Consider the following 139823-nt stretch of genomic DNA (forward strand, 5'->3'; position numbering starts at 1 on the left):
GGTTTATTAGATGACAGGAACACTGTCTAAAACAGAGCTTGTAGGTACAGCGGCAAATGGGACCCCTCGGCTGGGTCCATTATGGGGTTCAGAGAGCCAGACACCCATGTCTGCCCTCACTCCTAGTCCCCAGGTATCTCCAAACTCCAACCCCTGTCCAGCCCCTCCTTCTCTGGGCTTTTTCTCTTTCCCAGGCCAGGAGGTCACCTGGTCCCTTTGTCTCCAACACCTTCAGTTGGCATCTTTGCAGAGGAGACAATCAGTTGCTAGGAGACAGTGTTGGGCATTTATGTACCCTGGCCCTTTGCTCTGCAGCAACCATACACCCTTATCCCACCACCTAGATACTTAAGAACTGCATAGGGGAAACTGAGGAAAACATTAAGAACAGTCCCACTTTGTCACACCCCATCCACTCCTTCCCACCCCTGACTGCCCCCCTCAGAACCCCCAACCCCCCCTGCTTCTTGTCCCCTGACTGCCCTGACCCTTATCCACTCGCATGGGTGGCAGGGTTGTAGAAATTTTGGTGGTTCCCAGAAACACCCCCCACACACACCTGCCTAAGGCTCTGGGAGGGGGGAGGTCTGGGGTGTGGGTCCTGGGCTGGGGATTAGGGTGCTGGGTGCAGGCTCTGGGCTGGGACAGGGGGTGGGTGTGCAGGAGGGGGTGAGGGGTGCAGGCTCTGGGATGGAGTTTGAGGGTGGGAGGTGGTGCAAAGGGAGGGGGTGCAGGCTTTGGAAGGGAGTTTGAGGGCAGGAGGGGGTGTGTGGGAAGGGGTTTGGGAGGGGACATGCAGCAGGGGGTGGCAGGTGGAGGCTGGGGACCCATCCAACACTCCCCCGCTCCCTGACTGCCCCCCCTGGACTCCCCTTACCATTCTGGCTCCACGTGTTTGCAAAACACGCTGCCCGGTGGGTCTGTTTGTGTGTTACACAGGGCTGCAGAGGGAGGGGGGAGCAGGGGAGGGCTCTGGCTGCTGGAGGCCAATGGGAGCGGCTCAATCGGCCCAGCCGCCCAATCAGCAGCCGCACTCTGCATGGGAAGGAAGCGAGGGAGAAAAACCCTGGACATTTTAACCTTGTTACCAGTTCCTCCTGGACGGCTATTTAGAGACGCAAAAGCTGGACATATCCGGGGAAATACAGACGGATGGTAACCCTACTAGTACCAATGTGCTGGGGATTCCCAGGTAATGGCCTGGGGGGGATAAACAAAATTACTCACCTACTTAAGTTCTTTGCAGGCCTGAGACCTCCCTGGGCAAGTTTGTGGCGCTGGTTGCTCTGATGGTTTTGATTCCACTGGCTAATACTTTCCCACTGAATTATGGGTTCCTTTCATTCCTCCTCGTATGGCTGCAGCAGCTACTAGAGAAGCTGCTATACTGTAATCTTCCACCTTTACGGCTGCTTCTTCAGATGCCTAGGCGCTTCAGTGAAGGAGGAGCCAGCACTGAGTGACCAGCAAATGCTCTCCAGACAGCAAGCACTGTTCTCTAGGCTGTGGGCAGTCTGTACAGCCCAGTGTGAGAATACAGTCTAGTCTCAAGGCATTCTGTTGGTCACCTCTACTCCTCACTAAGGCTTGAAAGAGAATGAGAGGTGAGCCAATGGAAGAGGAGACCCAGAAAACAAATTTTAGCTCCCAGCAGCACTTAGACTCCACCTGACTGGTTGGTGTTAAATAGAAAGGCTGCGTGGATGCTGGGACAGGCTGCCTGTCTAATGACCTGTTTCTTTAACAGGTTGGCAATTGAGACCAACACCTGTAGCAGGAAGAGGGCCTGAAACATAAGCCTGTGTATCAGAGGCCTGGGCTAAAGTAGTGGTCAAAGCTTTACTAAAATAAAGCAAAATCAGGCTGTGAGCTAGAGGCTGGGTCTGCTCACACAATCTGGCAAGAACAGGGCTGATAGTGGAGACACACATTCCTAAGCAGTTCTAGTCACAAGAACACACACACATTCCAGGAGGATGGTACCAGAACACCTCAATATCAACACATTTCCCAAAGATAACAGGAACACACTGACACATCTTAAAGATAAGGTCGGGATGACAGCACAATAGAGATGTTTTTATGGAACCAACATGTACAAGGTAATAGGTGGCACCTAAATACATTGGAGGGGCAATACTGACACCCGCCCCCCCACACACTTAAAGATAAGGTCGGACAACCGTGTGATGGATAGAGATGTTTTGATTGAACCAACATGGAGAAGGTAAAGGGTGGTAACTAGCTACCTCAGAGGGGCAAGACACAATTTATCAGTGTATAAAGAGGGGTCTCCGAGTGTCCTGTGTCAGAAAAGCAGCAGCACCAAGGAGAGCACACAGCTGGAAGCAGAGGGAGAAAAACGCTGTAAATTTCACCTACCCCTATTAGCATAACAAAAGTGGTGACAGTATCCTGTTTAGACATGCATAAAAACAGTTACTTATAGATTTAAGGCTTTTAATAACTGGTATTTAATGATAGCTTAAGAACAGGTTTAGCTAGAAATCCAAAATGGCAGCCACGATGATTTCTACAGGTCTGTCTCCTCTTACGCTGGGGTTACATTCCGCAGTCGGCGCCTAAAGCGAAAATCGCGTATAGTCAAAATTACATTGTGTAAGGGTGGGCGGAATTGCCCACACTACAGAAACAGGATTGAAGTTGTTGTTGGTTGGTTTGTTTTGTTGCCAATTGCATAAAGCTGAAATCGCACATGTTAAATGCGCCTAAGATGCACCAGACCTGTACCTTAGAAAATCAAAATAGTGGTCTCAGGCTAAATTGACCAATAGCAGAGTGGTAGACTGGGGTGAAGTTAAGTTCACTGAGGTGAGAGAATGCTCACTCCAAATACCTGAGGGGCAGGGGGGTCAGTCAGGTAGAAGGCAGATTCTCAAACAGATCCCGCATGCTAAACAGGTAGAACTGATTAGCTGAACAGTTCAGGCCATCAGACCTGAATGCAAGGGTTGTGAAGCCCCGGTAAACAGTTTCAGTCAAGATCAAGACCACAATCACAACAGGATCAGATTGCAGAACAGAAGGGTGGAAATTAAAACCTTCCAACCTCAATCAAAAACTTATAAATTACAGTACTTTGGACTTCCGATCTTCTGCTTTCTGTCTGCATGTCAAGGACCAAGGAGGTGAAGGGAAAGCCCTCTAACAAAGTTTGATTTGGCTACAATAAAATTTAAGATGCTGAGCAAAAGCAGAAGTAGAGCGTATACTTGTGTTTACAAACTCACAATTTAGGAGAAGAGGGCATAGGTGCAGGTGGTAGGGGTGGGCCCCTGGCCCCATGCCAGGGTCCCAGCCCTGCACCTGGGGGACCCTCTGCTGTCTGGGAGACCCTCTGCCACCTAGGGTCCTGGCTGCTGGCCCCAGGGGCTCCGCTGCAGGCCCTGGGGTCCTAGCCCAGGGTCCCAGCTGCTTCTAAATGGAAAAGCACCAGGTTTAAAATGGATTCCAGTATCAGGTGACATGATCACATATTCTGTGAGATCCCTAGTCTCCATTCTTCCAGGGCTGGCCCGCATGTACCTCAGAAGGTTTGCAAGTAAACAGACATTTACAACCAATTGTCCTAATCAATGGGAGCCATAAAGATTTAAAATCACCATTAATGGCCCACACTTTGCATAATTACAATAGGACCTCAGACTTATACTTCATATTCTTCTTTTAGATACAAGAATGATACATTCATACAAATAGGATGAATATATTCAGTAGATTATAACCTTTGTAATGATACCTTACAAGAGACCTTTTGCATAAAACATCATATTCACACTTATAAACATATTCTATAAAACACATGAAGTGCAATGTCACGATTATATCATATGTAGCTGATATCCTTGTTAGTACAAAAACTAAGTAAGACAATGTGGCGATCTTAGATCAGGTTCTACGAAAGATAAAAGAAACAGGGTTCAAAGTTAGCCCAGGAAAGGCCCAAATTTGTCAGCAACAAGTAAATTACTTAGGAGTAATATTAGGGCAGGAAGGATGGTCACCAAATAAGCAAAGGGTGGAAATACTGCAAAAGTTACCAGCCCCTACAGGTGTATCAATTTTAAGGCCATCCTTAGGAATGACTAATTTCTCAAGATTTCATAGAAAATTACACAGAAAAGGCCAGTCCGCTCTCTAAGTTATTAAAAAAAGGTAATATGTGGGAATGGGGATAGAACATCAGGAAGCTTTCATTGAGCTCAAGCAAACATTAGCACAAGCCCCAGGCTTAGCATGCCCAGAAGTAGACCCAACAGCTAGCTACGACCAATACGGGAACAAGTGCAGTCCTTACTCAAGACCATGGTATAGATCTTTGGCCAGTAGCACATGCTGCTAAAATCCTAAATGGGTAGAACAAGGATTTACTCCTTGTGAAAAAGTGGTGTTTAGCCTTTGTTTGAGCTTTACAGCATTTAGAATATTTAGTGGGAGTCTATCCCCTGTGCTGCTAAAAACATCCCATTCAACAATTTAACATGCTGAGCAAAAGCGGCCGTACAAAATACACTTGGGCTTATCGATTCCCAGTGCTGGCTTTGTGGATAAAGGTTTTAGATAAGCAACCTTTCCATCTGAGCTAGTGCAGCCAGCCACTTTGCAGCTCTGCAACAGAGCCATTGGTAAAGGTGGGATTTCCAAAAGCGGTTAAGTGAGTTAGGAGCACAAAGGGGTAGAAGCAAACTTTATAGGGCTAGGTCGTTGCTTTAGGCACAGCCCTATAGAAATGGTGGTGGATAGCGGCACCACACTTCTAGGAGACCCTTCAGTTCCTCCTCTTTCTCCTCCCTTGCTGCAGGGTTGGGACAAGGAGTACTTTTCAACAGCCCCATACCAAGCACCGAACAGCGTACTCTGGCTTGTGCCTTAGAGCAGTGGTTCTTAACCAGGGTTACACGTACCGCTGGGGATACACAGAGGTCTTCCGGGAGTACATCAACTCCTCTAGATATTTGCCTAGTTTTACAACAGGCTACATAAAAAGCACTAGCGATCTCAGTATAAACAAAAATTTCATACAATGACTTGTTTATACTGCTCTATGTACTATACACTGAAATGCAAGTACAAATGTAAGTAAAGATATAGGAAAAAGGAGAAAGTCAGCAATTTCCCACTAATAGTGTGCTGTGACACTTTTGTATTTGTATGTCTGATTTCGTAAGCAAGTCGTTTTTCAGTGAGGTGAAACTTGGGGGTACACAAGACAAATCAGACTCCTGAAAGGGGCGCAGTACTCTGGAAAGGGTAAGACATTGCCTCAGAGGGTGCAGAATCAAGGCGTGGCTCACCCTCTGCCCCTCTCCAAATCCTCCCTGCCAAACCTGCGAGCATGTGGAGGACAGCTCTTTGGAACCTGCTCTTCCTCCCCACCCCGGACTAGAAATGCAGGGAAGCTGCAACATGGGAGTGGGAGGGGAGTTTGCAGGCCTCTTTGAGCTAGTCACAATTTAGCCCCTAGACACAACCACCACCCACCCCAGAGCCCAAGCGCCAGTCCTGTGATCTTTGCTCTAGGTGTAATTTAGGTGCATGTAGGGTGTTGAGGTGACACTCTGTCACTGGTCACAGATTAGTGTCCGACACAATGAATTTGTACTGAGCATGCTCAGTAACATCTGCTGAAGGGGAAGAAGCCTCCTGATCCGCCCTGGCCCTGCTGAGACACCCCACCCTGCTGTCGGGGTCTGATGTCACGCCCCCCCCTTGGGTGACGTTTGCAGCATGCATGAAAGATGTGGCTGCTGCTGCCCCTTAGTCCCTCACCCCCTTTGCTGCCCTCTGCTCTGCACCTGTGGTGCAGCCCCTGCACCCCCCACCCTGGAGCTGGCTGCAGCTGCTTGGGGCCTGGAGACTTCTAATCTATGCAGAGCCAGGCAGGTGCTGAGGGTGGGGTGTCCCCCCACCCTTGTGTGCGTGGGCAGCACATGCCCCTCATCCCAGGCTCTGCCCCACTGAGAGCGTCCGGGGGCAGGTCGGGACAAGGCTTCGAGGCTGCTGCCCCAGCACATTCAGGGCAGGGAGAATTATCCTGCCAGCCAGCCCAGCTTTGGAGGTTTCGGGCTGCAAGAGCAGCGCTGCACAAGGGCCGCCTGGGAATCTTTCTCTGATGGGAAGAAACAAGCATGTGCGGTCGCACCACAAATATTCTTTAAATTCCACTTCAAACTTGCACAATTGTTTCCTAACTGGCTAATTTGTTGTGATCGGCAGTGCCCCAGTGTGCCCATTTATTCTGCCAGTTAGTCCCCTTTGTCTCTGAGAGTCTTTCCTTTGCCTACAATGGGCTTTGGGTCAGGTTACCAGGCAGGTCCATATAGGCATATAAACACAGAAACACCAATTTCTCTGGGAATGCCTTCATCTTACCAAATCTCCACAGGGCTTCACTTTTTAAATTACTCTTATTACTTTTCATCATTCACCTTTGCTAGCACGGTGCAGATGCAGGGCATTGTGCTATTTAATTTACATTTTAATACTCAAAAATATGTATCAGTAAATAGTTGCTAGTAGTTTTAGCAATGACCTCTTTGTTTCCAATAGAGCAGTTGCTGTGTTTTTTACTGTGATTTTTAATTTCAAATTTTAATTTGACATTTGAGTGACTCTTTCCTGAGACACTGGGATGGAAGGAAGTGGGTATCGATCGACCAGTTGGTGTAAAACAGTCACATGGGATGGGAAGGTGCCTCTTTCTACAGTGCAAATCAGCATTGATTTGCTTTAACTTTTTGTGTTTGGCTTTGAGATCGGCTTCACATCTCCCGCTCAGCTCCAAAAAGCCAATTTCCATGACCTGTCCTCGTGGATTTTGCCACCGTGCCGTATTCCGACCTCACTAAGCCTCTTCTGAGCTTAGCACCTGGGTTTTTTGATGCTTAATCCTTGTAAGTGGTTCTTTTTAAATCTAGCAAAAAGCCTAAGTTCTAAATGTATTTTCTTTCTTTTTGTTTTTAATAAAATCTGTTTTGTTTTTTTTTTTAAAGGTAAGATTGGATTTTTGTGTCCTAAGAGGTTGTGCATGGTGTTTAATTAGCTGGTGGTAATAGGTGATTTCCTTTGATTTCTTTCTCAGCTCTTCCCTGGAGAGGGGGTGAAAGGGCTTGAGGGTGCCCCATGGGAAGGAATTCCCAAGTGCGCCTTCCTGGGCTCTCAAAGGGTTCTGCACTTGGGGGGTGGCAGCATCTACCCAGCCAAGGTCAGAGAGAAGCTGTAACCTTGGGAGTTTAATACCAGCCTGGAGTGGCCAGTGTTAATTTTTAGAGTCCTTGCGGGGCCCCACCTTCTGCACTCGAAGTGCCAGAGTCGGGGCCGGCACCAGCTGAGCAAGCAGGTGCTGGGGGTGGCCAAGGGGAAGGGGCGGCACGTCGGGCTCTTTGGTGGCAATTCAGCGGAGGGTCCCTGTCCCTCTCGGAGGGGAGGACCTGCTGCCCAATTGCCGCCCAAGAAGAAAGTGGCGCGATGGAGCTGCTGCCGATCACGATCGTGGCTTTTTTTTTTTTTTTTTTTTTTCGCTGCTTGGGGTGGCAAAAACCCTGGAGCCGGCCCTGGCCAGAGTGGGAATCAGCCTTGAGACGGTGGCGGAGCAGTGGGATCATTTAAGCGGAAGCATTTCACAGTCACTATCCCCACCCTGCTCAGACGGTCGGGAATAAACCCCGCTGGCTCGATGCGGAGCAGCCGAGCCTGGAATTACTGTCCCCGAGAGTCTCTGGTTCAGTTCAGCTGTGGCCTTCATGCGATTCCCCGCGTTCTTTCCCAGCGCTGCGGCCGGAGGGGGGACCAGACCCTCCGTGCCTCGCGGGCGAGCCCCTAATAGCTCAGCCCGGGGGCAGGAGGGGGGCGCTCGGCCCCACAGGCGGGGGGGGGGCAGGAGCCCCCCAGCACTAGGGTGACCAGACAGCAAGTGTGTAAAAGCGGGACGGGGGTGGGGGTAATAGGCGCCTGTATCAGAAAAAGCCCCCGAAGTGTGACTGGCCCTAGAAACTCGGGACAGCACCGACAGGGGGCGCTGAGCTTGGCCCCTCAGGGGCTTCTGGATTGACAGCGCAGGGCAGGCCGCGGGCCCTGTCTCCATGGCAACGCTTGGAACTGGGGGCGCAGGGCATGCTGGGACATATCCGCGGCTTTAACCACCCCCCGCCCCGCTTTGTCACGTCACTTCCGGAGAGGCCGCGTTCGATTCGCTGCTGTGAGAAGTGCCGCCCCTGCTTCCGGCCTGCTGGGGGTTGACAAGATGGCGGCGATCGCGGGGCTGCAGGGACGGGTGGAAGCGCCCGAGCGGCGGGTGTTCGGCCCGAGTGGGGCCAGGCGAGGGGCGGGATCCTCAGCACCCCCCGCTCGGCTTGTGTGTGACCCCCTGGAGTGGGCCCCGGGCGGGAAGCTGCCCCCCCCTCCCCGGACCGTCCCGGGCTGCTGGGCTGGGCCGGGCCAGCGGGGATCGTTCCCTGCGGCTCGGGGCCTGTGGCTCCAGCCTCCGCATTGGGGGCAGCAGCCCGGGGGGATTGGCCCCCGAGGGGCTATGGGGGGGGAGGCGCGCGTGGGGCGGGGGGGATTGGCCCCCGAGGGGCTATGGGGGGGGGAGGCGCGCGTGGGGGGGGGGGATTGGCCCCCGAGGGGCTATGGGGGGAGAGGCGCGGGGGGGGGCGGGGATTGGCCCCCGAGGGGCTATGGGGGGGAGGCGCGCGTGGGGCGGGGGGGATTGGCCCCCGAGGGGCTATGGGGGGGGAGGCGCGCGTGGGGCGGGGGGGATTGGCCCCCGAGGGGCTATGGGGGGGGAGGCGCGCGTGGGGGGGGGGATTGGCCCCCGAGGGGCTATGGGGGGAGAGGCGCGGGGGGGGGCGGGGATTGGCCCCCGAGGGGCTATGGGGGGGGAGGCGCGCGTGGGGGGGGGGGATTGGCCCCCGAGGGGCTATGGGGGGGGAGGCGCGCGTGGGGGGGGGATTGGCCCCCGAGGGGCTATGGGGGGGGAGGCGCGCGTGGGGGGGGGATTGGCCCCCGAGGGGCTATGGGTGGGGGGGGAGCCAAGCTCTGGCTGTTTGTTCTTTCTGCAGCCCCCGGCTGCGGGTTCTTGTCCCGTGGGCCTTGCTCGCTCCACTCCTGCCCTGCGCGATGCTCCCCGGCCAGCAGAGCCCCCCATGACGGGCTGCCTAGCTCGGGGCTGCTTCATTTACTTCTGAACTGCAGCCACCCCTGGGGTACAACGTGGGCTCTGTTTAGCAGCGTGTAGTAACGTTCCGGACCCATTCCGGCAGCTAGGGGGGAGGGATCGCTCAGTGGCTTGAGCATTGGCCTGCTAAACCCAGGGTTGTGAGTTCAGCCCTTGAGGGGGCCACTTGGGGTTCTGGGGCAAAATCAGCACTTGGTCCTGCTAGTGAAACAGTTTTAAATGGACATTTTATCTTCTCTCACTGCTGGTTTGTGTGTGTGGTTTTTTTTTTTTTTTTTTACCCCCAGGGGTTAAGATCCAAATTGTATTTTACATGGTGATCTTGTCGGGTGGCCTGTCTTAGATCATTTGAGTTGTGTTTCAGAGTGGGTTTAAAAACAACCCTCATAATTAGCTCCTTGGGAGGCAAAGGACTGAGTAGACAAGCTGGCCTCTCTCGAGTGCAGTGTACCTCTTGAGAGGTGAGAGTAAGGAATCTACTTTAGTTTCTGTTTCGGTATCAGAGATCTAAAACTTAAGGTTTCAGCTTTACTCCTTCCCTAGGACTGTGTGCACTATCCCCTGTGATCAGATCCCCCTAGAAATCCACAGCCCATCTGGCCTGATGTCATCAGAAAGGGGTAGTACATGTTCAGTGTATGTCCACCTGCAGAAAATCAGGGGCTTTGACTAGAGTTACCATACGTCCGTTTTTTCCCGGACATGTCCGGCTTTTCGGCAATCAAACCCCCGTCCGGGGGGAATTGCCGAAAAGCTGAACGTGTCTGGGAAAATGCCAGCCGGGCACTTCCCCTCCCGTGGCTGCTCTGCTCCGCTCCTCCCCTCTCAGACTTTAAGAGCCAATCTGCCCGAGCCAGTGCTACCAGCTTCAGGCAGCCCCCTTGACTCCGGACCCCGAGCCGCCGGAGCAGAGCAGCTGGAGCCGGGGAGGAGAAGTGCCCAGCCGGCGGCTGGGGTCCGGAGTCAAGGGGGCTGCCTGAAGCCGGTAGCGCTGGCTTGGGCAGCTTGGCTCTTAAACAGAGCCAAAGTCTGAGTCAGGGGAGGAGCAGAGCAGCTGGAGCCGGGGAGGAGAAGTGCCCGGCCGGCAGCTGGGGTCCGGAGGCAAGGGGGCTGCCTGAAGCTGGAGTGCTACTGGCTTCACGGGTTTGCCGGGCAGCCTCCAGACCCTGCGCCCCCGGCTGGGCGCTTCCCCTCCCAGGCTCCAGCTGCGCTGGGGAAGCGCCGGCCGGGGGCGCAGGGTCTGGGGGCTGCCCTACAAACTGTGAAGCCGGTAGCACTTGGGCAGCCCTTTTTGCGTGGCTGGGAGGGAGGAGGGGGAGTTAGGGTGAGGACGTTGGGGAATGGGTGGAGTTGTGGTGGGGAAGGGGTGGAGTTGGGGCGGGGCCGGGGGTGGGAAAGGGCCGGGGCCGGGGCCCATGGAGTGTCCTTTTTTTTATTTTTTAAATATGGTAACCCTAGCTTTGACTGCTCACTGGCATTGGAGCTTATTTCTCTCTGTTGAGTCTATCAAGGACAACTGAGATTGCAAGCAACCTTGGGATTTTTGTAACGGGGGAGAGATGTCGCAGAAAGAGCATGCTGTACCTGGAGGGGACAGAGTGGTGCCACTTTAGCACACCCTCAGCCAGCTTCAGAAGGCAAGACGTGTGTGTGTAAAGGAAAGACATTTCAGAGGGCAGGGGAAGTAGCAGGCCACATGACGGAAAGTGAGCATCTGTGCCCTCCCTTTAAAGAATGGACTGTGAGTTCTGCAGTTGAATTTAAAATTGGCTTATGTGATACTTAGCAGGTTAGTGGGACCTTCTGTAAATAATGGGTGCCTATTGGCGTTGGGCCATGTGTGTACACACTTTTTTAATAAGATCAAACAAGGAAACTTAGGGGGGCTTGGTGCAGCAGCTACTTTGTACTGTTGAGTTAAAAGCCATTCCATAAGCTTTCGTGGACTACACCCCCCTTCTTCGGATGCATATAGAATGGAACATATATTGAGGAGATATATATACACACATACAGAGAGCATAAACAGGTGGGAGTTGTCTTACCAACTCTGAGAGACCAATTAAGTAAGAGAAAAAAACTTTTGAAGTGATAATCAAGCTAGCCCAGTACAGACAGTGTGATAAGAAGTGTGAGAGTACTTACAAGGGGAGATAGTCAACGTTTGTAATGGCTCAGCCATTCCCAGTCCTTATTCAATCCTGAGTTGATTGTGTCTAGTTTGCATATCAGTTCCAGCTCAGCAGTCTCTTGTTGGAGTCTGTTTTTGAAGTTTTTCTGTTGTAATATAGCCACCCGCAGGCCTGTCACTGAATGACCAGACAGGTTAAAGTGTTCTCCCACTGGTTTTTGAGTATTTTGATTCCTGATGTCAGATTTGTGTCCATTAATTCTTTTGCGTAGAGACTGTCTGGTTTGGCCAATGTACATGGCAGAGGGGCATTGCTGGCACATGATGGCATAGATCACATTGGTAGATGTGCAGGTGAACGAGCCCCTGATGGTATGGCTGATGTGATTAGGTCCTATGATGATGTCACTTGAATAGATATGTGGACAGAGTTGGCATCGGGCTTTGTTACAAGGATAGGTTCCTGGGTCAGTGGTTTTGTTCAGCGATGTGTGGTTGCTGGTGAGTATTTGCTTTAGACAAGCACCTACAAGATCTCTATCAAGCATTCTTAAAACTACAATGCCCACCTGCTGAAGTGAAAAAACAGATTGACAGAGCCAGACGAGTACCCAGAAGTCACCTCCTACAAGACAGGCCCAACAAAGAAAATAACAGAACACCACTAGCTGTCACCTTCAGCCCCCAACTAAAACCTCTCCAGCGCATCATCAGAGATCTACAACCTATCCTCAAAGATGATCCTTTACTCTCACAGATCTTGGGAGACAGACCTGTCCTCGCTTACAGACAACCCCCCAATCTAAAGCAAATACTCACCACCGGGCGGAGTTGGGGCGAGGGGGGCGCGAGCCCTTCCGGGCTCCGGAGCCTTTGCTTGTTTGTCCAGTGTCCCGACCTAACATTGGTCGGGACGCGGGACAAACAAGCAAATATCGGGACAGTCCCGATAAAATCGGGACATCTGGTCACCCTAGCTACAGCCCACTTCATTGGATGCATGAACTCCTGTTCTTTTAACTAAAACGTTGGCATTTCACTTACTGTGCAGGAAAGTGGCAGTAACCAGTGGTGGTCTGGTGGCCAGCAGTATTTATCTTCGGGGCATTTCTGAGCTGTAATGTGCTTCGGCTGACAAGAAATGTATTAAATTAATCCCAATAGAAAGATTTTAAACATGCTCTTAGACAGTCGTCTCTGCTTTGGTAACTGCAATTCCTGGATGTCAGAACTAAGCAGGGACTGACTTTTCTTCTGTGTGCTTTGCAGCTGCTCCTGACCAGGCTGCCAAACTGCAGCGACTTGCTCAAATCCACATCCAGCAGCAGGTAGAGTGAATACTCATCATGGTTAACCTTCAGTGGGCAGGGATGGGGCCTCTTGTTAACCGTAGGTAATTGGTGGGCAAGGCTGGGGTAATTAGTAGCACAGACTAGAGCCACTCTAGTTAAGATTATTAGTATTTCTTCTTTCCATTACGTTGTTTTCAGTTTGTCCAGATCATGGAATTTCCAGGAGTCAGAAGAGATCTCTGCTCAGGAACATGTCTGTGTACAAATAGCTTTGGGTGGCTTTTTAAAAACCACAGTGGGGATACTAACGCCTAACTGCTAATTCCCCCAATACTAGGCTGAGATCCCGACAACATGGCAAGGCAATGTGGCCTCCCTCCAACACAGAGGGAGAGAGACCACCACCCCACCTGACTACAATCCCCTTCCCAGTTTGGGTGGGAATCTGAAAATCAGTTCACATAAAATAAGCAGCTCGATTTCCAGCACTGGGTAAAGGGCCTGCCTCAAGGCTAATCCACTGAGCATATTGTATGTGATTCCAAGGAGAGGAAGGAGCGTCTGCCCTGCCTTCCCTGAGAAGTCTTCACTGAGGCTGTGTTAGTGGTTAGTATATTTGGTTGCTTTTCTCTGACAGAAATTGATAGAGCTGTTCCAAACAGAGCTGAAGTCACTGCAGTAAGAAGGATTTCTTGATGATGAATTGATTCCCTACTTCAGTGGAGTTGTCACTGCAAAGCTCTGGCTAAATGTGCATGATTGAGTCTCCTTCTGGTAGCTGGTCCACTTGGAGGATTAGAGCTGGCTTACTCCGCTAATAGAGAAACTCCTTTTACTGAAGCAATACAGGGGCTCTTGCAGCTGAAGGTCCTGGGTTCTATCCCTAGCAATGACAGTGGTGTCCACACACATACAGCCTCAGGTTAACCACAGCACTCCTAGTGCATGATTGCAGCAGGGGTCCCAGGCACACCAGAGGTGGCCTGACAACTGGTACCAAGCAAAACTCATTCTCCTAAAAACGGACACGAGGGGGCAAGCTTGTCCATTCAAACAGAAAAGAGAGGCACAGGCGTATTTGCAGTCTCCTGTTTTCTTTGAATGCTGAATAGTGTCTAATATCTGGTTTTTCCACATTTTCAAGGCAGTCACAGTGTTTATTACAAGCAGCAAGTCCAAGATAATAGAACACTGGATGTATTGACATCTGCACGCAGACAGCAGGTCCGTGTTTGATGGCCTGCTGCACACAATTAAAGAAATCCTGGAGAAGAGCTACACCCCAGGAGAGATGTAAGAGGCTGGAATTGTATAATTAGACCTTTCTGTAGCTCTCTTCATTCCCGCACACTGCTTCCTGCCGTATCCTTCCTAGCCAATGAGGTCCTGTCACTGCTTGCTATGGGCCTTTACAGATGGGATTTTCAAAAGCACTCCGCGCTGCCTGACACTGCCGCCATTGAAGTCAGGGGAGATTGACCATAGACTTCGCTGGGAGCAGTTGCACTAGTGCAGAGCACTTTTTTGAAAATCTCACCCTAGGAGCTTTCTCACTGCTGTGCCCTGACAGGATCTGAACACTCTTAACATCACCAGGTGGATGGCACTAGACCAAGGAAATTGTTTAGGTTTTTACTTGTTCCCGGAAATGTATAATCTGGAGTTCCAAAGTCCTGAAACAGTTGGTCCCAAATTACATCTAGAGGTCTGAGGTGTCCCTTACAGGATAGCAAACATAATTACAGAGGCAGTGTGGTGGAGTGAATAAGGCATTGGATTGAGAGTCCGGAAAGCTGGGTTGTATCCCTGACCCTGCCACTGACTTGCTTTGTGACTGTGGGTATGTCACTTAACCTCTTTATGCATTTATGGTTCCATTTGTATAACTGAGATTACTATACTTCATAAAGAAAGTGAAGTGTTTGGAAATCCTTGGATGGAAACACTGTATAAGTACATCTTATAAGCCTAAGGGTGAGTGGGCTTTGGTTTTTAAACTTAACCCTCTCTTCCCATCATGGAAACTTGATCATTTGGATTCCTTAGCCTTGAAAGACCAATGTTCCCTCTCTTTTTTTACATCCATGTGCAGAATGAATTTTGTTATGTGATGGAGGTGATGTGTGGCGGGAGTGGGGCCCAGGGGTTTAGAGTGTGGGAGGGAGCTCAGGGTTGGGGTGTGGGCCCTCCCACTTGAATTCAAGTGCTTTGCCTGAGAGGTGCTGAGTCGGCATACTTTGATTATGGAGAGTGGGATATTTTTCACAAGCAGTCCTCATTGGCTTAACTCTGCTCCCACTGAAGTTCTCCCATTGACCCCAGTGGAGGGGAGATCAGCAAACACCAAGTGCTTTTGGCAATCACACCCAGAAACTTTAATCCTTCCTCAAATGCAGGTTTACTGACACAAACGGGAGTAATGGAATAAATTGTCATTTGAAAAGAACTTTGTCATACCTCCAACACGGAAGCTGATTATTTAAAAAAATAATAATAATAATAACCCACACACCAACACTGGTGTTCGCTTTTTAAGTCTTTGAAGAGAGCTGTATAGAAGTTTATAATATTTGCTGTTACTTTAAACTAGCTTATCCTACCAAATCTTTCTTCTTTTTGAAAACACAACTGCTATCACCTGCTCTTCCTAATGAAGCTACATTTTATCAAAGGTTCTCTGTTAACAGCTTGCTTGCTTGGGCATTTGTACTTTCGATGTCATGTGCTCGGGGACAGAGCATTGCTGGCGTAAAACCAGCAGAGGGAGCTACGTTACTTTTCAGGGTAGTGTAAAGGTTTTTACTACAGATGGTCAAAACATTTCATACTTCAAAATTTGGAAGGCCTTTTTTCCCTTGAAATTTTGACAAATAGGAATAAAATTGTGCATAAATTCTGTTTTTTCTTTCTCTCTCTCTCTCTCTCCCCCCCCCCCCCAACCATCCCCCCCCAAAAGAGTTTTTTACTGGCTTGTTTTTATACCAGACTTGTGTGCGTTTGGTCCATGATGATGTACGGAATTTTGCTTGATTATTCATTAGAAATCGTTAAGATAGAGTATATTCCCAACCACATTTAAGGGAGCACAGATTTTTGTGCTCGCATGATTTGATATTGTTTTATATAGTGGAAAACTTTGCTTCAGAAGCACCCATTTAAATGAGACACACTAGGCTACAAGCTAAGCTCCCCCCAAGCTGCGTGGTTGTTCAGCAGGCTATGAAGGGCTGCGTAGGTGCACAGCCATGGGGCCCTGGAGAGGACAGAGGTGGGGGTGGGTGGGGAGCAAGTTGGGTGTGCAGGGCTGCGGCGGGGACAGGCGCCTCTCTCCCCACCACAGCCCTGGGGCAGCCTGCACCCCAAACCCCTCATCTCTGGCTTCACCCTAGAATCCACACCCCCAGCCAGAGCCCTCACTCACCCCAAACCCCTCATCCGAGAGCCCTCACACCCTGCACCCCAAGCACCCTCCCGCACTCCAAACCCCTCATCCCCAGAGCCTGCACCCCAACCCTCTGCCCTAGCCCTGAGCCCCCTTGTTAGCCCCTCATCCCTGGTGCCATCCCAGAGCCTGCACCCCCAGCCAGAGCACTCACCCCCCCCCCCCCATCCCAACCCTCTGCCCCAGCCCTGGGCCCCTTCCCACTCTCTGAACCCCTCGGCCCCACCACAGCCACACGTCTCCTCCATATTGGTGCACATAACAAAATTCATTCTGCACATGGATGTACAAAATGAGGGCACATTGGTAAAGCTACTAATAGCATTCTGCTCTTCTATACCGTTACAAAGCTCAGTCTAGTTACTCCTCCCTACTGACTGTGTTCAGACAGGATGTCAGGGATATAACCCAAGTCAGCAGAATCCCGGTCCTCTCCCCGACCACTTCACCATGATGTCGCCGGTAATGTTATAACTTATCCGAAGTGTCTTTTCCTCTGCACTGATTGACGCCCTTGTCCAAAGGTGAATGCTGAGATCTTGATTTTCCTACAAGGGTGTGACATAAACCCACTCTGTATTTTTAGCCACCATTTATACCATGCTAATCTCCACAGGAGATCATCATGGGATGTTCTCTACCCCCTACTGGGCGATGAATTCAGCCGTAAGATATTGTATCCACTGGTTTTCTTTGGCAGCTAGGCACTCATACCACCATGAGGAACATAGGATGGATAGCTTGATGGTCTGTCTGTAACATTTGAAATGCCTTGTAATCTGCTTGTTGCAGGTCTGGCCTCTGTTAATCTGCTCCTGTTTTAATTGCAGGTGCCACCGCTGAGTCAGTCAAAATGTCAGCCGTATGAACTTGGCAGAACAGAGGGGTATTGCTGGAGACCATCGTTCTTTTCTTTTGCAAACCTTCCAGCTACTGTTTCACAGGTAGAGCACATCTGTCCCCTTGGTGGATTCCCTTGCACTGCTTTCAAATGGCCACATTCAAAAACCTTCTCAAGAACCAGTTCTTCAGTGATGGACCTACAGAGTTAGCCCACTAATTAAGGCTCTGTTGAGGGGGGGGGTCAGGTATTGATAATATGCATTTAGACAAGCTGTTCTGCTGTGGATAAATGAGTCATTGGAGGGGGGGACTGGACCCAGTATCACTGTGCCTCAGTGAGTCACAGCTGACAGTGCCAAACTCAGGGCAAACTGCTGTGAAATAGGGTAGACTCACCCCAAACTGCTGGTGGTTCTTTATCAGATCATACCAAACCAGTAACAAAAGTAAACTTCTGTCTCGCCACACTGCTCAACAAGAACTCAAAAATGCAGTCTTCAGGCACTCCAGCCCTTGTTTCACCATCCAGATACTGGATTCTATGATGAGTGGTTACCAAAAACCAATTTCATCAAATATAGGGTCCTTCTAATCTCAAGAGATCAGCCACTTAGCCAGGTCAATATATAACTCAGATCTTACCCAATAATCACAGTGATGTTAATCCTTGAGTAACTAAAAACAGACACACACACAAGTCCTTATATCAGGTTTGTAGCAGTGATGGAATAACCTGCTCGCCTGTGAAGTCTCTCTCTGATAACGTCCAAAAGATTGGAAGGTCTTCAATCCATAGTTCAAAATGCTCCTTTTACTTGTAAATCCACCGTCCAGAGAATCAGGGCAGGAAACAGATAAAATGGAGATAGCTCAGGGGTCTTTTTATATCCTTTGCCACAAGCCTGGAAATGTACTGTCTCTGCTTGTGGAAAGGTACTGGCCTAAGATGGAGTCCAGGGTCACATGAGCGTAACACATGTCCTTGCATAGCTTGATGACTCTCGGGGTAGCCATTGCCCATATTCTTCAGATGCATGACATGTGGACACCTCAGCAAGAAGTGAGGGTTTTTTTACTCACGAAAGCTTATGCCCAAATAAATCCGTTAGTATATAAGGTGTCACCGGACTCCTTGTTGTTTTTGTAATTACCTGTACTGAAAGTTCACTAGGACACTGGAGGACAGATAAGTACACATACAAAAGAAATGCTTTAGGATCTTCAGCGACCATAAATGGTTTAACGTCTTGTCCAAAAGACAGCCCCTCCAGCAGTACAGCACCAGAGATGGAGAGTGGATCAGTGTTGAATCAGAGAGGAATTCCTCTTAGGGTACATCTGCATTGAAAAACAAAGCAAAAACTACAGTGAATCTCAGAGCCTGGGTGTGACAGGTTCCCCGAGGTACAACCTCGAACCGAAGTACCACTGAGCCTTCTGTCCCATCAGTCTGGACTTCCTTTCACACTGAGGCCTGGTCCCCACTAAGTCCCCAAATCGGACTAAGGTACGCAAATTCAGCTACGTTAATAACGTAGCTGAATTCGAAGTACCTTAGTCCGAACTTACCGCGGTCCAGACGCGGCAGGAAGTCTCCCCCCGTCGATGCCGCGTACTCCTCTCGGCGAGCTGGAGTACCGGCGCCGACTGTGAGCACTTCCGGGATCGATCCCAGAACATCGATGGCGTGCCGCCGGACCAGCCGGTAAGTGAAGACTAGGCCTGAGATGTTGTGACAAGCTGCAAACCTACTGCACTCACACCAACATCCACAGGCTGGGACACACCCAGCTGTGTTACATGAATGCTTTTGCCAGCCACTCATGAACCAACAATAGAGAGGCTCCAGCCAGTTCCCCTAGCTCCCCAGTCTTGCACCCCTGAATTGTACTTCTTACCCTGGTTCAAAGCCAGACCAGTGTAAGTTAATTACCCAATTTTCCCCTCTCTCAATGGGGAAAGGACGTGCATAAGTTTTTGTTAACTGAGCTAAGATTTTTTTCCATGCACTTCACTCAAGCCCCACTGTTTTAGGTAAAATATAAAACTGATGTATTAACTACAGCAAGGTAGAGTAGTGATTATAAGTAACAAGTGTACAGATCGAAGTAGGTTATACCTTAGAAATAAAATTGCAATCTGAGTTCTCCAGAATCCTAGAACTGGAAGTGCCATCCAGTCCGGTCCCCTGCACTCAAGGCAGGACTAAGTATTATCTAGACCAGGGGTTCTCAAACTGGGGGTCAGGACCCCTCAGGGGGTCGTGAGCTGTCAGCCTCCACCCCAAGCCCTGCTTTGCCGCCAGCATTTATAATGATGTTAAATATATTTAAAAGTATTTTAATTTATAACGGGGGTCGCACTCAGAGGCTTGCTGTGTGAAAGGGGTCACCAGTACAAAAGTTTGAGAACCCCTGATCTAGACCATCCCTGCCAGGTGTTTGTCTAACCTGCTCTTAAAAACCTCCAGTAATGGAGATTCCACCAACTCCCTGGGCAATTTATTCCAGTGCTTATCCACCCTGACAGGAAGTTTTTCCTAATGTCCAACCTAAACTGCCCTTGCTGCAATCTAAGACCATTGCTTCTTGTCCTATCCTGAGAGGTTAAGAAAAATATTTTTTTCTTCCTCTTCCTTGTAACAACTTTTTACATATTTGAAAATTGGTATCATGTCCCCTCTGTCTTCTCTTCTCCAGACTAGACAAACCCAATTTTTTCAATCTTCCCTCATAGGACATGTTTTCTAGACATTTCAACATATTTGTCATTTTTCTCTGGACTCTCTCCAATTTGTCCACATCCTTCTTGAAATGTGGTGCCCAGAACTGGACACAATATTCCAGTTGAGGCCTTATCAGCACGGAGCAGAGCGGAAGAATTACTTCTCCTGTCTTGCTTACAACACTCCTGCTAATACATCCCAGAATGATGTTTGCTTTCTTTTGCAACAGTGTTACGCTGTTGACTCATATTTAGCTTGTGATCCACTATGACCCCCAGATCCCTTTCCGCTGTACTCCTTCCTAGCCAGTCATTTCCCATTTGTGTGTGTGTGTGCAAGTGATTCTTCCTTCCTAAGTGGAATACTTTGCATTTGTCCTTATTGAATTTCATCCTATTTACTTCAGACCATTTCTCCAGTTTGTCCAGATCAGTTTGAATTTTAATCCTATCCTCCAAAGTACTTGCAACCTCTCCCAGCTTGGTATCGTCCACAAACTTTATAAGTGTACTCTGTATGCCATTATCTAAATCATTGATGAAGATACTGAACAGAACCAGACCCAGAACTGATCCCTGCGGGACCCACTCGTTATGCCCTTCCAGCATGACTGTGAACCACTGATAACTACTCTCTGGGAACAGTTTTCCAACTAGTTTTGCGCCCACCTTATAGTAGCTCCATCTAGGTCATATTTTCCTAGTTTGTTTATGAGAAGGTCACTCAAGACAGCATCAAAAGCCTTACTAACGTCAAGATATACCACATCTACCGCTTCCTCCCCCCCCCCCCCCCATCCACAAGGCTTGTTACCCTGTCACAGAAAGCTCTCAGGTTGGTTTGACACGATTTGTTCTTGACAAATCCATACTGATTGTTACTTATCACCTTACTATCTTCTAGATGTTTGCAAATTGACTGCTTCATTATTTGCTCCATTATCTTTCCTGGTACAGATGTTAAGCTGACTGGTCTGTAATTCCCCGCATGGGCAGCAAGTCCTATGGGCCCGTGGTGCCTGGGCACCAGGAATATTCCTGGCCCGGGACCCGGCTCCAGCAATGTTTGGGGCCGGGTCTCTCCCTCGGCCCCGCCTTCCGCTCCCGGGCCATTTAAAACAGCCCAGGGCCCCCACTTACCACCGGCAGCGCAGTGGAGCTGAGCGACTTCCTCTCTGCTCGTTCCGCGCGGCTGCTGGCCCTTTCCTGCAGCCCCTGGGCGGGATGGGTCTGTGTCCGCCCCAAGCTCCCCTGCGGCCAGTAGGAAGCTGCGGGGGCAGTGCCTGGGGATAGCAGCACACGGAGACTCCCGGCCTGCCCTTCCTAGGAGCCCCAGGTAAGCTCTGCACCCCGCCCCTCCCAGAGCCTGCACCCCCTCCCTCCACCCCCCATTCCCAAACTCCCTCCCAGAGCCAGCACCCAAACTCTGTCCCAGAGCCTGCACCCCTCACCCCCTCCTGCACACCCACCCCTTGTCCAAGCCCAGAGCCTACACCCAAACTCCATCCCAGAGCCTCCACCTTCACCCCCTGTCACGTTATTGACTTGAACTGGGACCATATAGAACATGGTTGCAACCAAAGTCCTTTAGTGGCACCAAATCTTGTATAAAGGGGGTCAAATGGGGTGTCTAAGACAAGGTTATGGTTTGCTGGTTATGATTATGCTGTCTATATGTGTGTATCAGTTTTGTAGTTGAAGTTATGAATATTGGCTCTATACTGTCTGTATGGCAAACTTATGCTATGCTTCTGGGTGACACCCCAGACAAGTTGGTGTTAGCTCTGCCTAGCCTGCTTGATGGCCCATTAAGGACCATCAGCTATACAATGGACCCATTGAGAGAAGGCAGATACGCCTTGTAACTCAGCAAAGTATACAGGGACTTGCCCATGTGACTCCAAACTCCATTTTGCTGTAATTTTCCACAGTGAGAACAAAGAGGTGTTCTTACACCTGGAAAAGACTATAAAAGGCTGATGCCTCATCTCCATCTGGTCTTCAGTCCTCCTTCTTACCTCTGGAGGGACTTTGCTACAAATGGAAGTTCTGAACAAAGGACTGATGACCCATCCCAGCTGGGGATGTTCCAGAGACTTGATTTGAACCTGCAGTTTATTCTATCACTGCTACAAGCCTGAACCAAGAACTTTGCCATTACTGTATGTAATTGATTCCATTTAACCAATTCTAGCTCTCATCTCTATCTTTTTCCTTTTATGAATAAACCTTTAGATTTTAGATTCTGAAGGATTGGCAATAGCGTGATTTGTGGGTAAGATCTGATTTGTATATTGACCTGGGTCTGGGGCTTGGTCCTATGGGATCAGGAGAACCTTTTTTCTTTTCCTGGGGTATTGGTTTTCATAACCATTTGTCCCCATAACGAGTGGCACTGGTGGTGATACTGGGAAACTGGAGTGTCTAAGGGAATTGCTTGTGTGACTTGAGGTTAGCCAGTGGGGTGAGACCAAAGTCCTCTTTGGCTGGCTGGTTTGGTTTGCCTTAGAGGTGGAAAAAAACCCAGCCTTGGGCTGTAGCTGCCCTGTTTTAAGCAATTGGTCCTGAATTGGCACTCTCAGTTGGGTCCTGCCAGAACCAGCATCGTTACACCCCCTCCTGCACCCAGAACACAAACTCCATCCCAGAGCCTGCACCCCAGACCCCCTCCTTCACCCCCACCCAAACTGCCTCCCAGAGCCTAACCTCTCACCCATCCTGCACCCCAATCCCCTGCCCCAGCTCAGGGCCTGCACCCCAGAGCTCCTCCCCCGCACCCAAACTCCCTCCTAGAGCCTTAGGCAAGTGGGGGGCGGAGTTTGGGGGTGGGTGGGTTTTGGGCACCACCAAAATTTCTACAAACCTGCCACCCCTGATTCCCCGGGTTTTCCTTATTTCCCTTTTTAGAGATGGGCACTATTTTTGCCCTTTTCCAGTCTTCTGGAATCTCTCCTGTCTTCCATGACTTGTCAAAGATTTTAATTGCTAGTGGCTCAGATATCTCCTCAGTCAGCAGCTTGAGTATTCTAGGATGCATTTCATCAGGCCCTGGTGATTTGAAGACATCGAACTTGTCTAAGTAATTTTTAACTTGTTCTTTCCCTATTTTAGCCTCTGACCCTACCTCATTTTCACTGGCATTCACTACGTTAGTCGTCCCATCGCCACCAACCACCTTGGTGAAAACCGAAACAAAGACGTCATTAAGCACCTCTGCCATTTCCACATTTTCTGTTATTGTCTTTCCCCCCTCATTGAGTAACGGGCCCACCCTGTCCTTGGTCTTCCTCTTGCTTCTATTGTATTTGTGGAATGTTTTCTTGTTACCCTTTATGTCTCTGGCTAGTTTGATCTCGTTTTGTGCCTTGGCCTTTCTAATTTTGCCCCTACAGACTTGTGTTGTTTGTTTATATTCATCCTTTGTAGTTTGACCTAGTTTCCACTCCTTTTTGAGTTTTAGATAATTGAAGATCTCCTGGTTAAGCCAGGGTGGTCTCTTGCCATCCTTCCTATCTTTCCTACGCAGTGCGATAGTTTTCTCTTGTGCCCTTAATAATATCTCTGAAAAACTGCCAACTGTCTTCAATTGTTTTTCCTCTTTACTTGCTTCCCATGGGATCTTACCTACCAACTCCCTGAGTTTGCTGAAGTCTGCCTTCTTGAAATCAGTTGTCTTTACTGTTCTGTTCTCCCTCCTACCATTCCTTAGTATCGTGAACTCGACCATTTCATGATCACTTTCACCCAAGCTGCCTTCTGCTTTCAAATTCTCAACCAGTTCTTCCCTATTTGTCAAAATCAAATCTAGAACAGCCTGTGACGTTATGAGTGTAATATAATATCTCATTGAAAGGTGACAGGGCCAGAAAGAGTTAATTACCTCACAGACTGACCTGACCCATGGTCGAACTTTAGAGACTGGTTAGGAAGATCTGTAAATTAATAGAGCTTTGAAATGCAGCTGGCATTGTTAGAGATGGAAGGGGAGCTGTTTGCTCAGGTCTTGTGATGTAAGCAAACAAGTCTTGTCTATTGCTATAGCTTTCATTCAAAGATCAAAAAAGGAATATTAACATTTAGGAAGATACTTGAAGGAAATAGTATTATTGTCTCTGTCTCTTTGAAGGTTGTGGTAACCTGTATCTGAACTGTTTAATGGATAAATTACCCTGTGCTAATTGCCAGGATGTTTGGGAGAAGGACAGTTAAGCCTATTGTTTTCTCAGGCCAAGAAGCTGCAGGAAATGTATAAAAACCTTGGGACTCAATCCTTCATCTCAGATCTGCTTTGGGTTTTAAGAAGGGGAAACCTTAAGCCATAAGGATTGAGATCCCCAGTCACTGACTGGAGTCACCCTGAGCATGGACATTGGACTATAACCTATGGACTATTTCTAATAGGACTTTTGGCAACTACAAGCCCATCTCTGCTATGTACCTGAACCTCAAGAATTGAATTCAGGTCTGTCTGTATATTGATCTTTTAACCAACACTCTGTTTTTTTCTTTTTTAATACATTTTAGTTTAGTTAATAAGAATTGGCTATAAGCATGTATTTTGGATAAGATCTAAGTTATCATTTGATCTGGGACTGGAGGTTGGTCCTTTGGGATCAGGAGAACCTTTTCTTTTATATGATGAGATAAGATTTTCAGAATTTATCATCATATGTTTGACATATGTGTCTGGACGGAGGCCTGGGGCTGGGCACTTTAAGGGAACTGCATTGTCTGAACTTCTGAGTAACCAGTGCGGTAATACAGAGGCTGTTTTGGGCTGGTTGGTAAATCTAAGTATTGGAATATCCACCAGCGTTTGGGGTTTGTCTGTCCCATTCTGTTTGCAGTTCACCCTAATTGACTGACATCAGCTGGCTCCCGCAGCACTGTCAAACAGCCTCTCCCCTAATAGCTATCTCCACCTTCTGAAATAAAAAAATTGTCTCCAATACATCCAAGAACTTGTTGGATAATCTGTGTCCTGCTGTATTATTTTCCCAAGAGATGTCTGGGTAGTTGAAGTCCCCCATTACCACCAAATTCTGTGCTTTGGATGATTTTGTTAGTTTTAAAAAAAATCTCATCTACCTGGTTTGGCGGTGTGTAGTAGACCCCTGCCATAACATCAGCCTTGTTTTTTACCCCTTTTATCCTTACCCAGAGACTTTCAACAAGTCTGTCTCTTATTTCTATCTCCACCTCCGTCCAAGTGTGTACATTTTTAATATATAAGGCAAAACCTCCTCCCTTTTTTCCCTGAGCAAGCTGTATCCTTCTATACCAATATTCCCGTCATGCGTATTATCCCACTAAGTCTCCATGATGCCAACTAGGTCATAGTTGTGTTTATTTACTAGCATTTTGAGTTCTTCCTGCTTATTCCCCATACTTCTCGCATTAGTATACAGACATCTAAGGTACTGCTTTGATGTAACGCCCCAGTTCTGACTTCTCTCCCTTATTTCTGCTGTAACAGCCCATGCTCCCACCAGATTCCGACCCTTCTCCCAGGTCTCCATGTTTTTGACTTACCTGTGGGCTTTGGTCGCCTGCCTCCGTTGAACCTAGTTTAAAGGCCTCCTCACTAGGTTAGCCAGTCTGTAGCCAAACATGCTTTTCCCCTTCTTCGATAGGTGGACCTGATCTCTGTTTAGCAGTCCTTCTTCCTGGAACAGCATCCCGTGGTCAAGGAAGCCGAAGCCCTCCTGGCGACACAATCTTCGCAGCCAGGCATTCACCTCCAGGATGCATCTCTCTCTGCCGAGGCCCCTCCCCTTGATTGGAATGACTGAAGAGAACAGTACCTGCGCTCCCAACTCCCTCACCCTTATTCCCCTGTAGTCATTTCTGAGCTGCTGAGGGTCATACCTCACAGTATCATTAGTGCCCACATGGATGAGTAGCGTGGGGTAGTAGTCAGAGGGCCAGGTGATCCTTGACAATCCCTCCGTAATGGCTGGGATACAGGCCCCTGGCAGGCAGCATACCTCCCGAGATGCCATGTCTGGGCAACAGATGAGTGCCTCCGTCCTTCTCAGAAGAGAGTCTCCAACCACCACTCCTCACTACATGTGTCTGACGAAGTGGGTATTCACCCACGAAAGCCTATGCTCCATACATTTGTTAGTCTATAAGGTGCCACAGGATTCTTTGTTGCTTTTTACAGATCCAGACTAACACTGCTACCCCTCTGATACTTCACTACCCTACGTTTCCTCCTGGGAATGGTGTCTGTGATCCTCCCAGCCTGGGGGGTACAGGCTTCTCCTCTTCAACCGTTGGGGGTGATTCCTCATCACTTGTTGCCAGGGCAGCATAGCAGTTCTCCATCACTATGGTGGGGGGTTGGGAGTAGGGGTGGAGCAATTCCTGCTGCTAGAAGTAACCAGCTGCCTGTGTCATCCCTGTACCAGAGCCTTTTTCTCCTCCCCGGTGGCATGACAGCAGTCCTCTCTAGCTGGATAGCGTCCTCAGCCTTGAAGTCTCCATATGAATACTCTCAAGGAATTCCTCGTGGGCTCGGAGGAAGCTCCCCAGCCCAGCCCCCTCCTCCTGTAGCTCTCCCACCTGCTTCCCGAGAGATCCCACCAGCAGGCACCTTTCACACTGGATGGTCCCCCCCCAACCTGGCTGTCTGTGAGTGGGAAACGCAGGCCACAGTCTCTGCAAGTCCAGACCAGGATCTGGGGAGAGGCATCCATGACTAGGTTGTCTGTCTGGATACCGGCGCAGGTGGAGGAGACAGGAGCAGCGTTGCCACTGGTGATGTGGCCTTTTCTTACCATAACGATTATATTACGTCTCCCTCCCACAACCTCCCCTGTTTGCTAGCTCCCCTTGGTCGTTTAGCCTCTGGCTTTTAAGGCCTTTTCTCTTAGGTCAGCCCTGCCCCCTAATTAATCACCTGGAGGGAGAGTGATCACAGAGCGGATTGAGGCTGATCAAGGATGATCCAGGGAACAAAGGCTCAAACAGTCTCCAGCCCCACAATCCCAACTGACCCAGTAACTGAAATAACCCGAAAGAGAGAGAAAAACACAAACATCCAAACAAACTCACTCGCACCTTCCAATACCACCTTTGCCATCAGAGGCATGAGAACTAGGGCTGCAGGGGGTGCTGCAGCACCCCTGGGGTCTGGGCCACTGGCCCCCTTGCACCCGGGGTCTGGGCTGCTGGCCCTGCCACGCTCACAGCTTCAGCTCCGGGGGGGGGGGGGGGGGAACAGGGGTAAGGGGTAAGCGCCACTGTTTGACGTCTGTTTGGGGAATGACTGTCACTTTAAGACAGGATCCAGGCCCTGCCTGTAATGGCCAAGGATTTGAATTCAAGGAGCCAGCAGGCTGCGGATGCAGGTGTCAGTGAAGATGCAAATAGCCCGGCGGGCAGGGAGGAGGGGAGGGGATTTCCCCCGGGCTGGTAACATACAGGAAAGGCTGCTAAGCCCAGGACACCTGCCTGGCTGTAACCAGAGCCCTGGGCCTGGCAGGGGAGGAACCCCCCACCCATCTGCACACGGGAGATGGGAGGGGGCCAGCTCCCCGCCTGCCCTCGCTGGGGAAACTGAGGCAGAGCTGAGCCCCCCGCAGCTGAGCGCGGGGAGAGCCAGGCAGGGCAGGACGGCTGCCAGGCAGGGTTGCCTTGTCCCGGGCTCAGAGAGACCCCAGGGGAGGGGGGGCGGCTGGCAGGACGCTGCTGGTAACAGAGGCACCTGGTCAGAGGGTGGTCTGACCAGGCGCTGAATCTCTTCCCCAAGAAACTCCGAATCTCAGCTCTCCAGGAAGGGGGGCCAGGAGGGGGCTCTGCCCTGGGGGTGAGGGTGACGGGGGACCCCAAGAGGGGAGATGGGCTCCTGGCACACACAGCTCCAGAGGGGGCCTGCCCCAGAGCATCAGCGCCCGAGAGAATCAGCGCCCCAGAGATCTGGCTGCGGTAAGAACCAACACTCAAGGGGTCACTCCCTGTTCCACCCTAGGGGTCAGGGGACCCCCTGCTGCGGCCCAGATGGTCGACACATGGAGCAGGTGGGGTCACTGCCCCCCTCATTCCTTGGCAGATGAGGGGGGGAGGCAATGGCAGGACCCCAGCCCAGTTTCAAACCCAAAAGTGTTGGGGTGGGGAAAGGGCCCGGGGGCCCCACGAGAGCCCCTCCTGTGCCCCCTGCTCGTGCCACCAAACACTTGGGCTCAGAGAGGATGTGACACTGCTCTGAAGCGTGTATTTTTGGTGTGGTTGGTTAGCAAGGCTGCTAAATAAATCTTGCAAGTGCCTGGTTTGAACATCCCCAGCTCACTGGTTAAAGTGACCCTGCTCAGTTCATTCTCAGAGGGGAAGAGATGGGCCGGAATGGGAGTTTTCTGTAAATATTTTGTATAACTTCTGTGTGTGCCTCAGTTTCCCCTACGTGCTGCATTAGCGAGGTGGCGAGGAAAGGCGGTTTACTCTCGGGCAGGCTGTGACAAAGGTGTAAATGACCCCTAGCTGTCTCGGGTTTGGGGGCCTGGGTCAATGGAGAGGCCGTGAAGACAATGGCAAGTCCAATCTGGTTCCAAAGCCTGGCCCATAGGCCCGATCCTGGGGATCCATGACACCAATGGGGCCACTTTGCCTTCTGCAGCCTCAGAGGAGCCCCGTTACGGTCTCTGTGCTGTCCCAAACAAACCGGGCAGCGGCTACACGCGCTGCAGGCCGACCTTAGTCCGTTCTGGGCACGGCAGCTGGCTCTGGTTCCCCGGTGGTTCTCAGCAGCCATTCCAGGCTTGGACGGAGCCCCTCCAAGCGATCTTCTGGATCACCACCAGGATCTCAGCACCCCACCACCATGGAGCCCCCCCGCATACTGCTTCTGCCTCCCCCAACAGCTGTCTCTGGCCCAAGAAGGTCAGTCTAGTCCCCATGTACATCAGGGGACTCAGTCCCTCACGGCTGGCGCACAGTGCGCCCGGTCTGTATAGTGATTGTAGCGCCCCCAGCCGTGGGCTACGCTGCCGGACGGGCAGAGGATCTAGTCGTCACGCCTGTAGGGGGATCAGTCTCTTAATTTACACCGAGTCATTCTGCTCTCTCATTGGACGATTGAAACATTTCAAAACAGGGTCGCAGCGAGTGGCGCGGTATGAAGAGCGCCCCCGGCCTGCGCGGGTTTGCAGGGGTAACTGTTTGTGCTGACTCTCCGGGCCAGGTACCCACGGCCGCCCAGTGGCTGCTGGGCTCCTGGTGAGTCCCAGATAACGCAGCCTTGTGAATCCAGAGTGAAACACATTCTCACAGCTCGAGCCACTGGTCGGTGCGCTCCCATTTCCCATATCCCACGGGTGAGCACACAACAGCCTACACTTCCAGCAACTCCGCGCATGGCACACGCCGCTCCAGAGCTTGGACAAGCTCCAACTAGTGTAAACAAACCCACTCCGGCTTCTGCTGGCCTCAGAGAGCAGAGCTGCCAGCTCGGGGGGGGGGGGGGGGGGGTGGAGATGTTGGGGTATCCCCAACTGCAGGCAGACCTGCTAGTGAAGGCAGGGGGCTGGACTCAATGACCTTTGGGGGGAGGGATAGCTCAGTGGTTTGAGCATTGGCCTCCTAAACCCAGGGTTGTGAGTTCAATCCTTCAGGGGGCCGCTTGGGGATCTGGGGCAAAATCAGTACTTGGTCCTGCTAGTGAAGGCAGGGGGCTGGACTGGACTCGACTCAATGACCCTTCAGTTGAGTCCCTTCCAGTTCTAGGAGATGGGATATCTCCATTAATTATTATTATTATTTATTAAAACAATGGGTGTCGCTTGGCCATTTCTCACCAGCTCTGCCAGGCATGCCCATGCCCCATCTGTGGGCACGGTGAGTGGGGAATGGCACAGCTCCCCAGTGTTTGTCCATTGGCCCTTTCTGACAAGGGGGGCTCCTGGTCTGAGCCCCGGGGCATGAGGAAGAACAGAGCCCGGCTGGGGTGAACTCAGAGCTCAGGCAGCCGGAAAGCAGGGAGCTAGACCGGTGTGGCACGTGCCCTGGCCATGTACAAACCCAGCATGGTCCTGGGCCAACCTCAGCCATGGGGCTGAAGGGAGAGAATGCGACCCCTTGAGCTTCAGAGACAAAGGCCGGGCTTGCTCCCGGCCCCGCTGCGGGAGGGTCCGACTCCCCGGTGGGTGGCTCTGAAATACCCATCCAGAAGAGGGCAGTCGGGCACAGAGCCACCAGCTGGGACTAGCAGCGATCGTCCCCAGGGGCGCACATTGCATGGCAGGAGCTCTAGGCATAGACAGAACCCCTCTGCCGCGCTTTGTGCCAGGCGCGTCGGCTTCTCCAGTCCAGCTATGCCCCCTCCGGCACGTCCCCGGGGCACAGGGCCCCAGAATACATGGCTTCCCCTGCCTCACCCTTGTTGGGGGGACCCCTGTGTCGGGTTCGGGGCTGGGACACTGAGGCCTCTGCCTCCTGCCCAGAATCCGCACAGGAGACAGTGCCAGCTTCCCCCAGTGCCCTCTGTCAGCCTGTCCCAGCTGTGCCCTGGAAGGAGAGGAGACTCCATCCGCACAGCCTGTTCCATCTTGGGTCCCTCTGCTGCCGCGGCCTGTCTGCAGGCCACAGGCTGAACTCTGCCAAATCCATTTCACCCAGGGTCGCATCCCTACTATGGTGCCCCATGCCCAGCGGTGCACTGCCTGTGTCTGACCTGCGAGTATTGGCCTCAGCGGGAACCCTGCCACCCATCTACCTCCGTGCACTCTGCAGCTGGCACGTCCTCGAATGTATCGCCTACAAGTGCTGCCTCTGGCACCTTCACCGCTCCAGACCCCCAGTCCCATGGGGTGGCCGGCTCTGCTCCCGGGCAGCCCTTCCCCCGGCCCAGCCCGCAGACAGAGGCATCTCTCTCAAGCCACTTCGCCCTGCTCCTGCGCCGCTGGAGGGTACCGTGCCCTGAGCGCGCCGGGGCTCTCATCCGGCTGGGAGCAGTTACCCAAGCTGGGCCCTAGCCCTGGCCCCGTCCAGGAGCAGGGCCAGAGGAGGCCAGCAGGGCTGCAGGAGAGAGGAGGCTGGGGCAGGGGGAGGTCTTTTGGGCCCAGATCTGCTCTTCCTCCCCCATGGGGCCTGGGCTTGTGCAGATCTCTCCTGATGCAGCCGTCCTGCACTCCCACTTCCCTCTCTCTGCTGGTCTCCCCAACCCAGCAGGCGCCATCCGATGCTGGGGAAACCCCCTGACCCGAACATGGAGCCAGCTGCCAGCCAGGGCCGGCTGCTGGGCATGGAGTCAATGCTGTGCCCAGGGCCCTGGGGCTGCCAACCCGCCCTCTGCCACCTCTCACTGCAGTGATCGGGGCTCCTTTCCTCTCAGAGGGCCTGATCCTGTATTATGCTGAGCCCTATCCACTCCCACTGACTTCAAGGACTGAGGGGCACCAGCAGAGCTGGGGGAGGGGAGCCCAGGGCTGCGGGTCGGGAGTGAGGGGCACTAGCAGAGCAGTGGTGTGGCCCCCGCTGCGGCTAATCCCCGCCTGCTTGTCAATGGCAGCCTGGGATGCTGGGGGGCTACCAAGGAGCAGGGGAACTGCAACCCCTTCCCCAGCCTCCTTCACTCGGCAGCCGCTTCCCAGGAAGGCTCCTGACCTCCGGCTTCTGTGTCTCGAGGAGAGCTGGGTTTGGTGATTTGAGGTGCGCCCACCCCAACCCCCGCATCCCCCCAGCACAGTGATTACCAGCACAGCTCACTCCCACCCCATTGCCCCCCTACCCCCCTGTCCGGTCCCTCCCCTGCCCCGATAGCCCTGGAGCGGGTCTGGGGGCTCCGTGATGCGGGCAAGTGCCGGGCTGAGGGCCCCTCACGGAGGGCACCCAGCTGCCAGTGTTATCAGAGCACCGGTTCCCCCTCGGGTGGCACGGCACAGGGCGGGAGTGGGCTCTGCTGGTGTCCGGCCCTGCTGGGTTTAACACCGTCTCCTCCAGCCAGGGCTGCGGTGGGCACCCCTGGGGGTGGCGGGTGCCCAGTTAGCACCCAGGGGAGCCCTGCTCCAGCTAAGCGTCTGGCAGACAGCAACACGCCTCCTGCCAGGGCCCTTGGCAGACCTGCGGCCTCTCGTGCCCACCCCCGCACTTCAGGCCTCCCCCTGACCTCCGCAGCCCTACGCGGCTCCGCTCCCCGGGGCGGGACGGGAGGCTGCACCCAGCCAGGCTGGTGAGGACCGTTACACCGTAACCCCCCCCGCCCCCGTTTTAAATTGCAGTGGAAATCTCATCTTGTGCCCCCCCCCCTTCTCCTGCGGGAGAAATGGGGGGAAAGTTGTAACAAGCGGGAGGAAACGTGGGATTTTGCCCAACAAAACGAAAATGAAAAAAAAGGGGTGAAAGTTCCCCTCACAACACCGAAGTTTGGGGAACCATTTCAAACAAACGGCAAAACTTTCTTCTGACAACCGGTGATTTTGCTTCTGTCCCCGCAGCTCCCGCCGGGCCCACGGCCGCCGATCGCCCCGTGGCGGCGGGGCAGCGCAGGGGCGGGCCCCGGGGCCAGGCAGGGGGATTCTCCAATTGGGCAGCGGGAGCCCCCGCCCCGGGCCAGCGCCTCCCCCGACGTGCCGGGCGGGCGGGCGGCTCCGCAGCCCGGCTGGGGCGCGCCATGGCGAGGGGCGCAGCGCGCCGCGGCTCGGCGGAGGGTCGCTGCGCGCAGTGAGAACCGCGGAGCGGAGCGCAGCGCGCCCGGCCACCATGCGGCTCCCGGCCCGGTGACAGCGGAGAAGGTAAGAGAGCGGGGCGCCCGGACACCGCCGGGATGGGCGCAGAGGGGGCGCCGGGCGGCACCAGGGGCCGTGCGCTGCCGGACCCCCCCCCCCCCCGGCCCGTTTGCGGTGGGGGCTGGAGCGGGCCGCGGGGCTCCCCCCACTACCCTCCCCGGGACAACCGGCCCCAGCGCGGTCCGGGGGGGCCCTGGCGGACGTGCCCGTGGGGAACACGAGCGATGCGCCGCTGTTTGTGGTCCGAGCCCTGGGCAGCCCCCGCGGCGCGGCCCGGCCCCAGCCCTCTCCGGTCCCTGCGTGCGGCGCCGGCCCGTCCTGGCCGGGGGGAGCCGGGCAACCGGTGTCTGGAGCGATCTGGGACCAGACTCCCCGCAGCCCAGGGCTGGTCAGACCCGCCCCAGGGACAAGCCTCCGCTGCCAGGTGGCACTGGTGGGTCTGGAGCTGACCCAGACCTGACCGGCCCCAGTGTTGGGGGTCAGGCCGGGCCGCAGGGGGCTCGCGGGGGGGCCGAGTTTCGCTCTGACCTGCAGCGGGAGCAGGACCAGAACCCCCGTCGCGAAGGGTTCGTAGACACCTGGTCTCTGCCGGGTGCAGTGGGAAGCTCCGGGGCCCGTGGATCCAGTGCTCGGTGCCGCCTCCCTGCTGGCCAGCTGGCGGGGGATGGGGCTGAGTTGCTCCCGGTGTTTCTGCGAGCGCAGGTCCCTGCGATGCCGCCCGCCCGGGGCTCCAGGCACTGCGGAACTGTCCGGCGCAGCTCCGCCCTGGGACGGGGCCGCTGGGTGCAGAGGGAAACTCCAGCCAGCCCCTGGCTTTGGCCCACCTGGGGTTGCGAGGTGGATCCCCTGAGGGGGGCCAGGCCCGGGACCAGGGCGAGGGGGGCAGGGTCTCTGCTGAGCACGAGGCAGGGGGCCAGGCGCGCTGTGCACCCTGAACCCCGCAGGGCTGGGGGGCATCTCAAACGGGAGCCGGCAGAGTGGAGGGCTCTGAGGGGCTGGGGGTGGGATTTGGGGGGTGCTGGAGGAGCTCTGTGGGGGGAGCCTGGCACAGGAAGAGCAGGGGGTCATGCCTCAGCACTCAGGGACACTGGCACAGTCGGGTGTGGGAAGCTGACCCAGCCCTTCCTCCGCCTTTGCCCGCTGTGCCCAGCTCTTCGCTCTTGCAGAAACCGCAGGGGGAAAAGCTGACGTGCAGATGAGTTTTTCCCCGGCGGGTGAAGTCCCTGGGTGTGGTGGTGGCACGGGGGAAGGGCGCTTGGCCTGTGCGGGGCTGGCTGTGAGAGAGATGAGCGAGTGACTCGTGCAGATGGAGACTCCGAACACGGAGACACTTCAACCCAGCCCCGGTTCCCCGGTGCAGCTGCCGGGTTTATGGGAAGCCCCTAGACTCAGTTTACCCTCTGTGGCCCTTCCGCTGCAGGACATCCAGGAGCACAGCCGGCCCCATTCCTGCCCGACAGCTCTGCTGTCTGTGCCCAGCCGGGCTCTGCCTGGGGGCGGCGCTGGCTCGGCAGAGAGCCCGGCTCCGTGGGAAGCATTGCAGGCCTGGGACGCAAAGGGCCCAGCCAGGCCTGCTGCCTAGCGCAGGCATCCATCGGAACTGAGCCCAGCTCCTGGGTATCCACTGGGACGTGTCAGGTACATTGGAGCCTGGGGGCTCCCCCTCCCTAGGCCCCCCCCACACCGGAATGTCCCTGGGCATTAGCCATGGGCACTAGATGGGGAGTCTTAGGCCAAGTGCCTGGTGTGTGTGGGGTGGGGCTGCCCCCTCCAGGAAGAATGGATCAGAGGCACTGCCATACAGGGCACTCATAGCCACCTCTGGGTGTGCGCCCGCCGGGTATAGGCACGCTCTCATCTCCCCGGGGCGGGCCCCAGCTGGGCGGGCCCCATCTCGCTCAGTGGGGCAGGATACCCCGGATCCCTTCCCCACGGGTGCCCGTATGCAGCTGGCTGATAGTGGATGGTTACGCTGCTTGTGGGATGAACGCGCCTCTCTCCATGTGCCGGTGCGGCCCTTGTCGCCAGAGCGTCTGACCGCCTCCCCGTTGCTGGCGTATTGACCCGTAGGCAGGGCTGTGCCCCCATTGTACGGACAGGAACTGAGGCACAGAGTAGATTAAGGGACTTGCCCAAGGTCAGGTAGGAAGTCTGTGGCGAAGCAGGGACCTGAATCCAGGTTTGTTGGGGTGCCAGTTTAGTGCCCCATCCACTAGCCCTTCCATCCCCTTGGTTTCCCTGGGGAAGCGCTTCAGAGGGTAATGGCTCCCACGTCATGCAGGAGGTGCAGGCCAGCGGAGTGGCTCTAAGTGTCATAAGTGCCCCGTCCCTGTCCCCAGCTGGTGGCTGAGTGTCCCTAGCAGAGGGCGGGGTGGGGCGTGAGATCGGGGGCGGGGGCAGAGGACGTGTGTTGTGCTCTGGCTGGGGTCGGCGGTGGCTCTGGACGAGCCCAGGCACTGGTTACGCTGGTGCAATCATTTCGTGACGGGGTTCTCAAGGCAGCCCCGTCTGCGACCAGACAGAGCCATGTTGCGTACAGCGCTGGCGAGATGGGGTGGGGGGGCATTGGGCCTCGGTCGGGATGAAGGCTGCTTGGATTGAGAGCAGCCGCTTATAAACGTCCCATCAGAAACTTGTCTAAAGTCTGATTTTGTGTGTGCACACGCGTGAATGCACGGACCGGGGGGGACACGGACCCCAATGGGGGTGTAATGATGCTGGTTCTGGCGGGACACAACTGTGAGTGTCAGTTCAGGACAAATTGCTCAGAGCAGGGCAGTTACAGCCCAAGGCTGGGGTCCTTTGCACACCAAGGCACCAAACCAGCCAGCCAGAGAGGACTTCGGTCTCACCCCTCTGGCTAACCAGAAATCACACAAGCAATTCCCTTAGACACTCCAGTTTCCCAATATCAGCACCAGTGCCACTCATTATGGGGACAAATGGTTATGAAAACCAATACTCCAGTAAAAGAAAAAAGGTTCTCCTGATCCCAAAGGACCAAGCCCCAGACCCAGGGCAATATACAAATCAGATCTTACCCACAAATCACACTGTTGCCAACCCTTTAGAATCTAAAGGTTTATCTATAAAAGGAAAAAGATAGAGATGAGAGCTAGAATTGGTGAAATGGAATCAATTCCATACAGTAATGGCAAAGTTCTTGGTTCAGGCTTGTAGCAGAGATAGAATAAACTGCAGGTTCAAATCAAGTCTCCTGGGATGGGTCCTCAGTCCTTTGCTCAGAGCTTCAGTTTGTAGCAAAGTCTCTCTAGAGGTAAGAAGCAGGATTGAAGACCAGATGGAGATGAGGCATCAGCCTTATATAGTCTTTTCCAGGTGTAAGAACACCTCTTTGTTCTCACTGTGGAAAATTACAGCAAAATGGAGTTTGGAGTCACATGGGCAAGTCCCTGCATACTTTGCTGTGTCACAAGGCAAGGGTCACAAGGCAAGGCGTATCTGCCTTCTCTCAATGGGTCAATTGTGTAGCTGATGGTCCTTAATGGGCCATCAAGCAGGCTAGGCAGAGCTGACACCAACTTGTCTGGGGTGTCACCCAGAAGCATAGCAGAAGTTTGAAATACAGACAGTATAGAGCCAATATTCATAACTTCAACTTCAAAAATGATACACATATACAGACAGCATAATCATAACCAGCAAACCATAACCTTGTCTTAGACACCTCATTTGACCCCCTTTATACAAGATTTGGTGCCACTACAGGACTGTGGTTGCAACAATGATCTATACGGTCCCAGTTCATGTCAATAACATCACAGGGGGGCTGTACACCCGGGGGTGTGCATGGACACGGACCCATGGGGGGGGTATGCCTGTGAGCATGCACAGACATGGACCAATGTGCGGGGGAGGGGGGGGAAGCCCAGGGGTGCACGCAGACACAGACCCACGTGGGGGTGCACATGCATTAGCCCTCCCCCCATCGATTTTTCCCTCTGCTCTGTTCCACTGAAGGAAAATCCCTCTCAGGGGAACTGGCTGGCTGGAGGCTGTGCCCACAGGACAGGAACTTCCCTTGTTTCCATCTGCCCCAGCTTGGCGCTTCCCTTTTTCTTTTCTTTCTTTTCCAGAGAGGAGTCTGAGCTGGGTGTGGATTCGGGGCATGTCTGGATCTCAGGGGTTGGGTTCTGTCCATTCCAGAGACATGGGCCAGGAATTGGGGTGCAGACAGGGACAGCCCCAAATGCCTAGTACAATGGGCCATGACCCGGCTGGTGCCTCTGCCCAAACCCGGGATCTCTGGGCTGGTTTTAGAGAGTTTTCAAAGTTGTGATGTTTTTGTAACGTGAGTGACAATTGTTTGAACATTTTCCATCTGTTTGGTTGGTTTTACAAACACAAAATCAAAAAACCCTTTCACTGAAAATGTTCATTTCATTTGTAACTTTCCTTTTTTGGATGCAAAACCAAAACTCGTTCAGTTGTTAAAAGCCCGACTGCGTTTGGTTTTCAAAGAAAAAGAAAATGGTTTGTTTCTTCAGGATAGCTTTGTGGGGAATGTGCCCTGTTTTCCAAGCAGCCCGCTCTGAGGCGAACAGGGGACACGGGCAGAGGGATGTGAAAATCGGCCCCTTCCCCTCCAAACAGTGTGAAAACTCTGATACGGGCTCTAAGACCTTTTCTCCGCAGTGTGACATACACGCTCCTGGGGGTGGGGGCTGTCTTTCTTCTGCCTTTGTGCAGCACCTCCTAGCGTGACTGCGGCACTACTGAATCGCGTTTCACCCAGACTCCTGTGGGAAGAGCTGCAGCATTCCTGCCTTTGCCCTTGTCGTTAATGTGGTGAGCCCAGGTTCTCCCTCACAGAATCTCTGCACCCCTCAGCCACGTTTCCGTCTCTCTCCCCCCGCCACTCATGAAGGTGGGAAAATGTCCCGATGTCGGACAGTTGTTTTGCTGATGTCCTGGCCTAGCTGTTGCTGCAGTCAGTGGAAAGGCACCTGTTGACTGCAGCGGGAATTGGACCAGGGTCAGCTCTAGACAAGACTGCGTGGGGAGCTTCAGAGGATCTGAACACAGCTGGGTGCCTGGGCAGTGTGACGGCTGGTTAAACAAGTGCAAGGAGGGCAGATTGGAAGGATGCTTTCAAACGATCACACACGGTTCTGGGTTCAGTTGACTGTAACCGCTCAGGAGAAATATCCAGGCATCATTGTGGGCCGCTCGGTGACGTGTGCAGCGGTGGGCAAACATGCAGGTAAGTTGTTAGGCCCCACTGAGAGAGGGCTGGAGAATGAAGCTCTAAATCGGTGGGATGCCCTTACATGGGAGAGCATGTTCAGGTCTGGTCCCCTCGTCTCAAAAAGGATAGAGCAGAAATAGAAACAGGCTTGTAAAAATGATTGCAGGCCTGGAGAGCTGCCTTAAGAGGAGCCTGGCAAAGATCAGGGCTATCGCACTGAGCAAGGAGTGCTGTGGACGGGTACAGAGCGTGAAAGGGGGGTGGGGGCGAGTCACTGGGCGTTTCTTTCTACCCTGTCTTGTAACACAGGCACAAGGCGACGTTCAACAGAACTGAAAAGCAACAAATTCAAAACTGACCCAGGACAATGTGTTTTTAAGTAATGTGATGAACCTGTGGAACTCACTGCCACAAGATATCGCTCCAGCCAAGAGATTAGAGGGACTCAAACCCCGAATAGTGAGGATAGTGATGTGTGTTGGGGTACCAGATCTATAGCTTAGGATACAAACCTACCACCGTCTGACAGGGTTAGACAGAAACGTCCCCCGGACACATGTATCGCATATGGTCAGTTCTCGGAGTATGCCATATTCCTCTGAAGTGGGGCACTGGTGGGAGAGGGGACTGGGTACAGGCCTGGCCGGCTCCCCCTGAAGTCCGTGGAATGGTATTCCTGCTTTGACTCACCCAGAGCTTTCTGCAGCACTTTCCTGTGGGGCTCAAACTCCACACAGGTCGTCTCAGCCCCGACATTATTAACGAAGTTCTTTTAGTCCCTGGTACGTGTGGGGAGGGGATATAGGAACATAAGAACGGCCAGACTGGTCAGTGCGTGGTCCATCTAGCCCAGTGTCCTGTCTGCCAGTAGTGGCCGGTGCCAGATGCTTCAGAGGGAATGAACAGAACAGGGAATCGTTGAGTGATCCATCCCCTGTCGCCCAGTCCCGGCTTCTGTCAGTCAGAGGCTAGGGACACCCTGAGCACGAGGTTGCATCTCGGACCATCCCCTGATGGACCGGTGTGATGGAGCAGGGCAGTGACATTGGGGATGGGGGACTCTGTGACAACCTGTCCTCCAGGAACTTGTCTAGTTCTCTTTCAAACCCAGTTACGCTTTCTTGTGCTTTTAAAAAAGAGCGATTGAGGCGAGTTTTTTCTGCACAGTTAGCAAGAGGAGCACCAGGACTTTGACAGCAGCCTGGGGCCGTGGCAAGCCCTCCGCTGCGGGCTGGCAGATGAGGAGAACAGTGACGAGCAGCACAGGGGGGCCGGGTCTCTCCAGTGCCGCCCATGGGTTTTGGAGCCAGCCCCAGATCAGAGACGCTACAGATGGGCGTGACCTGCTCTCACTCAGCCCCTCTCCCTGGAGCCGATGCCTTTGTGCGTTCTCCAGGGCTTTGTCCCCACCGTGCCCAGTCCGCAGCCTCCCCGGCCCATCCAGTGCCATCGGCTTTGATTTCTGGGCGCAGTTCAGCTGAACAGCTGATGGCCCGAGGCCGCCCCCAGCCGCACCTAGGCAGCCTCAGGTTCCCGGTCCCAGTTCCCTCCCTCCTTGGCGTGCTTTGCTCTGAGTGTTTACCGACCGTTACCCTGACCCCGAACCCCGCCTAGCCGCGTCCCGACCCAGCGCAGGATCTCAGGCTGGGTTCAGCTGCCGTGTGATTTTGATCCCTGGGGTTGCTGTACACGTGGCTGGCCGGGTGTGAAGTCCAGTCTGCCCTCAGGGGACGATTGTAGCAGTGTCCCATGGCTGCAGCTGTACAATCTCCCCGGCCTGAGATAAGTGACCCCAAGCGTGGAACTTTGACCTCCCATTAGTTGGCTCTGAACATGCTTCAAAGAGCCCAGGTCCAGTCACCGAGTTCCCCAGACTCCGCTCAGGAACTTCAGCCGGGGCCTCGCTGCAGCCCAGACCAATGCTTTAACACCTTTCTGTTGCAATAGCATATTCATGTTCCCAGAAGAGTGTGGCGGGTGCTGGACAACCAGCCGCCGAGAACCGGCGTCATCAAGAAGCGATGTCGCCGAGAAGCAGCGGCATTTCAGCGGCGACGCTTCTTGGTGTTGCCACTTCTCGGCGGCATTTCGGCGGCTGGTTGTCTGGCGGCCACGTGCCTCGGTGGCGGGTTGTCCGGCAGCCGCGCTCCCTTGTCAGTAGGCGGGTGCACGTAAACGCCCCGACGGGCGCCATGGCGCCCATGGGCACCGCGTTGGGGACCACTGCTTTAAAATGGCGGACCGTTGTAAAGCCTCCATGGAACAGAAACCGCCCAGCGCTTGGCAGGGGAAGCAACATCCAGGCTCCCGGGCCGACCCGGCCTGGCCCTTCTGGCGTGGCAGGTGTGGTGGGAGGCACACGCAGGCGCTGGACCTTTTAAAGGAGCAGAACCGTTTCCCCCGGCCAATAACATGCATGAGAAAAGTCTCAGCCCCGAGGGACCCAGCAGGCTGCCTGGGTGAGCTTGTGTCTAGCCTCTTCCAGCGCCTGGAGGTGCCCAGATGTTCATGACCGTGCTGAGCACCCTGGGAGAGCCCCAAATCCTCCCCAGTCACCAGAGAGGCCCTCAACCCGAGCCGGGAAGAATCCATTGGTCACTTTTTCGCTGTGAGGTTAGTAGACTTCAGGGCAGGCCCTCGGCAGAGCCAGGCCAGGGACCCGAGATCAAGTCAGCAACGCTGCAGGCGCGCGGGGGGGGTCCATGTTTATCAGCCGGAAGATTCCGCTGGCATTTCAACCGTCTCCCATCTCCCGTCTTCCCAAACAGCCGCATGCGGCAGCTAGTGACCCCTGGGTGACCTGCCAGATGCTTTTCAGTTGACAGGCGAAGGGCAGCAGCTAGATGGGTCCTGGAGTAGCAGCCTGTGCGCTGGCCTGTGCAGGCTCCGGCCTCCCCGCTGGCCCCCACCGAGGCCTACGTAACTGAGCTCCTGGTGGAAAAACTACCGGCGCAGTGACCTCATCCCAGAGAAATCCAAACAGAAGGTTCAACGCAGCAGCGTTTGGGTGGGATCCTGCCTTCGCACACGTGTGCACCGCTGCGGATTTACACCAGTGCCAGAGAGCAGAATCTGGCCCTTAGCCATCTTCCTGCTCGGTCCCAAGTCCTCTCCCCTCCCCCCCCGTTTGTCCCCTTCGGGGCGTTTGCTGAGAGTTGCCCCCCAGAAGAGAGGGGGCTTGGTGGGAGCGGCTCACTGGCCAGCGGGAAGCTCTCCCACCGGCCGGGAGGGATGGGCTGCGAGCAGGGACTTGGATCTGTCCAGCTATCATCCTGTTCCCTCCTGTCCAATACAGCCCGAGAGGGCATCTCCATCCGTCCTGAGCCTGGAGCGTCTATCGCATCTTCTCTCCGCACCCAGGGGCCAGCGCACCGTGCGGGTCTAGCAGCATCGCCAACCCGCTGACCCCCTCCCGGCTGGACCCCTCAGCGACCGACCTAGGCTGATCACACGGTTTCCATGTGCCTTTTCCAGTCATCTTGGATCTCTCCTGTCTAATTGCTAATGGCTCCGAGATCTCCAGCCAGTTCGTCAAGTATTCCAGGGTGTATTTTCCTCAGGCCCTGCCGATTTGAAGGGAATGTCTCCAACCCCGCAGGGTCCTAGCGCCGGGACTCCAGCCCGAACCTGGAAGTCTGCCCAGCGATGAAACAGCCCCGCAGCCCGAGTCGGCTAGCCCGGGCCAGCCGCGGGTGGCTAGTTACTGCCTAGACAGACCCTAAGACCTCTAACTTGTCCAAGTCCTGAGCTTGTTTTCCTGTCCTAGCCTCCGATCCTACCCCACGTGCACTGGTGGTCACTATGTTAGTTGTCCAGTTGCCGGTGCTGTCATTTTCTGGTGAAAACAGAAGAAAACCAGGCGTTTAACCCTTCGGCCATCGCTGAGTTCGTCTGTCGTTGGCTTTCCCTCCTCGCTGAGTAATGGGCCTGCTCTGGCTTGTCGTGTACTGGTGAGATGTTCGCTTGTCACCCTTTACGCCCCTAGCCGCTTTAATCTCACTTTGGGCCTCGGCCTTTCTCATTTGGTCCCTCCATGCTCGTGGGGTTTTTCTTACGTTCATCCTTTGCAGTCCCCCCACCCCCACTCTCAGGGTCGCTCTGGCCCCGTCCTGCTCCAGCTCTGGGTCTCTCATTCAGCCCGCTGAGCATTATGATGCCAGCCGCGATTACCGGGCGCCACGTCCTCTAGAGAACCGTGGGCGTGTGACGAGGGCAGGGCGCTGGATTCGGCTCGGAGGAGCAGCTGCTGTTTCTGGAGCTCCGCACGGTCATCCCTCGGGGTAGGTTAGTGTCAGCGCTGGGGGGGCTAGTGTGAATGGGGGTGAAGGGGGGCTGAGTGCATTGGTGGTTGTGGCACCTGTCAGGGAGCAGGGGGGTGTGCACGGGGGGGTGTACGTGTGAGTGTACATACATGGGGGGAGGGAGGTTGGAAGCTGGTGGCAGGCTCTTTCCCCGCGGGCAGGTCCATGGGGAGGGGTGAACTTCAGAAATTGTCTTTTACTCTTATTCTAGTTCCAAATCAATTGATCTCAGGTCATGTGACAATGTTAACTCCCCCCCCCCCCCAGCTGAACCCCAAACAAGGCATGTTCCTAGACCAGGGGGAGCCCTTTTGTGTCTCTGCTTCCCCAGCCCTAGCCCCACTCCAGCTCGCTTCCTGCTCCAGGTTTAAAGAGACAGGGCCCCTCTCCTCACCCAGATTGGGACTGGTGCAGGGTTGCCGCGAGGGTGCTTAATGCAGCTCCAGAAAACCAGCAGCCTGCCCGCCAGTGCCCAGCCTGCCCTTGGCGCGTGGGATGCTGGACGTGAGTTCCTGCTGTTGTTCTGATGCCAAGCGTCACAGCTCTGCAGCCCATTGCAAACAGACGGTCAGGGCTGGGAGCTGCCCACCTGCCAGCCACACATCTGAGCGCGCTTAACCCCTGCACCAGACGTGCTGGTATGACCACTGCTGGGAGAGCCCCAGGGGCCCGGCAGGCAGCACTGCACTGTCCCGCGGCCTCTCTCTGGGCCAGGTGGTTGCTGCCCGACGCGGTGACTCTATGCTGAGGGCCGGGTGGCACGAGAGAATGGTAGCGCTGCACTAGAGATGGGCACTTGCAGGTGTGGCATAGCAGTGCCTCCTGCTGGTTCGCCGCAGCACGTGGCAGGGCTGCCCTGAGAAAGTCGTCACGTTCCTGACTTTGCTCTGATGTGAGCTTGGGGGTGCCAGCACGTGCCCTCCAGCGGGCACTGTGGATTAGAGCCAGGGTTTGTGTGGGCAGCCCCTGTGCCAGCATCCCACAGGCAGTCTGCGCGGTGCCCCCAAAGGCGGCCAGCAGCACACACAGCTAATCCAGATCTGCCCTTTCCCTCCGGCTTTGCCAAGGGAGATCAGCTCCTGGCCCTTCCAGCCCGGGACTGCTCACTGCAGCTCTCCTGGTGCCCCTCAGCCCCCCACCAGTCCTGAGCTCTGCCCCTCAGTCCCAACCCACAGCCACCCTGTTATTCCAATCCTGGGCCATTCACACACGAGCAGTACTGATCCTGCCGGCTCTTACCTGGCTGGGAACAAACCAGGGAAGGGATGGGAGCAAGCGGTTCTCTTTCTTTCGAACCCAGGTCTCCAGGAGGGTAAGGCTGGTCTGTTAATTGCTGAGTCACCCAGTGCCTGCCGTCCATGGGGCTGCTAAACACAGCATTTGCCTTTTTAAGACCCGAGCTGTAACCCTGTGAAATTCCCAGGCAGCCGCTCGCCCGGGCCCGCTCAGCTGGGAGCCCCGGGTTGGGACACTCCCTGTGGTTCCCGTGGCCTCGTGGGCAGAGGAGAACCGCGGCCGCAGAGACCAGAGAAAGGAAGCTAATTAAACCCTAACGAACACCCGCTCTGGTGCCTGGAGGGCCCTGAGAGAGTCACACAGCCGGGCACGGCTAACACCGGCTTTCCTCGGCTTGCCTGCTGTCCGGCCAACGCGTGGCCACCCTCCCCCCGGGCAGGGCTGCTCAGGTGCCGGCCCAGCTGGGGTGTCGCTGGTGAATGCACGCTGCAGAGTTGGACAGGCTGTTTCCACCCCAGGCTGTTCCCTATCTGTGGTGCGTGGGGTGCTCCCTCGCTGGGCACATGCCCCAGGTCGTATAGACGAGCGTGCTTTCCCCTGGGGGTTTGTAGCAGAACAGTCTGTTGTGAAAATGTGGGGTCTGGTGAATATCTTCCACTCGTCCCCAGGGCCGGTGCAAATGCTTGTGAATGCCACGGGCAGAATCCAGGGGTGAGCAGCTGCAGGCACCTGCATGGGTTTGGATTCTGTCTGGACTAGTTCTAAAACGTGCCGGGAGATGCAGCGTCTAGGGAGGCCAGAGCCAAATTCCCCCTGGGATAGGCCCTGCAGCGCGTGTGCAAACAAAGGCTTTGCCATCCAATGTGCCCTGGAGCAGGTGCAGTGGTGGTAGCTGTGCAGGTGGGTGTGAGCACATGTGTGTTTGTGCATGTGCTGTTCCCAATGGACCACTGGCCCTTCGTGTTGTGTTCCCCCCCACCCCACCCCACCACATGCAGTGGGTCAGCTCTGAGGGCTTGGCATTTAGTGACACAAATCCAGCGCAGAGAAGGGGGGGGCTAGGGCCAGGGTGACCCGCAGGGCGGATACGTGGAGGCCATGGTGTAGCCTCCCGGGTCCAAATGGCTGGGAGCCCCCCTCCGAAGAGCCGATGAGAAAATCCACGGTCGCTCCACCCGCCTTCGCTGCGTTTCCACGGCTCAGTTTGGAGGCTGCACAGAGGGCCCCGGGGGGAGCTGTTTTCTTCTCGCCCGTGATTATACTTTACATCTCGCCAGCCCTAGGTCGCACAGTGCTTCGCCCCACAGGTTACGTATCCATTTCACATGGGGGAAACTGAGGCACCAAGCTGACCGGGGGGAGACCCAAGAATAGAGCCCAGGCATCCAGACTTCCCATCTGTTGTCCCCCCCCCCCCCCCCGGGGGGTGAGCCGGAGTCGCTTCCCCTTGCAGGAAATAGCAGAACAGGGCATTAACAGCTTCCTGCGCTCCCCTGGGGCTGCGCTGCTCCAGAGAGGTCACGAGGCGGCCAGAAGTTTCTGCTTGCTGGTGCTCAGAGATTTACGAGCGTGCGCTGGGGCGCGGCCTCCCCGGCAGCTTCCGCTCCCACAGGAATCCATCATCAGCCCTGCATGGTTCTCGTCAGGCCAGGAAGCGCCCCCCCATCTGCCCTTCACGCACACCCCGCTTCGCATGCTGCACGGCCCTGCAAAGCGAGCCCCTCGCTGCGTCCCCTGGCAGGCTCCAGGGAGCGAGCAGAGTGGGGGGTTGGAGACGGAGAAAGGCAGGGCAGAGGGGGAGGAAGGCCAGGAGGGAGAAAGGGGGAGAGTTTGGGGGACCCCCAGCTGCAGCCTGTGAGATTCTCCTGCAGCCCCCAGCTCTGCTAGGGAAGCTGGCAGGGGGTGCTCCCTGAGAGCCCAGCCCGTGGGCATGAAGCACCCTCCCCCCTTAGCTTGTGGGGTGAGGTCTCCCCCGCCAGCACAGCCCAGGGCTCGGAGGGAGTCAGGCTACCGTGCCCCCTTGGGTGAAGGTGTTGGAGGTGCCCAGGCAGCAGCTGACTGGCGTCCTGCTGACCTCCACCTGGCATGGGCCCTGGCACACTCCCCTCCAGGAGCCGGGCGCGTGGGGTGGGCAGGGAGGAAGTCTCTGTGCTAGGAGCAGGGGGCTCAGAGCCTTCCCCAGACATGACTTCACCCACTCAGGGAGTGCAGCCAGTGGCAGGACCCCGCTAGCCCCAGGGCCACCTGCTCGCTGGCAGAGAGTTAATCCTCCCGCCTGAGCTGCTAACGCAGACACGGGCTGGGCCGCAGAGGGGGGCAGGGTCCCGGCACTGCGAGCTGGGGGCCCCAGTCCGTGGTCTCCCCCTCCCCCAAGGCCGATGCTAGAGTGTGCGGGCAGTGATCCCCTCTCTGAACCAGGCACCAGAGCCAGCCTAGGAGCGGGGGGGGGGGGTGCCCACCTGTGTGTGGGGTACCTGAGCCTCTGGCATGGGTGTGAGGGGGACGCCCCGGGCACCAGAGAGCCAAGGGAGAATGGAGGGGGGGCAGCACCGTCCCACGGGCGCTGTTGGAAGAGGCCCTGGGGGGCTCGCCCAGGCGCCTGTCCCAGCTCCACAGGCTCGGGGCTCCGTTCTCCCACCCAGGACCCACTGGCTCCTATCCAGCCATGTCCCCCCCCACCCCCCCAGCTCCATCCCAGGCCTAGCTGGGGCCAGGGGCCCGGGCTCCCCCATTCAGATGGGAAGGGGGGTGCCGGGGAGTGGGGGGGTCTTGGGTCCAGAGCCCAGGACCCCGGCCTTGTGCCTCAGGCACCGCTTGGCAAGCCCGAAAGGGCAGGGACTGTGCTGAGAGACCAGCAGCTGCTCCCAGCCGGGGGAGCTGGGGAGGCTGGCTGCAGAAAGCGAGGCCTGGGGGAGTTCAGGGCTCCGAGGGAGGGAGGGAGGCTGGTCCGGACACAGCACCAGCTGGGCTGCGGCTCCACGCTCTCGGTGCCGGTTTCGCTCAGCCCCGCGGGACGGAAGCTGCAGAGGGCCAGAGCTGGGCTCTGGCCACCAGCCGGCCCCAGGGCTAGCAAGAGGCTAAAAATCCAGGGCCCCTTGGAGGGGGCCAGCTTGGTGGTAATTAAAAACCAATCCAGCAGGAGTGCAGGAACCTCGCCTGCCCCGCCCCTACCCCCGAGGCCCCGCCCCATCCAGTTCTCTCGCCCCCCCCGCCCCGCTCGCTGCTCCCCCGCGTCAGGAGGGACTCACCTGCGAAGCCGGGGCTGGGGGCTGCAGCCGTCTGACCAGACAGCAAGTGTAAAAAATCGGGACAGGCGGTGGGCGGTAATAGGAGCCTATATACGAAAAAGCCCCCAAACTCAGGACTGTCCCTATTAAATCGGGACATCTGGTCACCCTACAGCCGCCCAGTGCAGGTGGGAGGTGGCCCCAGCTGAGCATGGGCTGGTGCGGGTGATGACCCGACATCTCCCCGCCTCCCCTGCCCAAAGCAACCAGACATTGGGTGTCCGGTCAGTAGATCTGACTGGACGCTGCTGGGTCCCCTTTTCGACCGGACTTTCCTGTCGAAACCTGGGCACCTGGCCACCCTAGCCCCTCGTACCCCCTGGCTGGCATGCGCTCCCCCCCCCGGCCACCCTCTGCTAGCTCTCCGGACCCCTCAGGCAGGGACGCCCCACGCACCCCTCCCCGGGACGCTGGGCCCTCTCCTGGAATCAGGCCCTATCTTCCAGAGGCTGCTGAAGCCAGACTGGGAGATTTTGGGCACTAATCGTCTGGCAGCACAGCAGGACTAAGGCAGCTTCCTGCCTGCCCTGGCCCTGGGCCGCTCCCGGAAGCAGCCGGCTCCATCCCTGTGGGCCCTGGGGGCGGGGGCAGGGGGTCTCTGTGTGCTGCCCCTGCCCTGAGTGCCAGCTCTGCAGTTCCCATTGGCTGGGAACTGCGGCCAATGGGAGCTGTGGGGGTGGTTCCTATGGACAGGGGAGCGTGTGGAGACCCCCTGGTGTCCCCACCAAGGAGCCGCTGCCAGAAAGATGTGCCTGTCACTTTTGGGAGCCACTGGAGGTAAGCGCTGCCCCTCTCATCCCCTCCCGTACGCCAAGCCCCAGCCCAGAGCCCGCATTCTGCACCCAAACTCCCTCCCAGATCCTGAACCCCCTCTGGCACCTCACTCCCCTGTCCCAGGCTCAGCCCAGAGCCCCCTCGCACACTGCGAACCCCTCGGCCCCAGCCCAGAGTCTGCCCCCCAACCCCCTGCCCCAGCCCAGAGCCTGCAACCTGCACCCAAACTCCCTATCAGAGCCCACACCCTGAACCCCTGTCCCAGGCTCAGCCTGGAGCCACCTCCTACACTCCAAATCCCCAGGCCAGAGCCTGCACCCCTTCCCGCACCCCAACCCCCTGCCCCAGGCCGGTGAAAGTGAGTGAGGTGGGGGAGAGCGAGCGACGGAGGGAGCAGGGGTGGGGCCAGGCTGTTTGGGGTTGGCAGGTAGCGCGGGGCAGGGCAGGTCTCCTGGAGCCCAGCTCTCTGCTCTAAGCTCATGTTAAACGCCCGCCGCACACTGCAGGCTTGTTCTCCCTGGCGCTGTGCCCGCCGGCGGGGCAGAACTAGCCGTGGTGCGAAGTCCCAGCTGTGTCCAGACACCTGGGCTGGCAGGGCGGGACGGAGCCAGAGCCGTTCACGTGCTAGTTGGGGGAGGGCAGGGGGAGGGGGGGTGACGGGAACTGGCTTTATTTAAGACGAGTCTTCAAAGGGATGCGGTTCAGCTCTTGCAGGTCCCTGGTGGATGCTGTGAGTTCAGTTGAACTGGGCTAGGGGCAGGGTTCGGCCGTCCTGCCACGGGTCCCTCATCCCAAAACGGGAGCGTCCCCAGGAGTCTGCCCTGGGCTCCCTACGCTGGCAGGTGTTTGCCTGGAGCCCAGCCCCCCCCTTCTCTATGCCCCCACGGGCCCAGCCTCCTAAGGAGGGGTGCGTGGGGCATCCCTGCCCGTGAGGTCCAGGGAGCCAGAGCAAACACAAAGGGGCACGTGTGAAGCTCCTCGCTGGCTGCCTGCAGGAGGGTGCGGAAAGCCCACGGCACAGAGCCTCGGTCAGCCCAGGGCCGGGGCGGGGGAACCCGACTGAAGGGGGATTGTGGCTCCCCTGCCCCTTAGCCCAGCGCGCCCAGCCTCCGCATCGGGCACCGGCAGGGGCTCCCCAGAGTTTTCCTATAAACATTGCAGCTGGGAGCTCAGGCCAGCCCTGGGTGACGACACTGACAGCCAGGGACCTGCGCTGGGGGCTCCAGCTGGAGAGCGGGTGCTGGTCTACCCCCTGGAGCCCAGAGTCACCCCCCTCCCTGCCTGCAGGCCTGCTTTGTCTTCACAGGGCCCCTGGCCCAGAGCCCCCAGCCCCAACCTCCAAGGCCCAGCGGCTGAGCAGAGCACACCCACTGCCCCAGCCCCATCTCCCAACCGCTCTCCTCTCAGAAAGCCACGGGACTTTGTGCCCTGCAGAGCGAAGGCAGGTCTGGGGAGCCCCTTACTGGGGCCACACGCAAATGTTGTGTTGTGTTTCTCAGCTGCGGTTGGGTAGATTTGAAAAGAACAAACCCCCCCCCGCCCCAGCTGGGCCAGACGTTCGAGCCGGGGGCCCTGGCACTCTGGGCCGGGACTGCGATGTGTCTGGCCTGCGTCTAGCAACGCTCCCGTGCTCAGAACGACGACTTTTCCATAATGCTCCTTGCTGCAGACGCCCCCAGCCGGGCACTCCGCCGCGGGGCCTTGCCGCTGGTGCCTAGAGCTCCCAGTGCCCGGGGGCCACAGCCGGAGAAACGGAGGGAATGTGCCAAGGCCACAGAGCTTCAGAGAACCCAGGAGTCCTGGCTCCATCAGGGCTGTTGGAGGGTGACGGTGCCAGCATGGGCTGCTCTGAGCTCCTGTCCTGCTGCAGCCTCTTAGGTTTCGAACTCCACCAGTTCTGGGCCCTACCCCCTTGATTCGCCCTCCCTGCCTGGTTTAAAGGGACAGGGCACCACCGGGCGCAAACAGGCCTGGTGTAATGTCACTGACCGCCCTGGGGTCACACCCGTGTGTCTCACCGTTTTGTGTTACCGCCCGTGCTGGCTGTGATTGGGGTCCGTGCCCCTCCCCCCGGATCCCTGCACTTGGCCACCTGGCTGGCAGCGCCCGGCTGGCAGGCTGCGTTGCTCCCTGAGAGACCCGAACGTGGGCGAGACCCGAACCTGGGGCCAAGCACAACACGGAGCTGGCAAAGCTGTGCTGAAAGCGGCTCCCTTTCCATCCTCTGCCTTTGTCAGCAGGACGCTGAGCTGGGGAAGCTGGGTTCTGGCCACTCCCCGGGCACGGCCGCTGCCACGGCAGGGATCAGAGGGGCTGGGGGGAAGGAGAGAGCAGAGCCACGTACTTTGTGTCTGGGCCTAGAGGGCAGAGCAGAGGGACTGGGAGCCAGGACTCCTGGGTTCTGTCCCATCTCTGGTGCAGTGGTTAGAGCAGGGAGCCAGGACTCCTGGGTTCTATTTGTACCCGTGCCACCGACTCTCTATGTGACTTTGGGCAAATCATCTCCGTTCTCTCTGCTGTCAGAGGGGGGAGACGCCGCCTGACTGCCCGGGTTCTCTGCTCTCTGTACGGTGCCCTGAGAGCCAGAAAGGGCCAATGTGACCATCGAATCTGACCTGCTGCAGAACGCGGGCCAGAGACCTTCCCCCAGGACTCCCCAGAGCAGATCTCTTCCCAAAACAGCCACCTGTGAGTTAACAATGGTCAGGGATGGAGAACCCCTCGGTACATTGTTCCAGTGGTTAATGACCCTGGTTAACAATGTGCCTTATCTCCAGCCTGGATTTGTCTGGCTTCAACTTCCAGCCATTGGGTCGTGTTCGACCTTCCTCTGCTGGACTGCCGAGGCCTTTCTTGTCCCCCACGTAGGTTCTTATCGATCAAGTCACCCCTGAGCTGTCTCTGTGTCAAGGTAAATAGTCCGAGCTCCGTGAGTCTCTCACTTTAAGGCAGGTTTTCTAACCCTTTACTTGTTCTCGTAGCTCTTCTCTGATCCCTCCCCAGTGAACTGTGGGCCCAGGACTGGACACAGGAATCCAGCTGCAGTCGCACCAGTGCCAAACACAGAGGTACAACAACCTCCCTGCTCCTGCTGGAGATTCCCCTGTTGATGCATCCCAGGATCGCATGAGCCCTTTGGGCCAATGTCATGCTGGGAGCTCCTGGTCTGCTGATTATCCGTCCGGAGTCCTGGCTTCCCAGCAGACAGGCCCCAGCCTGTACGTCTGGCCTGCATTCTTGGTTCCCAGCTGTAGATACGTTTACATTTCGCTGTATTAAAATGTGTATTATGTTGCTTACCAAGTGGCCAGATCGCTTGGTATCAGTAACCTGCCCTGTGCGGTATTCACCCCTCCCCTAACCTGCGTGGCAGCTGTAGACTTGATCAGTGAGGACTGGATGTTATCTGCCGGGACCCCACTGGAAACAGACTCGCTGGATGAGGATCCCCCTTGTCACGGACTCACAGATCGTGCCCACTCTTGGCCCCGTGCAGTCCCTGGGTGGAACCCCCTTCAGTGAGACAGCCCTTCTCGGCGGTCCACTCTCTCTCGGGGTCAGGCCCCTCCACTTGCTGGAGCTGCACCTCTCTGAGCCTTAGCACGTCTGTCTCTGCCGTGGGCCCCCTTAGGGAGTCCCCTCGCTCTAGATCCCCGGGCCCTCCACTCCCAGAAGGAATAATGCCCCCTGTTCTCTAGCCTGGAGCGACTCTCAGCCGCGTAACACAGGAGGTTTATTGAGCATCTGAACACAGCACAGGAAACTCTCATGGCCTCAGGCCTGGCCTCCCTCAGCACAACACACCCCAGTCTTCCTGCATCCAGGTGGGCTCTGCCTGCTCCCCCTCTTCAGCCCAGAGCCCCCCTGCTTCCCAGCTGGGCATCTGAGATCCCCGGCCCCAGGCCCCGCCTCTGTCCATTGTCTTCTCTCCAGATAAACAGGGTCGCCTGGGCCTCCTCTCCCCTTTTCTGTCCTCTGGCCCCTCTGGCTGGAACCAGCTGGTCAGGACACCGGGGTCCGCTCCCCGCAGCCATTGTCCTCCCACTGGCCAGAACCGGCTGTGACTCCCGAGCTGGGCCTCCCAGTCCCCAGGTCACCAGTCGCTGGGGTCTCCATGCTCCAGGCCATTGGCCTGGGTTCCATGTTCCCTCGCTGGTCCTCTGTAACAACAACTCCCTCTCCCCTCCCCTCGTGAAACCAGTAACACCCAGGGACACTGAGTCCCACCCCCTCTGCATGCAAACCATTGGAAAAACCAAGAGAACCCCCCACTTCGTCACACTCCTTTACAGCTCCATTTCGGGAAGGAGCCGTTCACCAGCTTTTACTCCATTTGCTGTGTGCCGTGGTTGAGTTGTAGTTTTTAACCTGCCCAAGGAGTGCCGGAGGGTGGGGACGGGGCGATCTCACTCTTGCTGTCCTGTTTACAGGTATGAATTAGATCCTTCCTTCCCCGCCCCCTTTCCCACGTCCCCTCCGCAGTGCCATGCACCTGGGGCCAGGTTTCCCCCAGAGCTGAGTGCCTCCGGCTCCCAGCGGTTTTGGGGGGGCGGGGTGAGTTGGGGGACAGGGATGGGGTCTCCATTGTCCTCCCAGCCCGCGCCCCCCCCAGCCCAGGGGCCGGGCATGCTGGGAGATGGAAGTGCCGCAGAGACTCGCTCTGAAACAAGGCTGCCCTTTGACAGCCCCTCCCGCCCCACTGCCAGCTGGGCCCGATAGCGCCAGAGCTCAGCCTGACGAGGACCCGGGGCCCAGCAGGGGAGAACCTGATTTTTCTCCTTGGTTTTTAATAGCTGTTTTCTGTAGCCCTAATTGGCTTGGCTTGAGCGGCGGCCAAGGCAAACGCACCTGAGGGAGGCTTGCTTTACAATCTCCATCCGCTGGCTGCCGCTCCCCTCCCGAACACCAGCTCGGCATCTGGCCTCTTTTAGAGGGGCCGGCCGTGCCGATCGGGGGGGTGCTCCCGGCGCTGCAGCAGCTGCGTGCGTCCCATGAAGGGCCGTCTGTGTGAGGGAGGCGAGAGGCCGGGGTTGCGGCAGCACCAGCTGGGTATGGCCGGGCTGCGTCTGGGCACGTGCCAGGACGGTGCAGAGCCACCGCCGATGGTCGTGTGGGGGTCGTTCCGGAGACGTGAAACCCAGAGCTGAGAACAGAGCCGCGGCCTGGCCCTGATTTTCACATTGGGCTGATTCGTCCCCCCAGGATGCCGCAGGTACTAGGTACCTCCGAGCTGGGCAGCGTCGGCTCTCCAGCCATCTGGGGGTTTATAGGCTCGTCCGGCTGAGCGCACGTATAGGGTGGGGATCTACTATTGAAAATGTGGCCCCTTGCAGCACCGACAGGAATGTGGGCCCCGCAAAGCCTCCGCCCCACCTAGGCAGGAAAGGGGGCTGTGTAACGGGCCGGGCCTGGGAGCCAGTGGTCTGCTTTCCATCACCAAACGCTCACATAGGCTGAGCTCGCTGGGGCAGGGGCCCTGCCTAATCTCCTGCCATGTCCGTTACGGCACAGAGCACGTTTGGGGCTTAGCGAGTCATTTCTTCTTCTTGTTATTAATGAGTAATTGCCAGCTCTGTCGGTGGCTCGCTGTGGGCGAGTCACTTAGTCGCTCCGTGCCTCGGTTTCCCCATCTGTGTCCTGAGCCTAGTTCCCCGACCCTGCGTGCCGAGTGACTGGCTGACTAGAGCACTCGGGTTTGCGATCCCCTTGGAGGAAGGGGGAAGCATCGTTAGCAGTGTGCAAGCTGGGGCAGCCTCTGGGGGAGTGGCTCCGTCTCAGCTCCTCGTGGAAAGCTGTGAGCCGCCTGGGGCAACGAGGGAGCGTTGTCTGCTGCCGGATACTCTCCGGAGGGTAGTGCTGAGTGAACCTGCAGAGCGTGCGGCCCGGCCCGGCTTGGATCAGCCTCCGAGCTGTTGGCTGCGGCTCAGGGCCCTCTGCAGATCGACTCCCTGACCCGCCTGGGTCTGTGGGATTTGGCAGGAACCCCGGGGAGCATCGCCTGCCAAGCTGCACATCCTGCCCCTGCCGGGAGCAAAGAGACGGGGACCGTAACCTGGGGTCAGGGGTAACCGAGCAGCTCTGCTCACGCAGGTCTGATTGCAGGATTGGGGCCACAGTTTGCCTATGCAGCGCTGCCCCCTACTGGGCGAGAGTGTCTCCTGCCCCATCACATGCATGTCCGCTCCTGCGCTGACTGTGTGCCAGCTGTGGAATATGGCGCATGCGCCCCCACGCGGGGCCAGGTTCCCTCTTCCTGCTGGCCGAACGTTAACTTGGTACAACTTTCAAAACAGAAGGTCGTTCACCGCCGTCCTGCTCTCGCCCAGCCTGTCTGATGGCCTGGGGACGTTCTCAGGCTGGAGCCTGCAGCTCCCATGGGGAAGCCAGAGACGCTTAGGGTTGAGGGGGGCTGGATCTACAAAATGCCTGTGTTCTTCCTGCAGCGTTTGTGCAGTTACACAACATTACAATCGGCTGCAGTTGATGGGGTCGGAGAGAGTGTGAAAGACACTAGTGGAAGATAAAAGAGCTACTACTGCTGCTAGCTACAGATATGCTCCTTTAGCTCAAGTGTTAGAGGCCTTTGTTCCTGCAAATGATGAGAGCTTAGAGCAGGTTTCCAGCCCTGCTGCCCCCCTGTAGCAATTGTGCCTGTTCACAGCATGTGGGCCCTGGTTTTTGTTGTCCAAAGCTAGAGTTGGGCAGAGACCAGGAATTGCGTCTCGTGGAGGATTTGGAGATTTTGAAACTCGGCTTCATTTTGAATCAGAGCGAAACATGAAAATGTCGACATTTTCCAAGGGGAAATTTAAAAACAAAGTTTTGGTTGATGGAAATGTTTCCTTTTTAACCTGTTGTGGTCACGCCACATGTTCTGAGACGCACCATTGTGTAAAATCAGCCAGTTCAAAGCGAGCACTGGGAATATTTCATTCTGCAAATGTGGCAACGGACGGTAGAGACAAGATGGGGGAGGGAAAAACATTGATTGAACCAACCCTGTGTTGGGGAGAGAGACAAGCTTTCGGGGATACGCAGAGCGCCTCCTGAGGTCTGGGAACTGAGCTGTTCGCTGGCCGCTGCACCTCAAATGTCTCTTGCAGTCCGGTGAGCTGTGTCCATTGAGTGGCACGGCGTGGCGTACCTTCCCGTGGGCCCCAGCGCCGAAGAAGAGCTCTGTGTCGCTCCTCCTCTGCTGTGAGCGGCCGCGGCCTGACAACCGGCCCAGGTTGCTGCAGGTGCCAAGGAGAGGTGTGTGTGTGTGTGTGTGTGTGTGCGCTAAACCCAGGGTTGTGAGTTCAATCCTTGAGGGGGCCATTTAGGGATCTGGGGCAAAAATGACCTGTCAGGGACAGTACTTTGTCCTGCGGTGAGTGCAGGGGACTGGACTCAATGACCTTTCAAGGTCCCTTCCAGTTCTGGGATTTTGCCGGGTGCCCAAAGGGGCTTTGTTTTGAAAGGCAGGGACAGCACATGGCCGGCTGCAGGTTCCCCTGTGCCCCAGCGCCGGAGGCCAGCAGGAACGGCGGCTGTTTGGGTTGGAGCTGCCGCGCTCCAGCGTTTGGCTGACCCAGGAGCCTTCGTGCTTGGAAGGGAGCGGAGGCCGTTTGCCAGAAAGCTTCCCAGCCCAGCTCTCTCTCCCCTGCCCGCTGGTGGGGGAAGTGTCGTGGGGCTAGCTGGGGGCGAGGCACGGTGGCGGGCAGGCGAGGGACAGAGGGCATTCCCCTGCACCTGGGACCCGCCTCCCTCTCCCCTGCCCGCTGGTGGGGGAAGTGCCGTGGGGCTAGCTGGGGGCGAGGCACGGTGGCGGGCAGGCGAGGGACAGAGGGCATTCCCCTGCACCTGGGACCCGGCTCCCTCTCCCCTGCCCGCTGGTGGGGGAAGTGCCGTGGGGCTAGCTGAGGGCGAGGCACGGTGGCGGGCAGGCGAGGGACAGAGGGCATTCCCCTGCACCTGGGACCCGGGCGTGCCACCGGGGCAAAGTGGACGGTGGTTTTGTAGTGGGATTTATTTAGGGCTCCAAAGGAGGCAGCTGAGTGGGGGCCAAGGAATTGGCGTAGGTGCGAACCAGTGGCTGGCACGCGCTGGGCACAGGGACATGGTGCGGTTTGGGATTCCTCCTGCCCTGGTACCCTGCTCAGGCTGCGAACGCTGCCTGGCTGGGTCGTGAGCCCCATCACAGCCCCAGGGCTGCTCCTTCTGGTGACTGAGCTGGTGGCACCCCAGTTTGTCGTGAGGCAGGCCAGTTTGCCATGCCTGGGCAGCGCCCGCTCTCAGCCTCCGGGAGCGCCAGAGCCCTCATCCCCAGGCCGTCTGCACCCGGCCTGGCAAACTTCATATACTGAGGGCTGATGATGGCCAGGCCAGCTACTGACATCCCCTCCTGGCCGGGTTTGGGGGCCTGGTTCAGATCCATTTTGGAACCGTCTCTTGTTGGGGTTCCCAGGCCTGCATCTCTCCCTTCTCCTGTGCGTGGGCCATTCCCTTCCCCTCCCCCTCCCTGGAGGGGGGCTGGAGGAGCGTCTGTCCCGGGGTCCTAGAGGTTAATGAGGAGAGGGGCCCATCCCACACCCGGAGCCCAGCTCCCGGCCGGTCCCGGCAGGCTGTGCCACGCGTGTTTATCCCGTGGGGAGCGAGAGGGGGCTCACTGCTGGACCAGTGCCTCACCCTGCTTCTTGCAGCTCTGGGCCCCCCGTCTGGCTGCTGGGGTCCCCCCCCGCCCCGAACCCAGGCTGCCCCGTCCGCCTGGCGACCTGCGGCTGCCTGGGGACTGAAATCGCCCCACTCCCCCAGCTGCTGAGTTGTTACTTTGCTGGGAGATTATTTTTAGGAATTTCTGGAGCGTGCGGTCGGCGTGGCTGGGGGCCGAGGGGCGGGCGGCCCGGGCGGGAGAGGGCGTGGGGGAGGGAAGAAGGTTTTTTTTTTTTTTTTGTTTGGAATAAAAACTCTTCCCAGCTGGCAGCGACTCCGGGCTTGGCTGCCGGCCGCTCTCCGTGCCCTTGTGTGCAGCTCTGCCAGCGCCTCAGGTTACCGCTGGGAAGCGAGAGGCTCTGGTTCCCTGCAGAGGGGCCGGGGGGGCGCCGCAGGGGGAGGGCCAGCGCGAGGGGGTTTCTGGTGTGCTCTGTCGAGCCTCCCGCCGCAGGCAGGGGGGAGAATCGCCCCTTTTCTCCGCAGCCGAGCGCCGGGCCGGGGCCGCCGGCCAGCATGGGGAGCTGCAGCCGAGGCAGCCGGCTCTGAAGGTAGGATGAGGGGCGGGGAGCCAGGCTGGCGCAGGGCTGGTTTGTGCTGGGCCAGGGGCGCTGCTGGGGGCGGGCGGGCCGGGGGGGAGAATAGTTGCGGATCTGAGACAAAGTCCCTAATATCAGGATGGTCCGATAGTATCGGGACGTCCGACCACCCGACTGGTGCTTGTGGGCTGGGGCCCCAGCCAGGCACCCTGTGAGTGTGCTGGGTCTGACTGGGCATGGGGGTAAAACTGATTTACCCCAGGGCTACCGGAACTAGGCTCGGGGGGTTGCTCTGGGTTTGCCCCGGGGTGACCGGAACAGTTTTGGGCCTGGGGGGGCCGTTCTGGGTTTGCCCCGGGGTGACCGGATCAGGGTCGGCTGTAGGAGGGGTGTTCTGGGTTTGCCCCAGTGTGACTGGATCAGGGTCGGGCTGGGGCAGGGGGAGCTGTTCTGGGTTTGCCCCGGGGTGACGGGATCAGGGTCGGGCTGGGACAGCGGGGGCGTTCCGGGTTTGCCCCGGGGTGACGGGATCAGGGTCGGGCTGGGGAAGGGGTGTTCTGGGTTTGTCCCGAGGTGACTGGATCAGGGTCGGGCTGGGACAGGGGGTGCGTTCCGGGTTTGCCCCGGGGTGACGGGATCAGGGTCGGGCTGGGGCAGGGGGAGCTGTTCTGGGTTTTCCCCGGGGTGACGGGATCAGGGTCGGGCTGGGGCAGGAGGTGCGTTCCGGGTTTGCCCCGGGGTGACCGGATCAGGTTGGCTGGAAAACGGGGAGCGTTCCGGGTTTGCCCCAGGGTGACGGGATCAGGGTCGGGCTGGGGCAGGGGGGGCTGTTCTGGGTTTGCCCCGGGGTAACCAAATCCAGGCCGGGATGGAGGGGCTGTTCTGGGTTTGCCCCGGCGTGACTGGATCAAGTTGGCTGGGGAAGGGCTGTTCTGGGTTTGCCCCGGGGTGACGGGATCAGGGTCGGGCTGGGACAGCGGGGGCGTTCCGGGTTTGCCCCGGGGTGACGGGATCAGGGTCAGGCTGGGACGGGGGGGGGGGCGTTCTGGGTTAGCTCTGGGGTGACTGGATCAGGGGCGGGGTGCTGCTCTGGGTTTGCCCCAGTGTGACCGGATCAGGTCGGCTGGGGAAGGGGGGGTGCGTTCCGGGTTTGCCCCGGCTGAGTCCATGGGGTGACTCCGGCCGTCCCCTGGGTGAGTGTCACTGTCTCAGAGGGACGGGGGCTCTGTCTCCGTCCCTGGCTGGCCGCCCCGGGGGCAGGGCACCCCAGGTGGGAAGCAGCCACTCTCTGCAGCTCAGTGTGATGGGAAAGGGGGCAGCAGGGGCCGGGTGGCTCCTGTGAGCGAACGGGGGGAACCCAGCAGCAGTGTAAACACCAGTCTGGCTGCGCACACGCCTTTGCTGTGGTCTTGGTGCCCGCGCCAGCCTCCCGCCAGGCTCTCCTGCTCTGCCTCCCATCAGAGCCCTCCCCTGGTGCCACCCCAGTGCCCCCCTACGCCAGCTGTGGGTCTGGCCAGCCACGGGCTCATTCAGATTTCCCCAGCTGCCTTGGGAGCTCGTTAATCTGTCTGCATTAACATTTGTTGGCTGCTTATGTCTATTGTCTTCTATTTTTGTCCGTGCCCGGAGCCGGCCGGATGGAGGCCTTTGCTAGCGTTCACAACAAACACAGCCCTTCCTTTCACCCCATCCGAGGGAGGGTCCCGCTTCTGGGGGAGACTTGAGGCAGAGAGGGGACTGCCGAGGGACGTCCTGCTCGCCCCCGGGGTCAATCCGGAGTCACTCTGGTTTAATGCCGGTGTACCTTGGCTGACTTTGGTGGAGTAGCTGAGGTGGGAACCTGGCCCCCGGTCCTGTCCTGATGGTGACTGTATGAACCTTGTTCCCATCATGGGTTTTCCACTCGACCCAATTGTGTGTGGGGCCAGGTCCTAACCTGGTGTGAATCGGCCACACTCCAGCAGGTCCAGTGGAGCTGGGCTGCTTGACGTGAGCTGAGGATCCGGCCCTGGTGTGATTGCTGCAGGGGGGAGCAGACGGCTTGATGGAGCTTGGGGCGTGCTCCGCCGACAGTCACTGGGTGAGCTCTGCCAGGCGTGCCTGGCTGGGGAGACGAGGGACTGGCACCCCTCTGCCACCTCCCCGCTCTCTCCCTGGGGAGACCAGAACAGCTGGCGCGGTCACAGCGCTCTGCTGGTTCGTGTCACCAGGGCACCGCACCGGGGAGTGGCACAATGTCCTTCTCCGGCCGGTTCCGTGCTTGGCCACGCTCTGTGGCAGCAGTGCCGGCAGGTGGGCAGCGCAACTTGGCTGGTGTTTACAAGCCGCGGTACGCCCAAGCTGGCGTCGGCGCCAGGCACTCGGCCCGCTTGCCGGTCGCTGGATGTCACCATAGCCAGGGGATTGCTGCTGGCTCCGGTCCGTCGGACAGGACATGCCCGCGCTGCGCAGGCGGGGCGCTCATGCTGGCAGTGTTGGTCTCCTCGCCGGCCGGGCTCGGCCCATTCGGGGGCCCTACGGTGTGAGGGGAGCTGGGGCCGCTCTCTCCGTTTGATCCTAGCGAGGGGTGCAGCTCTGATCCCAAAAGCCAGGCAGGAGCGACTGTCCGCCTTGACTCGCCCTGCGCTTGTTGCAGTGGAGGGGGTTGAATTTCTCGGAGCGCCGGGGTTCAGAGCCGTCTCTGGGGGACACAAACGCGTCCCTCCAACAAACAGACAAATGAACGGAAGCCGTTCGAGTGCTTTCCCGTCGTTCCGAACCCTCGCGGGCTCCCCGGTCCCTAGACACAGCCCACGGCTGGGACGGGGAAGGGGCTTTGCTCCGGGCATGGCAACACGCACGCATGGGTAAGTCGGTGTCGTTCCATGGACTTTAATGGCTCTCTGCTGATTGACACCAGCTTGCGATCAGGGTTTCTGCCCCCCGTGACTCCAGTGTAAACGCACTGAAGAATGACGGGGAGCGGACGGGGGAGCAGGCTCCTGGCTGGGGCCAGGTCCACCTCTTGCACCTGAGCTCTGCTGCATCTGTTCTGGGCCCCTGCGTGCCAGGCCCACTGGGCCAGAGGGGTCAGCCACTTGAGGGGAGCCGCGTGGCCGGTGGGGGCTGCCCAAATGCCCCAGCCTGTGTTATGCGGGTCAGCCCCGTGGTCGCCTTGGTCCCTTCTGGCCCCAGCACCCAGGAGAACCCCGCTGCGGAAGCAGGCAAGGAAGGGGCTGGTCCTCGTAGGCTGCCGTTACGTGCGATACCTCGGTGGGAGCCCCCAAGCCAGAACACTGCTGCAGGGTTGGCGGAGCCGCATGGGTGTTAGCAGAGTGGGGATATTCCTGGGAGAAGCGCTGAGCTTTGGCAGGAGAGCGACTGGGGGCTAGATCTGCAGCGGGCACATGGGCACAGCTCTGTCAGCTCCGCTGCAGACCTGGCCCTGGCTTGGCGGGTAGGCGCTGGGGACACGCTGGGCGCCAGGCTCCTCTGGGGTCACTCGGCTGCAGCCCATGTGGGCGTACCTGGGGTCCCGGCTCGTGCGTGGCTCCAGGGCTCTGCCGTGGCGCTCCGAGCGAGGGCAGCGTTTGCAGAGAGTTTGTCTTGATTTAATTGGCATCTTCACGGGGGGGAAACCGCTTCCCTTCTAGGGCCGGTAGCGGGGGAGTGTTAAAGACGGGCCATGCAAAGGGCGCGCCGAGGCGGGGAGGAGTCTGTGTCCCCCCCATACATTTGGGGTTGGGGTCAGGGTCCAGGGAGAAAGCAACGGGAGCGAGGCTCGCCGGGCCATAGGGGTATTGCTGGGGGGTGACGGGCACAGTCCGACACACGTTCCATCCTGGTCGTGACTGGGCAGGGAGAGGTAAGGCTCCCTGGGCCCCACTGGGGATCTGGGCCTGGGTCCAGAATGGGGGTTTAGCCCCAGCCACCTCCCGCCAGAGCTCTGCAGCTGGGAGGGCAAATTGGAGTTTGACCTGGGCCAGCCCCTCCCCTGGTGCAAGTCCTCGCAGCTCCGGGGGGTCAGGCCCCACTGCAGCCCCCGGCTGGTGGACCCACAGCGAGACGTGCACTCACTGCACCCCCAAGCCTGGGCTCCGTGCACAGGCAGTTGTGGTTGCGTAGGTAGGACGGTGCACGCACCCCTGCTGCAATGCGGGTCAAAGGCTTCCCGCTGGCGGAAGGCGTGTTCGGATCCCTGTCTCAGACAGGGCCGTGTCCATGAGCCCTCCAGGGTCCCCTCCATCGCCCCAGGGCTCTTTAAGGGACCCCCTCCCCCAGGCTTGTTTCTCTTTGGGACAGGGCCGCATGAGGCTGTTTGGTTTGAACTGTTCCCTTGCCGGGATGGCTTGTCCCTGAGGAGTAAGGGCCGGAGGGGCAGATCCCCAGCTTCGGTGCAGAGCGTGGGGGGAGGCGATGGAGATCTACAGCTGACAGGGCAGCCCCCCGGGTTGGGAAGCACTTCGGCAGCTGTCGGGATAGGCAAGCCCAGAATATGGATAGCTAATTCTCAAGGCGCTTTGGGGCTGTCTGATCTCCTTCGTCCTGGGCCGGGCGCCCTCCTCTCGCGGTGCAGGGCTGAGAGATGGGTGGGCCCGTGGGGACGGGGCTTTCCCTAGACAGCTCTGAGACAGAAGCGGCTGCGGGAATGTTCCTGGCGCTGCCCAGAGCGAGGCGCAGCATTTGATCAGTAGCTTTGTGCCTCGTGTCCTGGGCTGGCACAGACGGGCTCTCACCAGCCAGTCGGGCTGGAAGCCCGTTGGTTTCTTGTCTGCAGCTGCGGCCGCAGCCAGACGGTGCCCAGGTGCATGTCACCAGGACGCCCCCCAGGGCTGACGGCCCCATCCAGGCACGTCAGCGTGTGGGTTCTGGTCGCCCAGCACGTGGCACCCAGCCCAGCCTGGACCCCTCTGCCATGGTGAGGGTGCCGTGGGCGAGACGTTGCCCAGCACCCAGGGTGGCTGACGCTGTGTTTGCAGGCGGGTGACCCTGGAGGCGGCAGGCCCGTGCCAAGCATGCAGGGGGAGAAGCTGCCAAGCCCACTTGGCTCCCTGTGCCGCCACTTCGCTGGGTCTGCCCTAGACCACCCTCGGGGAGAAGTGGCAGCAGGGAGCTTTGGAGGCCCCCGTGGCGCCTTGGCTTGGTTGGCAGCGGCCTCTGTCCTCACCCCAGTCCCTGAGCGTCTCTTCCCCCCTCCCCGCCCAATCTCTGCCCACGTCTCCCTCTCGCTTTGAAGAGCGACATCAAATGAAGCAAAAAACCCCCAAGCACAGAGCACTCAGTGCAGTGGAAAGTTGGCCCGGCCCTGGTGCCTCCCCCAGGAATCCCTGCCATCGCCTTGCCAGGCCACTGCGGGGCATGGCACAGAACGAGTGCGCGCGTCCGTGTGCTCGTGTGCATGTGTCTCTGTGCGTGTGTGTGCGTACACGTGTGTGTGCGTGCACGTGTGTGTGTGCATGTGTCTCTGTGTGCGTGTGTTTGTGTGTGCGTGCATGCATGTTTGTGTGTGTGTACACATGTGTACGCACGTGCGTGTGTTTCATCATCCTCGGCAGGAAACAAAACACGCAGCAAACCCAGCAGAGATTCTGGCCGGTGGATGGGGGCAGAGCTGGGCACCGGGTGCTGATGGGCCATGCCAGGGGCCATGTGCCGGGAGCAGGTCCTGCCCATGACTGCTGGGCGTTTTGGGGTGCTGGCTGGTTCAGGCCCCCAAGAGGTGCTTGGGGATCAGGTCTGCGTTTAGATAGGCCCAGGGAGGCTGGGAAATCACAGACACGCTGTCTGGAAGGGATCATTTATAAAGCGAGAGCTGCTAGGTTCCGTTCCCCTGTCCTCGGGCTCGGTCAGCCAGTGGGAGCCTCCCAATGGGGTGACACCGCTAACTTGTGTCCGAGTGGCGGCGTGCCCGGTCACTCGATGGCCTGCAGGGGGTGTCGTGTGGCGTGGCATTCGGGAATAAGCCAGGACAGTCGGCCTCGCGTCGTTTGAAAAGGGATGGTTCTTGTGGAGGGCTGTGTTAGCAGCTCCCTGCCTGCCCCGGGATCAGCTGGGATCCGCACCGTGTTTCTAGCCTCAAACCTTGCAAAAACATAAGTCGGGCCCCCCAGAAATCACGAGAATGGCTTGAAAAATCATGAGGTTTTTGTTTTTTTAAGTAACCCGCTTGGGGTCTGGTCAGTCGTCCTCTGGGCTTCGAGGATGTGGGGGTCACGTTCCCTAGCTTCTCCCTGCAGCCAGGAGGGCTGGAAACTTACTGCTTTGCTTAACGCAAGCCACAGTTCCCCTCGAATCCCAGGACTCCGGGAGGTGGGGCTGTAAGACAACCGCCCACGCTACGAGACTTGTGAGAAAACCATGAGTGAGTCACACTGCTCTGGACTGCGCTCAGCATCGGCCCAGCTCAGCTCTCGCTGAAGTGAGCAGTAAAACACCGGGGAGCTTGGCTGGGAGCAGCTAGGCCAGGGGTGGGCAAAGTTTTTGGCCCGAGAGCCACATCGGGGTTGCGAAACTGTATGGAGGGCCGGATAGGGAAGGCTGTGCTTCCCCGAACAGCCTGGCTCCCTCCCCCTACCTGCCCCCTCCCACTTCCCGCCCCCCACTGCCCCCTCAGAACTCCCAACCCATCCAACCCCCCCCCTCCCCTGACTGCCCCGATCCCTATCCACACCCCCGCCCGCTGACAGGCCTCCCAGGACTCCCACACCTAGCCAGCCATCCCTGTTCCCCGTCCCCTGATGCCCCCCCCCGAACCTCCGCCCCATCCAACCACCCCCTGCTCCCTGTCTCCTGACTGACCCTCTGGGAGTCCCTGCCCCTTATCCACCCCCCTGCACCCGCGCCGCCCGGCTGCAGCTAGCCACGCCGGCGTGCTGCCCAGAGCACTGCCCGCGCGGCGAGCTGAGGCTGCGGGGGAGGGGCTAGCCTACCGGCCGGGAGCTCAGTGACCAGGCAGGACGGTCCCGCGGGCCGTAGTTTGCCCACGTCTGAGCTAGGCCAACGCTGGGCGCTTTGGGCAATTCCCAGCCCCCTTTACTCCAGCCAGCCTGGGCTCTTCGGGGTTCTCCAGCTCCCTGCTGGCTGGCCTTGCCCACCGCGTCTGCTGCCCCGCCAGCCCCCGGCAGACGTCTGCACGCAGGAATTGTCGCTGCCGCCAGCGCAGGTCAGCCGGAATCACTGGGGATTTCGCCTGCGCCGTCCAGCAGGTCTAGAGGTAATGACCCCCCTGCTCGCCACAGCTCTGTGCCAACGCTGGGCTTTGCCAGGGCGGCCCCGTCCGCGCCCAGTCCTTCCATTCAGAGCAAAGCAAGGGTCACGGAGCAGTGGGGGGCAGGGGGACCGGACAGGCTGGTGCCTCGAGGGTCGAGTCGCCCCCGGCCAGCAACTTGGTGGCTTGCCCCAGCTGGGGTCCCAAGGCTGCCCCTTGGCTGGCTGGATTCAGCATGGGGGGCGGGGAGCGGGAGGAGGCTACTTGGACCCACGCTAGCCTCCAGCTGCATGGAGGGTGTTGGGATGGGGGGGGCAGCTGGCTCAGGCCGTCGCCCTGGCGCCGTGCAATGGAAGATGGGGACCCCCCTCCGCTGACCCTCCCAAGGCACCACATTGATTCTGTGTGCGCTGAGCACAGCTTCCCACGCCCGGGGAAGGCTGGGAGCAGCTGCTGCACTTCAACGCTGAGCCAGCCCCGCCTGCCGGGCAACGCCGGGCTGGGCTGGGGTGAGGCCGGTCATGGCCTGGGGAGGTCCCCGGCTGCACCAGGCCGTGGGCAGCAGACGCCTCTGGCTCTGTAATTAGCAGCCGAGGAATCCACCGAGTGGAGGAAGAAAGTATCCCATTGTTTCCCCTGCTGTGGCCTGGCTCCGCGACTGCCCGGCTGGGGACTCCCTGTGCTGGGGATTAGGTCATCGCTGGAGCAAATATAGAAGGGGGGCGTCTGTATCCGGCCAGCGTCATCTCTCCAGACCCCTTCTGCTGCCCCTGGCTCTGGTCTGTGGAGCTCGCTCTGTCTGTCTGTCCCCATCCACCCCCTCTATCTATCTATCTATCTATCTATCTATCTATCTATCTATCTATCTATCCCCATCCACCCCCTCTATCTATCTATCTATCTATCTATCTATCTATCTATCTATCTATCCCCATCCACCCCCTCTATCTATCTATCTATCTATCTATCTATCTATCTATCCCCATCCACCCCCTCTATCTATCTATCTATCTATCTATCTATCTATCTATCCCCATCCACCCCCTCTATCTATCTATCTATCTATCTATCTATCTATCTATCCCCATCCACCCCCTCTATCTATCTATCTATCTATCTATCTATCTATCTATCCCCATCCACCCCCTCTATCTATCTATCTATCTATCTATCTATCTATCTATCCCCATCCACCCCCTCTATCTATCTATCTATCTATCTATCTATCTATCTATCTATCTATCCCCATCCACCCCCTCTATCTATCTATCTATCTATCTATCTATCTATCTATCTATCCCCATCCACCCCCTCTATCTATCTATCTATCTATCTATCTATCTATCTATCTATCTATCTATCCCCATCCACCCCCTCTATCTATCTATCTATCTATCTATCTATCTATCTATCTATCCCCATCCACCCCCTCTATCTATCTATCTATCTATCTATCTATCTATCTATCTATCCCCATCCACCCCCTCTATCTATCTATCTATCTATCTATCCCCATCCACCCCCTCTATCTATCTACCCTGTTTCCCCGAAAATAAGACATCCTCCGAAAATAAGGCCTACTTACAGTTTTGCCTCTCGTTGTAATATAAGGCATCCCCCCGATAATAAGACCTCCCCGATAATAAGGCATCCACCGATAATAAGGCATTTTTCATTTCTGAAAAATAAGACATCCCCTGAAAATAAGACCTAGCGCATCTTTGGGAGCAAAAATTAATATAAGACACTGTCTTATTTTCGGGGAAACAGGGTATCTATCTATCTATCTATCTATCTATCTATCTATCTATCTATCTATCCCCATCCACCCCCTCTATCTATCTATCTATCTATCTATCTATCTATCTATCCCCATCCACCCCCTCTATCTATCTATCTATCTATCTATCTATCTATCTTAATCCTGCCACCCATCACTCTAGTATCTAGGCACCGTCCACATTAAACTCCACAGTGGATCCCTTGTGACCTCCGGGTGTGTGTGTGTGTGTGTCTTTCTCCTCTTTGGGGGCATGATTCTGCCTGGGGAAGGCGTGTGGGTTTTGCTTTGCTCGTGGACGCTCCGTTGGCTGGTGGATGGGGCGGCCGGGGGGCGGAGTCGTGGGGGCCATTCGGGTAGAGGTTATAAAGTCGTTTGTATGTAGATTCGTGGCTGCCAAGTTTTGTGCAGCTCCACGGGTGGCATTTTATGCCAGTTATTTGGAATGAACGGCGTTAACGGTGTCTTTATTCTATTGCTTTGCCTGGTTCCCCAGGCACGGGCTAGACCAGAGTGCACCTGCCCGCTCCTCCCAGGCCCTGCTCTGCAGGAAGGCTCGGCGTGGGCAGACCCTGGGCGCTTGTCCGCAGGGTTCAGACATGTCTCACTCTGTGCGAACGCTGGGAGCCCCCTGGCTTCAGGCGCGGCTCTCCCTGGCAATGCGCCCTGAGCACGGCAGAGGAGAAGCCCCTGTCGGAGACGCTGGGTGTTACTGCTTGGGCCGTGCTGAGTTTAGAGCTGCCTGTTGCGTCTGGGCTGGGCCCTGGCGGATCTCGGGGTGGCGACACGGCACAGCCGGGGCAGGTTTTCCTTCGTCCAGCTTTCTCAGCGCTGCGTCTCCTGGTGAGCTCCGGGCTCCTGTCCTTGCAGCGGGGCGAGATCTTCTCGATCTGGCAGCTCTTGGCCTCTTCGGGCCGGGCGCTGCCGCTGAGGGTGGCAGCGTGGTTCTCAGCTGGCAGCAGCTGCCCTGGGCTGTCTGACAGGGGCGCTGCGTAGAGCTAAGCTGGGGCTGTCATGTTGTAGTGTTCGCTTCCATCTCGGGCCCGCTCTCTTCCTCCGCGGGTGCCTGGATCGTGCGGTGTCCCAAAGCCTGGCAAACTCCGGTGACGTCGGGTGCTCCGGGCGATACCAGGACAGGTGCCTTTTGGCTTCGTTTTTATGGTTTGGGCACCTAGGGTACGGCCCTGAGACCCCACCGACTCATTTCCCGCAGGCCCCTCGGCGGCCGCCCTGCCCGTTTAGGGAAAGCCCCTCCCCAGGGTTCCCCAGGGGGCTCTGAGCACAAAGCCCTCTCCCTCCTCGCTGCCGGGGCTGGGAGCGGCCAGCGCCGGGGTCCCGCCAGAGGAGCCAGGAGAGGCACAGAGACCTGGCTGTTCTGAGCCGCTCTGGCTCTGCACGTGGTCACGCACTCCCGGCTTTCATAACCGTGCCCTGCGCTGGCACCGGGGCTGCCTGCCACATGGCGTTTGCCAGCCTTTAGCCGCTCCAGCGCCGCTGCCCGCTGGTGGGGGGGCCTGAAGCAGCGACAGGGGCAGAGCGGCTGGCATGCAGACAGCAGGGCAGGGCGCCGCGCTCAGACGCTGGCACAGAGCTTCCCACACTCCGTCTCTCTGCTCCCCACGAGGCATGTGTCCTCTCCTGGCTCCTTTCTGTCAGCCTCTTTCGATCCCTCGCTCTCTGGGCTGGCTCCTAGCGGGGGTCAGGGTCACCTCCGCAGGCCCTTGCCCGGTGGGATTTCCCTGCTGGAATCCGCAGGCTCGGCATTTGTCTGGGGCTTGGAATGGGGATGTTGCCTTCGCAGAGGCCCCACCTCTGATCGGGTCCCACCAGGCGCTGCCCAGACCCAGCCGGTCCTTGACTCAGAGAGCTCATGGTCTGCACAGCCAGGGAGAAGCCGGGAACGGAGACGCGGACAGTGAAAGCGAGCGCTCGCTGTGCAATATCACTGGTAACCGGTTCAGGGCTGGCTACGGGAGGGGGAAGCCTCATCGAATAGGGTCCTGGCGGGATGCCACCGGGCTCAGTCCTGGGCCTGACGCTTGTCAACATCCCCCCCCCCCCCCATTGGGCAGTAAATATAAAATCCTGGCTGGTAAAAGGTGCATCTGGCACACAGATTGGTGGAGTGGCAAACAGTGACGAGGCCGGGCAGCCACCCAGAGCGATCGGGGTCGCTGCGTCAGCTGGGCCCGTGAAAAGCGAAGCAGGGTTTAATACACCCAGGCGGAGTTAAACCTCTGTCTAGTTTATCAACGAGCAGATTGAGATGTGACTTGGTCAGTGCATCGCTGCCTTCACCAGAGGAAACTCCCAGGGACTGAAGGTCACTTGAGTCTAGCAGAGAATGGCTGGACAAGAAGCGACGGCTGGAAGCAGAAACCAGACAAATTAGAAATAAGGCACAAATGTGTAACGGGGGGGGGGAGAGACTAACCATTGGACCAGACTGCCAAGGGGCGGGGCACATTCTCCAGCTCTTTCTGGCTTCGGACCCAGCTGGAGGCTTCTCTGGAGGGTCTTTAGCCAAACCAAGTGTTTGGGCTCAGTACCGGGGTAACTGGGTGAAATGGGGGGACCTGGGCTAGACGGGAGGTCAGACTAGACAATCTAATGGTCCCAGCTGGGCTTCGAATCTCTGAATTGCTGTTGTGGTTCTGTGTGTAGCTTTCACCTTGTATCCAAGTTCTGAGTGGGGGTTTTTGCACACACCCCCCACACACACATTGTGTTGTGCAGAAAATTGCAAGTCTCTAGCCAGGGTTGGGCCCGCAAGGGAGGGGTTCTGGGGAAGTTTCAGTGTCTTTTGTGGTGAAGCCAAGTGCCCTTGGCACCCAGTGACATATGCAAAAACTCATGAAAAATATTTCCTGCCACACAACCCCAGTGCCATCAAAGCAGTGCCAGCCTGGGCGTGCCTCGGGGACCTGAATTAGCTGTCTCGGCGAGGCCTGCCAGGCCAGTGACGGGGCAAACCCCACCATAGGTGCTACCCCCTGTACCCGCTGCCATCCGGTGACTGGGCCCGTGAGCTCGTCTGCTGCTTCTGTCCCCTGGGAGCTGCGAGTGCCTTCAGCCACCAAGGAGTTAACCTGACGGGTTTTCTTTATCTTAACCTTTAGCGGAGCTCTGCTAAGGCGGGTAACCACAGCAAAACCACCCAGCAATTGTGGTGTCCCTCCGTTAGGTAATCTCCAAGCTATGGTGCAAGGCACTGCTGAGCTCTCCGTTTGCATAAATCCCCAGCTGAACTGGCCTGAAGGTGATTAGGGAGCCGTGGAAGGGGATTAAGAAGAGAGTGAAAACTTCATCAGTGCTCTGTGTGCATGCCTGGCCTCTCCCCAAAGCAGAGCAGGTTGGCTCGCTGAGTGAGAGCTGGGTGCGTTCCCATCACAGCATTTACAAAAGCCAGGCCCTCGGCAGCAGGAGAACGGATAGCTCTAGGCATCCAAGATGTTACACAGCCCTGTGCCTAACCACTATGCAAATGCATTTTGTCACATCACAACAACCTTAGCTCTGGCCCAGGGGCTGGTTCTGATTTCAGGATCGAACGGTTTCATTGTGTGGATGGCGCCAGCTGACATGTCCGTTGTCACTCGAACGTTTTTGGCAGAGGTCTGGTAACTGCTGTGTCTAGAGAATAACGTTTGGTGTGTGGTTTAACAGGAAAAGCTTGTTATGGACGAATTCTTTTCGCGTGGAGGCTGCTGAAGGATTTTGTGTTGCAGGTATACTGTGAGACGAGTGACGGAAAAGCTAACGTGCTGGGCGTTGTGTTGTGGGGAAATAGGCATTGTGGTGCGGCGGGGAGGAAAAATGGGTTTATGTTGATTATCTGCATAGGCGAAGGTCTATGCCCTGAACCATCCATCCAGGCCTTTGCCATTAAATGCTGGAGTTTTTTGTGTGAGCCGATCAAGAAGGCTGTTGTTGTCATGTAGCAACCTCATCTAAGTGTTTTTATATGGAGTTTTTTGGCTTTTCCCAGGTTTTTCACGTGATGCATTTTCTGTTCCATGTGAGTAAATGTCCAGCGGCCAGGCCCGTCTGAGAACCTAGCTAGAGAAAAAGTCAAACACTTCTCACCCTGTCAATACACGAACAGAGCGAGCTGGGCCAGCCAGCTTCTAATGGCCACGGCTGTGCGGCCTGAAGTCTGGTTTTCCAGGCGTGCCATTCACCCAAATCCAGAGCTGTTTTCGCTAGAATTCTCCAGGGCAGTTCTCGCTCGGCCAGGGCCCTTCTCCTGCCAGATCTCCGTGGTCTGCACCTCGCGTGGGCAGCCGAGCTGTGCAAAATGAAGATCCCACGTTTGCAGGGTTGCCAACTTTCTAATCGCACAAAACCGAACCCCCCTGCCCCAGCCCTTCCCCAAGGCCCTGCTGCTGCCCCGCCCCTTCTCCAAAGCCCCACCCCTTACTCACTCCAGCCACCCCCCCCCCCATCGCTCGCTCTTCCCCCACCCTCACTCACTCGCTCATTTTCACCAGCCTGGGGCAGGGGGTTGGGGCACGGGAGCGCTCTGGCTGGGGGTGCAGGCTCTGGGGTGGGGCCGGGGATGAGGGGTTTGGGGTGCAGGAGGGTGCAGGATGTGAGCTCCGGGAGGGAGTTTGGTGTAGGCTCTGGGAGGGGGCTGGGTCAGGGAGTCGGGGTGCAGGGCTGGATATGGGGTGTGGGCTCGGGGAGGGAGTTTGCGTGCAGGAGGGAGCTCAGGGCTGGGGCAGGGGGTTGGGAGGGGGTGTGGGGTCCAGGAGGGAGTTGGGTGCAGGAGGGGGCTCAGGGCTGGGGTGTTGGAGGGGGTGTGGGGTCCGGAAGGGAGTTTGAGTGGGTCAGGGAGCTCAGGGCTGGGGCAGGGGGTTGGGGCACGGGAGGAGGGAGGGCTCTGGCTAGGGGGTGCAGGCTCTGGGGTGGGGCTGGGGATGAGGGGTTTTGGGTGCAGGAGGGTGCGGGATGCGAGCTCCGGGAGGGAGTTTGGTGCAGGCTCTGGGAGGGGGCTGGGTCAGGGAGTTGGGGTGCAGGGCTGGATGTGGGGTGTGGGCTCTGGGAGGGAGTTTGGGTGCGGGAGGGGGCTTAGGGCTGGGGCAGGAGTGTTGGAGGGGGTGCAGGCTCTGGGAGGGAGTTTGGGTGCAGGAGGGGGTTCAGGGCTGGGGCAGGGGGTTTGGGGAGTGGGCTCCAGGCGGGGCTCCCCAGAAGTGGTGACATGTCCCTTGGCTCCTAGGTGGAGGGTGTGGCCAGGGGGGCTCTGCGCACTGCCCGCGCCTGCAGGCACTGCTCTTGCAGTTCCCATTGGCCACAGTTCCCAGCCAATGGGAGCTGCGGAGCCGGTGCTCGGGCGGGGACAGCGCGCGGAGCCCACTTGGCCGTGCCTCTGCTAGGAGCTGGAGGGACGTGTTGTCGCTTCTGGGGTGCCTTGCAGAGCTGGATAGGGAGCCTGCCAGCCCAGCACCATCCGGACTTTTAACGGCCCGGTCATTGGTGCTGAGCGGAGCTGCCAGGTCCCTTTTCGACCAGACGTTGTGGTTGCAGCCCTACCCGTTGGGTTGGTTTAGTACCTGGGGCGGTGGGGTTCGCTCTCCTCCTGCTCCATAACAGCTCGCCCGAGTTTGCTTAAACCTTCCACACCCGTTTGCCCCCTGGGCACACACACACCTGGGGATTTTCAGCCCTGCAGGTGAATCTTTTAGGCAGTTCAGAGCAAGTGAAAAGCCAGGGGCCAGAGCAGAGGGTACGGGGGCAACCTCAGCACGCTGGCTGGGCTGCAGCATGATACTAATGGTGGAGCCGGGTGCACACATGCGTGGTGGCGCCTCCTACAGTCCAGAGGTTGCTAATGCAACCCCTGGTTTCCAGGCCCTCTGAATTTTGCCCAGCGTCCTGCCATTGGCCAGTGGCAACGTGGTGGCGTCAGAGGCAGGGTTAATCTGTAACTGTCAAGGACTCTGGTGCTGCCCTAGGAGAAGAAATCCAAACATCGCTGGTTACAGCTTGTCCAAATAAATCCCAGAGCAGGATGTGGAAAAAGAAAACCCTGGCCTTGGCGGACAATAAACAAACAAGCCAATAATAAACAGCATCGAGCAAACCCCGGCCCCGAGCCGAGCCCCCCGGGGGCCCTTGCTGCGCTCCAGGGCAGGGGCAGCCCGGCCCAGCTCTGCCGTGCCCGAAGGCCAGCGGGCGCAGGCAGCGCCAGCCGCGTGATTTTCCGCAGGACACTCTGTCCTGGTCAGCGCGGGGCCGGGCCTGGTTGTGCCTGGGGGGATCCTGGCTGCGAGAGCCATTGGCACAGTGCTGGAGCTGGGTTCAGAGGCCGTTCTCGCCGCGTCACTGCGGCTCGGCTCGGCTCTGCTGCCCTGCGAGCTCCCCGCGGTGTAACTCGAAACCTCCGGTGGGGCTGGGAGAAATCCGGGGGCACTCAGGCCAGGCCAACTCCTCAACACAGCTGCGTGGCTCTGGGCTGTGACAGATGTCAGGCCGAGGGCTGGACTTACGCTGACCCGTATGGGGTGGCCACTCGCACATTCCCGGCCATTCCAGTACTTCTGGGAACCACCTGGGCCTGCCCCTGCCGGTGTGACCGACCCCCACCAGCGCGAGCTCGGACGCACGGTGCAGGCGAGATCCGGCCGGTGGGGGCAGAGCGGGGCTCTCTTTAAAAGGGATGTAGTGTTGCTCTGGATTGACGCCATCTGAATCTCCCCCCACCCTCCCCTTCCCTGGCCTCTTTGAGACAGTGAGCATCAGACCCAGCGGCCTCGTGGATTTCATGAGGGTCCTGAGTCATGTTTCGGTGCATGGAGCCTGGCTTGGCTGCTGCCATCCAGCCCCCCGCGCGCTAAGCGCAGGAATCTGTGTAAACAAACACTCCAGCCCTGGTACGGGAGCTGCCTGTTGCTTTTTCCATGTCAAACTATTTCAGATATCTCGGTGCTCTGCCCTGCGCCCGGCTGGGGCCGGCCAGAGGGAGCACGACCTCGCTGCCTGCTCAGGGCTCCGGGCGGTGACCGGAACCAGTCGGAAGTTTCCCGCGGCCAACGCCAAAACGTTTCCCAATTCGTATCGATTTCAGAGGGTTTCGACGGGAAATTATCCACACGCTTAGTGTTTCTCTCCAGTCCAGGGGGTTTGTTCCGACTCTCGCAGAAGGCAGTGGGGACGTTGACGTCCGGGGGCCGTTCGGTCGCATGCATGCGCTTGGACAAGGCTGGGTCAGTGTTTCTGAGTTGAATTGTGTTTGGAAATGTCACCGTTTCGTTCCGAGTTGGGCCCGGTGGGTTGGAAACCTTGAGCTGCGCCCAGCTGTAGCATGCGGCTCTCTGGGTTGAGGGGGGGATCTTGCCGCATGCTGCGCTCCGTCACATCCCCATTCCGTGCCTCAGTTTCTCTTCCCACCCTTTGACGGTTGGGATAGTTACATGTCTGTTCAGTACCTAGCACACGGGGCGGATGATTTCGCCCCGAGCCGCTCCTGTGTACAAATGCTATTCTTGCACGCAGGAGGTGTGTAATTGTCGTTAAATGACCCTGTCTGATTATCACACTCGTTCCTTGTACTCCACTCGCACTCAGAGGCCCCTGTGAGGCATGAAGCCAGGTGCTGTATGAACGCACAGTGCAGCCAGCCATGCTCCCCCCTCCCCCCCCGCAGCTCACAACTGCAACAGACGAGCCAGGCAAGAACAGACGCCAGAGAAATGAAACCTCACCAGAGCAAAGCAGGCCAGTCACATCTTTTTCTAATTTTCCCCCCTCCCCTCCACTCCCCCGGCTGCCCCCGCCAACCTGCTGTGCCAGGACTGCAAAACAAGACCTAAAGCGATTGCGTCCTCCAGTCCCGTTTGTACGTTGCCACCTTTCGGTGGCCCCCGTCCCGATCCTGCCCTGAAGGAGGAGTTTGGGCTGATCGGTGCCTCTGGCCGCCATTGCAGGGGACGTATTAATACTAAGAAATCCAGGCCTGTGTGTCTGGCACAGGATGGAAGCCTGGATCAAGCAGCAAACTTGTAAGAACAAACAGTGCTGATTTCTAGCCGCTGGTCTGTGTGTGGCGCCTGGCGCCGTGGGGTCCGTGGCTGGCGGTCCAGGGCAGGCCCACACCACCGATAATAAACTGTGGGGTCATCTACACGCTCTTCTTGCCCCGAAAGATGCCCCCGTCCTGTTCGCACTTCAGGGAACGCTCCCCCCCGCCCCGGATGGCAGACACATCTCTAACGGCAGTGCAAAGGTTACTGGCAGCCGGGTTCCTGTTTCCCTGTCAGCGCTGTGGAATGGCCTACGCGGTGCCTCCTGCCCCCAGGCAGCACACCGATTCCCTGGGCTCCCGGCGTGAGTCATGGGCCCTGCGCCGCTTGCATTGCTCTCGGCCCGGGATTTACAGGCCAGCCAAGGCAGCCAGCCAAGTTCCAGAGAGAGACTTTAATTCAGTGCAGCCTCCGCCGCCTCCTTCCCGGTGCCCAACCTTTGCCCCGTGCACTCCCTGGAGCGACCTGGCAGACGTCCGCAGGGAACTGCCAGCCCACCCGCGTGCCCCGGCCCCCGGGAGCCGGTTGTGACAAACACAGACCATGGAGCGCAGCATGTCCCAGGAGCCCTTTCTCCTCCCCTCCCCTGAGCTGAGCTGCTGTCGGTGCTATTGGTATGTGATGGAACTGAAAGCGGGACCTGGGGCCCTGCCCTGCTCAGCTCACGGTCTCAACAGCCGAGACAGACACCGGGCGGGTGGGGGGAGGCGGGGGGCAAACAGTGGCCCGGGGGCGCGGACAGGTCTGAGGTATGGAGCCCACATCTCCTGACGCCCAGGCCTGTGCTCCGCCCACTAGGCATCCTTCCCCACGGGGAGCTCGTTGCAATGCTGCCGTGTCTGCCGGGAGCCTTTCTCTGCCCCGTGGGGGGAGAGGCAGCCAGAGGCCCCCAGACAGCCTGGCTCATGGTGGGAAGCGGGGACCTCTCGCCTAGGTTGGATTAATTCCTGTGCCAACATGTTCCCAACACACATGTTCCGTGTGCGGTGAGCAGTGATACATTCGGGCTGCTCTCCCCGCGTGGCAGATGGGGGCTGGGCCAGGAAAGACACTTGAGCCGCCGAGTGCTGCATGGCTCCTTGCTCCCCTTCCGCCCGTGCCCGGGGGGCAAGGAGAGCCAGAAACCCATGGAGAGCCACACAGGGCCAGAGCCGAGCCCTCCGCCGCCCTGGGGCTCCAACCGCTTCCCCTCGGCAGCCCCAGCTCCCTGGGTGGGTTGGGCAGGGCCCAGGCGGCTGCGGATGGCTAGCCTCTGGTCACGGTGCCCGAGGAGGCGCTGGCGAGAGTGACCTGGTAGTGCTGTAGGGGGATCGATGGGCCCAGACAGTCAAAGGGGTAACGTGACCCTGAAGCTGTCTGGGATCAAACAGTGTCAGACATGGCCCAGGGCTTGGAAAACCGAGCTTAGCCTGCTTAGCACCCTGGTGTCATGGAGTCCCCGGGCGATGCTCTGGGACTGCTCCCCACAAAGCCAGTCAGGACTTTGGGGAGCCTCCTCTCCCTCGGAGCAGACTGTCTCCAGGGCAAGAAGCTCACACGGCTTCACCTCCTGGGTCTCTCCTGGGAGCATTCAGCATATGCCCCTCCGTGCGCTTCCCACAGCGAGTCCGCCCCGGCGGGGTCCTGGGGAAGCCAGAGGGTTCTGCACCCCCCACTTTGCAGTCAGATGTGACTCTTGGCCAGCCAGTAAAACAGAGGTTTATTCGATGACAGGAACACGGTCTAAAACAGAGCTTGTAGGTCCAGAGAACGGGACCCCTCTGCCGGGTCCATTCTGGGGCCCAGCGAGGCAGATCCCCGTCTACCCTCCCTTCCAGTCCCCAGCTAGCTCCAAACTCCAACCCCCATCCAGCCCCTTCTCTGGGCTTTGTCTCTTTCCCAGGCCAGGAGGTCACCTGATCCCTTTGTCTCCAACACCTTCAGTTGGTACCTTTGCAGAGGAGGGGCCCAGGCCATCAGTTGCTAGGAGACAGAGTGTCGGGTATTTATGTACCCTGGCCCTTTGCTCTGCAGCAACCAGACACCCTTATCCCACCCCCTAGATACTTAAGAACTGCATAGGGGAAACTGAGGAAAACATTAAGAACAGTCCCACTTCGTCACACCTGGCAGTGAGAATATCATCTCGTTTCCCCAACTTGCTGTGTGACTATGAATCTAGAGCAGTGAATTCCCGCTGGGCTGGCTCCACTGGGGAATGTGGATCCCGAACCCCTGAGTCGGAGTAGCGCTGTCTGAATCTGTTCTCAGGGAGAGAAAAGGAAAAGCAGCGACAGCCTCTGAATTGTAAAGGGTTGAGTCCGGCTTTCGTTCTGACAGCCGCCCTGGTCAGCTGGGGGGCGTTTAGCAGGAAGCCCCCTGGCCTGGTGGCTCTTGGCTGGTATCAGACGGGGCCAGCTGCCCTTCTGGGCAATCGGGAAGTTAGTTGAGATGGGCCTGGATCCCGTTTTCTAGAACCAGACAAACCCACCCAAAAGGGGGGAGGAAAGAACAGCCAAGAGAGAGCCTGCAGCGTCCGTCTCTGGCCTCGCCACACCGAGACCCGGCGATGTAGCGGCACAGCCTGCGTTGGGCCTGGCATCCGGCTGTCTCTCTGCCCGCAGGCTAAGCCAGGCGCTCGGGAGCCCGAGGCAGAAGAGGGGTCGGAGGAGAAGTGGGGGGAAGGAGGAGTGAACACACGGGGAGGGGGCACATGTGGGATTTAGCCGGAGCGGTGGAGGTGCGATGGCGTCTGGGTCCCGCGCCGCTCAGGACATTGCTCAGGACTCGGGCGAAGAAGGAGCCCGGTCCCAGAGACAGTTGGGGTGGGAGCCAGGAACCTCCCTCCTTCCCCGTCTCTCGTCTGTCAGCTGGCGCCGCCCGTCTCTTGTCGAGGGCCCCGATGGACGTGGCGGGGGGGGGGCGTTAGTTCGGCCCCCCCTTAGGCTGGTTCCCAACGCACCTGGTTTGGGTCTTCAGTTTCTGGGCTCGGGATCCTAGCACACAGCTGTGTGTGTGTGTAGGGCTGTGTGTTCAGGGCTCTGTGTGTGTGTGTGTGTGTGTGTGTGTGTGTAGGGCTGTGCGTTCAGGGCTCTGTGTGTGTGTGTGTGTGTAGGGCTGTGCGTTCAGGGCCGTGTATGTGTGTGTGTAGGGCCGTGTGTGTGTGTGTGTGTGTAGGGCTGTGCGTTCAGGGCCGTGTATGTGTGTGTGTAGGGCCGTGTGTGTGTGTGTGTGTGTGTGTAGGGCTGTGTGTTCAGGGCCGTGTGTGTGTGTAGGGCCGTGTATGTTTGTGTGTGCGTGGGGGGGGGGGGGGGCTGTGTGTTCATGGCCGTGTGTGTGTGTGGAGGGGGGGGGGGGCTGTGTGTTCAGGGCCGTGTGTGTGTGTAGGGCCGTGTGTGTGTGTGTGTATGGCTGTGCGTTCTTGGCCGTGTGTGTGTGTGTGTGTGTAGGGCTGTGCGTTCATGGCCGTGTGGCGTGTGTAGGGCTGTGTGCGTGTGTAGGGCTGTGTGCGTGTGTAGGGCTGTGTGTGTGTGTAGGGCTGTGTGCGTCCGTGCCCATGTTTGCCTGCTGCCCTCTGTGGATCTGGTACACAGGGAGGTCCCGGGCGCAGGGGGGGGCTCTGGGGAAGGCAGCCCCGTTCCTGGCCAGTGACTGCTGGAGGCCGGCGCTGCCAGAGCAAAGGTCTGTGCGTTGGAGTGGCTGGGCCCAGGGACTCTGCGCTGGGGTAACAGGGTGTTTGCTCTTCCCCCAGATGTGCACTCCCACCCCCGGCCTCAGAAGGGTGATGGTGCTTCTGGCTGCAGCCCTTGTGTCGGCCTCGGTGGCTGCAGGGGAAGGCTGGCGAGAGGAAGGTGAGCGGGAGGAAGGCTCAGCTTGTACCGGCCATGCAAGCCAAGCACAGCACGGCACTGGCCCTCCCAGCCCCCCAGGTGGCGGGTCAGTAGGACAATCCCCAGATTACATGTGGGGAAACTGAGGCACAGTGAATTTCCCCCCGGCCCTGGAACAAGTCAGGGTCAGAGCCAGGATGAGAAACCTGCACAGAGCACCCATCCTTGTGAACCTCCCAGCAATGGCCAGACTGCCGGGGGCCCTGGGAGCCTTACCTCCCCCACCCCCCAAGCTCTGCTGGTGCTCCTCAATCCCGACCCGCAGCCCCCTGTTATCCCAGGGGATCCCTGGGCGGGGGGATGGGCTCAGGGGGGGGCAGGCAAGGGGTCCTGGGGCAGGGGATCCCCGGGGAGATGGGAAGGGGTCTCAGGGCAGGTGGTGGGCTGTGCTCTGGGGAGATGGGAAGGGGTCCCCGGGCAGGGGATCCCCGGGGGGGGGGCTGTGCTCTGGGGGCTGTGAAGGGGTCCCGGGGCAGGGGATCCCGGGGGGGGGAGGGCTGTGCTCTGGGGGGGATGGGAAGGGGTCCCGGGGCAGGGGACCGCGCTCTGCAGATGCTCCCCCTCAGCTCCTCCCTGAGCCTGGCAAGCGCGGTGCAGTGTCATCGCCCTCTGACCTGCAGGAGTTTCTGGCTGGTCTTCGCCCCCCGATCCCGGGGGTTGGCCCCTTCCCCCAGCTCTGAAGGTTTGGAGCAAACCCCCACCCTGAGCCTGGGGGCAAAGTGAACTCCGGCTGCCCTGGGGCTCCCCTGCCCAGCGCCGGCCCTGGGGGCCCAACGCCAGCCCTGGGGGCCCAACGCCCCTGTCCGGGGCATCATCCCTGCTGTGTTAGCCCGGGATGAGTCCAGCTTGCCCCGGCCAGTCCCACGCCCAGTGGGCTGCGCCCGGGTACCCTGGAGACGCCGGATGCTGGGCCTGGACCCCGGCTGCTCAGCTCCAGGAGACAAACCCCCCGCAGCAGCCGCTCACGCTCTGCTCTGTGCCCGTTGCAGGTGTGCAGTACGGCCAGGTGGGGGCGGACGTCGTCCTGTCGTGTGCCAGCGCCCCCGGATGGTAGGTCCCCACCGGGCAGGGGAGGGTGCCCGGTCCCGGTCCTGGTTCTGGTTCTGCTCACACCAGGCCTGGAATGGATCCAGCTCCCAGCGGGAGGGGTGGAGGGGGAGACCACGACCCCCCAGCTCTGCCGGTGCCCCTCACTCCCGACCCGCAGCCCCCTGCTAGCCCAGCCCTGGATCCCCCACCCCCCAGCTCTGCACTGCCCCTCGCTCCCAATCCGCAGCCCCTGATATCCCTGTGCTCACACACCAGCCCTGCTGGGTCTGGATGTGGCAGCGCCAGGTGCCAGTGGTTGTGCCATGGAGCCAGGCCCTCTCTCTCTTGCTAACCGAGTGCCCGGCCTCTCGTCCCCAGCTCGGGGGTGGAGTGGCGGCGGGACGGGGCGGCCACGCTCCCAGAGGGCTGCGTCCTGCGGGATGGCGACCTGCTGCTGCCACGAGCTGAGCTCTCTGCGGGAGGAGCCTACAGCTGCCACGACGGGACCGGGCAGCTCCTCCGCTCCGTCTCCCTCCGGCTGGGCTGTAAGTCAGCTCCCACGCGGGGCCCCCGGGGGCAGGGCTGGGCACGGGGATGCCCCTGACTGGACCAGCTTGTCACCGGGGCGAACGTGCTGCTTTTCGTGCCGTGCCGGGCGTGGGCTGCCTGCTCCCTGCGACTGCCCCATGGCCAGGGGAGGGGCCTCAGCAGGCAGTGCCCCCCATCCGTTCACACAGGCACCCTCATGGGCACCCTTGGCTCCATCCGGGACACTGGCACCCAACCCAGTGCTGTGCCGCACAGCGCCCCCTAGTGCCCTCTCACCATACCACAGCCCAAAGCCCAGGGGGTCGGGGCGGGAGGCTCTGGTTTGCTGGGGGCCCCTGGATAGTCCCCTAAATGTCTCCTCCCCTCCGGCACCAGACCTGCCCGGGATCCCCTCCGTCACCTGCCGAGCTTCTGACTACGAGAATTTCTCCTGTTCCTGGACACCCAGTGTGGAGACGTTCCTCCCCACCAGATACATCACCACCTACCGGTAGGGCTGGGCCATGTGTGTGGGGTAGGTGGGGGTGGTGGGGAATGCCACTCGCTTTGGGGCGTTAGCCACAGCGGCCTCGCCCGGCCTCAGCTCAGGGAACACCTTTGGTTCTCCCTGCAGACGGGATTCCTTGTCACGTCCTGGCCTCGAGCGCTGTGTAGCGTTCCCACGCACTGCGTTCCACCCCAGACTTGGCTGCATTTCAGGGGAGACGCAGAGTCCAACCTTGTTTATGCAAATGAGATGGGGGGGCATAAAAGTATTGTTGATGAATGGCTCCGGGTTTGGCTGGTCCCCAAGACGCCTGGAGGCATTTCGTCCCCGGGAGTGTTATGCTTATAAGAAACACATGGGATCTTTTTCAGGGGAAAAGGCAACACGCTGCATTTATTGAAAATACAACAGTTAGCATATGCCTTTAAACACACACACACACACACACACACACACACACACACACACACACACACACACACACACACACACACACACACACACACACACACACACACACACACACACACACACACACACACACACACACACACACACACCACACCCTGCAGATGGTCTTATACTTCCCAGGGTGTCGTAGCTCCAGTCACTCTAATGGCCAGTTAGATTGGGCATGACTGAGGAGCTGGGCTCTGTCGGTGCAATCCGAGGCTTTGCAGGACTGAACCCAGAGTTCTGTGGCAAAACACGCCAGCTTTATATGTGTAAATGCCCACGTTAGTCTATGGGTTTTGCAATGTCATACTGTGATCCTTAGTCCTTAGCTGGGGTTAATCTTGGGGTTTTCCGCTGTTATCTCTGATCCGTTGTCTCGCCGTGGGGGGTGTCTGCCTCACCTCTGAGGTTGTCAATGCTGCTAACTCGTTTAGCATCGGATACAATGAGTGTTTTCTGACTGTTTCCTGCTGTCTCTCCAAATCTCTCACTTCTTCCTGACCATCTGCACATTTGCAATGGCCTTAACCATGCACACATCCTTTACTCACCCCGAACAGTTTTTCCAGAGAATTTCAGACAGGATCCCATTCTAGAGAGGGTTGTATGGTTACTAAAGGGGTTACAAAAGAACTTTACACAACTTTGTTTGCAATGCAGATAAGAAACAAGACCTTCTAGCAAATACTGTAATGAAACCTTCTCCTGAAACCAAAGGTACCAGGATCAGCCATAGGGACTGTTCTGGTCTGTTCCTGCCTTAACAGCAGTTCAGACCCAGGCAGTTTTCTCCAACGACCCGGCGCTTCCCCAGCGCAGCTGGAGCCCGGGAGGGGAAGCGCCCAGCTGGGGGCGCAGGGTCTGGAGGCTGCCCGGCAAACCGTGAAGCCGGTAGCGCTTGGGCTTCGGGCAGCCCCTATGCCTCCGGACCCTGCGCCCCCAGCCGGGCACTTCCCCTCCCGGGCTCCGGCGGCACAGGGTCCGGAGGCATGGGGGCTGCCCAAAGCCCATAGCGCTCGGCTCTTAAATAGAGCCAAAGAGTCGGGGAGGAGCAGAGCTGCTGCGGCCGGAGGCTCTGCTCCTCCCCTGACTCTTCGGCTCTGTTTAAGAGCCGACCTGCCCGAGCGCTACCGGCTTCGGGCAGCCCCCATGCCTCCGGACCCTGCGCCGCCGGAGCCCAGGAGGGGAAGTGCCCGGACGGCGGCTGGGGTCCGGAGGCAAGGGGGCTGCCTGAAGCCCATAGCGCTGGGGCAGCTCGGCTCTTAAACAGAGCCGAAGAGTCAGGGGAGGAGCAGAGCCGCCATTTTCCCGGACATGTTTGGCTTTTTGGCAATTCCCCCTGGACGGGGGTTTGATTGCCGAAAAGCCGGACGTGTCCGGGAAAAACCGGACGTATGGTATGTCACGGAGTATCGGGGAACTCAGGGCCCTGCACCCCCGGCTTCCTGCGATTCACCATGACTCTCAGCCAGCCAGTAAAGCAGAAGGTTTATTTGGATGACAGGAATACAGTCCAAGACAGGTCTTGCAGGCACAGACAACAGGGCCCCCCCTCAGTTAGGTCCAGCTTGGGGTCCCAGGGCATGCCAGCCCACCCCCCTTGGGGGGGTCAGAGCCATCTCTGCCTCCTAGCCATCTCTCCAGCCTGCTTCCAGCACTCTCCCTTCAGCGACCCCTCCCACAGCCTTTGTTCGGTTTCCCCGGGCCCCGGAGTCACCTGACCTCCAACCCCCTCCTGGGTTCTCATGTTACAAGCTCAGGTATGTTCCCTTGGGCCGGCTCCCATCCCCCGATGCAGACCATCCTAGTCACACTCCCCTGTCAGCATTCCCACACCCCAGCAAGAACAGTCCCAGTTCGTCACATCTCTCCCCCCTTCGAGACCGAACTGAGCAGGGTCACTTTAGCCAGTGACCTGGGGAAGTTCGAACCTACCCCCGTTCCCATGGATGCCCCCGCATCCCTCCAGTTCCTTGGTGGGAGTTACACCAGGCCCCTTCCGTTCCACGCCCCCCCTTAGGTCGGGGGTGCTTGATGGCACTCGCAGTTCGCATGTGGGAAGGTTTATGCGGCCTGTGCCCTTTTCCCACCCCCATACCTCTGGGGTTCCAACTGGGCTGTGGTTTTCTCCCAGCGCTCCAGTCTGGAGGTCTGTGCTTTGGGCTCTCTTGGTTTAGAGCCGCCCTTTTAACCTTGGCCACCCTCTGGAAAGGATCCTTTATGCTGGGCAAGGGTCCTAAAGCTGTTTTCCCCTTGTCCCAGGCCTTCCTCCCCCTCTGACAGGGGTCACAGGATCCGCAGTACTGTCGGACAGTAACAAAGACCCCCGGCCAGTAGAAGCTCCGTAGCAGCCTCTGCTGGGTACGCCAGGTTCCCTGGTGCCCTGAGAGGGGAATATCATGGGCCCGGCACAGCAGCTGGCGGCGATACTTCTGGGGTACCACCAGCTGCCTCCTGATCCCCCCTGACTCCATTTTCCCTGGGGGAGCCCATTCTCGGTACAGAAACCCCTTCTCCCACAGGAACCTTTTCCGGCCACCTCGTCCCATGGTCTGTACCGCATTGAGGTCGGCCAGGTCCCTTATCTTCCGCAAGGAGGGATCTCTCTGCAACTCGGCCTGGAACTCAGCAGCTGGGACAGGGATGGCCACCTGCTCTTTCTCGCCCGCTGGGTTTGAAGCTGCAGCCTCCCTGAGCCGTGTCCCTGGGCGTTCCCTCCCCACCAGGTTAGGGTCCTGCGCCTCAGGCAAGGCACCCCCCCCCAAGGCCAGGGCGCAGGGCCCCTCGCCGGCTCTGACTGCGGGTCACAACCAGTGCCTTTTGGGGGTTGCTTGGCCAGTTCTCCAGGTCCCCCCCCATCAATACCTCAGTGGGCAAATACGGGTGTACCCCCACATCCTTGGGGCCCTCCTTGGCCCCCCACTTCAGGTGTACCCTTGCCACGGGCACTTTGACTGGTGTTCCGCCCACCCCCGTCAGGGTCAGGTAGGAGTTGGGCACCACCTGATCTGGGGCCACCACCTCGGGCCGGGCCAGCGTCACCTCTGCGCCCGTATCCCAGTATCCATTGACCTTCCTCCCATCCACCTCCAGGGGAACAAGGTACTCTCTCCGGAGGGACAGCCCCGCGCCCACCGTATAAACCAAAAACCCTGAGTCTGGGGCATCCAGCCCCCTAGAGGAGCTGGCCTGGGGCCCTTCTCTCTCTTGAGCAGTTGATAAGCTGCCAGCCCCTCTTGTGTGAGAAGCCTGCCCCTCGTCCGTCTGGGCCTCTACCAAGTTAACCCTATGCGGGTTCGGTCTGCTCAGTCTGTCCTTGAGCTTGGGGCACTGGGTCCGAACGTGGCCTCTTCGGCCGCAGTAATAGCAGCTCATGTCCTGTGGGTCCCCTCGAGCCGGTCGGTTATCCCTGACGCTGGGCATTCCCCGTGGGAGGGGATTCCCCATATTCCCCCTTTGGGAGGTGCCAGGGTGACTCTCTCTCTGCATCGCGGCGGGCCTGTTCCTTTGGGGCTCCTCCCTGCCACCCCCTGACCGGCTCTTTACAAACTCATCGGCCAGCTGCCCGGCGTGTCGCGGGTTCTCTGGCTTTCTGTCCACCAACCACAGCCTCAGGTCGGATGGGCACCGCTCATACAGTTGCTCCAGTACCAGCAGTTTAATCAGGTCCTCCTTCGTCTGGGCCCCACCAGCCCACTTGCTGGCGTATCTTTCCATGCGGACGGCTAGTTGCAGATATGAGATCTCAGGGATTTTATCTTGACTCCGGAACCTTTCCCGGTACATCTCAGGAGTCAGCTCAAACTCACGTAGCAGGGCCTTTTTGAATAGTTCGTAGTCCCCTTTCTCTGCCTCTCCCAGTTGGCGGTACAATGCCACGGATTTGGGGTCCAGTAAGGGGGTAAGGACCCGGAGTCTGTCCGCGGGATCCACCCGGTGCAGCTCGCAGGCCGTCTCAAAGGCCTCCAGGAAGTCATCCATGTCCTCCCCCTCCTTGTATGGGGCCATGATGCACTTATCAAAGCTCCGTGCAGTCCTGGGTCCCCCCTCACTCACCGCAGCCGGGGGTTCGCTGCCCTTCAATCTCGCCAGTTCCAGGTCATGCTGACGCTGTCTCTCATTCTCCTCCCGTTCATGCTGTCTCTGTCTCTCTTCACGCTGATGCTGTCTCTCTTTCTCCTCCCGTTCACGCTGATGCTGTCTCTCTTTCTCCTCCCGTTCATGCTGACGCTGTCTCTCTTTCTCCTCCCGTTCACGCTGATGCTGTCTCTCTTTCTCCTCCCGTTCATGCTGTCTCTGTTGTTCACGATCCTCCAGCTCTCTCAGTTTTAGCTCTTTCTCCCATTCCAGCCAATTCCGCTCCCCGGATGCCGAACGTCGCCGGGAGGATCCTCTGCTGGCCGGCGGGCTTCGCCGGGGGGATCCCCTGCTGGCCGGGGGGGTCACGGCGTCCTCGGTATTTGCTGGGCTCCTCCCCACCCTTCCCCTAGGCATAGGAAGGAGGGGTCTCGGGAAGCCCTCAGCAGCCGGCTGACCACTCCCAGCTGGGACAGACACTGGTGCCTGCGCTGCATTTGCCAGGCTGCTTCCCTGAGACACAGGGATCAGTTCATTCGCGCGATCTTCCGCCTCCAGCTGGGCAATGAGCTGTTCTTTGGTGAGCCTCCCAATGCGCAGCCGCCTCTGCTTGCACAGCTCCACCAGGTCGCTCTTAAGCCGCTTGGCATACATCTTCCTGCTGGCCACACACCGGCCTGTGTGCTCACAGCTCCCCACAGTTCCCAGGGGGACCCCTAGTGTGCCAGCCCTTCTCGAGGTCACCACCTCTCTGCCAGGGTCGAGCTGCAGACTCCTCCGCCCCTGGGACCACTCGCTGCGATCCCCCCGGGGGACCCTGTTACTGCAAAAGTCCTTCTCGCTGGTCACACACTCCCAGGGGTAATAACCGTCTCTCTCCCACTCTTCAGCAGGCCTGGTCCCCGTCAATCCCCCTTCGTTTTACTGCTCCCCAGTCACTTACTGCAGGAAGCGCCGTCCACGGGGTGCAGTAGATCCCGCCGCTGCCACCAGTTGTCACGGAGTATCGGGGAACTCAGGGCCCTGCACCCCCGGCTTCCTGCGATTCACCATGACTCTCAGCCAGCCAGTAAAGCAGAAGGTTTATTTGGATGACAGGAATACAGTCCAAGACAGGTCTTGCAGGCACAGACAACAGGGCCCCCCCTCAGTTAGGTCCAGCTTGGGGTCCCAGGGCATGCCAGCCCACCCCCCTTGGGGGGGTCAGAGCCATCTCTGCCTCCTAGCCATCTCTCCAGCCTGCTTCCAGCACTCTCCCTTCAGCGACCCCTCCCACAGCCTTTGTTCGGTTTCCCCGGGCCCCGGAGTCACCTGACCTCCAACCCCCTCCTGGGTTCTCATGTTACAAGCTCAGGTATGTTCCCTTGGGCCGGCTCCCATCCCCCGATGCAGACCATCCTAGTCACACTCCCCTGTCAGCATTCCCACACCCCAGCAAGAACAGTCCCAGTTCGTCACATGGTAACCCTACCCAGGGCCATTCCTTCCTGCTCTCCAGTCAGGGGGGCCGGCAGAATCCAATCCAACCCTACCGTACAGCAATACATTGAATACCTACGACATGATTATCCTTTAGCCTTCATTCTAAGCTATACAAAATACAAACTCCTCCTACTGCAGGAGGGTGAGCTGGGTTTGCAGATGGGCTGGGATCAGAGGGACTGAGGTTTGCTGCCTGTCGCTCAGGAAGGGCTTTGGGGTCCGCTCGGATGAAAGGCGTTGGGGAAATAGAAGAGACCCGTGTTTTCATTATCACAGCTCTCAGTTATCCGACAGTGGGTCTTTGAACCCAGCCCTGCTTATTAAAACAGGCCGAGCGGCGTTTTCTGGAGGCTGCTGCTGCTGGCTTGCTGCAGGGCGCATGCTCGAGGAACCTGTTTTCCTTCAGCTAAAATAACCCCAGAGCTGGGGATTCGTGGCCAGGCGCCTGGAGCCACTTCAGTCCCACGCCTGGAGCGCGGCTTTCACGAGGCAGAAATCCGGCCCAGGGCGGCTGCTGGCCGCGATGGAAGTCGGGGCTGGGAAGGCCCTGTCCACGGCCCAGCGCCATCACCCCACCCCATGGAATGCTGGCTGGGCGAGCGGAGCGTTCCCAGGCAAACCGCTGTGTGTGTGTGTGTGTATAATCTGCACAAGGATCGGTTTGGAAGCGAGGATGGAAAGCACCAGGAGTGTTGGAAAAGGCACAACTGAAAGGCAAAGCCAGCTGCCAGGGAGTGTCCGAGAGCCTCTGTCTGCTAGTGTGTGAATGAAGTCATCAGATAGATCCTAGAACCATAGAACAGCAGGGACCTCAGGAGGTATCTAGTCCAACCCCCTGCTCAAAGCAGGGCCAACCCCAACTAAATCATCCCAGCCAGGGCTTTGTCAAGCCAGGCCTTAAAAACCTCTAAGGATGGAGATTCCACCACCTCCCTAGGGTACCCATTCCAGTGCTTCACCACCCTCCTAGTGAAATAGTGTTTCCTAATATCCAACCTAGACCTCCCCCACTGCAACTTGAGACCATTGCTCCTTCTTCTGTCATCTGCCACCACTGAGAACAGCCGAGCTCCATCCTCTTTGGAACCCCCCTTCAGGTAGTTGAAGGCTGCTATCAAATCCCCCCTCATTCTTCTCTTCTGGAGACTAAACCATCCCAGTTCCCTCAGCCTCTCCTCGTAAGTCATGTGCCCCAGCCCCCTAATCATTTTCGTTGCCCTCCGCTGGACTCTTTCCAATTTGTCCACATCCTTTCTGTAGTGGGGGGACCAAAACTGGACACAGTTCTCCAGATGTGGCCTCACCAGTGCTGAATAGAGGGGAATGATCACGTCCCTTGATCTGCTGGCAATGCTCCTACTAATGCCACCCAAAATGCCGTGAGCCTTCTTGGCAACAAGGGCACCCTGCTGCCTCCTATCCAGCTCCTTGTGCACTGTAGATAGATGGGTGTGGCTGGAGACGGGTGGGTGAGTGCGTGGGTGGATGGCCGGATGGATAGCTAGGGAGATGGCTGTGTCGGGATGGATGGAGAGTGTTGGGGGTGGATGGGCGGCTGGAGAGATGGGTCTGTGTGGGACATAACCCCTGAGGAGTGACTCGCAGAGCTGTGCAGAAATGGGAGAGGCCGTTTTCCTGTGAGGTTACCTGTCTGGGGCACCTTCCTGCTCCCCTGTGAGACGTGGGGACCCGGCGTCTGTTTCCTGTGCAGAGAATGTGCCCAGCTGTTGATTGTTCTGTGTGTTCTGCTGCCCAGAGCCCGTCTCTCCACTCCCGCCAGCGAGCTCCAGCCCATCTTGTGGGGTTGGCTTCCCGGCCCCCCTGCCCCCCTGCCCAGGGACGCTCGGCTCCATAGGGTGCGGCTGTGCTGTGAGCAGGGTGAGAGGTTCCTGGCTCGAGGAGCCGTACCCCCGCTAGCCGCATTGCTCTCCCCGCCGCCGGGCGTGTGCAGAGAGTGTCCCAGGGCACGTACCCGACCAGCACCCCGGCTGTGCAGCCGCGCCGGGTGGTTCGTGCCCTCGCCCGGTCAGAGCTAGTGGGTTATGTCTGCTCGCCTGGGAACTGCCCCCAGCTCACCGCAAAGCCACCCCCAGCACAGCCAGGGCCCGATCCTGCCTGGGGCTTTCGGGTGCTTGTGCAGTGCAGTCGTGCTGATGGTTTTCCTCATGGGCCGGGCTCTGCAGCCAGGGGCCGAGGCGAGCAGGGGCCCTGGTCCGGGCAGTGCACGTCCCTCCATCAGTCTCAACGCACTGGCCACAGGAAGGTCGATGGGGAAACTGAGGCACACTGGGTCACACTGGGTGTCGGTGGGAGCGGGACTGGAACTCCAGGAGCGGCCCGCTGGACCGCCCTGGCGGTGTAATGTGAGCGGGCGCAGCACAGGAGAGCAGGATGCTGCGTGTGTAGCCGGGGGCTGGGGACCGGCTCGGAGCCGTTTGCTCCCCCAGCTGGTGGGGGATGGAAGTGCTGCCCCGGAGTGGATTGAGGGAGGAACGGGGTGCGGGGCAGGTCCCTGAAGAGCAGTCGCCCTGGGAGGCCGGGAGCGGGGTCTCAGCGGGGTGAGGGCACCGGGGCAGAGAGATCCTCAGGGCTGTGTTAGGGGAACACAGCGGCTACCCCAGCCAGGGGCCTGTCGCCTCTGTGGGGAGGTGCCGGGGCCCAGCGGGGACGGAGCATTCGGGGGCTCGGCAGGGGCCCACAGCAAAATCAGGGCCCTTGTGCCCGGGCTGCTGCGGGGCCCGATTCCACCCCGGGGGAGCCGCTCCCGCTCCCCAGCACAGAGAGGAGAGCTGGGCCCGGTGTCCGAGCCGCCTGCTTGGGGAAGCTGCCGGCCTGTCCCTCCTCATCGGCCTCCCAGCCGGATCTTCCAGCTGCTCCTGGCCCAAGGCCGTGTCCGGCTCTCTGGGAGGGGGATTTGCCCGCGGAGGCGAGGCTGGGGTCGGCTCCCCACGCTGCGTGGGAGGAAGGAAGCTGCGGGTCCCTTTGAAGCTGGGGTGAGCTGGTGCAGGGCGCCGGCCCCTCCCCCTTTGGGTACAGGGGCAGTGCCTAGCGCCGGGCGGAGAGGGGTCCCAGCCCAAGGCCTGGCCACTCCCACAGGCGCCCAGGGGAAGGTGAAATCACCCAACCCCGTCCCCTCGGGGGGTGGCTCCTGCAGACCGAGCTCTGTGGGTTGTGCATGGACCGCCGGCTGCAGACAGACAGACGGAGCAGGGCCAGGGGCTGACCCTGGGAAGCACAAGCCCCTGTTAGTCCCTTCCCCAGCAACCAGGCGGCCCGGACCAGTGCATTGCAGGGGGGCCGTGCATGGCAGGGTCTGCCCCTGCTGGGGCCGCTCCCAGGATTCCCAGACTTGCCCCAGGGCGTGTGGACATGTGACATGACTGAGGTTTGGCGCTGGGGCCGGGGCAGGGCTGTCGGGGGGTGAGGAGGCGCCAGCGGGCTTTGTGTGGGGCAGTCGTTTCTCTTCACGCCCGGGCACGTTGCAAAGTGTCACATGCGTGCTTCCCTCAGCACCGACATGCAGCCACCTCTGGGGTGGAGCACAGCAGCTGTCAACACGGGGCAGCTCCACACCACCGTTTAGGCCAGGAAGTGACAAACTGCGGCCTGTTCCCAGGAACGGACGAGAGACCGAGCGGGATCCTCTCCCCGCGCTGGGTCCCGCCTGGGATCCTGGTGCTGACGGCTCTACCCCCGGCGCTGGAGCTGCTGCTGCTGTTCGCGGCTGCACGGTGCGACGCCGGCTCTGCCCAAGAAGCCTGCAGGCTAATCCTGGCACAGACCCAAGGCCTGGCACGTCGGAAAGCGGGTGATGCAATATCGGTGCCAAGCTCCCAGCCGCGGAGCACTAGTGACCCTGGTGTGCGAGGGATGTGGCCAGTGTCACAGTGCCCCCTAGCGCCACGCTGGCTCCGAGGGGAGAGCGCCCCCTGCTGACTCCATCCAGCCTCCCTGCAGTGCCTGGGGCTTCTGCTGGGCGTGCGGTTCCTCCAGCCCCTGCCCGCGACCCCTGCCGGATTCGGAAACACGCCTGGGCGCAAGGACCAGTGCCAGCCGGAGCCCCCAATGCCAGCTGGGTGCTGTGCATCCAGCGGTGCCCTCCCCCTCCCTGCCTCTGCCCCTGGCCCTGGCCCCCCGGCTGGGTTTGCTGGCATGTTTCCAAAGCCCCTTCCTGGGCCCCGAGACTCATTGGCTGCCTTCCCGTTTCTCTCCACGAACAGGAAGAAATTGCTGATGGGCGACGAGAAATGGAGGTAGGACCCGGCCCCTCCCTGACCCCCCTAGAGCCCAGTCCCGGACCCTGCCTGCCTGCCCCCAGCTCCCGAGGGTGCCCTGGCCCTGGGATGGCTGGCACTGTGCCCGAGCACTGCTGCGCTTGCTGGGGCGCTCTGAATCCACCACAGCGCCCACCGTGTCTGTGCTGCCCAGTGACCAGCCTGGCAGGGCATAAGCAGAATTAGCCGGCTCATCCGCAGTGGGGCCGGGCCGGAACCCCCGTCCCCCAGGGCAGGCGAGGCACGTGGCTGGGCGGGGGAACCTGCCTGGCACTGCCCACGCAGGGGGGAGAAGGGGCTGCAGTCTCCGGAGCTGTCAGAGCAGCACCTACCTGGGTCAGTTTCCTCCTCCCCCCGTCCCAGCCCCGGCCAGGGACTCAGAGACCCGCCCCCAGTGCTGGACCCACGGCAGCCTGGCCAGCCCCTGTGACGGGCTGGATCACAGAAACCCCCTGGCAGCTGCCACCTGATGTGCCAAGACTACTTCTGCCCCTGCTTTCCCTACCAGCTTGGGACTTCAGTGCCCTGCCTGGTTTGAGCCAGACCCGCTAGCCTGCTGCTAACCCAGACCCAGGTCTGAATTACTTGCCCCAAAGCTGCAGACTTCACTGAAAGCAGCTTAAGAAGTGTTCCTGCCTTTAACACTCAGATGCCCAACTCCCAATGGGGTTCAAACCCCAAATCAATCCGTTTTACAGGGTAAACTCATCAATTGTTCGCCCTCTATAACGCTGATAGAGAGATATGCACAGGTGTTTCCCTCCCCCCCCAGGTATTAATACAGACTCTGAGTTAATTAATAAGTAAAAAGTGATTTTATTAACTACAGAAAGTAGGATTTAAGTGGTTCCAATTAGTAACAGACAGAACAAAGTGAATTACCAAATAAAATAAAATAAAACACACAAATCTATGCCTAATCCAACTGAGTACAGATAAAATCTTACCAGTTCCAGTAAGCTTCCTTTTACAGACTAGTCTCCTTCTAGTCTGGGTCCAGCAATCACTCACACCCCCTGTAGTTACTGCCATTGGTTCCAGTTTCTCTCAGGTATCCTTGGGGGTGGTGAGGCTCTCTCTTAAGCCAGCTGAAGACAAAATGGAGGGATCTCCCTCGGGCTTAAATAGACTTTCTCTTGTGGGTGGAGACCCCTCCTCTCTCCTATGCAAATTCCAGATCCAAGATGGAGTTTTGGAGTCACCTGGGCAAGTCACGTGTCCCTGCATGACTCAGTTTTTACAGGCAGCAGCCACTGCCCACATGCTATCTTGAATGTCTCCATGTAGACTTCTTACGTGGATTGGAGCCTTCCAAGATCCATTGTTCCTTAAGTGCTTCTTGATTGGGCACTTAACTTTGTGAATTCCTTTCTCCGGGAAGCTGACCAACTGCTTCACTACAGCCTACTTAGAATCAAACAAGTATGCAGCCAAGATTCATAATTTCGAATACAAAACTGATACACCCGTACAGCTAGCATAATCATAACCAGCAAACCAGAACCTTTCCATAGACACCTCACAGGACACCCTTTGTACAAGACTAGCTGCAAATATAGAACAGTGGTTGCAACAATGATCTAGATGGTCACAGGTTATGTCAGTAACGTCACACAGCCTCTCCCCGGCACGGAGTCCGTGCAGCCCCAGCCGCTCACCCCCGGCCCGCCGTGTCCAGCCTGTGGAGCTGGGTCCCTGCCTGACAGCCGGAGCCCGTCTGCCTGCTGCCCACGGCCCAGTGCCCCCGATCCGGCCCCCACGCGTCAGCCTGCAGCCCCCGCGGGAGGTTCCAGCCCGATAAACATCCCAGCCTGTTTCCTGTCGTGCCAGCGCATGAGAACAGCTGCGGCTCTGCGCCGTGGGGAATCACCACCCGGCTCTGCCCGGCCCTCACCCCCACCTTCCTGCCACCGGAAGAAAAGGGGCCTGGCTGGAACCGCTGCCCCTGCCCCATCCCCAGGGTGCCCCATCCCATGGCCCCTGTGCCCTGCCTTCCCTTTGCTGCTGTTCACCCGCTGCAGCTCCCAGGCCAGCTGCTCTGCAGGGCTCACGTATTCGGGCCCTAGACCGTGCCTAGGCTGTGGCTGTCAGTGCACGGCTGTATGCATGCGGGGCCTGACGCAGGATTTGCACGTACCTGCCTGTGAGTGTGCCACGCACGGGCGTGCATGTACCCGGGTGGCTGCGTGGCTTCGCACGAGGGGCATGGGCATTATATGGTAAGCAAAAGTCTGTGTGTGTGGCAGGGCATGCCAGGGCAGGGGGTTACCTGGCGCATGCCCATCTAGACTGGCTGGCCCAGTGCTTTGGTACAAGGGGGTCCCCTGTGCCCACTCTTTGGGGAGCAATTGGGACACAGACACCCCCAGCTTTCCTGGTTTGCAGTGCAGACTCTGTCCCAGCCTGGGCGCCCCGACCTGGCTGTGTTTGCCAGCTCTGGCTCGGCCGCCGGCACCGACTGCCCTGTGCTCTCACCAGCAGGACCCAGACCAGCCAGGTGGGGCCGTGCGTGCAGGACCCCGGGCGCCCTCGCACCTGCACCGTGCCGAAGTGTGAGTTCTGGAGCTCCTACCGGCTCAACGTCACCGAGGTGAATCCGCTGGGCTCCAGCTTCCGGCTGCTCGACGTCACCATGCAGGCCATCAGTGAGTGCCGCCCCCGCCCCTGGGCACTGAGCGGGGCCCGGCTGTGGCTGCCAGCAAGGGGCCGATTTGAGCCAAGCGTGGGGGTGTGGTGGACTGGGCTGAGGGCGCTGGGGTCCTCCCCTCCCTCCTGGGTAGAGCCCCCAGGGGAGCCCTTGGGGGGCAGGCGGCCCAGTGGTGTGGGCTCACGGTGCTGCCCAGAGGGAGCCCGGGGGAGCCAGCTGAGGTCCCTCAATCAGGGTGAACTGCAAACGGAACGGGGCCGACAAACCCCAAACGCTGGTGGTTATTCCAATACTTAGATTTACCAACCAGCCCAAAACAGCCTCTGTATTACCGCCCTGGTTACTCAGATGTCCAAACAACGCAGTTCCCTTAAAGTGCCCAGCCTCAGGCCTCCGTCCAGACACACCTGTCAGATATGATGATGATTACTGAAAATCTTCTCTCATCACATAAAAGAAAAGGTTCTTCCAATCCCAAAGGGTCAGCCACACACCCAGGTCCAATTATAACTTAGATCTTACCCAAAATACACGCTATAGCCAATTCTTATTAACTAAACTAAAATGTATTTGAAAAGAAAAGCGAGAGTGTTGGTTAAAAGATCAATATACAGACAGACTTGAATTCCATTTTTGAGGTTCAGGTACATAGAGATGAGTTTGTAGTTGCCAAAAGTCCTATTAGAAATAGTCCAGAGGTTATAGTCCAATGTCCATATTCAGGGTGGCTCCAGTCAGTGACTGGGGATCTCAATCCTTATGGCTTAAGGTTTCCCCCTCTTGAAACCCAGAGCAGATCTGAGATGAAGCAGGATCATGTCCCAGGGTTCTTATACATTTCCAGCAGCCTTTTGGTCTGAGAGAACAATAGGCTTAACTCTCCTTGTCCCAAACATCCTGGCAATTAGCACACAGTAATTCATCCATTAAACAGTTCAGATACAGGTTACCACAACCTTCAAAGAGACAGAGAGACAATAATACTATTTCCCTCAAGTGTCTTCCTAAATATTAACAGAGGGTCCTGTGGCACCTTTGAGACTAACAGAAGTATTGGGAGCATAAGCTTTCGTGGGTAAGAACCTCACTTCTTCAGATGCTCCCAGTACTTCTGTTAGTCTCAAAGGTGCCACAGGACCCTCTGTTGCTTTTTACAGATTCAGACTAACACGGCTACCCCTCTGATACTTCCTAAATATTAAGTATCAGAGGGGTAGCCGTGTTGGTCTGGATCTATAAAAAGCAACAAAGAGTCCTGTGGCATCTTAAAGACTAACAGACGTATTGGAGCATTTTTCCTAAATGTTAATATTCCTTTTTTGATCTTTGAATCAAAGCTATAGCAATAGACAAGACTTGTTTGCTTACATCACAAGACCTGAGCAAACAGCTCCCCTTCTACCTCTAACAATGCCGGCTGCATTTCAAAGCTCTAGTCATTTACAGATCTTCCTAACCGGTCTCTAAAGTTCGGCCATGGGTCAGGTCAGTCTGTGAGTTAATTAACTCTTTCTGGCCCTGTCCCCTTGCAACGAGATATGATATCACACTCATAACGTCACACCCATGTCTGTCCCCGTCCAGTTAAGCCGGACCCTCCGGAAGGCCTGGTGGTGGAGCCGGTCCCGTTGGCCCCGCGGCGGCTGCGGGTTCGCTGGCAGTACCCGGCCTCCTGGCCCAAGGAACCCCACTTCCAGCTGAAGTTCCGGCTCCAGTACCGGCCCGTCGCGCATGGCTCCTGGTCCATGGTGAGTGCCGAGGGGATTTGGGAGAGGGCGAGCGGGGGAGCCCGTGGCTGGCTGGCCTCATGTCCCAGCCTCTGCCCGTTCCCCACCCAGGTGGAGACTGTGAACCTCTCTGAAGTCATCACCGACGCCTTCTCCGGTCTGGAACACGTGGTGCAGGTCGGCGCCAAGGACTTCCTGGACGCCGGCAACTGGAGCGAGTGGAGTGCCGAGGCGCGGGCCACACCCGGACCAGGTGAGGAGGGGCAGCTGGGCCAGGGCCAGGTGAGGAGGGGCGGCCAGGCCAGGGCCAAGTGAGGAGGGGCGGCCAGGCCAGGTGAGGAGGGGCACCCGTGGCGCCCAGGACCAGGTGAGGAGGGGCGGCCACGCCAGGTGAGTGGGGCGGCCGGGCCAGGGCCAGTTGAGGAGGGGTGGCCGGGCCAGGGCTGCGGGGATGGGGCAGGAAAGCACCTCTGGGACTCTGCCAGGGGCCCGTCCCCTGAGCTTGCCCTGGGCCAGCACTTCTCACTGTGAAGGTCTTGCAGCCCCCGCCCTGTTCTCCCCCCAGCCTGGCGCGGCCCCTGCCCCGCTCTCCCTGTGGCACTGGAGGTGGCCCCTGCCCCACGTAACCGGCTTCTCTCCTGCCCTCAATTGCAGGCCTGACCGTGACACCAGGCGATGAAGCCATCACTGACGCCAGCCTGGAGAGCCCAGCTGAGGAGCCCTCGCTGGCCCCCAACCCTGAGCCCGTGGGTAAGCGGCCCCTTCGCGGCGCTGGCAGGGGAGCCAGGGAAGGTGACTGGGGCCCGTGGTGGAGGCGGGCGGCTGCGAGATCCCGGCCCAGCCAGTGCAGCGGGCAGCGCCTGGCACCCTGGCAGGTGGGAGCAAGGCCCCCCTGTGCCTGGCAGGGCACCGTGCCCACACCAGCCCCACATAGATTGAGATGCCCGGGGACACCAAGGGCAGCCCCGGAGCCAGCCTACAGACTGGCCCCCTTCTCTGGGTGCCATGGGGCGAGTCCATCTCCATGCTGTGGGGACCCAGCTCCCCACTGGCTGCACCCACCTCACCCCCGCTGGGCTCACCAGCCCCTGGCCTCTGTCCCCTCCCTGCCCCGCGCCCCACAGAGGACATGGCGGGGGCAGCCTGGCAGCCAGGTGGGCCTTGGGGGAGTTAAGGTAGGCGGAGTGCCGGTGCCTGGGTGGGGAGAGGCTGGGCGGGGGCAGGAGCACCAGGGGTCTGAGGGGTGAGGAGCTGCCCAGGGCAGGGGGAGCTGTGGGGGGCCAAGGTTCGCAATGGGGCAGCCGGGCTTGGCAGAATGAGCGCCAGTCAGCATGGCACGGATGAGCCGCCTGGCTGCTGTCCCGGGAATGGGGCACCTGCCTCTTTGCCAAAGGCCAGGCCCGGGGCTGCTCCTGGTCCTGTGCTGAACGTGGCAGGGGCAGGAGGGGATGGCGCTCACACACCTGCCTAGTCCTCGCCGCGTGGTGTGGTGGAGCTGGGGGGGTGCCCTGGCAGCCCCTGGCAGTGATGTCCGTCTGTCCATCCCTGCAGATCGCAGCGACCCCATGGAGAAGGTGGCCATTCTGATCTCGCTCGGGATCTTCGCGTTCGTCATCCTGGCCGTGGTTCTGGGCATTGCCAGCGCGGTCTGGTAGGTGCCCCACGCCCGCGGCTGGGACAGGCCCTCGGGAGCACAGGGCGGGTAGGGGCAGGGGTGCTGGGCTCACCCTCCGCTCGGCCAGGATGCAGCCGTGTCCCCCCCACTCGCCGGTGTTGCCACGGAGCTCTGCCCCACATAGCGTGGGCAAGAGGATCTGCCAGCCCCTGTCCCGTATCCTCCGACCAGCAGTGAAATGGTTAATGGTCATCCCACCGGCTTCTCTACACGCAGTTCAGCAGTGAGTCACAGCCCCCCACACCCAGCCCCGCCGGTGCCCCTCACTCCCGACCCACAGCCCCTGCTCTCCCAGCCCTGTGCCCCCCACCCCCAGCCCCGCCGGTGCCCCTCACTCCCGACCCGCAGCCCCTGCTCTCCCAGCCCTGCCCCCGACACCCAGCCCCACAGGTGCCCCTCACTCCTGACCCACAGCCCCTGCTCTCCCAGCCCTGCCCCCCCCAGCTCTGCCGGTGCCCCTCACTCCCGACCCGCAGCCCCTGCTCTCCCAGCCCTGCCCCCTACACCCAGCCCTGCCGGTGCCCCTCACTCCTGACCCGCAGCCCCTGCTCTCCCAGCCCTGTGCCCCACACACCCAGCCCCGCCGGTGCCCCTCACTCCCGACCCGCAGCCCCTGCTCTCCCAGCCCTATGCCCCCCACACCCAGCCCCGCCGGTGTCCCTCACTCCCGACCCGCAGTCCCTGCTCTCCCAGCCCTGTGCCCCCCACCCCCAGCCCCGCCGGTGCCCCTCACTCCCGACCCGCAGCCCCTGCTCTCCCAGCCCTATGCCCCCCACACCCAGCCCCGCCGGTGCCCCTCACTCCCGACCCGCAGCCCCTGCTCTCCCAGCCCTGTGCCCCCCACACCCAGCCCTGCCGGTGCCCCTCACTCCCGACCCGCAGCCCCTGCTCTCCCAGCCCTGTGCCTCCCACACCCAGCCCTGCCGGTGCCCCTCACTCCCGACCCGCAGCCCCTGCTCTCCTAGCCCTGTGCCCCCCACACTCAGCCCCGCCGGTGCCCCTCACTGCCGACCCGCAGCCCCTGCTCTCCCAGCCCTGTGCCCCCCTGTGACAATGCGGTTCTGGCGGAACCCAACTGAGAGTGCCAACTCAGGACAAATTGCTCAAACAGGGCAGTTATAGCCCAAGGCTGGGGGTTTTCCACCTCTAAGGCAAACCAAACCAGCCAGACTAGGAGGACTTCGGTCTCACCCCACTGGCTAACCGCAAGTCTCACAAGCAATCTCCTTAGACACTCCAGTTTCCCAGTATCACCACCAGTGCCACTCGTTATGGGGACAAATGGTTATGAAAACCAATACCCCAGTAAAAGAAAAAGGTTCTCCTGATCCCAAAGGACCAAGCCCCAGACCCAGGTCAATATACAAGTCAGATCTTACCCACAAATCACGCTACTGCCAATCCTTCAGAATCTAAAATCTAAAGGTTTATTCATAAAAGGAAAAAGATAGAGATGAGAGCTAGAATTGGTTAAATGGAATCAGTTACATACAGTAATGGCACAGTTCTTGGTTCAGGCTTGCAGCAGCGATAGAATAAACTGCAGGTTCAAATCAAGTCTCTGGAACATCCCCAGCTGGGATGGGTCCTCAGTCCTTTGTTCAAAGCTTCCATTTGTAGCAAAGTTCCTCCAGAGATAAGAAGCAGGACTGAAGACAAGATGGAGATGAGGCATCAGCCTTATATAGTCTTTTCCAGGTGTAAGATCACCTCTTTGTTCTTACTGTGGAAAATTACAGCAAAATGGAGCCTGGAGTCACATGGGCCAGTCCCTGCATACTTTGCTGAGTTACAAGGCATATTTGCCTTCTCTCAATGGGTCCATTGTATAGCTGATGGTCCTTAATGGGCCATCAAGCAGGCTAGGCAGAGCTAATCTCAGCTTGTCTCGGATGTCACCCAGAAGCATAGCACAAGTTTGCCATACAGACAGTATAGAGCCAATATTCATAACTTCAACTACAAAACTGATACACACATATAGACAGCATAATCATAACCAGTAAACCATAACCTTGTCCTAGACACCCCATTTGACCCCCTTTATACAAGATTTGGGTGCCATTACAGGACCTTGGTTGCAACAATGATCTATATGGTCCCAGTTTATGTCAATAACGTCACACCCCCACACTCAGCCCTGCCAGTGCCCCTCATTCCCAACCCGCAGCCCCTGCTCTCCTAGCCCTGTGCCCCCCACACCCAGCCCCGCCGGTGCCCCTCACTCCTGACCCACAGCACCCTGCCAGCCCAGCCCAGCCCTGTGCCCCCCACAGCCCTGCCAGTGCCCCTCACTCTTGACCCGCAGCCCCTGCTATCCCAGCCCTGGGATACCCACAGCTCTGCAGGTGCCCCTCACTCCCGACCTTCAGCCCCTGCTCTCCCAGCCCTATGCCCCCCACATCCAGCTCTGCCGGTGCCCCTCACTCTCGACCCACAGCCCCTGGGCTGCTCACAGGCAGTCGGTCGAGCGAGCCGGGTCTCTGGGTGTTTTTTTTGTAGGAGAAATAGGGCGGCCACGCCCCTCACCCCAGTGGGCAGGGCCCTTGGCACCCCGATGTCGGCAGGCACCAGCAGCGGGCGGGCTGAGGACGGGCACCCGGCTGGAAGGAGGGCAGAGCCCGAGCCATGCGGGAAGCTGGCTGCGGACGAGGGGCTCCGGGCTGAAGCTCTCGTCTCATGCCAGGCCGCGGGCACATAGCCAGGGCGGGCGGCACCACTAAGGAACTCCTCGAGGGGATGCAGCCTGAGCTGGCACTGCCCAGCCCCGCTCCTTGCTCCCAGTTCCCAGTCCTCCCATGGGCACATCTGTCGCCACCCCCGCTGCCAGCCGGCTGCCTCCCGGCGCCCTCAGCCCGGCTCCTGCCCTGCCTCCGTCCGGCTGCACTTGATAGGGCCAAGCCCGGGGTGGGTGGAGCGGGGCCTGGCCGGGAGAATCGTCTCCGGGCCACAGTGGGAGCTGGCAATGGGTCTGGATCCCTGCCAGGCTGGGGTGTCCCCTGCCCCGGGGCCGGGGGTCTGGCTGCACCTCTCCTTCCAGCCACCCCTCCTGGCTGGTCACCCCACAACCCAGAGTCACCCCACATGCCAGGGAACCCCCCCCCCTGTGTCCCAGGGTCACCCCACACCCCAGGGAAACCCCCCCATGTCCCAGGGTCACCCCACAACCCAGAGTCACCCCACATGTGAGGGAAACCCCCCTCTCCCCGTGTGCCCCAGAGTCACCTAGGGCTTGGGAGGGGCTGGATTCATTAGTGATCCGGGGGGACGTTCCTGGACACCGGGTACCAATCCTCGCTAAGGGGTTACGGAGCAAGGGGCTGCACCAGCTGGCCGGGTCCCCTCTGGGCTGCGGGGGGCCTGGCTGAAGCTATGACCAGCGCCTGGAGACCCCTGAGCGCCCCCCAACCCCCTGCTCTGCCCCCAGGCTCCGTCTGAGAAAACCCAACAAAGACGAGACCAAGAAGCACGACTTCCTGCCAGCTGCCGTGCACATGAGGGCCCTGCCCAGTGAGTGACCTGGGGTCCGGGGGGGTGGGCGTGGGGCAGTGTGGGGTTGTGTCAGGGAGCGGGCATGGGGCAGCGTGCTGGCTGGCTGGCGGGCGAGGGGCTGTGTCGGGGGGTCGGGGGGCAGCGTGGGGCTGTGTAGCAGGGGGCGGGCAGGGAGACAGGGCTGAGAGGGAGGCTGTGGGGCCTCCCCCCGCTGACGGATCAGAGCCGGGGGGCAGCGGGTTGGTGGATCAGAGCCGGGGCGAGGCCGGGGGGCAGCATCTGCACTGAGATTGGGGGCTGGGAAGCCGGGCACTGCTCACAGGCAGGGCGGTTTTGGCTGACAATGGGGGCCGTGCCGACCAGTGGGGCAGGAGGGGGTCCCCTGAGCCCCTCTCCCTGTAACCTGCTCTCTCCCCCTCTCCGCAGAGGCCCAGATCTTGTAGCAGGACCTGCAGACACCGCCGCTCGCCCACCCCACCGCAGCCCCCAGCCCAGGACTGCCCCCTGCCCCTGCCCCTGCCAGCGCTGCGCCCGGACCCCTGGACAGACACTCGCTGGCATGGCGGGAGATGGGCCCGGCGCTCGGAGGGCACTGCCGACGTCCGGGAGCAGCAGGGGCAGACGACGGGGTTGGTGCCATAGTCCGTCCCTGCGCCGTGGGTGCTGCCGTTGGTGCCAGCGTGTGGACCTGAGCCGGATCCGCGCCCGGGGGGACCAGTCTGGAGGGCGAGGCGGGGGCGACGCCGAGGATCTCGGGCTCATGGAGAGGGGACATGAGGACCCCAACCCGGCCCCCCTCTGCTGCTGGGGTCCTGGCGGATCCGTGGACACTGGGAGCCCGGTTTGGGGTGCCGGTGGGCGTGTGAGGGTGACACTGACCCCTCCCCAACCTGAACCCCCACCCTCCTGTAGCTGGGGAGACTCTCCCCTCCCCCCCCGGGCTTGTCCGGCCCCTTGGGGCAGCGCGCCGGGATCCCAATAAAGGGGGTTGTGACAGCGGGGTCCAGACCAGCTCTCTCTGCCCAGCGCCGTGGGGCAGCTCCACTGAGGGTCAGAGCCAGTGGGGGATGGGCTGGTTATTGCTCAAGCCCCCCGGAAAAGAGGCCTGAGGGGCGGCCACCTGCGTGCCAGTCTTCAGGCCCCCATGCCAGCCCTGCTGCTGCTTGTTCCAGGTGCCATGGGGCTGAGGGGGGCTCTGGCGTCATGGGGGGTTGCTTTGCCCTGACGACTGGGCCCCAGTGCAGCGGGAGCAGCCAGGGGCCCCCGGGGGAGGTTTGACGGGGCCGCCCCTGCCAGGCAGAGGGGCTCAGGGCAGGGGTGCAGCAGGGGTGAGGGGGGGCAGCAGCAGCCTCCCCGTCCGCTCTCCTCCCCTCCGAGGTGCTGCCTGGAGCCACTCTCCAGACGCCGGGGAATGGCTCCCACGGGTTGGCACCTGGCTGGGGCTGCAGCCCGGCCCGAGCAGCCAGCGGGCCAGGGCCACAATCACATCCAGATGCAGCAGCGGGATGGAAACTGCCGGAGCTGAGAGCTGGCGGGGAGCGCGGAGGAGCTGGGGGCGCGGGGAGGGGAGGAGAACAGGGCAGGGAGGGGAGCGCCGGCACCGAGCTGGGGGGGAGGGGATGGTGGCAGTGAGCTGGGAGGTGCGGGGGCGCTGGTAGCAAGCGAGGGGGGTGCTGGCCCTGGGCTGGAGGGTGCAGGGGGAGGGGGCGCAGCCCACTATGGGGAGGAGGTGAGCAGCCCTCAGTGGTGAAAGAACAGGTTCAGGACTATTTAGAAAAGCTGGACTTGCACAAGTCCCTGCGACCGGAGCTAATGCATCTGAGGGTGCTGAGGGGATTGGCCATTATCTTTGAAACAGGGCCGGCTCCAGGTTTTTTGCCGCCCCAAGCAAAAAAAAAAAGCACATGCTTGGAACGCTGCCTAGAGCCGGCCCTGCTTTGAAAACTCCTGGCGATCGGGGGAGGTCCTGGATGACTGGAAAAAGGCTAATGTAGTGCCCATCTTTAAAAAAGGGAAGAAGGAGGATCCAGGAACTACAGACCGGTCAGCCTCACCTCAGTCCCTGGAAAAATCATGGAGCAGGTCCTCAAGGAATCAATTCTGAAGCACTTAGAGGCGAGGAAAGTGATCAGGAACAGTCAGCATGGATTCACGAAGGGGAAGTCGTGCCTGACTAACCTAATTGCCTTCTATGATGAGATAACTGGCTCTGTGGATGAGGGGAAAGCAGTGGATGCGATATATCTTGACTTTAGCAAAGCTTTTGATACGGTCTCCCACAGTATTCTTGCCACTAAGTTAAAGAAGTATGGGCTGGATGAATGGACTGTAAGGTGGATAGAAAGCTGGCTAGATCGTCGGGCTCAACGGGTAGTGATCAACGGCTCCATGTCTAGTTGGCAGCCGGTTTCAAGCGGAGTGCCCCAAGGGTCGGTCCTGGGGCCGGTTTTGTTCAATATCTTCATTAATGATCTGGAGGACGGCGTGGACTGCACCCTCAGCAAGTTTGCAGATGACACTAAACTAGGAGGCGTGGTAGATACACTAGAGGGTAGGGATCGGATTCAGAGGGACCTAGACAAATTAGAGGATTGGGCCAAAAAAAACCTGATGAGGTTCAACAAGGACAAGTGCAGAGTCCTGCACTTAGGACGGAAGAATCCCATGCACTGCTACAGACTAGGGACCGAATGGCTAGGTAGCAGTTCTGCAGAAAAGGACCTAGGGGTCACAGTGGATGAGAAGCTGGATATGAGTCAACAGTGTGCCCTTGTTGCCAAGAAGGCTAACGGCATTTTGGGCTGTATAAGTAGGGGTATTGCCAGCAGATCGAGGGACATGATCATTCCCTTTATTCGACATTGGTGAGGCCTCATCTGGAATACTGTGTCCAGTTTTGGGCCCCGCACTACAAGAAGGATGTGGAAAAATTGGAAAGAGTCCAGCAGAGGGCAATGAAAATGATTAGGGGGCAGGAGCACATGACTTATGAGGAGAGGCTGAGGGAACTGGGATGGTTTAGTCTGCAGAAGAGAAGAATGAGGGGGGATTTGATAGCAGCCTTCAACTACCTGAAGGGGGGTTTCAAAGAGGATGGAGCTCGGCTGTTCTCAGTGGTACCAGATCACAGAAGAAGGAGCAATGGTCTCAAGTTGCAGTGGGGGAGGTCCAGGTTGGATATTAGGAAACACTATTTCACTAGGAGGGTGGTAAAGCACTGGAATGGGTTCCCTAGGGAGGGGGTGGAATCTCCTTCCTTAGTGGTTTTTAAGATCAGGCTTGACAAAGCCCTGGCTGGGATGATTTAGTTGGGAATTGGTCCTGCTTTGAGCTTGGAATAGATGACCTCCTGAGGTCCCTTCCAACTCCAATATTCTATGATTGACAGGACTTCAGCCCCTCCCCTGCCAGTGCAGGGCATTCAGGTGCAGTTGGTGGGGCGGGACCGGACGGTGCCCCATGCTGCTGGGTCAATCTTAGAGCCCCTCGAGTGCTCACGGGCAGGGGTCTCTCCTCAGTCCCAGCACTGACTGTTCCCCAGCCCCCTCGGCCCTGCTGCACTGGGGGGCCTCGCTGCAGCCAAGGAAGCGCTGAGCAGAGACGTGTGGACATGGGCATCAGCTGGGGTGTGCATAGAGGGGCTCTCAGATGCCATTGGCTCCTTGGAGAGCTCCCCAGAGCCCCTCTCAGCCAGCAGCCGGGCGCCTCCCCCTCCCCAGCCCTGGAGCTGCCGCAGCGAGAGAGAGCCGGGGGGGAGGCGGGAAATCCTTTCTCCCTGCTGTAGCCCTGGGGCAGCCTGGACCCCAAACCCCTCAGCCCCTCCCCCAGCTGGAGCCCTCACTCCCCTCACCCCACCCCTCTGCCCCAGCCCTGAGCCCCCTCCCACACTCCGAACCCGTCGGCCCCACCCCCACCACATGACTTTTGTTCTGTGCACCAATATGGAGGTGATGTGTCACACGGGGACGTGTCACACGTCACCTCCATGGTGCCGCACATAGAATTCATTGCACACATGGGTGGGGAAAGTTAGAGGGGCCGCTGGGCGCAGCCCCCTGCAATGGTTCGTCGCCCGGGGCTGGGTGGCTGCGTGCCAGAGGGCCAACGCCCAGCTGGGGGGTCCAGAGGGGAGCAGTGACTGGCGCAGGGGGCTGCAGCGTTCTGAGCAGAGGGTAAGGCCGTGACTGGGCTCGGTGCCATGAAACGGGGAGCTGTTCCTGGTGCCCCAAAGGACGGCGCTAGGAGAACTGGGGTTCCTGGAGGGATGAGGCTGGCAGAGGCGTATGAGCAGCATCGCTTGGGCCATTCACCGTCGCCCGGCCGGTGCCCTGCGGGGAGGTCTGTAGGGCGCAGACCAAGGCAGGACGAGCTGGGACCCCACAGAGCAACAGCTGACCGGCGTGTGGCCAGCCCCAACCAAAAGCTCCAACGCCCCGCCCCCCCCCCCGGGCTGGGGCCAGCGCTCCTCAGGCAGGGGCAGGGGGACACCGAGCCTGGGGATGGGCCCCCAGGTCACCCCAAATAGTCCCCTTTGACCTTGGGTGGGAGGCGGTGAGTCTGTCGCATGTGTGTGTGTGCATGGGCACATGTGTGTATGCATGTGCACACGTGTGTCTGTGTATGTGTGTGCATGTGCATGAGTGTTACAGCACCCAGCACAGTGGGTCCTGGGGCCAGGCCGTGCTCCCGCACTAGGACCGATTCGGTTCGTTAAAGGCTGCAGGTTTTAGGGGGGAGCCACATGCCACGTGGCTGCAGCCAGGCTTTGTGCAGCCAGCGCCCTCTGCCGTGCGGCGAGGCTGGGCACGTCAGTGAGCACACGTGCGCTGCCTTGGCACGGGCTCCGGCACACCCAGCATGCAGCCACCACGTGCGAATTCCTGCTCCCGCCTGGCCGGGGCCCTCCCTGCACGTGCACACAGCTCGGCTGGTGAGCTGTAAGGCAAGACCAGCTCTCAGGCATGACGAAGTCACGTGCCCAGAGCTTGCCCGACAGCGCTGGCCTTTCCTGCCCCCCGGGCTGCTGGTGCCACCTCCCTCAGTGCGCCATTGCCCCCCATCACCAGCCATACTCCCCCCCGGTGCGTGGAAACCCTCCCTAAACCCCCTCCTCAGCCACGGCCCTCCTGCAGATGCCCTCTCCACTCCTGCACCATGGGAGGCAGGGCCTGGCTGGGCTCGTGTCTATCCCCCTCACTCCTGGCCCAGCCATGCTCCAGCCTGCCAGCTCTCTGGGGCCGGGGCCTGGCTGGAAAGGCTCTGTCGAGCCCCAGCACACCTGGGGGCACCGGAACTCCACCCTGCTGGGCACGCTGGCCCCTGCTCAAACACCAGCAGCCGAGCCTTGTTCCCTGCAGCTGGGGCTGGCTTGGAGCCTGACACCCCTTCCTGGAGGCCAAGCTGCTTGGCTTATAAACGTAGCGTGAGGCCCACACAGCCCCGTCTGCCTGAGCCACGTGTGCATTTTTACAGGGCTATATCACTGTAACTGGCAGGGCTTGGCGGCAGGCATGGCCCACCGGGACCCCTGCGGTGTCTGGCACATGGGGCGCCCGCCTGGCAGCGCCTGCAAAGTGCAAGCAGCCCTCAGCCCGGGGGAGGAAGGCTCTAGTGCAGCCGTGCGGGACAGAGCACCCGCCCGCAGTGCATGGGGTAAGCCACCTGGCTCTGAGCACGCCAGGGATGTGCCAGCTGACACTCTGCCCCTGAACTGGGCATCTCGGAGCCGAGGTCTGTGCGCTTGCTTTGGGATGAGCCACGAACACTGGGGTCGGATGGTTTGGCAAGCTGTCCTAGAGCCCCAAAGGGGGCAGGTTCTGCCCAACGACCCGGTGCACCCCCCCGCCCCCCGAGCACCGTCGGGCCAGCTCCCATGTGCCAGCTCCCAGCTGCACCCGGTGAGAGAGCGCTGGGCAGCCTGGCACACGAACTCTCCTGGGAGCCTGCCCACTTACCCAGCTGAGCTCTGGAGGGCCCCTGGGACACCGCTCGCTGGGGAGGCTCGTGAGCCGGTTCTGCCTGAGGCTTTGGGTCTCAAATGGGCCCCGCTCAGCGCTCAGCAACTGTTCTGGTGGGGTCCAAATCTCTGAGTCGGCCAGCGAATCGCCAGAGTGCACCAGCCCATCCTTGGCTCGCCCTGGGCCTGCGACGGTCTCAGTCCTGCTGGCGAGCTGGAGGGGCCGGTTTGCCCACTGGGCCCGCGCTGTTTGAACAGCGGGTGGCGAGTCAGTGTGGCGTCTCGCAGGTGGGCAGCTGTCTGGCCAAGTGCGCACTGATGGGGGACCGGAGTCGGGCCCACCCGCCAGGCAGGCACGCCAGGCACCATCGGCTTTTGGAAGGATCTCCGGGCTGCCCCAGCCTTGTACTTTCCCTTCCCCAAATGCCAGTTTTACAGCTGTGGGCTGGTGCCCTTTCCCCAGTGAGCGACGCAGTGGGGCGGGGGGACAGCGTGCCGGGTGCCCTGGGCACACACAAGTCCTGTGTTTCGCTGCAGAACAGCTCTGGCGGCAGGGCTGCCTGCCCGGCTAACCCCGACGTGGCCTGGCCGTGTGGGGGAATGGTGTCCGAGCCCTGGGACCCCATCACTCCCTGCCGGGCCTGCTGGCTGAGCTGGCCAACACGGGAGGTGGGCTTCCCATGCCCAGGAAGAACTGGGCTGAGATCCCCCAGCCCAGCTCAGCTCATCCCCTCAGGCCACTAGACGCCCAGAGACAGGACCACGTGGGCAGGACTCCCCCCAGACAGCCTCTCTGACCATCCCCTCCCAGCCCCCCATGCACAGGAGCTCGGCCCGTCCCTGGCAGCTAGCTCACAGTGGCACCGGGGCAGGGATTGGGCATTCGCTCCTGGGGACTATTCCTCTGCCCTTAGCCAACTCCGGTTTGCCTGAAGCTGTTTCGGCAGCCACTGGGAGCCCAACTCACAAAGCTGTCCCCTCCGCCCCCCATGGGCGCCCAGCTGCTCAGCCAGCGTGTGCTATGCCTGCCCACCCCGCAGGGCTGCTGAGGGCCTCCTGGATCCGGACAGCACCGGGAGACACCCCCCAGACCTGCCCCGGAGTCTGGGTGCGCAGGCTGGGCGCGGGAGGAGGCCGGCTATGGCAGGGGCCACAACATCTCCCTGGAGGAGGCTGGAATGTAGCTGGGCTCCAGGCCTGACCATTGGCCTAGCAGAGAGAGAGCCTGCAGTGGGGAGCGTGTGAGGGGGGCACGGACTCGCCCGGTATATATACGGTCAGGGCGCTTTGGAAACGTCCCATTCGTACGGGACAAGAGGAGGCGAGACCTGAGCAAGCCCCATGGGGAGCAGCCCAGAGACAGGGCGCTTTACCCCGGACCCAGAGTAACGTCAAGGACCCGAACAGCGGCTGATGCCCCAGCCCAGCGCCTCCCCCTCCTGGAGCAGGCAGGTACTGCAGCCCTGCATGGGACGGGTCAGAAACAATGCCCGATTCCTTGCACGAGGCCTTGCACGAGCTGTGGTGTCAGGTGCTTTAATCCTGGGGGTGCCACGGGCGGTGGCTCACGGTGGCCCGAGGGGCGGATGCTGCGCTCATCAGGGGCGGTGGAGATGCAAATAGAGACGGCTGGGCCAAGGGCAGCCGCACGGCTCTGCGTATAAATCTGGGGGAGGGGCTGGGGCCTGGAGCTGTGGACCCGGGGCCCACTGCTCGCCCCCGGTCACAGCGAGCTGTAAAGAACGGGAAGAGACATTAAAGCAGCCCCAGTTCTGACCTCTCCCTGGCCCCAGCATCCCCCCTACCCCAGGCCCTGCCTTGGGCCCGTTCCCAGCACCCCGAGTCCTCCACGTACCCCTTCTTGTGGGGGACACACCACGCCCAGGGCACTGGGGAGGCTAGTGCTAGTGCGAGGGCATGTCCCCAGCTGGGGGGGGGGGCTGCCTTAACCCCCCCACCCCCGCCCCACAGCACATCAGCGCTGGCTCTCCTTCAGGATCCTGACCTGTTAGTAGTCATAGACCCCCAGGCAGGCTGCCTCCCTGCCCAGCACCCACCAGACCTGCCCCAGAGACTCGCTAGAGCAGAGCTTTTACCCCAATGTTTCGCAGCCTTTGGGGCTGGCGAGCGCCTTTGGACTTAAAAAAAAAATCATGCCCCCCCACTAGAAAAAATTCTGACCCCCCCCCACCTTCAGCCCTCTCCCCCGGGGCACAGGGCTGGGGGCTTCGGCCCAGTGCGGGGCTGAAACACGTCAATTAGCTTGGGGGGGCCCTGCGGCATGTGGAGCCAGGCAATTGTCCTGCCGCCTACTCCCCTAATGCCAGCCCGGCTTGTCACCCCCCAAGCCCCTCCCACGACCCCAACTCCGTGTTGAGAAACACGGTCTTAGCCACCCGGCCCATCTGGAGTTACACGGCGCCAGGGAGGGAGACGCCCCCGCGGCCCTCGGTAACTTGCGCCAATGGTTAATTCCTCTCCCTGTCAGAGATGTACACCTCAGCGCCCGTCTGAATCTGGCTGGCTTCAACCGCCTGCCGTTAGCCCGGCCTCGGCTGGACTGAGGCGCTGGTTAATAAATAGTCCCCATGTTGGTGCTCTCAGACTGGGATCAAGTCACCCCGTAACCACCTCCATGCTCAGCTAGCCAGACGGAGCTCCTTGGCTCTCTCCCTCTAAGGCAGGTTTTCCAATCCTTTCATCCCCCTCGGGGCTCTTCTCTGACCCCTCTCCAATTTCTCAACAGCCTTCTGGACTTGTGGGCCCCAGGCCTGGACCCAGGATCCCAGCCGCGGTCGCACCAGTGCCAGGTACAGAGGGAAAATCACCTCCCCGCTCCTACTGGCGATTCCCCGGTTTAGGGCCACAGGGTCCCACTGGGAGCTCCTGTTCAGCTGATTGTCCGTCCCGCCCCCCAAATCTTTAGCAGAGCTGCTGCTTCCCGGGGGAGCCGCACCCTGTACGTGTGGCCGAGGGGCTTTGCTCCCAGATGGATACATTTGCACTGAGCTGGATTAAAATGCACGTTGGGGGCACACTGCGGGAGTGCAGCGATCTGGGGAGCCGCTCCCAGCCCTGTGCCCCACGGCCCCCCTTCGGGGACGGAGGCCTGGCTAGTTAGTGCCAGAGCCAGCGCAGTCAGGTCGCTCCAGAAAAGCCCCTGGGCTACTTAGTTCACACTGGGGTCACAAGCCAAGCCAAGGCCGCCTGCGGCGTGCCCCTGTGGGGAGTGGGAGCAGGTCGCCCCTGCCCCCCCTCTTGGTAGCTGCTGTCCAGCCCTCCAGCAGGGCTCCACTGGGGTCTCGCTTCCCAGCTGGCACTTGGGGAAAGTCTGGACACAGGGCTCTGGCTGGGTCCGGAAAGGTCAATGCTGCCCCTTACATCCTGAGTCCGCCCTTCCCCTCGTTCCCCAGCGGGGAGTCACCTGTGTGTGGGGGGGTGCAGGGCCAGGCAGTCACTACGTACCCCTTCACGGCTGCACCCGCTTCTCTCTCCTCCACGTCCGGAGCCAAGGAAAGAAGTAAAAGCAGCCCCAGTAGATCCTGGAAAATCCACAGGCAGGAGAAAGCGATGTTATTATTAGCTGTATTATTGTAGGGCCTACTAACACCAGCTATGGACCAGGACCCCACGGTGCTAGGCACTGTACAGCCACAGGGCAAAGATGGCCCCTGCCCCATGGAGCTGGCAACATATGTTTGGTTGGATGCAGGTACTGACATCTCTTTAGCTGTAGATAGATAGATACTATTGGATGGATGGATCTGTGGGTGGAGCAGGATGGATCAGTGGGTGGAGCTGGATGGACGGATCAGTGGGTGGAGCTGGATGGATCAGTGGGTGGAGCTGGATGGTTGGATCTGTGGGTGGAGCTGGATGGATCTGTGGGTGAAGCTGGATGGTTGGATCTGTGGGTGGAGCTGGATGGATCTGTGGGTGGAGCTGGATGGTTGGATCTGTGGGTGGAGCTGGATGGATCTGTGGGTGGAGCTGGATGGTTGGATCTGTGGGTGGAGCTGGATGGATCTGTGGGTGGAGCTGGATGGACGGATCAGTGGGTGGAGCTGGATGAACGGATCAGTGGGTGGAGCTGGATGGATCTGTGGGTGGAGCTGGATGGATGGATCAGTGGGTGGAGCTGGATGGATCAGTGGGTGGAGCTGGATGGACGGATCTGTGGGTGGAGCTGGATGGATCTCTGGGTGGAGCTGGATGGATCAGTGGGTGGAGCTGGATGGATCTGTGGGTGGAGCTGGATGGACGGATCAGTGGGTGGAGCTGGAAGGACGGATCTGTGGGTGGAGCTGGATGGATCTGTGGGTGGAGCTGGATGGATGGATCAGTGGGTGGAGCTGGATGGATCAGTGGGTGGAGCTGGAAGGACGGATCTGTGGGTGGAGCTGGACGGATCAGTGGGTGGAGCTGGATGGATGGATCAGTGGGTGGAGCTGGAAGGACGGATCAGTGGGTGGAGCTGGATGGATCAGTGGGTGGAGCTGGATGGATGGATCAGTGGGTGGAGCTGGAAGGACGGATCAGTGGGTGGAGCTGGATGGATCAGTGGGTGGAGCTGGACGGATCAGTGGGTGGAGCTGGATGGATGGATCAGTGGGTGGAGCTGGATGGACGGATCAGTGGGTGGAGCTGGACGGATCTGTGGGTGGAGCTGGATGGATGGATCAGTGGGTGGAGCTGGATGGATGGATCAGTGGGTGGAGCTGGATGGACGGATCTGTGGGTGGAGCTGGATGGATGGATCAGTGGGTGGAGCTGGATGGATCTGTGGGTGGAGCTGGACGGATCTGTGGGTGGAGCTGGATGGATGGATCAGTGGGTGGAGCTGGATGGATCAGTGGGTGGAGCTGGATGGATGGATCAGTGGGTGGAGCTGGATGGATCAGTGGGTGGAGCTGGATGGATGGATCAGTGGGTGGAGCTGGATGGATCTGCCTCTCAGGCCCGAATGCAGGCTGGAGCGAGTTGCGGCCCCCCCTCTCCCAACGGGAATGATGGGGTCCCCCACACCTGGGACAACTAAAGCCCAGCTAGACAACACCCATCTCGCTACAGCGGGGGCGAGTCGGGAGACAGGCTGGCTGCGCTAGTGGGTCCTGGGATCTGTGCCAGCGCCCCATGGATTGCACATCCGCCCGGGCGCCCATCCCCTGGTATCTGGGCATGGTGTCGGTGCAATGAGTAGCCGTACTGACCCCTCCCTGCTGGTCACCCGAATCGTCACACACCTGCCCCCGGCTCGCTGGGAGCGGCAGACCCCGCACCCGCCGGGCTGTGACAGCATCTCCACCCCCGCCCTGTCTGACAGCGCGCTAGCCTAGCGGATACTCACTCCTCCTCGTCGGGCTCCCCCGGCAGCTGCCAGCGCTCTGCCCCCGGCTCCTCCTTCCCCGCCATCAGCTCTCCTGCCTGTAGAACAGAGCTCTCCTAGAGGGGCACCCGGCGCCTGGCAGCGGCTCGAGGAGCCATCTCCCCAGGCCGCGCCATGACCCGCAGGGCTAAGCCCTGTCTGTCCCTGCAGCGTGCCCCGGGGCAGGGCAGAGCACAGAGCAGGTTTGGGGGCAGTGAGAGCTGGGTGAAGGAGCACAGCTCCCTGCGTGGAGGAGAGCGAGCTGGGCTGTGGCCTGGCCGGAGAGGCCTTGCTGTCCGATAGCCCCGTGGTTCAGGGAGGAGGAGAAGGGGCTGCCAGGGGTGCCCAGCTTGGCCCCGCTCTCCTGTGTCGATGCCAGGCACGGGGGCTGCCAGGGGCACAGCAAGCGCCAGGCCCAGCGGGGTCAGGGAGGGCAGAGCAGAGGAGGGGAGTTTCTAGAGGCCCCCAGGTGCAGGAGCACCGCCAGCTTTTCTGCCGCCCTAGGCGGTGGAAGGTCCCGCCCCAAAATGCCGCCCGCACAGAGGCGGCAGAAGGTTCCGCCACCGAAATACCACCGCGGTCGCCACCCCCCAATTGTAGCGCCCTAGGCGACTGCCTAATGGGTTGCGCCGGCCCTGCCCAGGCGGGGGCTCCTCCAAGACGCTAGCTGGGATGAAGGTTTCCACTCACACACTGGAGAGCCGCGTCCATCACTCGATAGGCCTCCCGCGGGCCGCGCACCAGCCTCTGCAAGGAAGGGACCGTGGTCAGCGTCAGTGCTCAGCTCCCTGCACCAGGGTCAATGGGTGGGCGGGGGGGACAGGAGAGCTGCAGGGGCCCAGCCATACCCACGTGCCGCAGCCCCGGCCAGCCCAGCTCAGGGAGACACAGCCCTGCTGGGGACCAGCTGCTGTTGCCAACAGGGACAGCTGCCAGCTGATCCCAGGGCACGGGTGCAGCGGAGGGCAGGGTAACACCTCCCTGAGCGCTGGGCACCCCCAACAGAGCTGCCATGAGGGAGCAGCAGCGTCTGCAGGGAGGGGGCCTGGCGGCTGTTGGCAGGAGGAGAGCTGGGACTAGCCCTTGCTGCCTTCATGGTGATGCCCTGGGTGGGGGTGGTTACTCCTCGTGTTCTGGGGTTCGACTCCCTTCCTCCTGTGGCGAATCGGGTATCTGCGAGGCCTCCTGCCATCCACCTGTGCTGCTCGGGGGGGCTGGGCTTCGCCCCCCCCCCCCCAGTGATCGGGGGTGGGACAAAGCTAGCAATGTGGCAGGCCCATGAACCTTGCAGGGGCTTGCCCTTCTCCCCTCCAAGCAAGCCCTGCACTTTGCACCCCCAGGGAGGGATGGTCGGGTTCTGCAGGCGTTGCTTGGAAAGTGAGGTGTTTGGGGCCCCAAGAGCTCAGAGATTTCCACCCCCTGGGTTCCGCTGAGGGAGGGGGTGAAATGCAGGGTCGGCTAGTTCCGAGCTCGTGCGGTGCCCCGGGTACTTCACAGCACCCCGCTGCACTGCCTCTGCTGGTGGCACCTGGGCCCTCCATGGTCCTGTCCCCCGGATGCTGCCACCCCCTCCATCCCCATGCCATGCCAGTGCTTCCCCTGCCTTGGGGCGGCGCTCTCTCCCCTCCGCCTCCGGCTGAAACGCCAGCTTCTCCTCGAAGCCGCTCTGGAAGAGTTGAGGCTGAAACAGAGTGAGAAATGCTTAGAATCCCGTCCCAGGGGGGCGGGGGGACGTCCCCAGCAGGGAGACCGGAGGAGAGACCCCGTCCGCCCCCAGCCCTACCTGCTGCTCTCTTGCCATCAGCTGCTCCTCGCACTCCCCTCCCTCCACCAGCTGTCGCGCCAGCTTCTTCTGCTGCAGGGAAAGGAGAGGCCATGGCCGATGAGAGGCAGGCGAGGGGAGCGGGGACAGGGCTCGGACACTGGGATTGAACCGAGCCCGCGTGGGCATTTCCCTTTCTGTGTCACAGCCGCTAGAGTACATGGCTGGTTGGTAGGTATCACCTAGCTCATCTAGACAGACAGACATTACTCTGCCTCGCGTCGCCTGCCAGCCTCCCTTGGGGCTCCCTTTATACGGGCACCGGGGTGTTCACGTCCCGAGTGGCTGGGCTGGGTCATGCTGGCTGGAGCCAGCTGGTGGTGGACACGGTGCAGTCACAACTGTTGCTGGACCAGCTCTGACTGTAACGTGGGTCAGGAAGGGCCCTCGTTAGTGGGGTCGTTACTGAGTTAAAAAGTCAGCGGGCTCTGCCTATGCTACGGGTGGCGCCAGGGCGAGGGAGCTGGCTAGACAACGAGTGCCGGCTGCCCTGGTCCTGGTCTGTAGCATGCCTGTCGGCACTTGGGTCAGGACTTTGCTGAAGTCTGGGTTCCACCCCACCTTTTCTCAGCGCTAACACGGTCCAGCACAGCCCCACCCCTGATGTCGGCACCGGTACAGCACTGGCGTACTCACGCCTGTGCCAGTCAGCCCTGTGCCGAGCGGGGTGCGAATGGCGCAACGTGGTGGTAAGAACACCAGGGACTTGCCTAAACTAGGGCTCCCCCCATTGCTAGGGCACCAGCGGGAGGCTTCCTGGGGAAGGGAGCCGCAGCCCTTGTGAGGACAAGGCCCTGCTAGCCACGGTACCGTATGCCCTGCAGAGGGCAAGCTGCCCTGCGCCCTCTCTCTGCCCAGCCTGGCCATGCTGCAGCCTGACGCCCACTGACCTGGAAGGCGCCATCTCTTATCAGGGCGGCGTTACATTCTCCCCCAGACCACAGCAGCTCCTTCAGCTCCTGGCCACTCATGTCAGACCCCGACTGGGCCGGCGGCTCCACCTGGACCTTGAGCTGGTACATCCCGGCCGTGGCCCGGGGCGATGGGCCCGGTGAAATTCCTGAGGCAGGCAAAGGCTCTGGTCAGCTCACAAGCCATGGCTACGGGTTGAGATGGCGACGGAGCATGGTACCAACGGGTCCTGTTATTTGTATGCCCGTAGCATCGCGACGCCCAGCCAGGGCCCGGATCTCATCAGGATAGGTGCCGTAGACATGCCAAACCAAAAACCCACCACAGCTCCTGCCCCAAGGAACCGGGCCCCTGGCTGCACTGTGCGATTGGTCACCTGCATCCTCTGCCTGGCAGTGCTGGCTGTAATGTCCCAAGAAGGTCCTGGGTACCGTGCTCCCCCCACCCCTCCCAGGCCTGCAAAGACTCCAGGAGACACCCACAGCCAGGATGGAGAATCCAGGCCAGGCCCACCACCCGTCTGTGCCCTGCAGATGAGCGATCCCTGGGGCCTGGGCTGCACCTCGGCAAAGGGCCGGAGTGCGTCTCATGAGACATGGGGTGTGTCTGAGCCCCCTGCTGATGCGGCGGGAAGGGAGGTATCCAGGGGCCTGGCCTCTCTCGGTGGGCCAGTGGTGATCCGGTGAAATGGCCTGAGACCCAACAACTCGTTTCACATAAGCCCCCGAGCGAGAGGTGATGGCCAGAGATGGGCCCGACCCAGGGGGGTTCTGCTCCGAACCCAGATCCGAACCTCCAGGGGCTTGGATCTGAGGTTCTGGGTCCCGCCCGCCTCGAGTCCGGACTTTGGCTCCCCGCTGACTGGCCTGGCTGGGCGCAAGCCCCTGAGAAAAGCTCCAGCCGTATCTCACCCCGTGCCCGACTGCCGGAGCCGTCCAGCCCCGCGCTCCGCCCGCTGGCCCTGGCCTGTCCGGTGTCACCGTCACAAGATGGCCACTGCCAGCAGGAGGCGCCACATGTCCCTTCAGAACAGCCCCCCCCAGCCCCCTGGTTTCCATGCATTTCACGGCTGGCGGGCAGCGCGGCCTGACCCGGCCATGGGCACGCAGCGGGAGGGTGGGACTGGCAACCAAACAGCCCAGCTCCCGGTGCCAGGGCCAGGCGCTCACCTGGCGGCTAGGAGCTCCCGTCCGACCCACACGGCTCCCTGGGACCTGGGGCCTCTCCGGGAGCAGGGAGGAGATGGGGCCGCTGAGGGGAGACCCCAAGATGGCCTCCGCTGGAGCTGCAGGGTTCCCTGTGCTGGGGTTCCGTCGCCAAGGCGCTGAGGTCACAGCACTGAGGTTCCCAAGAGAGACAGGGCCCGGGATGGAGCACTGGGGGGCCGCTGCAGCCTGTCGGGGCCTGAGTTCAGGGCTCTGGATGGTCCCGGATGACGTCCGCCCCCAGCGCCCCGCAGGGAAGTGGCCGGCTTGTGTGCCCGTGACAGCGCCAGCCCCGTGGGGCAGGACACACACTGCAAGCGGGTGCTGGGCAGGGCCTGTGTCAGTGACGGGGACGATCTCTTCAACGTTAACAAATTCTGCTCCAGGGAGCAGCCTGGGACTGTCTGCGTGTCTGGCCCCCGTAAGCCAGGCCTGAAGTCACGGGCTGGATGCTTCAGCGATTCCTGTCTCAAGCTCTAGCCCATGTCAGCCTGGGGGCTGTGACCTCCCCGGGGGTCACAAACAGGCGTCAAGAGTGACAAAATGGGCAGGGGACCCAGCTGGATGGGTGCGGGGCCTGGGGAGTGGGGCCCAGGCATGGAAGAGATTGGCAACCCCGGCTCGGAGCGCCTCACAATATTTTAAAACAAGACTTCATACATTTTAAAAAATATTGTACCACATTTCTTCTCCTGGCCCTGTTTGTTGATGAAAGCAATTCTTCCTTCCAGTCCTTGTAATTTAGCTAGTCCCAGCCCCCATCCATGCCTTCTCCTGGCAAATCTCGGAGGTCTGGGCCGACCCACCTTCTGAGGGATTTTACCATCATTCCTCAGGATCTTTCCCCTCTGCCCACCCTCCCCACTTTAGAACATAAGAACAGCCATATTGGGTCAGACCAAAGGTCCATCTAGCCCAGTATCCTGCCTTCCAACAGTGGCCAATGCCAGGTGCCCCAGAGGGAATGAACAGAACAGGTAATCATCAAGTGATCCATCCCCTGTCGCCCATCCCCAGCTTCTGGCAAACAGAGGCTAGGGACACCATCCCTGCCCATCCTGGCTAATAGACATTAATGGACTTAACCTCCACGAATTTATCTAGTTCTCTTTTAAACCCTGTTATAGTCCTAACCTTCACAACCTCCTCAGGCAAGGAGTTCCACAGGTTGACTGTGCGCTGTGTGAAGAAGAACTTCCTTTTATTTGTTTTAAACCTGCTGCCTATTAATTTCATTTGGTGGCCCCTAGTTCTTACGGGAACAAGTAAATAACTTTTCCTTATTCACTTTCTCCACACCACTCATGATTTCATAGACCTCTATCATATCCCCCCCACAGTCTCCTCTTTTCCAAGCTGAAAAGTCCTAACCTCTTTAATCTCTCCTCATATGAGACCCATTGCAAACCCCTAATCATTTTAAAAAGAACAGGAGTACTTGTGGCACCTTAGAGACTAACAAATTTATTAGAGCATAAGCTTTCGTGGACTACAGCCCACTTCTTCGGATGCATATAGAATGGAACATATATTGAGCCATTACAAACATTGAATTTATCTCCCCTTGTAAGTATGCTCACACATCTTATCAAACTGTCTTACTGGGCTATCTTGATTATCACTTCAAAGGTTTTTTTTCTCTTAATTAATTGGCCTCTCAGAGTTGGTAAGACAACTCCCACCTGTTTATGCTCTCTGTATGTGTGTGTGTGTGTGTATATATGTCCCATTCTATATGCATCCGAAGAAGTGGGCTGTAGTCCACGAAAGCTTATGCTCTAATAAATTTGTTAGTCTCTAAGGTGCCACAAGTACTCCTGTTCTTTTTGCGGATACAGACTAACACGGCTGCTACTCTGAAACTAATCATTTTAGTTGCCCTTCTCTGAACCTTTTCTAATGCCAGTATATCTTTTTTGAGATGAGTAGACCACATCTGTATGCAGTATTCAAGATGTGGGCGTACCATGGATTTATATAAGGGCAATAAGATACTCTCCATCTTATTCTCTATCCCCTTTTACATCAGAAAATCAGAGAACTGGAAGGGACCTCGAGAGGTCATCTAGTCCAGTCCCGTGCACTCAATATGTGAGATGCCTCTTCCAGTAGTAAATCCCCTGGATAAACCCATGCCCTTTGCTCAGGGATGCTGCGATTTCTAGTGGATGTGCTGTATGACTGTTTGATTCAGGGTATGTATTTACTAACACGAGCGCAGCTGAGTCCCGCGTGAGACTCGCTCAAAAATACGTATCGGTTGGGGATTTGGGTTCCATTCATTGGAAGGAAGGATGTGCAGGTCCATACAGCCTCCTGAGCCAGGAAAATGTCAGCATTTGAAGGGTTAACTGTTATCCACCCTGGAAATGAAACCCTCAAGAGCAGGCAATAGGCACCCACCCTTCCTGAGGCCATGAGGAGGCCATGAGAATCTGCCAGGGCACTCACCCTGCATCCTGAAATTCCTGGGTGGCTCCCAGTTGTCCCGGATCTGCCACGGCTCCTGCCAGCAGCTGGATGGGAAGAGTTATAAAGGCCTATGTGTATTGGGGACTTCACCGTGCTAGGAGCCTTTTGTCCGTATGTACTGAAGCACCGTCAGTTCACAAGGGTGCTGCTGCCATTGTGTTGGGATGTGAAGATGCCAACAGCGCAGAGAGGTGCGGGCGAGGCTTGGGGACTTTCACGCCTAAAGCTCATTAAGAGGAAACTCTCCCTGGAGGCAGATTACCCCACAAGCACCTACTTCTCCTGAAGCAGCTGGTGCTGCCGCTGTTGGAAACATCAGGCTGGCCGGGATGGACGCTGGGTCTGATCCAGTCTGGCGTGACACTGGCAAACCGGGTGCCAGCTCATGCCAAGGTCCCCATGCCGCCCCTGAACCCTGACAAATACCGCGCTGGGATCAGGCTGGCTCCCCTGACAGGTGGTATAAAACTGTGTTTGGTGCTTAGACTTTATTGAATGCTGGTGAGTTGCTGCTGGCATTAATCTCACTTATAACAGCTGTATCCCTTGTTGTAAGGTTATAGTTGAGCAGTGGTATGGTGAACCTCTGTGACTGTGTAAATCACCAGGCAGGAGAGAAGTAGTGGGAAGGGCTGAGCTCCAACAGGAGGCATTATGTCCTGCTCAACAGGAAAGATCCATCAACACTGGACGGACTATTGTGGGATGATCAAGAGGACAAAGGGCACTGATTTGCCCTTCCCCCGTGAAGTTATGCAAGCAGATTCCTCCCATCAGCTGAGTTTGCAGCTCAGAGCAGAAGGATGAAAGGGGATTGAAAACCCCTAACAAGGAGGAACTGGATCTCTTTACTGCTTGCACTCGGGGAGTGGGGGCAAGATGTACTAAGCATAAGCAAGAGATCCCCAGTGCATAGCCTGGGTTAGCTCTAAAGGACACGTAGAGCTTGCTTATTATAGAAGCTTCTATTACTTTTTGAAACTTAAGATTGTAACTCATTTGTGAATATATGTTTAGCTGCTTTAACCTTGCAAATAACGTTAGTTCCTTTCCCTATTAAATAGATCTGTATATAGTTTATTATAGGATTGTCTACAAGCCTTGTCTTTGGTGTGAAATCTAAGGTGTAATTGACCGGGAGTAAATGACTGGTCCTTTGAGGCTGGGAGCAACCTGAAGATTGCTGTGATCCTTGGTCTATCGCAGAGGCAGGCCCACCTGGTGGTGCCACAGATCGGAGTACCCACGGGGACCCTCTGTGACTCCACGGTGAGGCTGTTATAATGCTTGAGCGGCTCATACGATAGACCTCCCAGTCAATGTGGGGTTTGTGCCCCGCGTCCTGCCAGCCTGGCCTGAGGTTGGTGTCCGCACATGCGTCACTGCAGGCAGCATTACATCTGGCAATCCCTATGGGCCAGTGAATGGTGAGGGGGGGAAGGAAGAAAATCCTAAAGCCGCCCCTAGAAATGTCCCAGCAGGACAAGAGGGATGGTGCTGTGAGCCCCTCTCAGGGTATGTCTACACCGAAGCCGAAGCTCTGATTCCCAGCTTGGGTAGCCAGACCCCTGCCAGCTTGGATCCAGCTAGTGCGCGGCGTAGCTGCAGCTGTAGCGGCAGCGGGATGGGTCAGTGCGACCCCCTCTGAAAGCCTAGGTGTGCACTGGAGGGGGCTAGCCCACCTGCTGCCCACGCAGCCTTTCAGTGCACCTGCTAGCTCAGCCTTGGGGTCTCCCCACACTGGAATCACACCTCCAGCTCCAGTGTACACCTACCCTCTGCAGTCAGTTTGCCCACTAGATGGCAGACGGTCCCTTCCGATCGATTGCAGACGCTGGCTCCCTTAGCTCGGAGCAGAGGCTAAGGAGAAAACTCTCCTGGAGGTAAAGCAATGAACATGGGTCAAGTAGCATCTTGCGGCTCCGATAAAACCCTCCTGCAGCTGAAATACATGAGGTGGCCAACGGCAGCCAGCTGCTCTAGCCGGGTCTAGCAACGTCCCTGGGCACTTGGAGCAATTTCCCCAAGAGTGAAAAGCCGCAGAGTGGGACCAGGCGTAACAAAGTCTCCGGGGTTCAGATAAAGCTGTGATAGGCGTTTGAGAAGTACCATAAATAGCTTAGATTAGATCAACTGGGACACCTGTAACACCTTGAACCTTGGCTCCAAGCTCGAGCCAAACCTTGCAGCTTTTACGAGAATCAAAGAAGTTCCAGTCACTTTCTTCTTCTTTTTCTTGGTGTCCGTGACACTGCGGGGTGCAGCCTGAAGCACTGCGGTACCTCTGGGGAGCCCGTTCTCATGGCATTGACAGCAGGGCCAGAATCGGGGACTCACGGGAAAGCCTGGAGGGCAAAATTTCTAGACCCGTTCTGCAGGCTCAAAGGGACAGATTTTCACAAGTGCACACACTTCGACCTGTGCTCATGGAGACTCCAGTGTGCGCACGCAGCCCTGCACATGTAGGTATGTGTGTGTGCAAACTGCGGGATGCAGGTGCCTCAGTAGTGTGCACACACAACTGAGGAGGTGCGCGGACCTCAGAAGTGTGCACAGACAATCAGGGGGGTTGCCCGCCCCTCAGAAATGTGCACACACAATCAGGGGTGCACACATCTCAGAAGTGTGCACACACACCACTGGGGCTTGCACGCACCTCCCAAGCATGCACACACACTCAGAGGCGCACATCCCTCAGAAGGCCAGATCGGTTCATATAAACGTCCAGGCTCACCTTCGTTTATCCCGCCGACCCTCTGGGGCAGCTCAGCCTTCCCTGGTAATGAGCATGCTCTGATGTCTTTCTACCAACTCTCATCCGGCTCTGGAGCTGCTCGTTGCTCGTTATCAATGCATATTTAAACACACTGGGCCATAAGTTCTTAAAGAACGTAACTGGGGCTGGTAAATGTTTAAGAAAGACAAATCAAGCCAATTGGAGAGGGACGAGGGGAGCTGCGGCCCATGGGAGGAGATTCTGCTTTATACACACTCGGGGACTAAGATCTGCATTGGACCATGAGCACCCGGCTGGCCTGAGGCCTGTGGCCTTTCTCAGCTGGGGTTCATCCCATTTAGAGACTTCTCCAGCTCATACCCTGGGGATAAAGGCCCGTAGGGAGATGGTATAACCCAGGACTCTGTACAGGCTGCAGTGCACATGAGCAATAACCCATCGACCGATGCTCAGACTCCCGCCAAGCTCAATGATCATGGACACAGGTGGTCGTTTGCTGTGGCCACCTGCAGCTACCGCCTCCAGTGCTCTGCAGGGAAGAAGAACTTCAGTACAGATGTTTTCTCCTGCAAAGAGACACCGCAGAATCGGGTGTGCAAGCCGTGAGTCGGAGGTCACACCCGATTGCCCCAGTCGGGGCTGGATTGCCAGGAGGCCCTGGCGGTCACACAAACCCGGCGCGTTGGGTTTCAGAAGAGCCAGGGCTCGCTTCACCGAGCAGCGTTAGCCGCCAGCGCGGCGATGGAACACCGTTGCTGCTTAGCAACACCCGGCAACACTCATGCATGTTAGGCTGGGAAGTGAAGGGTTTTATTTCCAATTGAAACAGTAAAGAGAATTTCAGGCACAGGGGTGATGCAACACAGCCCTCCAGGATGAGACAGTGTACGTGTTTGTGTGAACCAATGCCAAAGCAGGAATCGTTTCAGCAAAGAAGAGGCATGCTCTGCCGCGGGAGAGATGCCTTAGGCTGGGTTCACGTTGCGGCTGAAACTAATAAAACCACCTGACATGTTAATAAACGAAACCCAGCCGCCACGTTTCCTTTCCAAGTGCGGTGAGTGATCCCACCCCTTCAGCAATGCTTGTGTGAAGCTTCTGAGGCTGACGGCTCTGCCTCAAACATTTCCTGCCGCAGGATGTTACTTGGATCGTTTAGTCCAGCTTGGGAAAACTCCCTCGGGTTTCCTGAATGGAGGTCATGCTTCCGCTAGGAAGAGAGGGGCCCCAACACTGGACGGCCTCTCTCTCAGCGGGAAGTCCCCGCCAGCGGTTTCTTTATGGGAAAAGGAAGGAAGGGGCAGGACTGTCAGAGAATAGAAACTGACATGCCACAGGCTGAGTTCACAGCGAAACCCAGCACAGAGCCCCGCTCAGGCCAAAGGCCTTGGCAAAAGGACAGGCACGCTCCGATTTTTTGCAACGGGGTGTCCGGGGTGCAGCCATGAACAAAGCAGACTGGGTTCCCCACGGGCACCTTAGGGCTCCCCACAGACCCCCACCAAGGCTGGCAGGACTCCCCTCTAACATGTGCGGGTCCCATGCAGACTCATGCTCGGATGGGGGCAGCCCACCCCGGTGCAAAGGGTGGCCCGGCCCACACAGGCTGTGGGACGTGAACACCTTCCCACTGGAAGGCAAAATCCCCAGAGATGGAGAAGGAGCAGGAGCAGGAGATGGTACCAGCAGCGGCTGGTTTTTGCACTGGTGAGGCGTCCCATCAGCCATTGCTGGGAGCTATAGAGCCCTTTCTGGGGAACGCAGAACCAGGGCCCCTCTGAAAGATGAGTCTAGATCTAGGGCCAGCGCACTGGTTGAACCAAGAGGACGTCTAACTAAAATTTCCTGAGAAGTGAGGTTCTTACCCACGAAAGCTTATGCTCCCAATACTTCTGTTAGTCTTAAAGGTGCCACAGGACCCTCTGTTGCTTTTTAAAATTCCTTGGTAACCTGCGGCCAGTTGGAGATGTGATTCCCAACGTCCCCTCCTGCAGGACCCGTGGCACAGGGGTCACACGTTCTCCTTAAGCAGCTGCTGCATCCCAGCCCAGCGGTGACTGCACTGCAGTGGCGGGGTGGGGGTGGGGGTGGGGGGAGAGTGATTCAGAGAGTCACAGATTTTAAGGCCAGATGGCACCATTCTGTCACCGAGTCTGACCTCGGGTGCAGCCCAGCCCAGAGAGTTTCACCCCCTCGCCCCTGGAGTGAGCCCAGCACGCGCTTCCCTGCCCTGTCCCTCTCCTTGACTTCAGTCCGGGGCTGTGGCTTCTGTACACAACCCTATACTGGGTCAGATCCAAAGCATCATAGACTTCAATGCAGCTGCCCGGGTTCACATCTGCTGAGGTCCTCCCCCCCGTGTCTTCCTTTCGCTCGATCCCGCCTTTGGGGCCAGGCGGTGGGGCCAGAGCCAGGAACCCGGTGGGATGTGGAGCTGCTCACTTCCAGGTCTCATAAACTCAGAGACTTTCAGGTCAGAAGGGACCATTATGATCATCTAGTCTGACCTCCTGCACAACGCAGACTCACCCACTCCTGTAACAAACCCCTGACCTATATCTGAGCTATTGAAGTCCTCAAATCGTGGTTTAAAGACCTCAAGGTTCAGAGAATCCTCCAGCAAGTGACCCGTGCCTCACGCTGCAGAGGAAGGCGAAAAACCTCCAGGGCAGATTGGCAGAGGCCCTGGAGGAAAATTCCTTCCCTGGTTCCAGTGCACCCTTGGGGGCTGGAAGGCATCCTCAGAGGGCGACAGCTCTTTGTGAAATGGGTTTGCTGGGGTCTCCATTCCTGGCGGGCACTAGTTTGTCCCCCCGTTGTTCTTTAATTCAGTAACCTGTAATAATGCCCCGGGAGCATCAACCACAAACCTACATGGAGAGGTCAAGGACTGGACAGAGGGAGAATAAACTCTCCTCTCTGGCCTCCAGGGCAGGGGTGGGGGGAAGTGTGTGTGTGTGAGAGAGAGAGAGAGAGAGAGGCCAGTTCACACTCCTGCTGCCTGTGTTGTGCCAATTCAGTGGCCAAACAGGGAGGTTTGGGGCTGCAGGATGGGCAGCCTGCGGCCCTTAAATCCCTCTGACAAAGAGGAAAAGAAGGCAACGCTCCTCTTCCCTGCTCGCTTCCCACCTCTCGGCGCGGGGCTGACACTCCCACGTGGCTGCAGCCGCCTGCAGATAGCAGAATACGCCCCAACCAAAGATGCCGGCTCCAAACACCTCCGAGTTCGGGGAAAGACAAAGAGGGGGATCGTAAGTGACTGGGGAAGCCATTCCCAGAAACTCTGCTTGTGTCTCCTTCAAAGAGCAGGTCCAGGAACTCCCTGTCCAAGGGCATTTCACGCCCATTTGCCTTCCGGCTTCTCTGCCGGCTCGGAGTTCCCAGCCGAACACAACATTTGCTCCAGGCTTATTCTTAATGCCTTTGCTCTCATCTCCTTTGAAGGCCAGGGCAGGACGGTCTGGGGCAGACAGTACAAAAGAAGAATCCTGCATCCTGGTGGGGGTTAGACTGGATGACCCTGGCAGTCCCTCCTAACCCTAGGGCTCTATGGGTCTAATCCCCAGCGGTAACGTCACAACCTTGAGCTGCCCATTGCAGCCAGAACCCAGATTTTGGGGCGAAGAAGGAAAGGAAGTGAAATTCACCCGCACATGCTATAGCTCTCCTGTAATTCCTCATTCTGCGGCTTCCTTCCGTTCTTTAGTGGGGACCGTCCTGATCATCTCGTCTGGCCTCCCACGTAAGCCTAACCCTGACCCTCCAGCTCCTACCGTCCCCTGGAGCTTGAGGGGATGGTTTGATCTTTTTGAAAGACATCCAAGCTCCAAGCCACCACAGCCTCCTCAGCTAACCCCAAAGCAAACGCACTCCCCTGCCAGGCAGGCGATCGGCTGACGCTATCAATGTAAGGCCCCTAGAGAGGACATGAGGATGGTTGCACGCACGCACACAGGCATGCCCCTCGGATGAGCATTACTCTGGCCTCTCATCTGGGAGGGAGCTGCATTTGCAAATTCTCTCCCAGGAGCCTGGTCTAGACTCTGTCTGAGAGCAAGGCTGGGCTTGTGGTCAAGGCATTGGTTCCTGGCCCTGTCACGTCGCTCTTCTCTAGGTGTACAGCGGGGTAACATTTCTAGTCCCCTTCTCTTGGCCGGGCCGCTCGGTTTGGATTGTAAGCTCCTCGGGGCAGGGCCTGTCTCTAAGGCCTGGTCTACACTACGACTTTAATTCGGATTTATCAGCTTTAATTCGAATTAACCCTGTAACCGTCCACACAACGACGCCATTTAATTCGATGTAAAGGGCCCTTTAAATCGATTTCTGTACTCCACCCCAACGAGCGGAGTAGCGCCAAAATCGATTTTAGCAATTCGAATTAGGGTTAGTGTGGCCGCAATTCGATGGTATTGGCCTCCGGGAGCTATCCCACAGTGCATCATTGTGACCGCTCTGGACAGCAATCCGAACTCGGATGCACTGGCCAGGTAGACAGGAAAAGCCCCGTGAACATTTGAACTTCATTTCCTGTTTGCCCAGCGTGGAGAGCACAGGTGACCACAGATACCTCATCAGCACAGGTAACCATGCAGGCTGATTATCGAAAAAGAGCACCAGCATGGACCGTGAGGGAGGTACTGGATCTGATCGCTGTATGGGGAGAGGATTCAGTGCTTGCAGAACTTCGTTCTAAAAGACGAAATGCAAAAACTTTTGAAAAAATTTCCAAGGGCATGATGGAGAGAGGCCACAATAGGGACTCTGAGCAGTGCTGCGTGAAGGTCAAGGAGCTCAGACAAGCCTATCAAAAAACAAAGGAGGCAAACGGTCGCTCCGGGTCAGAGCCGCGGACATGCCGCTACTACGCCGAGCTGCATGCAATTCTAGGGGGGGCTGCCACCACTACCCCACCTTTGTTCGTGGATTCTGGGTCGGGGATAGTCTCGACGCCTGAGGATTCTGCCGATGGGGTAGAGGAGTAGGAGGAGGAGGAGGAGGATGAGCTTGCAGAGAGCACACAGCACTCCATTCTCCCCAACAGCCAGGATCTTTTTATCACCCTGACTGAAGTACCCTCCCAAGCCTCCCAAGCCAGTACCCAAGACTCTGACCCCATGGAAGGGACCTCAGGTGAGTTTACCTTTTAAAATATAAAACTTGTTTTAAAAGCAAACGGTTTTTAATGATTACTTTGCCTGACTTTGCATTCGCGGTCAGTTCAGCTACTGGAAAAGTCTGTAGCTACTGGAAAAGTCTGTTAACGTGTCTGGGGATGGAGCGGAAATCCTCCAGGGACATCTCCATGAAGCTCTCCTGGAGGTACTCCGAAAGCCTTGCCAGAAGGTTTCTGGGCAGTGCATCCTTATTCCCTCCTCCATGGTAGGACACTTGACCACGCCATGCTTGCAGCAAGTAATCTGGTATCATTGCCTGACAAAGCCTGGCAGCGTATGGTCCCGGTGTTTGCTGGCATTCAAGCAACATCCGTTCTTTATCTTGTTGTGTAATCCTCAGGAGAGTGATATCACTCCTGGTAACCTGGTTGAAATACGGGAACTTAATTAAGGGGACAGAGGTGGCCGTTCCTACTGGGCTGTTTGCCTGTGGCGGAAAATAAATCCTTCCCTGCAGTTAGCCAAGCGCAGATGGGAAATTGGCCCTGAGTTTTTCGCGTTTGGCTAGCAGGGATCTTCCCTGATACCAGCCATGCGGTGGGGGGAGGGTACCGTGATCATCCCAGAGAATTCATGGCGAGGGGGGGGGGGTCGGCGGCGGGGGGGGGTAGTTTGGTGCCTGCAGGGATCTTCCCTGATACCAGCCACGCGGTGGGGGGAGGGGTACCGTGATCATCCCAGAGAATTCATGGCGAGGGGGGGGGGGTCGGCGGCGGGGGGGGGGTAGTTTGGTGCCTGCAGGGATCTTCCCTGATACCAGCCACGCGGTGGGGGGAGGGGTACCGTGATCATCCCAGAGAATTCATGGCGAGGGGGGGGGTTTAGTTTGTTTTCTGGTGCTGCTGAATGTTAACAGAAAAACCGCAGCACTCTACTTGCCTGAAGGGGCCCAGACAAGCCCCCCCACACTGCCCCCCCCCCCAACTGGCTGAGATTGGCCAGGCTTCTGCAGCACTCTACAGGCTATGCTTGGTATGTGGGAAAGGAGGGTGCAGAAGCTGTAAAACAATGGCTTACCATGGCCGCATGCAAGCCGAATTCTGTTGCCCAGACCTGTGATCTCTAGCAGCAAAGCCACAGGCACTCAGCATTAAGAGGCAAAATGCGACCTTGCACAGAAATCACATGTGCTATGTAATGTGAACAGTGTTGGTCACCGTGAAAGAGTATAAGCATTGTTCTGCAAAATGTAGCTTTTAAAACAATTCTCTCTTTTTTCCCCTCCCTACAGCAGCTGCAAATTCCTCAAGCCTCCCTCCTCCATCCTGAAGGTTATCACAGATAAGGCGTCGTAAGAAGAAGACGCGGGAGGACATGTTTTCTGAAATTATGCAATCCAGCAGGAGTGACAGAGCTCATCTGAATGAGTGGAAGGAAACAGTTTCAAAGTATAGGAAAGAAGTCAGTGAACGTGAGGAGAGGAGGGACCAACGTGAGGAGAGGAGGGACCAACGTGAGGAGAGGAGAGACGATCGAGATGAGAGATGGCGGCAGGAAGACCAGAGGATGAAGGATGCAACGCTGGGGCTGCTCCGGCTTCTGGTGGAGGTTCAGGAACGGCTGCTGGAAAACAGACTGCCGCTTCAGCCCCTGTTCCACCCTCCCCCCTCCCCATGTTCCGTATCCTCCTCACCCAGACGTGTAAGAACGCGGGGGGGGGAGGCTCCGTACACCTTCCCATTCCACCCCAGTAGACAGCCCAAGCAAAAGGCTGTCATTTTTTTAACCTTTTCTTTGTGGCTTTTTCCTTCCCAGCAATCCTCCTCCCAAATACCACCCAGGTTCCCTCCCTCTTTTTCTAATCTATTAATAAAGAATAAATGATTTTTAAATGATAGTGACTTTATTTGGTTTGAAAGAAAGCTGGGGGAAGGGGCAGGGTGGGTTCCTTACAGAAAATCAGTCAGTAAAGGGGGAGGGTTTTCATGAAGGAGAAACAAACAGATATTTCACACGGTAGCCTGGCCAGCCATGAAACTGGTTTTCAAAGCTTCTCTGATGCACAGCGCTTCATGGTGTGATCTTCTAATCGCCCTGGTGTCTGGCTGCGCGTAATCAGCAGCCAGGCGATTTGCCTCAGCCTCCCACCCCGCCATAAAGGTCTCCCCCTTACTTTCACAGAGATTGTGGAGCACACAGCAAGCAGAAATAACAATGGGGAGATTTCTTTGGCTGAGGTCAAAGCGAGTCAATAATGAACGCCAGCGACCTTTTAAACGGCCAAATGCACATTCTACCACCATTCTGCACTTGCTTAGCCTGTAGTTAAACAGCTCCTGACTCCTGTCCAGGCTGCCTGTGTATGGCTTCATAAGCCATGGCATTAAGGGGTAGGCTGGGTCCCCAAGAATAACTATGGGCATTTCAACATCCCCAACGGTTATTTTCTGGTCCGGAAAGTAAGTCCCTTGCTGCAGCCCTTTAAACAGAGTAGTGTTCCTGAAGACGCGAGCGTCATGAACCCTTCCCGCCCAGCCCGCGTTGATGTTGGTGAAACGTCCCTTGTGATCCACAAGTGCTTGCAGCACCATTGAAAAGTACCCCTTGCGGTTTATGTACTCGGTGGCTTGGTGCTCCGGTGCCAAGATAGGGATATGGGTTCCGTCTAGTGCCCCACCACAGTTAGGGAATCCCATTGCAGCAAAACCATCCACTATAGCCTGCACATTTCCCAGAGTCACTAACTTTCGTAGCAGCACCTGAGTGATTGCTTTGGCTACTTGCATCACAGCAGCCCCCACAGTAGATTTGCCCACTCCAAATTGATTCCCGACTGACCGGTAGCTGTCTGGCGTTGCAAGCTTCCACAGGGCTATCGCCACGCGCTTCTCAACTGTGAGGGCTGCTCTCATCTTGGTATTCTGGCGTTTCAGGGCAGGGGACAGCAAGTCACAAAGTTCCATGAAAGTGCCCTTACGCATGCGAAAGTTCCGCAGCCACTGGGAATCGTCCCAGACCTGCAACACTATGCGGTCCCACCAGTCTGTGCTTGTTTCCCTTGCCCAGAATCGGCGTTCCATGGATAGAATCTGCCCCATTAACAACATGATCTCCAAAGCACCGGGGCCTGTGGTTTCACTGAATTCTGTGTCCGTGTCCGTGTCCATGTCCTCATCATGCTTGTCGCTGCGCTGCCGCCGCCGCTGCCTCCTCGCCTCGTTTTTCTGGTCCTGGCTGAGCATAAACTCCACGAGAACGCGCAAGGTGTTTGCAATATTCATGAGTGCTGTCTTGACCTCAGCGGGCTCCATGCTTGCCGTGGTATGGAGTCTGCAGTGTTCACCCACCCAGGAAAAAAGGCGCGAAAATGGTTGTCTGCCGTCCGTTGCTTTCATGCAGGGAGGGAGGAAGTGAGGCTGTACCCAGAACCACCTGCGACGATGTTTTTTGTCCCATCAGGCACTGGGATCTTAACCCACAATCCCAATGGGCGCGGGAGACTGCGGGAACTATGGGATAGCTATGGAATTGCTACCCACAGTGCAACGGTGCAGAAATCGACGCTAGCCCCGGTACTTGGACGCACACCACCGAATTACTGTGCTAGTGTGGCCGCACTCATTTCGACTTTATACAACCTGTTTCTCAAATCCGAATTATCTAAATTCGGATTAATCCCGTAGTGTAGACATACCCTTACTGTGGGGCTGCAGTCTGGGATGGGGGCTGTTGGTGCGACAGTCACAGAAAGGATAGTCAGAGGTAATGAGGTGTGCTCAAATCGAAGTCACGTCGAACCCCTCTCGGACACGCGTTTCTGGAGCGGCACTGCTAGCCCAAGGAGTGCCGCTGCTTCTGACTTTCCTGTGAGGACGTGAACAAACATGTTTTCCGTCCCGGGTCCACACAGCTCTGGGAGAGTGACCTGGGCTCTCCTCTGAGCCACGTAGCGTCAGCTCAATTCTAACTGCTTCATCGCCACGGCTGCTTAGGGCTTCCCAGTAGATGCGCTCGAATTCAGGAGAGCCACGGGCTTGCTTCAGGGGTCCCTGGATGACATTTCCTGGTCTGTGACCTACAGGTCAGACTAATCAAATGGTCCCTTCTGGCTTTAAACTCTGTGAATCTATGAAAAAAAGGACATGATTTTCAGAGGGGTGGGTGTGTTCCTGCACCCATGGGGGGGGGTGTTTGCATTGTATTTGGTTGTGTCTCCCTGTAATGAGATGTGACAGCAAGTATCACCAGCGATTTATGCCTTAGTGCAATGAGATTGTGGCTAATTCCCCAGGGAGCTGCAAAATTGCTTTCCTCGGGCTGGGTCGTAAGTGTCGTTCATTAGTTCCACAGTTAATGCTTAAATATCATCTGCAGATAAGCTTCCTGGTGCGGCTGGCTGGCTGATGACCTAGCGGCTGATCCAAGGGCTTTTAATGTCTTTATTGGGTACAAGATACACAAGCACCGTCAATGTTTCCAAGAAAAGAGACAAAAGGAAGACGTTAAATTGGCCGCAGCACTGCATTTGTTAGTCATTTTACCATCTGTACGGGGCTGCCATGTATACAGCTGTGTGGTGCTTGTTTAAATATTCAGAATTACATAATCCAAAGCCTAGATTTAATGGGACATTGTCATGGAAAACTCCTCTAGTCTGTCCACTCTCTCTCTTCATTTTAAATCACATCCGTCTGCTGATATCTGAGGCGCAGGTCCCCAACGGCATTTTGACTGAAGTGGGAGCTGCGCATCACGATACCTTTGAGGATCTAGGCCGGCGTGCCTCTCCTTTTCCAAAGGGCGCCCTTCTCAGCTCTGTTCTGCTAAGAACATCTGAGATTGCATTGACTGAGGCAGGGGACCTCTGGAAAAAATGGTATGGGATCATGTCACTGACGACTGTATCATAGTGCGTATGCTCAAGGGGGCTGAATTAAGGTTGCCCAGGCAGCCTTAATGCTGCAATTTCCTAACTGTTGACTTGACCCCCCAAGTCGTGTTCTTTGAGCATCGTTATTTTTGTATGTAATATTAATCTAGACAACGCTGCTTTCCAGGACACCTGCATTCAGGGCAAACCAAGAAGATCTAATTTGCCACTGAATAATATTTCAATTAGCTGATCCCCATCACTCCCACATGCTCAGCAAGTCTGTGCCCGCTTGTAAATTCTCCACAGTTTAACGTGCCTCAGGGGTGATTCCTCCCAGCATCCAGCAGGCAAATCTAAGACTAGGAGCAGCAACTAATTACGATAGAAATCATCAGGAGTGTTTCTAGTGTGATCTCCTTCTGAGCTGCCTCCTCTCTTCTTTGGCTAACTTCAATGCAACAAGAAATAATAGATGATTAATCATAGCACTGCACACACATTAATCAAGCCTGCCCTTTCCTGCCGGAGGACAGTATTATCATCCCCATCCAACAGCAAGGGAAACTGAGGCACAGAGCCCCGAAGTGACTTGCCCCAGTGTGACCCAGGGTGCCTGGGGTAGCCCTCCCTGAAAATGTCAAAGTCAGGGCAGGCTGCAAAAAGAAGAGCAGATACTCCCAAGACTGGTGAGTAACACTGGAGTTAAACTCCCCAGCCAGTCACAAAGTGTGCTTCTGATCCCCCCCACTGGTTATCAAGAAGCACAAAAAAGAAGAAGAAGAAGAAAGAAAATAAGTCCCACAGCCTCCTTACTGCATTCCAGTTCTCTGGCTCCCAATCAGCACCTCGGTGCAGAACAGTGAGAAGTTATTTCAAAACTCTGCTCACTGTACAAAATGTTCTTCTGACCCCAAAGGGACAGACACAGTCCCGGGTCAGTCTAGGTTTGGATCTTACCCAAAATACCACGCTGCGAACCAGTCCTTTCGTGTCTAAAACTAAAGGTTTATTATAAAGAAAAAAGAAAGACGAGAGTTGTTAAATGATAAAGCACTCACATACATCCAGAGACGATCAACGTCCACAGATCAGGTTCTTCGCAGGATTGGTGAGTTTGTGGCTTGAAAGTCCCTCTGGAACATCCACAGCCGGGATGGGTCATTCAGTCCTTTGTTCAGAGCTTCGGTTTGTAGAGAAGTTGCTCCAGAGGTAAGAAGCCGGATTGAAGACAAAATGGAGACGATGCAGCTGCCTTTTATATTCCTTTTGCCATGTGGTTGGTACTTCCTCTGTCCCCAGCACAAACTGTCCAGCACATGGCATGGAAAAGCCTTAGAGTCCTCTGTCCACTCTAGGCCTGCCTCTGCATGCTTTGCTGAGTACTCAGGTGTATCCCTGGTTCCTTTCAATGAGTTCATGGTACAGCTGATGACCCTTAATGGGCCATCGAACAGGCCAGGCAGTGCGGATGCCAATCTGTCTGGGGCGTCACCCAGAAACACAGCACACGCTTGCAATTTTATAATGTCGGTGTCAACAATATCGTAAAATGTCCCCCATATGCCATACCGTGTCACACCCAGGTCATACAGCGAGTCGGTGTCAGAGGAGGAATTAGCACCCCAGGAGCTGCTGCCCTCCAGTCGTGTGCTCGATCTGCACCATCTCTCCCCAGTGCCCGGTGCGTCCTCCACCCTGCTGTGCTGGCGGGTGCATCCGATGACCCCACAGTGCCATCTCCAGCTGGGCTCCAGCACTTCGCACCCCTGGGGTCACAGGGCAGAACACCGCTTGAAGCAGTAACAAGGCATAAGGTCGCCAGTTCTAATCCAGCCAGGTGAGCTGGTCCCATCTGATGGCTGTTCAGCGACTCATGGGTGAGGCATTGGCGGGGCTCAGTCACCCAGATCACAGAAATCCGCCCTGCAATTGACACTAACTGCCTCTCTAGTTGGCAGCAGAGATGCTAAGGAGCGCTGGAGTAAAACGCTCTTGCAGTGCGGCTGGGCCTGGACGGGGGATAAATCGGACAGTCTCCATGTGTTGTCAAACCAGCCTGCTAAATGCAGCCACTGTAACTGGTGACAACGTGTCTATCTTAGGGTTCTAGCCTGCTGCCCATCACCACAGCATCTGGGCTCCTTCCACGTAAAATCAACAGCAGCAGTGCTGTCTCCAGAGGACCCCAGGGAGTCTCTCGTTTTGGGTCAGATCAGAATTCGGATCAGAACCCCTTGAGGCGGGGTTCTTACGAAAACAAGCCTTCCTGTGCCCCACTCAGCCTGGCCTGGCCTTGCACACTCATGCACATGACCAAGCAGGCTGGACCATGCCGCCCCACTGCAAAACCCTTCTCCTCAGTCCCTGGGGCACCGGAGATGCCTGTTCACAGCCAGCCACAGGCCCCCAGGGGTCAGTGGGCAGGTGAGCTGTTTCCCAGGGCTGTTTTTCTCAGCTGTCAGCTCCTGGCTGGGCTCTGGGATGCACTGGTGCACACAGCGTGGCCAGTAATGGCTTTGGGTAACGGGATAGCTTTGAGCTCTGCCCACCCAAACACCGTTCTGCTCCTCCGCCGGGGAGGCCCGGCTCTCTCTGCCTGACTGGGGTTTCCAGGGGGGATTTTAGCGTGGCTGGGGCTGGGTTTACCCTGCTGTCTCCAGAACGCAATGTCTCATAATGTTCTCATAGCGCTCGGGGGCCTCTCTGCAATGGAACAGCTCCCTGGGGATGAGCCAAGTTCTCCACAGGCGGGGGAGGGAGGGACTATTCCAGCCTTGGGCTCCCCCCTGCGCTATGCCCCCTGTTATGGCGGTTTGGTGGGGTTGACAAGACAATTTCTTCTCCTCCCTGTCCATGTGCTTTTCTGTTTCCTGCCTCGACTGGGAGCTCTTTGATGGAGGGGCTATGGGTTATTCTGGGCCTCAGCCGCCCCAGGCAGGTTGCGGTGCTCTGTGGCATGCTACGTTGGAACGGCAGTCCTTAAACGGGAAGCATTTGTGATGCTGGCAGACCAGGTGCCAACTCATGCCCAAGCCCCAGGTCTCACTGAATGCTTACGAATGAACGGCTGGAAGCCAGCCCCATTCACTTATGTATCAGGCTAGATCAACGTGATTGCTGAACGGATAAGCGTGCATTTGGTGTTAAAACTTCATGAAAACTATCGGGATGTTACATGCATTGTTTTCACGTAGCTGTATGCTGGTATGAGGTAGGAGCAAACATGTACGTGGTGTAGACCCCCGTCACTAGATAACCCATCCGACGAGAGAGAAGCCTTGTGGAAGGCAGATGAAGAACTTTAATAGAAAAAGACTAATTTCAAAGCCAGTGGTCACGGTATGTGGCACTTGGCGCTCGAAGACTCTACACACGTTCCTCACTTCCCATCTTCAAAGGAAGAGCCCATGTGAGCAGCGATCCAGACAGCCACTACTGCTAGGAAAAAGAGGCATCCTGGGGAGGTTTGCAAGCAAGCAATTGTACCTGAGAATACAGGAGGGAATTGTCCCAAGTAGCTCATGATCGTCCATTTGCAGGGCACCTAGGAGTGGACAAAACCTGTGACAGACTGAACCAGAATTTCTATTGGCCTCATCAAGTTGAGACAGGAAAAGATGACTGTCAGAGTAGTGCCTTATGCCAGAAGTCTAAGAGATTAAAGGGACCCTTTGCCCATTATTAAACAGGCTGTTGCCAGTCTCTGTAGATCTTGTGGGACCTCTCACTAAACCTTCCAGGAATGGAGAGAGATATTTTTGTTGTGCTGGATTCTGCCACCAGATACCATGAAGCCAGCAGGTATTGAAGCTGAAACAGTGGCTACAGCTTTAGCCAACCGAGTAGGTTTTGTGTCCAGGCATGAGAACGATTTGGATGTGTTTCTCCCTTATCTTCTATCTGCCTACAGAAGTGTTCCCCAAGAATCTATCGGCTTTGCCCCCTTTGATCTGCTGTATGGGAGGCAGGGGAGGGGACCCCTAGATTTGATTGGTGGCTCTTAGGAGGGCAATACTGAGGAAACAGGACAGCCCATAGGGGAGTATGTCACTTGTTTTAAGGAGAATTTACAAGTTCTGATGAATTAGAGCAGGAGAACCTGAAAAAAAGTCAGAAAGTTTAGTATGATTGGCCTGCTGCAGACAGATCAGTTCCAGTTTGGTCTCCCTTGTTCGCCAGGGTCCATGCCGTGTCTGGACCTTGATCCAGCATGCAGGGACATCTAGTGTGTGAATAATACATTGCAAGCAAACATATGCCATAATACCGATAATCACAAGTGTGGATTTGCCCTGCAGACCTCACACCAGCTTTCCTGGGCCAGCAAAGCCTGGCTGGAGGGGTTCACAGCTCTGTCTGAGCACTCAGACTGAATGAGTCCCACTCCCTTTCCATTTGTCCATTGCTCTTTGACCGATCCCCATAACTATGGGATCGATTCCAACTCTGGTGGAAGCCTGCACCCCTGACCACCCAGCCCCAGGCTCCTAGTCAAAGCTACCTAGCCGCGAGGGTGCCCCAGCGGGCAGGTCTGTCCCTAGCTCGGCAATGGTTCCTAAAGCTGGCCACAGGCACACGGGGGCAGCACGAGATCAGCAGCTGAGCACAGGGTCCTGCTAAGGGGTTAATCACAAGTCTCTCTCCTCCATTTCTTGTAAAAAGGATCCAGGAGCAAGTCGCTCCTTGCTCGGTGCCAGGCCAGCCCAGCATATCAGAATAGTAAATAGTTTAATAGTAAACATGGAACAGCAGGCCAGGGACTTTCCGCAGTTCTGCCACTGCACCCGGTGACTTCAAACACCAAATGCCATAACATGGTGTTGGGACACTGTGTTCTTCCCAGGGACCTTCCCCCTGCGTCCCTTCCTCTCCCTGTCTCCGGGTGGTCTCCCCTCGGCCTGGCAGGTCTAGCTCCCTGGGGCTTTCTCTCTTTCCTTTCCCTGTTACCTCGCTGTCTGGCTGTCTCCCACTCAGCCATGCACATACTGTCTATCTACGGTCTTTCCATTATCACCGTATCTAAGTGCCATGCTGCAATGAACGCTTGCCTGGGCTCTGATTGCATGGCGATATCCTCGCAGCCTTCTTCAGCCCAGGTGTGCATTGTGTTGGCTTCTTCCTCCTTTCCTGTCTTAAGGCTTTGCCCTTGGCATCCCCTAGAGGGGAACGCGGGTCTGGTTGGAGTGTCCCTCTGGAGGGTCTTAAATGGCAAGGCTGCCTTTGGGGTCGCTCTGCTCGATCCGTTCTGTGCTGGGTAGATCGGGAGTAGGACATTACATCAAACCTGAGAAGGGAACTGATCTTCAACCCTGGGGTGGACTTCTGGGACACAAACAACCTTATCGCTCTCCTCCCTCTGCCATCACCTCCGACATGGAGATCAAGGCTTTCAACCATCCCATTAGACAGTGAGCTGACTCCCAAGAGGCGCCTGGACCCTGGAATTGTCCAAACCAGCCTGGAGGAGAAATTCACTCAGCTTCCAGAGCAACACGCCAAGTAGCTAGCAGAACAGGACAACCGTCTGCTCTCTCCACCCCTCGGTCACCTACACCAATCCATGGACCACTGACACAGGGCAGAAGACTAGGGCATCCGTTCTGTTCTGAGTCCCATCGACAGCAATGGGAGACGTTCTAGCCATGAAGGCAGCCAGGATAACATTGTCCACCCCCACTGCTCCAAAAAATCATAGCAGGATGAGCTCTTTCCTACTATAGAGCCCGACTGCACAATCTCATTCTCCACTGCTGGCATCTTCTGCTGCGCACATTGGGGAAGCCACATGCAATCACAGAATCATAGAATATCAGGGTTGGAAGTGACCTCAGGAGGTATCTAGTCCAACCCCCTGCTCAAAGCAGGACCAATCCCCAACTAGGGATAGCTCAGTGGTTTGAGCATTGGCCTGCTAAACCCAGGGTTGTGAGTTCAATCCTTGAGGGGGCCACTTAGGGATCTGGGGCAAAATCAGTACTTGGTCCTGCTAGGAAGGCAGGGGGCTGGACTCGATGACCTTTCAAGGTCCCTTCCAGTGCTAGGAGATGGGATATCTCCATTAATTTAAATTTAAATCGTCCCAGCCAGGGCTTTGTCAAGCCTGACCTTAAAAACCTCTAAGGAAGGAGATTCCACCAACTCCCTAGGGAACCCATTCCAGTGCTTCACCACCCTCCTAGTGAAATAGTGTTTCCTAATATCCAACCTAGACCTCCCCCACTGCAACTTGAGACCATTACTCCTTGTTCTGTCATCTGCTACCACCGAGAACAGCCAAGCTCCATCCTCTTTGGAACCCCACTTCAGGTAGTTGAAGGCTGCTATCAAATCCCCCCTCATTCTTCTCTTCTGGAGACTAAACAATCCCAGTTCCCTCAGCCGCTCCTCATAAGTCATGTGCTCCAGCCCCCTAATAATTTTTGTTGCCCTCCGCTGGACTCTTTCCAATTTTTCCACATCCTTCTTGTAGTGTGGGGCCCAAAACTGGACACAGTACTCCACATGAGGCCTCACCAATGTCCAATAGAGGGGAATGATCACGTCCCTCAATCTGCTGGCAATGCCCCTACTTATACAGCCCCAAATGCCGTTAGTCTTCTTGGCAACAAGGGCACACTGCTGACTCATATCCAGCTTCTCATCCACTGTAACCCCTAGGTCCTTTTCTGCAGAACTGCTGCCTAGTCATTCGGTCCCTACTCTGTAGCAGTGTATGGGATTCTTCCGTCCTAATATGGCACGAGGGAGTAAAGATCATGGATGCATGAGTAACACAGCTGTTTGGAGGGGAACCTTGCTGGGACAGCAGAAGGCTGGGATCTGGACAATGTCATCCTCCTCCGCCTTTCCCATCCCCTAGTAACTGCGTCTCTCATCATGAAAACACCAGAAGGCCCAAAGAAGCGAAGTAATGCAGAAAGCCGTGCCCACTCCTCATGGAGCATGGCTCCATCACACAGACAGGGACTTGCAGGAAGGTTTGAATCACTCTCTGGGAAGCAGACCCCTGTGACTAATGGATGGAGAAATCCCCCTGGGCTCCTCAGACCACGATCCAGAGTTGCAACCAGACTGAGGCACGCAGCGGGCTTATCAGCTCTCAGGAAGGTCACACTGGGCATGCCACCTTCCCCAGAATCACTGAGAAGAAGATGGTGACCAGAACCCAATAATCTCCTCCACCTTCAGGCCATAGCGTGTCCTCCAGCCATCGAGCGGCTGCACAGCCTTGGACACATCCCTACTCAAGGATGCTCAGATAGCGATGATGCAGTTCCCTCTGCCCGGGGTTGATGAACAATCTCACTTGGGACCGTCAGGGCAGCCTGGCTTGGGAGGGTGAGGAATACATCAGCCCTGACAAGAGATAATGATGGACATTGAAATATTGCATTGTGCACCCAAAATACCAATGAAGTCAATCAACTCCAGAAACTACTCTGTGTGCATGAGACAGCAGCACCGAGAGAAGGAGAGACACCCATCACTCATCGCAGATATGCAACCACTTGTAGGGGAGAACGTGTTAGCTGTTTAACAGGGCAGAGGAATGCCAGACCACAGTTTAAATTAAAAACCCACAAAGAATCCCATAGCCAACTGAAACTGTGGAGAGGATTTTAGGCAGGGAGAATGTCACTACTCCCGCTGGGCCAGGGCACTGTCCTCAGGGCCGCCGAGAGCGGGTTCAGGCCCCCCAGCAAGCGCGGACCAGCTAAACAGGGCCAACAAGAGGGGGAGGGAAGCCGGGCCCCAGGCCCCCTTCCGGACCACTGGGCCCCGGTAAGGCGACGAGAGCTGGGGGAAGCCAGGCCCCAGGCCCCGTTCCGGACCGCCGGGCCCCGGTAATTTGTACCCGCTTCCCCCCCACTCTCGTCGGTCCTGGGTGTCCTTCAGAAAGTACCAAGGACCATTTCACGTTCACGGAGCCCTCCGGGCTTTGGTTTAACCTCTCGCCCGAGAGCAGTGGAACTTTACATGTGCATGTTTACCCCCAGAGTGGAAAACGCTGCCAAATAAAATGGATGACGCAAAGAAGACAAAAGCGGCTGGGAGCAGCCGCCACACAATGGCTTGTTCTGGCAGTCAGCGCTGCCCAGGCTGGCTGGCAAGGCACAGTTGTCACTCAAGAGCGTTTACTTAAGGTTTCTGCACAAGAAGAGCCAAGGGACCCAGAGAACTTGGCTCTTTCATGGCCCGCCCCTTCCCGTTTGTAGGGTTGTTTTCTCCCCAGGGATTTGATGAGACCCTGGCACTACCCTGCCGTTAGCCTCAGGGGCGCACAAGCCTAGATCGGTTATTGTTATAACCTCGCAGTCATCTGTGGAGCTCACAATGAACATATCCCACCCCTCAGCCTGCGGGGCCTCGGGGGGGAAGGCAAGTCCCCAAGGTATGTGCGAGGGAAGGGAAATACTGGGACGTGCCAGCTGATTAAATAGAAAAATGCACAAGGCCTCCTCCTTCTCCAGGCCACGCGCAGGCCAGACCCCCGCCCCCCTCAGGGCCTGAGCCTGCAGTGGGGTTGTCAACTTCCTACTCGCACGAAACCAAACACCCTTGCCCCACCCCTCCTCTGAGGCCCCGCCCATTCTCCAAGGCCACGCCCCCGCTCACTCCATCCGCCCTCCCTCTGTCTGTCGCTTGCTCTCCCCACCCTCACTCACTCACTCACTCGGGGGGTTGGGGTGCAGGAGGGGGTGAGGGCTCCGGGGTGGGGCCCGAAATGAGGAGTTCAGGGTGCAAGTTCTCTGGGCAGGGACTGTCTCCCTCCGGGTCTGCGTGGTGATCTGATCTGAGCGGGGGCTTCTAGGTGCTAAATACCAGATGTCCTCCCCGTCCTGCTCAGCATAGTCTACCTCGCTGGGCAGGATCGGGCCCAAAGCCACCTGGGTGAGCCGCGCCGGGCAGGAGCTGAGAGTGGGGCGTGCGCCCTCCTGTTTGCTTTCTGCTGGGGGTTCCATGTGGTCCAAGGGGAGCTCTGTCCCCCCCACACACACACACACGTGGGGGGAGCCTGGCGTCTGGAATGAGCCATTCAAAGCTGCCATGGCTCCACCTCACTGGTTTGCAGGCTCCAGAACAAACCCCCGCCTGGGAGGACAGGGGCAGGGAAAGGGTCTGGAGCTATGAGAACAGAGCGTCCTGCCAGGCAGCTCCCCCTCCTCAATGCAGCATGAAGGGCTGCAGCTGCAGTCCAGAGGCATTTGATGCTAAACTCCTTGGCATCCTGTCCCCTGCATATTCCGGTTATTATTTATACCCCACAACTCCCACATTCTGCTGCAGAGACCCCGGCTGGCAGCAGCCGAGTGAGCGGGCCAGGCAGGAAAGGACAGCGTCTCGCTGCTCCGTGCCCGGGAGCGAGCGCCTGGCTGACTCAGGCAGGTTGGGGGTTCGTACGCGGGCATGCACGGCCTGTTGTTCTTGGAGATGGAGCCGCCTAATAGGCCTGGCTGGAGAAAGCAGCTTACACCCATCTTATCCCGCCTGCTCAGTCCCAGCGTCCCGTGCGGACACGGTCTTCGGGACGCTCAGAGAGTCTTGGCACTGAAACCATCGCTTTTTGTTTCCAGTGGGGTATAGAAACCCTCTTCTCCTCCTCCAACTGGCTGGCGGGGAGGGGGGGAAGGGGGCTGGTTGGGGAACTGCTGAGTCGTCTGAAAATAAATTAATGGAGATATCCTATCTCACAGAACTGGAAGGGACCCTGAAAGGTCATTGAGTCCAGCCCCCTGCCTTCACTAGCAGGACCAAGTACTGATTTTGCCCCAGATCCCTAAGTGTCCCCCTTAAGGATTGAACTCACAACCTGGGGTTTAGCAGACCAATGCTCAAACCACTGAGCTATCCCTCCCCCAAAAGAAAGTGGAACTATTCAGTGGTGTGCAAAGAAAGTAACTCTAGCTCCAGGCATCTCCAGATGACACTTCTCCTTTCCTTTGAAGTGGCACTGGGCCGGTCATTGCAGTAGAGCTGAAAGGTGCATTACAGAAGCTTCTTCAGATAAACAAGGAAGAAACAGAAGGATGGGCGCTGGAATGACAATGGCTGGTTCTCACTCAAAGCCAACTCTTCCGCTGATTAGCGTAAGAAAATTCCTCACTGGGAGGTCCACCAGGCTCTGGACCCTTCTCCCAAGAGAGCCCTGGGGGCCTCATTGCTTGAGCAATTGAAACAAAATCCACAACGGATCCCCATGTCCTGCTTTGAGCAGGGGGCTGGACTAGATG

General features: G+C 58.0%; 1 protein-coding gene and 1 long non-coding RNA gene across 16 annotated transcripts; both read left to right on the top strand.

Annotated features, from left to right (window-relative positions):
* Positions 1 to 8342: 8342 nt before the first annotated feature.
* Positions 8343 to 26819, top strand: LOC128839448 (uncharacterized). Of its 8 annotated transcripts, none has more exons than XR_008445429.1 (5): positions 8343 to 8374; positions 12597 to 12655; positions 13768 to 13912; positions 16892 to 17005; positions 22740 to 24601. It is a non-coding gene; the product is annotated as an uncharacterized LOC128839448 (long non-coding RNA). The 8 variants fall into 8 exon arrangements; XR_008445426.1 differs by lacking the exon at positions 8343 to 8374 and adding an exon at positions 25262 to 26819 and having other exon boundaries at positions 10844 to 12655; positions 22740 to 24090; XR_008445428.1 differs by lacking the exon at positions 8343 to 8374 and adding an exon at positions 12957 to 13225 and having other exon boundaries at positions 10844 to 12655; positions 13764 to 13912.
* A 5390-nt stretch (positions 26820 to 32209) lies between these two features.
* Positions 32210 to 100136, top strand: IL11RA (interleukin 11 receptor subunit alpha). Of its 8 annotated transcripts, XM_054032473.1 has the most exons (14): positions 32210 to 32356; positions 50139 to 50225; positions 77102 to 77201; positions 78230 to 78290; positions 78648 to 78814; positions 79194 to 79308; positions 89541 to 89573; positions 92073 to 92239; positions 93826 to 93989; positions 94080 to 94221; positions 94623 to 94718; positions 95520 to 95619; positions 99071 to 99153; positions 99562 to 100136. In XM_054032473.1, the coding sequence occupies exons 3-14, from the start codon at positions 77102 to 77104 to the stop codon at positions 99576 to 99578; spliced, it is 1245 nt and encodes a 414-aa protein (XP_053888448.1). In that variant the 5' UTR covers positions 32210 to 32356; positions 50139 to 50225; the 3' UTR covers positions 99579 to 100136. The 8 variants fall into 8 exon arrangements, with proteins under 8 accessions (XP_053888448.1, XP_053888447.1, XP_053888446.1 ...); XM_054032472.1 differs by lacking the exon at positions 50139 to 50225; XM_054032471.1 differs by lacking the exons at positions 32210 to 32356; positions 50139 to 50225 and adding an exon at positions 56247 to 56396.
* The last annotated feature ends 39687 nt before the right edge of the window (positions 100137 to 139823 follow it).

Source organism: Malaclemys terrapin, chromosome 6, assembly GCF_027887155.1.
Source record: "Malaclemys terrapin pileata isolate rMalTer1 chromosome 6, rMalTer1.hap1, whole genome shotgun sequence".
In the NCBI taxonomy this organism is placed as follows: Eukaryota; Metazoa; Chordata; order Testudines; family Emydidae; genus Malaclemys; species Malaclemys terrapin.

Excerpts from the sequence above, each read along its gene's own strand:
- IL11RA (XM_054032469.1), top strand. The coding sequence starts at position 72,532 with ATGCATGCGCTTGGACAAGGCTGG. Across the intron at positions 92,240-93,825 it reads CGTCACCATGCAGGCCATCA|TTAAGCCGGACCCTCCGGAA; the intron begins GTGAGTGCCGCC and ends GTCCCCGTCCAG. Across the intron at positions 94,222-94,622 it reads GCGGGCCACACCCGGACCAG|GCCTGACCGTGACACCAGGC; the intron begins GTGAGGAGGGGC and ends CCTCAATTGCAG.